The sequence below is a fragment of the Ornithodoros turicata genome, chromosome 7 (genome assembly GCF_037126465.1).
Source record: "Ornithodoros turicata isolate Travis chromosome 7, ASM3712646v1, whole genome shotgun sequence".
Classification (NCBI taxonomy): Eukaryota; Metazoa; Arthropoda; class Arachnida; order Ixodida; family Argasidae; genus Ornithodoros; species Ornithodoros turicata.
In genome coordinates, this window is record NC_088207.1 from 7216694 (window position 1) to 7360872 (window position 144179).

The 144179-nt window shown below is 45.5% G+C and overlaps 3 protein-coding genes and 3 long non-coding RNA genes across 6 annotated transcripts; 4 read left to right on the forward strand and 2 right to left on the reverse strand.

Moving 5' to 3' along the window:
* Positions 1–12799: 12799 nt before the first annotated feature.
* On the forward strand, positions 12800–43546 carry LOC135399489 (uncharacterized). The gene is made up of 6 exons (XM_064631250.1): positions 12800–12953; positions 24500–24609; positions 32720–32788; positions 39387–39425; positions 39481–39543; positions 43405–43546. Exons 1-6 carry the CDS (start codon positions 12851–12853, stop codon positions 43498–43500), a joined length of 480 nt encoding a protein of 159 aa, XP_064487320.1. The 5' UTR covers positions 12800–12850; the 3' UTR covers positions 43501–43546.
* A 2821-nt stretch (positions 43547–46367) lies between these two features.
* On the reverse strand, positions 46368–51595 carry LOC135400413 (uncharacterized). Its single transcript, XM_064632252.1, has 10 exons — positions 51445–51595; positions 51182–51380; positions 50790–50840; positions 50528–50632; positions 49752–49790; positions 49129–49197; positions 48984–49046; positions 47807–47869; positions 46983–47049; positions 46368–46615 (listed from the first exon to the last, which is right to left on the reverse strand). Exons 1-10 carry the CDS (start codon positions 51519–51521, stop codon positions 46368–46370), a joined length of 981 nt encoding a protein of 326 aa, XP_064488322.1. The 5' UTR covers positions 51522–51595.
* A 12672-nt stretch (positions 51596–64267) lies between these two features.
* Positions 64268–65275, forward strand: LOC135399490 (uncharacterized). The gene is made up of 2 exons (XR_010424304.1): positions 64268–64752; positions 65097–65275. It is a non-coding gene; the product is annotated as an uncharacterized LOC135399490 (long non-coding RNA).
* Positions 65276–69936: 4661 nt separating this feature from the next.
* Positions 69937–98539, forward strand: LOC135400179 (dynamin-1-like protein). The gene is made up of 16 exons (XM_064631916.1): positions 69937–70116; positions 70898–71042; positions 71559–71689; positions 71766–71852; positions 71914–72076; positions 76283–76431; positions 77147–77251; positions 77317–77430; positions 78731–78943; positions 83197–83349; positions 84040–84132; positions 85407–85604; positions 90081–90302; positions 93789–93849; positions 97231–97442; positions 98091–98539. The coding sequence occupies exons 1-16, from the start codon at positions 70015–70017 to the stop codon at positions 98145–98147; spliced, it is 2205 nt and encodes a 734-aa protein (XP_064487986.1). The 5' UTR covers positions 69937–70014; the 3' UTR covers positions 98148–98539.
* Positions 98540–125503: 26964 nt separating this feature from the next.
* LOC135399491 (uncharacterized) lies at positions 125504–127041 on the reverse strand. The gene is made up of 3 exons (XR_010424305.1): positions 126954–127041; positions 126544–126659; positions 125504–126001 (listed from the first exon to the last, which is right to left on the reverse strand). It is a non-coding gene; the product is annotated as an uncharacterized LOC135399491 (long non-coding RNA).
* Positions 127042–127398: 357 nt separating this feature from the next.
* Positions 127399–128526, forward strand: LOC135399492 (uncharacterized). The gene is made up of 3 exons (XR_010424306.1): positions 127399–127479; positions 127955–128045; positions 128465–128526. It is a non-coding gene; the product is annotated as an uncharacterized LOC135399492 (long non-coding RNA).
* The last annotated feature ends 15653 nt before the right edge of the window (positions 128527–144179 follow it).

Below are 144179 nucleotides of genomic sequence, written 5' to 3' on the forward strand. Positions count from 1 at the left end.
CTGCACTGGCGAAACGAGCGGGCGAGTGCAGCACCACCGGAACTGTTTTTTTTATTTATTTATGCTTGTTACGCTACATCGCCTTGCGACATAGAGTAGCGGGATATAAAAACGAAAAATGAACATAACATTACAGCAATCACAGCAATATCCCACGCGTCTAAGCTGAGAAAACCAAACTAAAACTGATACACTTCACTGCCGAATACATTAACCCATTTTCCATTAACCCAATCAGTGCCTCTTTCCATTATTAAAAGTAAAATATGTCTCTTGTATGAGTATGAAAGAGGAGAGAAGTTCAGTCTATGAACTTTCCTGTACACTGTAATTCCAGTCGTATATAGTTTTCGGAAAAAATGAACGCCTAAAAGCGTCTGTTTTGCAATGATAGGGCCTCAACTTCCTGTGGTAGTCTAATCTTGGTGAGATAAACGTAGGAGGGCTCAGATACAAATCCTTTGAAATACCAGTCCTGTCATTTACGATATCACCCAAAAACTTAAGTCGCAGTTGCCTTCTTCTCAACGATAAGGTATCCCACCCCAACTTTGCCTTTAATTCAGTCACACTATTTCGGGCACCCATACAGTTAAATACCATTCTTGCAGCTAGGTTTTGGACCCTTTCAAGTTTTTGAATCAGTGTAACTTCGTGAGGATCCCATACTGTACAGGCGTATTCTAAAATCGGCCTGATCATTGTAGCATAAGAATCGCTTTTAGCCTTGAAATTAGCCTGCCTGATGTTGCGATAAACAAAATGCAGCATTTTTATAGCTTTTGCAGAAACATAGCTTACATGCGAGAACACCTAAATACTTATACTCCGAAACTATTTATAGGTTTGAAGAGCACAACTTATAACAGAACGGAATCTTACTCTTTTTTCTTGTAACATTCATTGCTTTGCATTTGTTTACGTTTAAGTTCATACCCCACTTCTCACACCAAGAAACAATGCCATTTATGTCATCTTGAAGTATTTGCGCATCCGAAGCAGTTTTAATTTTTTTATATGGTATGCAGTCATCGGCAAATAACCTAATTTTTGAACTAACAGAGAACGTAATATCATTAATAAAAATAAGAAATAGTAAAGGTCCCAGAACTGAACCCTGTGGGACTCCTGAGCGCACATGTCACTTCGAAGACTTTTGGCCTTGGATTACTACGCATTGTACTCTGTCTTTCAGATAGTCCTTAAGCCACAGGAAAACGTCTCTATCAATACCTAAATAAGAAAGTTTGTGCAATATATAAGCGTGCGGTACCATATCAAATGCTTTCATAAAGTCCACAAAAATAACATCTGTTTGAACAGAGTTATCATAGGACGAAAAAACTAAGTCATGGTAAAATTCTGTTGGTTGCGTGGTACATGAGTAAGCTTGTCGAAAACCATGCTGAGCTTAGAAAAAATAATCGTGATCACTCAAATGCTTGATAATACCCGAAAAAAATATATGTTCCATTATCTTGGAGGACACAGAAAGAAGAGAAACTGGACGATAGTTAGCAACATCATGCCTGATGCCAGCCTTAAAGACAGGGACAATATTTTCTAATTTCCATTCGCTGGGCATCAGTGGCGTAGCCAGACCGCCAAGGTAGGGGGGGCTCGATACGAAAACTCGCCCCCCCCCCCGCTGATCCTGGGTGCGACAACACACAATACTAGTGCACACCTCAAAATGCGGTAATTGATTTGGGCGTTCACAGTACGATTACGCAGTGATGTCCAATGAGGCGGTGTCACGCGACCGGAAGGATTTTGAAAAGCTGCGTGAAAAAGCTCATACTTTGAAAACCATTCAAGAGTGCCGATTAGATAGACGCCGTGAACTGTAAGAACTTTCGCGATCGTCACACTGCCCCCCCCCCCTCATATATTATTTTCTCCTCGGATTTGCGCGATTTGCGTGGGTCCGTCCTGGCAGGTAGGGGGGGCTCGAGCCCCCCCTAGGCCCCCCGTGGCTACGCCACTGCTGGGCATAGCATGGTCACGCAAAGACTTACTATACAAAATGACAAGATATGATGCAATTACGCTCGCACAACGTTTCATAATGACTGGCGATATTTCATCAGTCCCACTGCTTTTTTAACATCAATATTTTCTAACAGATGCAGAATTCCCTCATAGCTAAAAGACACTTGTACCATCGTATCGATAATATTTCCAGTGGTCTCTGGGAGAACGGTTGGGTTACATGATTGAAACACAGACGAAAAGTAACAATGAAACAGTCCAGCTTTCTCTGCGCTATCTGATATACACGTGCCTTCATGAAAAAGATCTGGGACTGCTGCCCTATCGACCGCAGAAATTTCCAAAATTCCTTCCTTCCGTCCATTCCAGAGCTAATCCGCTGGAAAAATTTATGTTTTGCTTCATTAGCCTTGGTTTTAAACTGATCACAGAGCTTTTTGTACTTACAAAGATGGAAGTGACTACCGGATTTTCTGTATTTTACATATGCAAGTTTCCTACGCTTAATTAAAGCCCGTAGCTCTGAGTTGAACCAAGGCTTATCGCTTACACGTCAACGATTTAAAGTCCTACTTGGAATATGTGATGCTATGCCGTCTTTAATTACGGAGTGAAAACAATGCCACAAAGAATTTATACTAACAACGTTAGACATTTCAATGAACTGGGGAAGAAACGTGGAAACTTGAGCCGACATTGATTCATAATCACCACGATCATAATAATAAACAAGTCGTTCATGTTGGGTGTTACAAACAGGCAACACAGTCGATACATCTGCCGTTACAATATCATGATCACTCAATCCTGGAAGTGTCCTCACACATTTAATAACATTGGAGTGATTACATAATATTAAATCCAAGATGTTCTGCGTAGTATTCGTGCATCTAGTGGGAACATCTACAAATTGGTGAAAGTCGAAAGACTGGAGAAGGGTAACAAATTCTTCGTGTAATGCGTCACGCGGGAAAGAAGCGGCAACACCTTCAGACCACTTAATGTCAGGTAGATTAAAATCTCCACACAGTAATAAGTAGTCACTGCTAATTGACACAAGAACATCATTTAGAGTCTGCATAACGATGCTATCACTGTTAGGTGGTCTGTAGAAGGGCCCAACTGCTAACGTCTTCTTATTAATTAACTCAATCTAACACCACACAGTTTCAATTTTGTTTTGCGACTTTTGACCCGCTCATCGATAAGCGCAAATACTCCTCCCCCCATGCCCATGCCTGTCCTTACGATATACAGAAAACCCATCTGGAAAAACCGTGTGTGAAAACATTGTGTGTGAAAAAAAATGTTTTCGTGGAGCCACGACTCCGTACCAACAATTATTGTTGGCTGAATCGAAGAAATAAGGCCAATAAATTCAGACACCTTGTTCCTCAGACTGCGACAATTTACAACCGACAGACAGAGGCATGTTAGGCTTCAAAAAACATTTCTCCTGGGTAACTGTCATGGTTGAGGCAGCGCAGGCCTAATCGAACGTACCTCATGTAATCGATAGCGTTCCGGCTTCAGTCTCGGGGCGCTACGACTCGGTACGCTTCTAGCGCCCCCATGTAAACGGGGCCCTGAATTCTGGTCATGGCAAGGCTCATTAAAAAGGACTCTGGTGTTCTGTTTCAACACAACGTATTGCACTCATAGCGATGCATCATAGAAATAGAAATAGAAAGAAAAAAATGGAAACGTAGGTCGCACTGGTGCGACCTGCTGTACTCCTGGTCTCGATTTTAGTTCGCAATCCTAAAATACAGATGCTGGATTATTGTAAATGCGATAGACGAGCTATGTGAAGATACTACCACGTTATTACCTCCAGTTAGTATCTTGGGTACTTGAAGCCTGTGGCAGTTTCTGTATGGAAGGCTTGCCAGATCCTGTTCACTGCACAAGCTGGGATGATCATCCTCTTGGTTTTCCCCAAGCTTGTGCCAACCACACCTTGCAAACTGGCGACACGCAGTGTATCTGTATCGTCTACACAGATGCACATAAAATATAGTTTAGGCAAAATAGGTAACCGGTCACAGTACAGTATGTGTGCAGATAAACTCCAGTGCATTTCCACATGTACCTGAGAACCACTGCACTTTACCTGCAGCCACCCTCCGGTCAAAGGTGTAGATTAAACCAGGCATACTGTATTCTTTTAGGAACCAACATTTTTACTTTTCACCGAATCCTACAGGCAAGAACACTTAAAGGGACTGTCGCATCCGGAACCGTGGTTACGAATCCAATACCAATGTGTTCGGTACACTACCACGAGCTATTTGCCAAATTTTCTCCTTCCAAAACGGACCGGGTGATGAGGAATCGAATTTAAAAGATCCGGTTTCGTTTTGATCCTCGAAAGCGCCAGCGCCAACAACATCGCGTGACGCAAGGTGGAATCTGGCTAATCCGCTGTGAAGGACGCTGTCGTCTGCCACCAAGTCTGGTCCTGCTTTGTTTTTTTTCCGGCACGTCGCCCCTATTCACATGTGACACTTTCTAGTGACGCGGATACTATCTCTACGCTTGCATCCCTCGCGTGAGATGTCATTTGGAAACCGACGCAGCGTTCCTGACTCCAGGAAAACTTCCTTCGAAAACCTCGATGTTTGATTTCGCACGCCAAGGATACAGCTACAGCCAGACCCCAGACGAAGCGAAAGTTGGAAGCAGCTACATCACTAGCGGGTATCCAGATGAAGCAAGGAGTGTTCATGCTGTCCGTGTATGCTCCTCGCATTTTACCGATAATGTGTACCTGGATGAGAACATCATGCAAGTGCAACTTGGATTGACACCAAAAAGGAACGAATTGAAACTTGACGCCGTTCCGACAGTGTTCCACGAACAAAGCGAGCCAGCAACTTCGACAGTAAGTCACAATGTCTATGTAGTTTCCCAATCGGATCTGTCACTCTTGCGCATGAGTAACTTAGCAGCAAAAGACGAAATCGGTACAACGTAAGGTATCCCCTAACCTATGATTAATAACTAGATAAATAAAATACAATAAACAAGTAAAAGAACGTGATGTCATTCATATGAACGTGATTGGCTTTTCTCGTTGTCGGACGCGTTATCATGAAACTTTTCCTGTTACTGAACCTGTGACTTTTGTGGAATGTGGTAGACATGATTGATTTTCATATAGGTACTCATCCGGTTCCTGGGGACCACAGACGCCGCACAAACACTTTGATTGTTTCCTGCGTCGTAGTGTGAATGTCACGGGATTAAGTATTGAGCACTCCGATCATGAACGTACCTAAAGCAGTGGTCCTGAGGCTCGTTCTGTTGCGCTAACGTAGCTGCGGCACGTACATCACCAGCGACTTGCAGAAGAAGCGCATCCGTCGAATATGGGCCGTCATCAAACATGTATAGTCGTCACGGGAGCTATTACTAAAGGCATTTGAACAGCACGATTCGCCACTTCCGCGTTCCGAGTCCTCCATCTCCGTATGTGCCTTCGTCTCCCTGACCTTGCTCATGCAAGCTGCAAGCCGCAGGGACTCCTCTGGCTCGCCGCGTTCTTATTGGTCAGATTCCTTGTGACGTTGCTAAAGATTCTCAGCAGGAGTTCCGCTTGACGACCGCATCCGTCGTCTGCTGTAGCGCCGCTTACACACGAATTATGCAAAAAGTATTCCGTCGATCGGAATGGGACTTTCGGAGTCATGGTCAGTGAAGGACGGGGAATCTCATTTCACTGTGGTTTCGGAATCGATCTGTGGTCGATGCGACTGTCCCTTTAACACCGCTAAAAACCTAAGCGCTGGGCAATCCATAAAAAGCTGACTCAAGACACAGCACACTGACAGTTACACAACTTTACTTGCCTATATTGCCTTTCCCCAGTTCAGAGGTGTGTATTGTGTCGTCTTTTTATGTGTTGCCCTGCACTGGAGTTTTTAGCGACTTTAAGGAAGGACCAAACCAATTTTGAGTGCCCAAATTTTTACATCGTTCGACAAAAGATGCTCCTGGCTGCACAAGCATTCGATCTCCTTGAGCATTATGACACACGAGCCGCACCGCCACCTTAAACAACATGTTCGCATTACATATCAGTACACAAAATTTACAGAGAACTTTTACATGCGAGATCATAATCTGCGCTAAAAACCACATCACTTATACCAGTCTGTCGAAGACAGGCGACTGATGGTGTTTGCTCCATCTGTCCCCGATGTTCGTGGAGATTTGACTTCGGCTCGAATTCGCGGCGTCGGCGACGTTTCGAATGTAAGCCTCTTGAAGTGTTCAGCACGCAGAATTTCCTTCTCGATCGCACAAAGGTCAGAAAAGTTCCGGACTCGGAATTTCCGCATTGCTTGCTTCGACGTCCATTTTGAAGATCGCTCTCCGGATGCTGCTCCTACTAACTAACTAACAACACAACTTCCGGTGCGGGCGTCCACAGAACATGAGCGTCATGTTCGCGTCACACACGAGGAAATTTTGAAGAAATCCACTATATAGAGGTTAGATTTTGGCGTCGATTGCGCGAGTTGAGAGGGAAAAGCAAAGCCGGTTTTCAGTTCCCCGTTTGGTAAACTTCGCTGCCCTCACAGCCAAAATATTTCGCGTGTGGCTTGGAGGCATGTTATACCTTCGTAATTTTTGCGAACGAAATATTTTCCAACTTCTGGTCAGAGTCCCTTTAATATGCTTTTCCCATTGTCTCATGTAGGCAAGGAAGTGAGCATAATTTTCGGATTGATCACACAGCAGGGGGAGCACACCTTTCTTATCGTTACAGGATGAAGCATTACTAAGGAGTGAGATTGTCTCACGAACCTGTAGGTATGAGAGGAGATTATGTGCAAGTAAGTAGACTCGAGTCTCTCTCGTTTCTCTTCCGAATCGCCCTTTTCGCGTGTTCGGGTTTGGACATGTACGCTGGGTAACCCGGAAAGATGGACGGGCCTGCGGCAGGGTCCAGCCTTGGCACAGAAAGAGGCGCCTCCAGAGCCGTAGCGACGGGGGGGGGGGGCGAGAGGGGCAGCCGCCCCGGCGAGGGCGCCGAACGACAGGCCCTCACAGGTTGGTTGGACAGCATAAAGCGGGAATGAAGAGAATTTGAATCTACGATCCCGGCAGTATAAATAGCGTTTTCTTTTCTTTGTTTACAGGGCGTCTGACGGCAGTGGGAGAGGGGGGGGGGGGCTTAGGTTTACCCTGCCCTGAGCGCAAACTCGCCTCGCTACGGCTCTGGGCGCCTCTATCACCCTTCGAGTTCTCTCGTCGTAGTACGAAGTATTCGTCACGAAAAAGGACTCGAGAAAGTGCAGTAAAAAAACATGGACTATTTAGAAGTTGATGTCATACACAGTTGCTCGAAAACATTGGCGCTATATGTACACACAAGAAGAGCAGGGCCTGTTCATCCCTGTTGCGTTTTTCGTGTCTAATGTCACGGTTGGGGTTTAGATTAGATCTAGCGAGCATGCAGAGAAAACATGCTTCACCCTGATGCATTTGTTGAGCTCCAAATCCCGTCTTGCGATAGGGTTGGGCCAGTTCAGCCACTTTGCACGCTGTGTTGCATCCTTGGGAAGTGGAACGCGATTAACTTAGGGGCCGGCGTTGTAGTTCCCGCAGCAATAGACGACTTCAAAAATCCCAGAGTGCTTAGCGCCGCCTTGAACTGTGGGAGCTTACTAATACGAAAGAAACTGTTTCGATTTCTACCCCACCGGTCCATTGTCCACAACATGTCAAGGTTAGTGAAAGCGAAACGTGAAGGATTATTCTTCGTTCCCCCACTCAGTAAGCGCCCAGGATGCAATGCGTGCGCAAGGAGCACTAGGGGGGGGGGGGGTATATGTTTATTAAGAAAGAAAAAAGAAATGAAAGGTTAGCCCGCAAAGAGCCGGCTTGCTATTTAAAAAAAAAGAGATAGGGGAAAAGAGAAAAAACGGAAAAGAAAAAGAAGAACAGAAAGGAAAAGGGAAGAAAGAAGAAAAGAGACGCTACAACAACGTCACATGCAGTTCATAAGTCCTGCGACTCAGTGAAAACCGAGGAGAGCGGCAATGACAGCCAACTGTTTGGGGTGCAGGAAGGGGCCAAGGAGAGCGGTCAACGAAAAGTCCTTACAGCCAGTCTGGAGCAGACAGCAATGGAGTTCCTATGGTGAAGCTGCTGCAGCCAATGCAGGAGGTGGTGTGTGATGTCAGCTTCTACGCCACGGACATTGCAGCTTGGTGAATATAGCCGAGAAATGAGGCTGTACGGGGAACATTGAGTCGTAGGCGGTGGAGAAGGGATTCTTCTTTACGACTGCGGCGGCAAGCGATGACAAACTTCATCAATGGGTCGATAGACCGTAGGAATGGGTTGTATCTCGTAGTGTCCGCCCGGAACTGCCGAGCACATGTGGCACACCGGCGGCGAATATGTAGACGGCATGTGGAGGCTGTAAGCGGCAGAGGTGCCAGGGCCGAAGTGTTATCAGACCCAACGCGTCTCGCTACTGCGTCTGCTCAGGTATTTCCATACAGGCCTATGTGGCCAGGGGCCCATTGAAACGTGATGTTGTAACCAGTGGAGTTGATTGAATTTCTGAAGTGTCAATAAGGATAAGAAGAAGTATCAATGTCTGAAGTGCAAATAGCTTATTACGCTGGGGGAGATGACGACAATATATCTAATGATGCCATGCTGTCGGTAAGAATGACCCACGTTTTGTGCCCTGATCCGATAATATGGTCTAGTGCTCGAACTACCATGTGTCGGTGTGTTGAGACGAGATGCTACAGTGTGAGCTGGTGGGCCACGACTGTGGGGACGTCTTTCTTTCGTTGGAAACCAAGGATGGTAGAGTAAACACGGAGTCTTCCAAGAGTCCACGTTGCCGGTGCATAGGATGGCGTAGACGCGGGAGATGGAATGCTCCCTTTCAGACGAGCAATGGCACTGCCAAAAGCAGAAGCCGGGCAGTCTTCATCAATGCGTCAAAGATAGTGGAGCGAGTGCCGCGTAATGTAGCGTGTATAAGCGCGAAGGGTATCATCATCCCGCAGAATGTGAACAGGCTGCTCTCGCGCCTCTGCCAAGACAGAGTACGTCTCCGTTGTCCTGGCGACTCCCGAACAGACGCGGAGACTTCGGGCCTGGACGTTGAGTAGTTCCTGTTCTTGGGTTCGACTGAGATCATGCAGAATGGGTAAGCTATACCGCAATGTCCCCAACACCGGGGCCTGATGTACACGACAGAGGTCAGAGCATGATGGGCCCCAGGATGCACCAGCAATACGCCTGAGTACATTTATCAAACAGTTTGCCTTGGTAGCAAGCAGATTCACATGGTGGGACCACGTCTGGCAACGGTCAATTCTAATACCTAGGTATCGACAGGTCGTGACAAGTTCAGGGGTGAGCCATCAATGAAAAGCGGGTACTTATGGAATGATCTCTGTGAGAATGCCGTGGCTACAGTCATGCTAGGTGAGACAAGCAAGCCGCGGTCAAGGAGGTATCTTGAAATGTTTAATGAACCTTGTAGCCGCCGTTGGACCGTGTAACGCCGAACGTCAGAAGTCCAGAAACAGATGTCGTCAGCATATATTGTAATGTGAATCTGATTAAGAAGCTGCGCAGGAAGAGAAGCCATAATTATATTGAATAAGGGGGGACAGAGGACGCTCCCTTGTGGGACACCACGGTGCACGCGGAACGTCGCAGTATCCCCGTCAGCGGTGCGCAAAACAGGGAGCGGTCTGCCAAAAAAGTCTTGCCACGATTGCGCTATGGAGGACACTGTCGTACGCTTTCTTGACGTCGAGGAAGACAGCAGCTGTCAATAAACCTTCGGCCCTTGCCTGTTGTGTCTTACTGATTGGAGCTATGACACTGTCCATCGCTGACCGGCCTAGGCGAAATCCCACCATCTCCTCGGTAAAAACAAAGTGCTAATGTGGGAAAGCCTAAGTGAAGATTCCCAAGAACGATAGCGGAGAAGGCTGTTTATTGTATGGCCGTCAGAGCCAAACTGGGTAGCCTAATGGCGGGCAAAAACCGTTGACAAATAATTTTAAAGCTCGCGCCTTGCGATATGCTGCTGGTGGCGCATCAACTTCGTCTTCGGCCGGATGGCGCCTTGACCAATTCGGCGGCTCAGTGAGGGAAGGGAACTCCCTCAGGATGGAGGCATAAGGCGACGTCATGGCAGGAAATGAACTAGTGGCTAAGGTGGCTGAGGAAAGTGGAGGCCACGACGGGAGGCGACGGGGCACCCTTGACAAAGATGGAAAGGTTTGTTGACGAGTCGAGAAGTCGCTTGTGTAGAACGTTGACCGTGAGACCGAAGTGTTGCAAGAAATCTGCTCCCAGAATAGCTTGACCGACGCCGACAACTAAGAACAACCAAGACAAGCTTCGGCGCAGTCCGAGATTGAGGTTGAGGATCTGCTGTCGGAAGACTGGAATGGTGGTGCTGCTGACTGCGGTGAGATGGAAGAGGGCCGGGCGGCGAAGTATCGGATGGGGAAGCAGGCAGCACACTGACCTCGGCACCGGTATCGACCAACAAGCGCGTCTTGGTCACACGGTCAGTAACGTAGAACAGGCGACTGATGGAAGACGCCGGGAGACTGCTGGTCGCCGTCAGTGCTCCCCTGCCGGGTTTCCCGACCAGCCGTAAGGCCGAGTGCACTTCTCCGCACGAGCTCCGAAACGATGGTCTGAGATGTCGAAAAACGACGCCAGTGTTCCCATCCAAGTACTGGAATTATCTAAAATCGTCGATTGACGACGCAGCAGCGGTTCGGTATCGTCGTGCAAAGCCTCACACGCACATTTTTGAAATGGCAGAGGTGCTGCATTGCGAATCAGAAGCCGAATTTTACCGCGTCTCTCCCATCCGGCCATGGCGGTTGAGAAACGCAGACGACACATACACCCAGGGAGTGCGCGAACGCCTTCCGCTCTGACTTCGGTTAAGCGTGGCTCGAACGCCAACACGGCTCTTCCAACTCAACACGCTTGACACCCCTACATGTGCAGCCTGCTCTACCGAGGGCAACACTCCCCACCTACTCCTCCACTGTCGCCTGTTCGCCGCTCCCCGTGCCACTCTGATGGAGCGGCTAGCTGCCCTAGGGCTCAGGGAGGTCACGCTGGCAACGCTACTGGGCCCTCTGCAACGCCCCATTCAGTGGCGCGTCGGAAGGGAATTCGTACGCTTCCTTACCGACACAGGGCTCGCGCTGAGCCTGTGACTGCGCCTCCTTCTTTCGCTCTTTCCGATTTGTCTTTATTTTTCTTCTTTGTCTTCTTTCTCTTTATTTTTCCTTTTCTCCCTTTTCCTTTTGTAAGCGGGAATAGCAAGTCGGCTGCTGGAGCCAGGCTAACCTTTCCCCTCTTTCGTGTTTTTTTTTTTGTTTTGCAATAAACCTATATCCCCCCCCCCTTCCGCTCTTGATGTGTGTGACGGTACTCACTGTGTGTCCTCTATAGGTGGTGTTGGGGGAACACGCTTCACATTTCCCACCTGCTTCGCGCCTCTCCCGCGCCTTGTTCCCGGGGGTGCCGACAGGCGCAGTAGTCGGCGCGCATGACGCGTCCTAGTATCTGTTGTTGCGGGGATAAAATAAGGATGATGCAGGATGGACATTTACATGACATCTCTGAATACGTGGGGGCCTTCTAGCGCGCCTTCGCTGGCTGATTGCAGAGTCATAAGTGAGAACCCGACCGAAGACGCCAGCATCTTGGAGGGATGATATGATGGAGGGATTCATCATCTTAAAATAACGTTGTTCTTGTTGTTCCCTTGACCAGGCGACAAAAGAAAGGAACGAGACAGCGACGACGCAACTTTCAACCGTTTACTGACACTGTAAAACAAGCGAAAGCGAGCGCTAGGCCCCCATTTTTGTTTTGTGGAGCGATGGAATGAACATTCACAAAGCTAGCTTACAAGTGGAGCGTAACAGACAAACGTATGGATCGCAGGAAACTATGCTTTTGTTCAGAGAAGACAAACAAAGGAGCTCTCTTGATAAGACATTTCTTTTGGCGCGCTACTGGTGACAGTGGCTGTATTGAAACAGATGTAGAATCGTCTCTAGGTGTCCTGACAGATATTGATGACGCGTTGTGCCACCATCAGGGATGTGTCCCTTCACGAAGCCGGTTATTATCACTTCGGCTAACAGCACCTACAAAGTGGTAAGTGCAGAAAGTCGGTTCATGTTAGTCGGAGTTCATTTGAAAAACGAGCACGCAAACCAGGACAGACAAACACACACGCAGGCTCAAACCAGTTTGAGCCCTGTGTGTTTGTCCGTCTGCGTTTGCGTGCTCGTTTATAACACAGAACTACAATGTGAACGTTAATTTTGTTTGCCTTGTCATACATACCTTTATACGTATTACCTTTATGTTTGCAGTTGCAACAATTAAAATAGTGCAGCATGATGTCTTCATCACTTCTTCATTTATTGTTGTTGTTGTTGTTGCTGGAATATTGTGGGACAGGTTTGTGTAGCAGTACTGGCGTCAGAGCGTATGTTTTCACGAGAAATCTATTCGTACACTTCCATCGAATCTCATAATTCGTGTCGTATTACACCATGCTGTTGCTAATGGCATAACTCAAACTGTCTATGTCAACTTAGGAGTGTTTCTGTTCCAGGCGGATGTCGCTTTATATGACAGTTTAGCTGCATTCGTACGAACTATTGTGATATACGTGTTGATATTACGCGGCTGTGCCTGTCATGTAAGAAACTATATAGGTGTTTGTGCTATCATAATCTTGAAAAGGAAGTGGTAGTGCGGACAGCAGTCTGCCGTGTGTAAACAGCACAAGAACCTTCAGTCTACTCCGAGTGAGGCCATGGATGCGAATCGTAGCAAGTTCTGTTGGGAGACGACATTTTTCTTGCTCCTGCTTCTTCTAGTCCTTGGACCCTCTAACAACTGCAGGGACGTCAAGTTTGGTATGAGCCTTCACTCACATTAGACATTCTAAGTGTTGGCCATATCTTGAAAGTCTTGTTGTCCAGAGCTCCAGAGAGTTTTAGAATGTATCTTGTTGTCCAGAGAGTTTTAGGATCTATCCTATAGTATCGAATATTTTCAACTATCTCTTCATGATATTTTAGCATTAGGTGGTGACAATTCCAATAAATGACTGAGCGAAACGCACTGTGCGCTAGAACAACCTGTCGTCATATGCGCAGGTAAACTAGATTTGTAAAGAAGGTTCGTTGTGCGCACAAATATTTGTATAATGCAGGGTGTCCCACCGAAAAAGGGCCAGGGGCTAAAGGAAAAAACGGAGTGCTCTACACAAATGGAACCAACTGTACGCGCTTGGCAGTTGTGTGGTCTATCCAAAAAAAAAATTTTATCGCCCCTTGTCAATTAATTAGCGGCAATTAATTTTCTACCTCTTTAATTATCGGTTTTAGCTCTCAGATGTGAATGAGGAAGTTGTAGTACATGCCGAAAAAGACAGAACTGAAGTGGTTCGAGGTCGCTATGGCTTGTGGTTTCGTTTTTTCCCGGGTTTAAAAGTTTGTTTCAGATGCCGGGCGGACCGCAGGTCGCTGTGTTCCTGTCAGTGGCGTAGCCAGACCGCCAAGGTAGGGGGGGCTCGATACGAAAACTCGCCCACCCCCCGCTGATCCTGGGTGCGACAACACATAATACTTGTGCACACCGTAAAATGCGGTAATTGATTTGGGTGGTGGTGGTAGTGTAACTGCTTGCCGTAGTCGGCCTCGCAAGGCGGGCAACGTCACGACTAACGCAGGTCCGTAAAAAAAAAACAAAAAAAAAAAACGGGAAAGACAGGACTGTAGATTCGGATTTGCAGTGAAGTCCAATCAGGGGTTGAGCGATGAGCGATGAGCAGCGTTAGGCGATGAGCGGTAGAACACCAGAAAATGAAAATGAAAATAAAAATCACTGTGGGGATGCTTGACTAAGGTGTTGAAGAGTACTCGGCGAAAGTGCCACTTGTGATGCGTTCTTAGAGACGATATATCAGCTTGGTATCCCTCAGGAAGGAAGCCAGTTTTGACGCGTGGTAACGTCTTTCTGCCCGCGTTGAGCCGCCAAAGATGACGTCATGTACCTGCGAGCCGTTGCGGATGATGGGGTCTAGATGCTTAGATCTTTCCTGACTGTAGGCAAGGCATTGTGGAAGGATGTGTTCAATTGTGTCGAGGGATGTCGGACAGAAAGGGCATGTTGGATCGTGCGTAGTCTTCAGGCGGTGGAGTACACTCTAAATCTTTTCACACCTATAAAGGTGTAATAGCGTGCATGGCGCACGCTTTTTTAGGTGTCATTTTTGTAACACCATAATGGAGCACAGTTTCGCAAAAATTTTCTTTACTCGAGTGTTGTCTGTCCTCCAAAAATTCAGTATTGCAACATCTCAACATTGTTCAACAGTACTGTAGACACTTGCGCGTGCTCGATTATCGATAGCGATGCATATATGCATTAGCTCGTACCTACGATATCCAAGACATAATGAAAGCAAGATTTGCACTGACACTTGATCTTTAGTAATGCTTTCCGAATTTTGTAAAATATCACCCTGGAGATGCAATGTTACGCAACCAGGTTGAATGTTCATAGCGCACACCTTTAAAGGTGTGAAAAAGTTTACAGTGTACGACGTTCGAATACATTGAGTTTGTACGTATGCGGTGTAGGAGTGTGGCTGTGAGCCTGGAGAAACTTTGAGACTGGAGTGAAGGGCGTGCGTTGGACAGAGTGAGCCTGGTGCTCGGACTAACTGTAGATATTAAACTCTTGGCTGTTTCTTTAGTGGTTCGATGTGGTGGTGATGGAAACGTGGGAGCCGGAAGAGAATGGGCTTCGTTTGCTAGGCGGTCAGCTTCCTCATTGCCGGGAATTCCAACGTGGGAAGGAATCCATTGCAGAACTATGTCTTTACTATCCCGTCTCAGGTCCAAGAGGGCTTTGCGGATGCAGCGGATCATAATAGATGAGTGGTCTATGTCTTTGATCTGGTCTAATGCGCTTGATGAGTCAGTAAGTATAACTGCCTTTGCACAGTCGATGTACTTCAGTGCTGCTGCTGCGTGTAGGATTGCGCATAATTCGGCCGTAGTGGACGAGGGTGACTTACAGTGAAGTTTAGCTTTCCAACAGTTGCCGATTTTGGGAATGAAGTAGGAGCTGGTTGTTGACTGTTTGAGACTGTCAATTGACCCATCAGTGTATATCTGAAGGTGATTACCAAACTTTTCGTCTATGAGACCAATAGCAATAGACCGCATTACAGTAGGCGCTGTGCTTCTTTTGCTGCGGATGCCTGGTATATCGGTGGATAACTTTGGGATGTACTCCCTCCATGTGGGTGGGGTTTGAATCAGTGATGGAGCCGGAGTGATCGCGACTTTTTCTAGATATAACTTGGTTAAGGCGCCGGTCTTTGTGCTCGAGCATTTTGATAGGCTATCGATGTAGCTGAAAACAGATGATGCATTGTAGATTCTGTCAATTAGCATTCTGCTCAATGAGCGGAAGTCATCCCCATATCATCGTCATCATGTATTTCTCTCTCTCTCTCCGTCAATTATGGCGAGTGCCATTCTTTCTGCGTGCAGACTCAGTGGTATCTCGGCGGCCTCGACGAGGGTAGCTTCTATTTCGGAATATTTTGGAAGACCCAGTGCGATTCTGATGCCTGCACGATGGAGACGCTCCAGTGATTGCCAACCGTGCATCGAAGGTTTTATGAACGGAGTAGCATAATTCAGCCGACTCAAGATGAGACTCTTATATAGAGTGATCATGTGTCGCGGGTGGTTTCCCCAGGTTTTACCACAAAGACGTCTGAGTATGTTTAGCAGGGGAGTGCATTTCTGCACCATTGCTTCTACTTGGGATGCTCATTGGAGTCTGGAGTCGAATATTACTCCAAGGTATCGAACCCGTGGGACTCTTGGCAGAGTATTATTGCCGACGCTAAGACCTGGATAGTTGCTGCCGAGGCGTTTTCCTGGTGGTGCACAGACCAGAGTGACTGTTTTTGAAGTGGAGATGGTCAGTCCCTTGGCTAAGAGGTCTTCAACCACCTGGCTAAGGACTACTTGGGCAGAGTTTTGAATTCGCTTTTTTGAACGGCATTGGAAGAGTATGCATATGTCATCTGCGTATACAATAAATTCTGCTGGGATGGTTGTGATGGGAATTCCTACGTGGATGTCAGATAGAGCTGCGTTGAAGAGGAGGGGAGAAATTACGCTGCCTTGAGGTACTGCTCGTGTGAGGCGTCGGAGGGTGCTGGTAGCGCCGTCCACGGTTACTGTTATGGTCCTGTCCGTGAGAAATGATTGTACATATGCTTCTAACCGTCCTTTAACTCCCGACTTCTGAAGACGATGCATGATGGCCTCATGTAGAACAGAGTCGAACGCTTTGTCGACGTCCATGAATATTGCTAAAGATATTAGTCCCTTGTTCTTTGCTTCGTGGAGTTTAGTTGACAGCATCATGAGGGCATCGGCTGTACCACAATGTTTGCGGAAGGCACAGATATGTTCTGGGAGCTTTCCATTATTCTCCAATGTCCAGGTGAGTCGTCTGTGCACCATTCGTTCCATTAATTTTCCCACGCAAGACGTGAGGGCAATAGGACGTTACGACTTTAGGTCATCTAGGGGCTTGCCGTGTTTCGGTATGGGGATGATTGTAGCATGTTTCCAGTCAGAGGGGATGTGACCTGATGCCCAGACTTCGTTGTAAAGATCTAGAAGTTTGGTCAGGGCTGAACTATCAAGGTTCTTGAGCATCTGGTATGTAATCTGGTCTGATCCGCAGGCGCTTGCTCTTCTACATCGTCTCAGAGCATCACAGAGTTCGTTCATGGTAAACAGGTCATCCTCTGGGCCCAAGGCTTGCGGTGGTGTAGATGCACCGTGTGTAACTGGGAGCGTAGATGTGCTTGATAACAGAGACGGGGAGACTGAGTCTGCAAAAGCTTCTGCGATATCTCTGGGCTGTGATCTGGTCGCTATAGCAACGGTGGCTAGTGGCCTTTTAGGAGCAGGGACACCCTCAAGTGATTTAATGACATTCCATATTTTCGTAGACGGTGAACTCTGGTTAAGGGATTCAGAGAATTGCCGCCATTGAGTACGGCGCAAATTTACAGCGTAGCGTCGGAAGGCCGCCGATATTTTTTTATACGTAGTCCAATCACTTGTGCACCCCGTGCGAATTGCCCGACGTTGCGCTCTTCTTCTGGCGGCACGAAGAGACAGATATTTGAGTTCTGGACGGGGTTGTTTGGGAGAGATGTTTATGGACTTGGTGGTCGTGGTAGCTGTTGTTTTGATCGCGTCGAGGATGTGAGTGCTCTCGCTGTTATGTGCAACAGCTCTGCGAAAGGCGTCCCAATTAGTGACCTTGTACGTGCGCCGTTCGTGGGTCGTGCTTTGTCTTTGAGCGGAGATTTTGATTGGAAAGTGGTCGGAGTTCCAGGTGTCCGGTTCTGTCTTCCAGTCAAGGGTGACGTCAGGCGAGCAGAGTGTGATGTCAAGGGCACTTTTGTAATTTGGAGGTCGGAAAAAAGTTGGACTACCGTCATTCAGCAGAACTAGGTTCGTGGTGTTCAGCCATTCGGTGAGCTGCTTCCCTCTGGCGCAGTCCGTGAGATTTCCCCATTGAGTATGTTTGGCGTTGAAATCACCACCAATTATTATGGGACCTGGACAGATCTCGAGAAGGCTGTTGAAAGTGGAGACTGGAAGTCTGGATTGTTGCCATCTGTATATGGAGACTATTGTTATTTCGCGAGTTCCTTTTTGAATCTTACAGGCTACCAGTTCTATATTTGTGGTGCAGAGATGTGACAGGTCAACCGGGGCTTGTCTCAATCTTCTGTGAATGAAGAGCGATGCCCGAGAGTGTCCATCTTGTTGGTTTGTTGCGGCGTGGTAAGCGACATATGGGGAAAAGCGGAAGTTGCTTGCTACCATGGTTTCAGATATAATTAGAGCGTCGCATTGCTCTTTGGTGACTTGTACGTAGAGGTCTGCAGTTTTGTTTGAGAGTCCTCTGGCGTTCCATTGTAGTATTTTTGGAGAAAAAGGTTTAGCTGTCATGACGTTATAAGATAGCAAGTGCAGGACAATAATAGTAAGTGGGAAAAGCCTAGTAGGATTTTCCATGATGAGGCTGGGGAAGAAGCTTGTATAACTGCGGCTCAAAGGCCAGGACGTGTTGCACCTCCGGGAGATTTTGTGCATTCGGCAGGGCCGCAACTACTGCCTTTAAGGCGGCAAAGAGAAAAGGGATAATGTGCACGAACAGAGGTATGGCATCTGCTTGAGACTCGCTGATCACAGGTTTGGCGTTGGGCTTCAGATTTTTGGGAGCTTGCGTCCAGGCTACCTTTGCGCTCTCCCTGTCTTCAAGTCCCTGCTTTCTCGGAAAAGGTATGGGAAAGACAGTACGGTTTTGGGTCTTCATTTTTGACTGTCCAGAGGGTTTCGGTACTGCCGACTTGGGAAGTGGAGGAAAGTTCTCTTGGGATTTCGAGGGTGGGGCAGTAGTCGGGTTAGAGTTCTCTGTGGCTGGTGGTTGACACTGTACTAGCTTTGGGTTTGGAAGGGCTGGCGATTTTCGAGGGGGAGGGCGCTCCTCGTAGGCGGAGTTTCTTACAGCTTTTAAGGCATTCAGCCGTCGTGGGCATCCGGAAAATGTGGCTGGGTGTAAGCCATCACAGTTAGCTCATCTAGATTCACGTTTTGATGTACATTCGGCGTGTACGTGAGGCCCGGCGCAAGTTCTGCGGCGCTGAGGGCTTCTGCAGTATTTTGCCACGTGGCCAAAGCGTTGGCAGTTGTAGCATTGTGTGACAGAGAAGTGCTCCCATACTTTGTGTGTGTAGAATCCTATGTCGACACTGTCGGTCATGTCTGCTTCGGCTTTGAAGGTGATTATCATACTATCTGTTGGAGTCTTCTGGGGGGCACCGCCAGCATCGCGATGGTGTTTGTATTGACGACGAACTGCAGTGACCCCTTCTGACGCAAGGCAGTCGAGTCTCTGTTCCTCTGTGTAGTGGATGTTGACGCCTGAGATTCTACCCACGTTCCGTGCGTATGAGTCTGGTATCTTGCCGTGAACCGGAATTTGGCAGAGAGATCTCACGAGGAGAAGTGAATTTGCAGCAGCTTGCGAGGTCACCGTTACTGTTAAACAACCATCTTTACTAAGGCGGTGGTTCTTTATACGCTCTTGTGTCGCAGCCATAATTTCTCTGGCAAGGCTGTTGGGGTTAGCTCGAAGTAATGAATCTTCAGGGTTTTCTGGTCGGATAGTGACAGGTATTCCAGTTTTCCTGTGTTTCTTGTAAGTTACTGTTGCAATGGGCGTTGGATCGTCATCGATTCGCTCATTTTCATTTTCCTCATTTGCAATGATAGTGGAACAGTCAGGGCTAGTAGTTCGTGAAAATTCTCCTGAGGCAATGGAGTCCGCATCATCCTGAACGCGGCGTTTCTTAGGTCTAGCAAGTGCAGACGTACCTTCAACATGAGATTCCATAGCGGACAGTGCCACATGTCCGGGTGAAATGGGTTTAGTCTTGGAAACGTCCATGTTTGTGGTTTCTAGGGCATAAGTGCAGCACGTAGCACTGAAGAATACGGTGCTGAGGCCTCAAGAAGCCTCGATCGAAGCGGATAGCTTCAGTGATCTCGAATGTAAAAGCAGTAGATCGAATACACGTCTTCACTTCGCGATACTTCGTCGTTTTTTTCCAATTGTGCCATTTCCATTTGTCCAATTGATTTGGGCGTTCACAATACGATTACGCAGTGATGTCCAATGAGGCGGTGTCACGAGATCGAAAGCATTTTGAAAAGCTCATACTTTGAAAACCATTCAAGAGTGCCGACTAGATAGACGCCATGAACTGTAAGAACTTTCGCGATCGTCACACTGCCCCCCCCCCCAACCATGTATTATTTTCTCCTCGGATTTGCGCGATTTGCGTGGGCCCGTCGTGGCAGGTAGGGGGGGCTCGAGCCCCCCTAGCCCCCCCGTGGCTACGCCACTGGTTCCTGTATAGTTCCCTGTGTAAATTATGAACTTCTCACATGAACAACGTTATCTTTAAACATGTTAGAAGTAAATACGTTGTACGTACGGAATCTTAATATCCGCATTCTTTAACGAACATCTCCGGAAGCAACTCAAGAGTACCTTAATTACATTTGATAAGTAGTTGTATCTGAATTACATTTTGGTTCCGGTAACTTTTTCGGCAACTAAGTGATTTTCTGAGCCATCGAACTGAATTACCACTTGTAACGTATACAGTTCTGAAAACAGGGGGTAGGGGGGCGTGTAATGGGGTAGGGTACTGCTCTCAAGCTGTGAATCACCCCAGGCCATAGTCATGATTTAGTTGTTGTTGTTGTTCTGAAAACAGGGAAAAAAACATGAAAACTGGAAAGGTGTCTGCTCTTGGTGGTAGCCAAGGTCACGTGCTGAAGAGTGGGGGATGGTGGGTTCGAATTCTACCACCGGCTGTGCCATCGCGGCCCCCCCCCCCGGTTTCCCGCAGACATTCCCGACGAATGTCGGCGCAGGTCCCCTTGAAGTCGGTCCAGGACGAATGTCTGTTGGTCGGTCCAACTAACCCCACCGTCTCCCACTCTTTCCAACTGTCCACTCTCCATCTGTCCACGTCTGTCGTTTTCTCCGCTCGTAACCACAGTTGCTTGGCGACGCTAACACGAAATAATAATAATAATACACGTATTAAAAAAAACTGACCCGCAGGGCAGCATCTTTCGCTTTGTCACACTGGCGTAATCAGCAGGATACCGACGACGGCGGATTGGTGTACATGCAAATGCCTGAAATTTAAATTCACTTTAATACCTTCGAGTTCAATTGGCGTAAGCCTTTTGCTCTCAGACCCCCCTAGGTTTCTTACGTGAACATGGTAAAGTCGCAGGGATTCAGGAATGATAACCCGATTGTCTTCATACCACAGTTACAATTCCGTTTCGCATGATTCGTTGTTGCTATACTGCAAACAGGTTCAATGTCCAAGTTATATTTCAAGTGTCGTTCGGCTAAGTAGTTCGATTCCTTTCCTTGCTGAACATCTTCTGTAATCTAGGTTCTGTACTTTTCGCGTGTATAAAATTGTTTTAATTGGAAAGGTAGTACACTCTTAAAAATGAACTTCACCGCATAGCACGCTCCTAGCCAACCATCATCACGAATGATATCGTTATCTGCCCTGATTTGTTGAAAACGGGAGGCGTACGCCTTTGTTGTGACACTTATGCTGTTCATAATTGTCACAAAAAAGGCGTACTCCTCCGGTTTTTAACAAATCAGGACAGATAACGATATCATTCGAGATTATGGTTGGCTAGGAGCGCGCTATGCGGTGAAGTTCATTTCTAAGAGTGTTTTGTTTTGCTATGCGTTTTCTTTTTTTGGCTATAGTCGTGACGACGCCCACTTTCGTGTGGCCAACAACGGCGAGCCTATCCTGCCATCACCCCCCCCCCCCTCATTTCTAAGAGTGTATAATAATCAACAAATAAAAAATTTCTCGATGAAATCGGATGCGTTTTTTTTTTCAGGAACCGGCTTAACATATTCGCGCATTTTCTGATGCACTGCATGGTTGTGACTAATATGTCTCCTCAAGTGAATTATCTACGTCCTCTCAAGATGTGTCATTTTAAAGCGCTATTAATATGATTTCGTTCGATGCAAAACTCATCAAAGTCAGATCTACATCGTTCTTGAAGCGAGGCGGGGAAATTTGAGCAAAATTGCGCTGCCAGCCGTATTTGCCGTTTTTGATAAATATCGTGGCGCGGAACACATTGGAGCAATAATCTTTCAGTGCTGTATGTGTAGAATGCACGAAAAAGATATTGCATGTCTTACTTCTACGTACAGCGAATGAGGTGCCGTGGAAGTGAGGGCTGCGCCTCTCACACTCCCGCAGTGCATGTTTTATTTTATTTATTTATTTATTTTTTTCGCGAAAACCGCTGCTATCATGATTCCGAGACCAGTGCTGTCGTTCATCACAGAGGTGGTGCTTTCACATAAAAAATAATCACGATAATCGAGGAACCGAGGAGGACCTTCTTGCCTGGACGAAATTAAATCACCCAGGACTAAGCTAGTTCGTTGCGCACTTGCCCTACTTTGTTTCTAAGTGGTATGCGGCTTTTGACGTGAAAACCTCTGTAATTCCGATATTGGCAGCCTGGTCAAAATTCACGATGCAACGAAATTACGACGAATTTTATGACGCGATAACTGGGTGAGTAATAAACCGATAGCGAACAACTGGCTAAATCCAGATAGCTTCTGAATAGATTATTTATTTCACTTGTCTACGAAACGTTCAAAATATGACAAAACCTGACTGCTGAAAAATCTCGCACTAGTGTGCCACACTTAGAAAAAAAAAAACGATGCCATTTAACGATGTCATCTTACACGTGTCAGATTCTAGCTAAGAATGTCATTGCGGCAGCTGATGCAATCTCTGGGTGTGGCGACCGAGTGTGAGAGAGACGGAAATATAGAGGTACGCGTACCTTGCGGGCAGTCTATGGTGTCGTTGGACACCCATTGAGGGGTTCTACCTGGACCTTAAGCGATATCTGCTTCAACAACAATAACCAAAACTTTATAAATATGCAAATTTCAAATATAAAAGTTTTGCAAGAATGTCGATATACGGGCTGCTTGAGTTAAATCCCCGGGCTAAATAATTCGCTAACGGGTGCACCAATCGACGAACTTTTTTTTTACAAGTATCTGTCCGATGCCACCTACGATTGCTGCGCACCGTGTGAATCAGTGGGAGGCGGAGCTCATTATATAAGTAAAAATTCAAACGAGTTTCGTAAAAAAAAAACACCTCCAAATCAGGGCGCTGTCGGCATTAAAATGGGTACTACCTCTTTTGGGGCCTTCAGTGGACACCTTTTAGAGAAAGATCTGCCACTGAAGCGGGTCATTTGTCGCTGTAATTAATTTGATTCTGTTTACATATTTTGTCACGGCTGGTCGCGGTGAAGCGCGAAAGGACGTCATTCATTGGTGGATACGGGAGTGGAAGAGCGTCTGTTTGCGCTTCGTTGCGACCAGCCGCGACAAAAACGGGTAGTAGCAATTTTAATGCCGACAGCGCCCTGCTTTAGAAGTTATGTTTTTTTACGAAAGTCATTTGAATTTTTATTTAAGTAATGAGCGCCTCCCACTCATTCACACGGTGCGCAGCTTGTAGATGGTATCGGACAGATATTTGTAAAAAAGAAAGTTCGTCGATTGGTGCACCCGTCCGCGAATTATTTAGCCCGGGGATTTAACTGAAACACCCCGTATATGAAACTAAAATTTAATCAAAATCGTATGAAACGGCAATCAGAAGGAAGGGCGTCTCGAGAGGAACCGAAAAAGCCCCCAAAGTTCAGTACCGAGCGATCGAAAGAGCTACGGGAGCGTCTAAGAAGATTTTGCGGCGGAGGCAAGTTCGACTGCTGGCGCGCACATAGCGAGCCGAACTTCGACTTCTGCGAGTGTGAAAGTGGCCTACAAAGAAAGTGTGCCTACAGTGGCCTACAGTGAAAGTGCCTCCCTCAGCAGTGTGGAGGAGCCAGACCCTGCGAGAGAACTCCTGGCGCAGTGGCGATGGGGGAGGATGGGAGGTTCGCGCCGCCTTCGCCGCGTCCGTCGTTCGAGGCGAACCAATTTGGAGCAAGGAATCGGAGATCATGACATTTTCATGTAAACATTACGGCTTGAAGGGAATCACCGGAGAGGCGCTTTAGCTTAGCTACTAAAGCTGATATTCTACTAAAGCTGATAGATGATACTAAAGCTGGCTAATCTTTTCGGTGACTTCCCTTTCATCACTACGGACGGAACTGAGCCCGCTAAATATTTTTTTTTTTTGTTTCGTGTTGGTCAAAGTGAAGAGTGTTTACGTGCTAGAGTTAAGGAACACGAGGCGGAGGTCAGCTCTTTCTTTTGGAATTACTCGGTCACGAAATATTCCTTTAGTTCCGACAACGATTGTTGATTCGGCTGTTTGTGAAATGTAGAAACCTCTCGCAAGAATTTGGACACTTTGATAGTTGCTGTCATAAAATAGTTGTTGCACTGATATCCTCTTTTTTACCTGTACTGAGTTTTCGCGTTATAGCGCAACGACTGACCTATGCTCTCGCGGTGTTGCCTTTACAAAGTAAACTTTGTCGTGTAGTTCTTGTACCGACTGGTGACACGCAGGGGCGGATTCATGATTTTTCTGAGAGGGGGGTCCATCCTTTGCCAACATGGTAGATACACGATATAGGTCAACTAAACACTGTGTGAAGACAGAAAGGGAGCAGGCGGTCAAGGCATCATGACCCTCATCTAGATCCGCCCATATAGTCACGCTATAGGTGAAACAAGGGTGTCAGCATTAATGATACGCCACTATTTAACGCAGATCCCAGGCGACTCCTCAGGGCTAAGGCTTCCTTTGGAAAGCTGATGCGTGCTTGTAAAGTCGAATTCGATGCTGCCATTGCAGCGACACCTCAGGACGGAAATCACAAGGTATGTGTTCACGGAACATTACGTGGCAAGCTGGCTGCCGAGGATAGCTCAGCCGTCTTGATGCGTTTGGTACAATTACCGTCGGTAATGCAGGTCACGAATACGGGTTTGGGAGGCCTACACACTGATTGTTGTTATTTCATTCGGTATTCGCTGTGTGCACACTGTTCTGGGCAGCAAGGGTAATCGCTCTAATATGACATATTATAAACAAATCAAAAATGAATAAGCCTGACAATTTATCATTTATAACGTATTTAAACATAACATAACACGAGGTAGCATAAAGCGATACTCTTGAGACATCGGAGAGTTTTAGCAAACCGCTGATATCTTGGGTTGCGTCAAACCCTGTCAAATGGAACCAATCAGTGGATAAGATTCTGAATAACAAACTACTGCGATTGGTTCCCATAGGCAGACTAACCTTACCACCGGTCTGTTAAAACCGCCTATTGCTTTTAGCACCGCGTGTCGGAGATTTCTGGCGGGTACCCGGATATCCCACAGTTAAGAATCCAGACGTTGAAAATCCCATATCGGCACAGCCCAAAATGCCAGGCACCGCCTACAACAAAATTGTAGTCAAACTTGAACCAACTTTGGTCTTAGAACAGCGCTATATGACCACCTCTTAAGACCATAAGCTAACCAACGTCGCCTCTTTTTCTGTTGCTCCAGCGCGTCCGCCCTGCTGTAAGCATAAACGTAACTATATAAAATGTGTATTCCATTCGCTAGAACAACTTCCATGAACAGGCGAAGCTGACACGTTTCTCAATTATATCTTCTCTGAAATTATATCTTCTCAGACTTCGCATATATGCAAGCATATATTTTGCAATTTGTGCGAGTTTGGTATTGTGGATTTTGAGATATGGAATTTTGAACGCTGGAATATCGTGGCATACCAATTTTCGGCTCACGTTAGAGAAACCCAGGTGGTCGAAATTACCCACAGTCCTATCGTGCGGCACGTACAGCATGTAGCCACACAATTGTGGGTTCACTCACTTTACGTATAAATCTACTCCTACTTTTTAGAATAGTCAACTATATAGTCATGTTCAACCTGAGAATGGCATTATCAGTGGATGCTTTTGTCCCTATACAGGGTGTTCAAAATTAAGCTTTCACTAGCACTTTATAAATAGGCGAACAAAAGAAAACTGGTGCTATTTTTTTTTTTTTTTTGTTCCTTGAGTAAGAAACAGGCGCTACATAATTAGCAGCACCTGTTTCTTACACAAGTAGCGTATCATCCGGTTTCCTGTCATCGCTATGTTTGCGTAGCGCTCGTGAAAACTTAATTTTGAAAACCCTGTATAAGTAAACATAACGCTTCAAACGTTCTATTAATTACGTTTCTGGTCATATTTAGGTATCACGCTAGTGACTTTCATAGTTCAACGTAATAAGGATAAGTTAGGAGGTTATCTTGCAGCTCCCCAGATGCCGTTCTCGAGGTGAATACGACTATTGGAGGCGAGACCCTATATTGCCGCCTCTTGGTAGGGATCGTCGTTTCCGTATCGTTTCTGTTACTTACAGTAAAAGCTGTCATATTGGAATGAAAATGCGAGTTACTTGGAACACACATGTCGTTTTCGTCACGCATTATCAGGAAATATCAACGCTGCGCGTCCTCTTACACGTGCGATGCCTTCGTACGCAATGCAATGTGCGGATACTGCGCGGGAACATCTCCTCGACACGGTTCGTCCAGTGAACGCTCTCTCAATCTCTCATTCAGATACGAGGCGGCTGAGAGAGAGAGTGAAAGAGATGTACGAGAGAATGGGAAAACGGGGTTGGTTGTCCGTCCCCCTCTACTCGTGGCACTGCATACGGCGAATTCTCGACGGAAAACCGGCCACCGTCACCGTTTTTCCGGTGAACCGACGCGGGCAATGGGAACGTCAGCGATTCCTCGACGACAGCGATGGACAGGAAAATCCGGCGAAGACCGGAAGCGGCCCCTTGACGGCAGCCAATAGGACATCTCTACGCGCTATCGTTCCACGAGCGGACGTGGCGGGCATTTTGGATGCCCGCATGGCCAACCTGGGAACAGGGAGGCATACTGTCGCCCGCCCGCTGCGGTCTGAGGGCGCTTTTGTAGCGCCTGCTTTGCCAATATGCTTTGACCGCAAGAACTTCTTCTGTGTGCCACTATAACTTTTCTATGTGTATAGCAAAATATTTATCAGTTAACTTGAAGTGAATATTTAACACGGACTAATGAAACGCCCGCTGGTGCGCCGCCGGCCGCCGCAGTGGAAATCTGTGCATGCGGTCCGTCCCGCCGTTTCTCCGTGAGAAAGTTGGGCGTTTTTCCATCGAGGATTCGTCGTATGCGGTTACCGCTTAACTCAAGAGAAACGGCATGCTGGTGTGTTGTAGCGGTTAGCACATCTGACCGAAGATCAGCAGACCTGGCGATTCCTCCCTCGCCTCCTTTTCCCTGGGTTGTTTCAGTTCGCAAATCGTTGCGGCATGCATGGCGATTGGGGAATGACCGAGATGGAACAGTGACTATGCCAATTTTCAATTCCCACATGTCACGTAACGGAGAAGCTGGGTGGCTTCCGGGACGGGGGGATATACAGTTCCGACGATCGCTGGGATTTCGATCGGAACGACACTGAAGGCCCAAGCGGTAACCGCATACGACGATTTCTCGACGGAAAAACGGCCAACTTTCCCACCGGCACGACGACTCGACGGAGAAACGGAGGGGCGAACCGCACGCACAGATTTCCACTGTGACGGACGGTGGCGCCCTAGCGAGCGTTTCGTTAGTCCGTGTTAAATTTTGACTTCAAATTAACTGATAAATATTTTGCTACACATAGAAAAATTATAGTGGCGCACAGAAGAAGGTCTTGCTATCAAAGCATATCCGCGAAGCAAGTGCTACAAAGGCGCCCTCAGGCAGCAGCGGGTGGGCGACAGCATGCTTCCCAGTTCCCAGGTTGGTCTTACGGGCATCCGAAATGCCCGCCACGTCCGCTCGTGGAACGGTAGCGCCTGGAGCGGTCCTATTGACTGCCGTCGAGCAGCCACTTCCGCTCTTGGCCGGATTTTTCTGTCTACCGTCGTCAAGAAATCTGTGAAGTTCCCATTGCTGGAGTCCGCTCACCAGAAAAACGGTGACGGTTGCCGGCTTTCCGTCGAGACTTCGTCGTATGCGGTTACCGCTCCACTCATCTATCATCATCAAACGGGAGAGTTACCGTATGAAAGCGGAGGGAGAGGGTCTTCGCTGTCGACACCATCCCACAGTTCATGGTTTCTGTTCATGCTGTTCTGCGGAAGAACAAAAATTGGTTGTTGCACCATGAAACGAGCTTGTGAGCAGGAGTCGGAACCATTATTTTTCTCGGTTCAGCTCCACAGCAACAAAAAATGTTGGTTCGAACTGGTTTAAATCTGTTCGAACCGGTTCAGGAAGGTGAATTTTAAGCGATTGCCATGTGTGAAAAGAAAGCACATCTTTACGATTCTCAAACAACACAAATGTACAGGTCCCGACAAAAGTTTACGGAACACGCGAGCGGTGTATTTTCTCCTCGGTACGACACCCTAGCGGCAAGCGGAAGCTGGCGAAATCAAGCCAGTTCACTGCCTCAGAGGGGTGGACGACTGCGCTCTTAGCGACACACAGCGGTAGTTCCGGTATGATTACTGTTGCATGTGCCCGCGAAGTGAGTTGGATTTTACTGTTGTGCTCGCCAACAACACGTGATTCAACGATTGTTGAGACAGGGAGTTCGCCGCTATCATCGTGATAACAAGGATGAATCATAGTGGCAACACTTTACGGTGTATTGCTTTTATTGGAAAGCCATGATATGTAGACAAGAGAAAGAAAGGTATCTGGTAAACAGCTGCTTTATTATGGACGACGCGTGACGAGCTGATAAACAATTGACGCTGACATTGATAATTGATTGATTGATAAACAACTGACGTTAGTCACGAGTTGTTGACGAGCAGAACAGTTAAATCCAACTCCCTTCGCGGACACATACAACAGTGATCCTACCGAAACTACCGCTGTGTGTCTCTAAGAGCGCAGTCGTCCACCCCTCTGAGGCAGTGAACTGGCCTGATTTCGCCAGCTTCCGCTTGCCGCTAGGGTGTCGTACCGAGGAAAAAATACGCCGCTCGCGTGTTCCGTAAACTTTTGTCGGGACCTGTACTGCTGTTGCTGTTGTTGCAGACACAGCAATGGTTCACATCAGCGATGCGTGTCACAGACCTGCGTTTCCGGGGCAACGTTACGGTAGCATACTGTACTCTCTATGTATACACCCTGCTGTTAAATGATTTCAGTTGTCTCGCGACGTAAACACCCAATTATTATTATTATTATTACCTGCTGTTATATACTACTCAGGCTTTTTTTTTTTCGCAATTTAATCATATCCTGTCGGTCGAAAAATAGAAATAAATGTATAACAACGTATCTAAGAGATCTTGTATCATTTTTAGTAGTTACCTATAATTTTGTAGCATGTTAGAACCTCGAATCGGTTCCGAACCGGTGTACAGCCTCAGAACCGGTTAATCGAACCGATATATGTCAGCTCCGGAGCTCAACCACAAGCGAACCTTTATGGCCGAACCCGAAACAAACCAAAAACTTTCGGTTCGACGCTTTGATCCGCGTACCCCTCAAAGGTACAGGCACCGACATATTAGCCGTAATGGTGCGTACGGCTGTGTCTATACGGCGGCGGAACCAACCCAGCATCAAGGCGCTACGTCACTAACGTGCATAGCTTGGTTGCACGTTGCTAACTACTCTACCTTTGAGGAAGCGTCGGGATACTGCCCTGGAGGCACCTTAGGTAGGGCCACCAGCGGGACAGGTACTGCAGACTCCATAACCCAATCAACGTGATTACACGGGTTACCGAGTGTCAGGCCTCCTTCGGACTCTAGGTAACGGTCGCAGTGACATCTTGTCTTCATCATGGATATCGTATACATACGCGTGATCGTGGGCGCGGGCGTGAGATGCATGCCGCTGTAGTGAGTCACCCGGGAAACTCGGATATGGGAGCAACTGCGACATCTCAAACACAAAGAAAAAAACGAACAGCCACGATACATTAATAAACAGAGAAAGACGCGTCGAGATCAACCTGTTGTGTTCCTCCACGGGGATGGGCACACGAGCGGGTCCCAGAACTCGGGACGTTGCCTGCATGATCCGAAAACGCAGGAACTTTGAGGCCAGAATGATAGCGAAATGTAAAAAAAAAAAATGAGAAGAAGACACGGCTTTTTTTCCGGCTACCCTGTCCCCAAGAAAAGAAAGCCGACCGCCACAAGGACGGCAGCGCAAGGCTCTTCGAACCGACCCAAAGCAGTAGAAACACCTAAAACAAAAACTCATTCGTGCGTTGTGCGTCGTCTCTCTGTGTGCCCACACTCAGGCTTTTACATTACGGAGCTCACTCTGCGTTCTCCCGCCACTGAATGTACACAGGACATGTGCGGGACCGAACACTTTGGGCGCCAATTATGGGAAACAATTCCCACTGCCGAGGCCGCGCTCGCTTCCCCCCATCGTGAAGGAACACAAAGTCAGTGAAACATCAAAAGATTACTTTGACCATTATAAACAAAGGTTGCGCTCCCTCTGTCTGCCTCCCGTCCCCACTCTAGTCCCTCCCTTTTGCTTTTACTGGCAGTCATTCACACGTTACTTTCCTTTCCACACTTCGGCAAACGCGCCCTCCCCTGGCGCACTGCCGTAAATATTAAAAGGGAGTGTGGCCATTAATGGGCCCTGTATATGCCTCAGGCCTCACCCACTTTTTGAGGTATCTAGCCATTCACACGTCGAAATGCAGTTCCCTATTATTACAGGTCTTCATTCTAGAGAAACTCGATTGCTTTGGATTGAAACAGATATCACTTGTGACAGATCAAAATGACGCATTTTCCGCCCACTTTTATCGACACCATCTGCATGGAGAGAGGCATGTTGTGAAGGCTCAGTATTGCAGAAATAGTTCCTGGCAGGAGAGCGGTAGAACCGATTCTTCGTTGCAGACGGCTGCCAGTATGAACTTTTATAGTAGCACAGAGGTCACTTTTAACACCCTGTTTTCTTCCTATAGAACTGTTAAGTAGGCCAGTAAGATGCACCATGCGAAGTAACTCACACAACAGAGTCATAATTACCGCAGAAATTTAATTTAAAGTACGCCGCAAAAAGCGACCGTGCGCAACGGTGGTGAAGAGCAGTACTGTCCTGTGATCTGCCTGGAACCTCGCGCTGACGTTATAAGGAGAACGCTCGCTGATTGGTCTAGGGAAATGTTCTCTGCTACTCCTCTGCCGTCTGCTACTCGGCTGTTCCGGGTTCTGAAAGAGCCTTGCTCCTGGCTCTGTAATGCTTCGGCCGCTCCTTCTATCCCCAATTCTCCGGGAGAACTGGCAAAACTGGTTTACGGCGGCAAGGGGGCAAGGCGCTGACCCCCACTGACCGGCGAACCAGAACGGGTTCTCCTTATAACGTCACCGGTGACGTGGCATGATACCTCCTCCACCTCGTAATACCCAGAGTGGCGAGTTAAGGGTGAATGCGCGGAGCCACGTTTATGTGAGTTTTTTTTTTTTTCCTGGGAAACAATTTCACACGTCAAAACCTTTCGCGTTATTCGGTAAAATGACACACACACTTTCATCAGAAATCTTAATCTAATTTTTCTTTTTTTCTTTTTTGCCCCTCTGTACTTCTTTATATCATGTAGTCTAAGTAGATTGAATCGAAAATGGGTAAAGATGTACGTATAAATAAAACCCAAGATGTAACGCAAAATCTTACGCATTAGGGACGTCTTTCTTGCTATTTTCTACAGATGGCGGTCTTAACTATAGGCCTAACGGTAGTGACCAAACATCTCATTTTCGCGTAAATAATTGTGGCGGAGCGAAAGTTGAAGCTACGTTTGCAAATGCGTACATGAGGATATATAATCGCAGTATAAAATTAAAGGAGTCTGTGAAACTTTTCTGCTAGAAAATACCGCTTCGCCGTTTCAAGCACCATCCTCAATCTTGGAGAAATTCTGGTGTCGTGGTGGCCCCCCTGGAAAGCGGCAACCAATGAAAGGGGCACAATTTCTATTGAGGGGTCGAGCCTCTTATTTAGGCTCCTGCTAATGGCCAGACTCCCTTTTCATACACGGCACTGCCGTGGCGGCTTCTTTGGCGAGTCTACATAACCTTTTCCGAACCATGCACCGCTTTTGCCATTCATCAAAGCGTTATTCCCCCATGTTAACTCCAAAGCAATACACGCATGAAAAGTTGAGGTATTTTACTGCGTCTTTTGCTCCTTCCGAGTTCCGTATCGAGCGACCGTACCGCTAGATAGCCCTTCCAGTACCGTGGGCACCCAGGAGGCATGACATAGTCAAGGCGTTCATGGTGAGGGAGATGTCCTGTGAATGACATACCATACGCAAAGTGCGCGCAAGGATTCATTGGAGGCGAATGTTAAAACTGCCGCCCGATTCATTAACGTGAGTCGCCAAAGTACCATTGTGTACCTGACAGCATGTTGACAATACCGTGAGCGATATCCTCAAGTAACCTCTGCTCAAGCCTTCCGCAGAGAGGAAGTCGTAAAGCACGATGCGATACGCCATGGTTACAATGGAGAAAGGCACGTGTAAATGACTCACTACGATCCATTACTTGCCGCTCAAATCCATGTTGAATACATTTTGGGATGAACGATTGCTAAAATCACTTTATTACGCTTCCCCTAAGCTTTTCAAATTGGCAGAATCGGTCGTTTGGTACGGGCAGAAACAAGTCGCAAACATTCTCTAATAACGCCCTGCGTTGGCTCCGTTGTGAATTCATGACGATGACTTTCGCAAATTTTCACGGAGTTGCATTCAATCCGGCACCATTTTAAAACAGAGTCAGCAGCCAACCCTGGCCTGCTGGGTACCGTTTCTCCTTATGGTGCCTGACTGACAGCACTTCATGGTCACCTGCCCCTGGCAGTGAATCTCACAACTGCATGATATTTTCGCCATTGATTGTCAATAATGTCGCTACTTCATATCTTTTTCAGCGGGTTGACTTTTTCTGCGACCTCTACTCATCCTGTGTTGGCACAGTCCCTGAGAACACAACAGTTAATGTAAGTTTGTCACAACAATCTACAGGTATGAGGTATGAGCGATCAGCGATGAGATTGACCAGGATAAGAGAGAGAGGGGGATGAGGATGCGAAAGATGAAACACCGGCTTGACACAACAGGCAACAAAATTTACTTGGAACGTTTCGACGCCTGTGCGGGCGTCCTCATGCGCAAAACAAAATAGTACAGATCCGAGGTCCGCTTTATGCTTCGTCATGTTCCTGTAGCATTCCGGTATACGGGCCCCTTGTGGCGTGTCGCAAGCATTGTTATCAGCATGAATGTACCAAGATTCCAGAAATTTTCGTACCCCCCGCCTATGTTCACGTGCCAAAGTTTCTGCCTCTTCGAAGTTAAAGGAGTGGCCGGTTTTGAGTACGTGATCAACCAGTTCGGTGCGATGAATACGTACTCAAAACCGGCCACTCCTTTAACTTCGAAGAGGCAGAAACTTTGGCACGTGAACATGGGGGATCCGAATTTTTTTTAGAATCTTGGTAAATTCATGCTGATAACAATGCTTGCAACAGCTACAAGGGCCCCTACCAGAATGCTACAGGAACATGATGAAGGCATAAAGCTGATCTCGAATCTGTACTATTTTGTCTTGTGTTTGTATGATGAGGACGCCCGCATAGGCGTCGAAACGTTACAAGTAAATTTTGTTGCCTGTTGTGTCAAGCCGATGTTTCATCTTTTTTCGTCATCACCACTCCTGGCTTTTGGTCTATCTACTGCGAAATGTGTGTGTGTGTGTGTGTGTGTGTATGGAGGGGGGGGGGGCACACAGTGTAGCGTGGTTGCCAAGTCAACTTCATTGACATGAAATTTCGAGCATGTAGGTGGGAAGCAGCCGCTTGAATGTGGTATTACTGCATGTGATCAGGATCTCTTGCACGTTGCATGTTAACGGATAGAACTACTGCGCCACCACAGACGCACATATCATAACAAATTGCAGTAGTGTAAATTTATCTCCGTGGTTATTTCTCTAGGGGCGGTTAAATTGAAATTTCATGCCATCTGAGACCGGTACGCCGCATAATTAATTAGAAAGTAGGAACGTTGCTTTCAAAAACATTAATTTTCCCGCTAGCTGCTGCCTCTTCGCAAATCTATCGGGTAGCTGCACCCACGACAAGCGGCGTAGCTAGAAAACTATTTCTGGAGGGGTTCTATGCGCACTTTACACGGAATAGGAGGATTTCACCTGGTTTCCCTTCCCCAAATGTACTACCTACCATTTCGGGGGCATGTTTGAACGTCCAGAACCCCCTTGGATACGCCACTGCTCACGACAGTAGCTACAGCGACTGAATCTGTAGCAGCGTGTGACTTGTCGCGTGCTATGGGACCCCGCCTTGAGGCTCTTGACAAAGAAGGCGATGTGTGATACGATGCACAGTCAACAGGAATGGCCCTGTCATGTTAGAGAACTCTCTGCAACAGCACTCGATCGCATATTTATAGCAGGAGGCCGGCAATGTCCCTCGTATTTTATCGCAACACGAGAAGAAATATGGCTGGCACTAGCAACACGGCTAGGATTATGTGTATTCTTAAGGAAGCCCTAATATAATTGAATTTGAATTTTCATTTGAATGTGGTGTAAGAACCTTCGTTCTGATGTCCTACCGATATCATATATATTGAACCCTGTCAACGTGTTAAGTTAAGCGAATAACAGGATGAAAAATGCATCTCCACCAATCGATTTCTCCAAAGCTTCACGTTCCGTTTTATGAATAGTTCGGGCCCTTGCAGGAAATGCGAAGCCGGCGGTTCGAAATGACGACTTTTGCGTGTGTTTTTTGCTGGTTTGCTTGTGGTGAGTGCGTTCTGCAGTATTATTTGCATGTTATGCGTACGCTTTCAAATGCCGATTCCCTGCACTGTACCTTCTACAAGGGAGTCGATATGGGGTACTCTTCGAGCCCCTTTCTAGAAAGAGCAAAAACATTTTCTCAAAACTCTCGGCACCAGCAAGATTGGGCAGCACGCAGAAAATAACACACCCAGGTATCCTTTGAGATGTGTGCTTGTATGTAATCTCGCCAGTCCTCTCGGGTATCATGTTCAAGAGTGTAGCACTGAAAGAAGGTTACACGAAGGTGTGCTAAGTGTGACGCGACAGATCATTTAGCTCGTGACTGTAAGGCCCTCAGATGCCGGTGGTGTGGCTCCTTCTATGAAGGAGAATGTGGGAAGTGTAAGGCAGGAAAGGAGAGGAAACGGAACGTCCCAGCCGACGTTAGAGTTTCGGTGTGGGGAGGAGTTCCTGATCCTGTTCACACTCCGTGGATTTCCGACGAGAATTTTCCTTGTTTGGGAAACACGGACAAGGACATGGAGGGGAACAATGGTGTCGCTCAGGATGTGGAAAATTCGGTAGATGTGGATGATGGTGGTGAAAATTCCGTAGAAATGCAGGAGAATATCGCGGGAAAAGAAGAAAAAGAAAATCAGGAGGAAAGTGCAGTGGTTCATCAGCTTCAGCATCAGAACAAGCAAGATGCTGAGGATGACGAAAGCCAGGGTACGGAGGAGTCGGAGGATGTAGAAGGGTGTAGTAGGGTGGACATAAAGAAAGTTGAGGTGCTCGAAAATCGTTCTAGTGATGACGCAATGAATGTGTCGGATGCATCTACCACCGCAACGCTTTGTGCGTCTCCTGGGTCAAATAACGAGTCGTCGGATAGTGGAGAGAGCGTAGCTACTCTGGTATCTGAAAGTGAAGGACGTGTGAGTGACAGTAGTGACAAGAATGATAGGGGCATGACTCTGAAAAGGAGGAGGATATCGAAGAGGAGGAAGAGGGCGGGTAAATGCGCCTGAGGTGCGTGTCTAGATGAGATTGCTGTTCTCCGACGTGTTTTTCTTGAACCCTTCCCCGACTTCGTCAATGACTTTCAAATTATTAACGTTTAATGTAAGGGGATTTCGAAGTAGAGTCAAACAAAACGAAGTCATAGACCTAGCAAGGTTTTTAGGAGTGAATTGTATATTCATTCAAGAATCGCATTGGCACAAACAGCTGGAGGCAAAAGAATTTGACAGATGTTTCAACACATTGTCTTATTGGAGCTACGGAACCCATAACTCACGAGGGGTCGGCATTATCTTCTTAAAATCAAGAGAGGTAAAAGTTATCAAGTTTGAGAAAGACCTGCACGGGAGAATAGTAACCGCAGACATAGATAACGATGGCACGTTGCTTAGACTTATCAATATATATGGGCCAAATAAAGCAAATGAGTCGGGGGAGTTTTATAGAGATGAGCTTCCTTACTATTTCATTGGAGCTTACAGTTTCATTGTGGGAGGTGATTTCAACTGTGTAATTGATGCAAAAGATACATCATCGGGTGTACATAAAAACGTTTCTGGAGCCGCAGAGTTGCGGCAGGCTATAGATGCTTTTAAGTTGGCAGACGCTTGGACATTGGCTAGAGGAGGAGGAAATGGGTTCACACGACTAAACAAATTGGGGGGAAGTAGACTAGACAGAATTTATGTGTCAAGTCACTTGTTGTGTAATGTAGAAAATATTCAGACGATTGAGACCATTGACATATCTGATCATAAGGGAGTTTTAGTTGAATTGACAAAAGTGGGTTTTCCAGGCTCCCGACACCCCTGGCGCATGAACACCAAATTACTGCAGTGTCCAGAAATTCATGCGGACATACAGACCTTAATTGAGAGAGCGGTCCGGGAGAGTGACAGTACGTTTGCTTGGTGGGTAAAACTCAAAGATGACATCAGGAACTGTCTGAGAGCCTGGGGCCGGAAAAAGGCCCATGAGAAGCGTGCTTTGACATGCAGACTTCAGGCACATCTGCGCCAACTTCAACAAACCGGCACTGGGTTTCTTTCCGGTGTGACATTTTCTTCTGCCAACGATCACCTGGCACTCCTGAGGGAGGAGCGGTGGGAGGCAGTAAGGTACTTGGCGGCGAAAAATAAATTTGAGAAGGAAGCCTGGTGCTCCCGAAGGCTCCTCTCCAAACATCTCTCTTCGGCTCAGCCACCAATGGAGGCTCTAATGAAAAACGGCAGCAGAATCACTGGTCAGAGACAAATAGCTGAAATGGCCAGAGAGTTCTTCTCAGACTTGTACGGGGGAGACCTCACAGAGTCGGACCGTTTCAGTTCCGATTCCACCCGCAACAGGGGTGTTGAACTGAGCTGTGAGGAGGTTGTTCAGGTTGTCCGTAACCTGAAAAAGAGGAAAGCACCAGGACCCGATGGGTTGCCTGCTGAGTTCTACAAGCACTATTGGAACCTCCTGGGTCCCTCTCTGATTAACGTGTTTAATAACTCTCTAGACAGGGATCATTACCAGATGAGTTTATGGAGGGAACCGTTACTTTGTTGTGCAAGGACCCCCAGCGAAAGGAGCAGTTGGGAGCCTGGAGGCCGATAACACTTTTAAACGTAGACTACAAAATTCTAGCAAAGGTTCTAGTAAAGAGGCTACAAAAAAACATGGAAAACTGGATATCGCCATTTCAGGGGGCAGCAGTCGGTGGTAGAAAAATACAGGACAAACTTTGGGAAATCAGGGATGTAATACAGTGGTTAGCGGAGAGGGACGTACGAAGTATTTTAATGGCCTTTGATCAAGAAAAGGCTTTTGATAGGTTGAAACATGCGTTTTTGAGGGAAACGCTAGAACAAGTCGGAGCAGAAAATGAAATAGTAAGCACTATAGGAGCGATGTATAGAGGATGCAAGAGCAGGTTGCTCATCAACGGTTGTCTAGGGAAGGAATTTATTATTAGAAGAGGTGTAAGGCAGGGTTGCCCTCTTTCTCCTCTTTTGTACGTACTGGCATTTGATCGCCTCCTGCGAGAGCTCTATCAGTGTTCATCAATCAAGGGAGTGGGAATACCTGGCTCGGCACAGACAAAGACAATAGTCGCCTATGCAGACGACTTGTCCATGATTGTTCAGAGTGAAAAGGACGTGGAGAACACATTGCGGGTTTTAGAAGATTATGGGACAAGAAGTGGAGCGAAAATTAACAAAGAGAAATCGAAAATGTTGTACATGGGGGGCGAGCACCCAAGGAGAGATGTAGGGCTTAAGGTTGTTGAGGAAGTAAAAATTTTAGGTATCCTATTTGATAAGCATGGAGCGTCTTGCAAGAATTGGTCCTACTTGAAGGCAGCAGTCGAAAAGATTATGAACGACCACGACGAGCCTGCAATGTCATTGATGGCTAGAGCACAGGTCATTAAAGCGATCGTGTTGCCAAAGTACACCTACTTGTTCTCGGTCATTCACCCATCTCGGGATGTATGCCGAGGAATAGAGAAATGTTGTTTTAGCTTCATTTGGAGTGGAAAGACTCAGTGGGTGGCGCAAGAAAGATTAAAGCTTCCAGTAGAGGATGGTGGCCTGCAAATCCCGGACTTTCGACATTTGGCACAGGCATACGCGTTACACGGAACTTACAGGATGCTAACTCAGGAAGGTTCCGGGAAACTGTTATCGAGATTTTGGCTGGGCACTAACATAAAACTTTTTAGGCAAGAAAGCATTGATCATAGAGTGCCAATGTCTGAAAACCAGCCAAGAATATACAAAGTAGCGAAACAGGCTCTTGTACAGCTTAAAAAGTTAAACAATAATAAGGAGTATGGCGATTGCAAGGTCGTGGAAATCTACAAAGACTTGAGGAAAGAATTAGTTGAGAACTCCTCTCCCCAGATAACACGAGAGGGATGGAGAAGACTGAATAGCTTCTGGTTGGATAGTAAAAGGAAATCGCTGTTGTGGAGAATAGGGCATGGAGTACTACCTGTGAAAGACAGATTCTATTTATGGGGCAAGACCAGTAGACGGAACTGCGCACTTTGTAGTCGCACAGAAACAGTAAAACATGCAATTTTTGAGTGTAAAGTGCCTGCATACCTGTGGTTGTGCTTCAAAAAATATTTTGGATTAAGTAGTCTAACTTTTGAACAAGCTGTGGGGATCCATATCGGGCAAGTAGTTAAGAAGCAGCAAAGATTCTATCTATTGGTCGCCGCAGAAATTGTCTATCAAGTGTGGCTTAATAGGTGTAGGGTTGTTCATGGAGGTGATTGTTGGAGCAAGGCGAAATTTAGGAATATTGTGAGCTATTATGTCCGCATGTGGCTTGGGAGGGAAAGGTTACGTTTGGGGCCGCAAAATTTCTTCAAACAGTGGCAGTGCAAAGGCTTCAGGGTGGGGGACGGGATCATCAAGTTCCACTTCAGTGAGTAAGTATGAATGAAATTATGTTTCCCGAACATTTGAAAGCTTTCCAGGGGAGGGAATTGGTAAGATATGTGAGGTGGTTTAAATGTGAAGCACAGTGGTGTTGGCACTCCTCGAGAGTATACGATGGGATGCTGCACTTCAGTGCGATAGCAATGTGGCATTGTTTTAGAACTTGTCTCAGTTGTTGACTCAAGGGTAGAAATAGGCAAGATAAGAATAACAAGTGGGGTAGCAAGCAGGATAAATGGTTAGGGAAAGTTTAGGAAGATGAGTACACAATCTTCTGTGGCTCATCTCATAGAGTCAACAATACAGCACTGAAAGACATTTTATTCTCTGAAACAGGTATTCTCCTGCATGAGGGACATGATGCTGGATAAAGAGGTAGGCATCAGCAAACGCTCATTCGACGCACAAATACGATCGCATTGGTTTACAGTTGCAGCCCGACATCCTGAGCGAAGGTGGCTCACCGTACACTAAGCTTATAGACAACGTATTTGTAAGTACTTGTGCTATACGTGTTCAAGGTTTGTACACAACTATTATGCACATCAAAATACGTACTGCCGTATACTCGGCCTTTCGGTAATGCTCTGGCTGAGGTACACTTTTGTGGACATCGCGCTAGTGACACAAGTATTCCATAACTCCTGCCTGCTGCAACGTAAGACTGTGGAATGTGTGTGTGTGGGGGGGGGGGGGGGTAACCATTACTTCAAGCATCGCGTGTCGGAGATTTCCAGCGCACGGTAAAGAACCCCAGGAGGTCAACATTATCCGCAGTCCTACCTTGGGCGAGTGCAGCATGCAGACACATAAGTGTGGATGGCACAACCTAGACTCACTAAATAAGCTTTGCTTGAGAGTAGCGACACTGAGTTTCAATGACGCGCAGGAGAGGAAAGGAGAGGCTTGCTGCAGACGCGAGCATAATTGGAATTTTTCTTTCCTATGCAAAGCTATATGCGCCATATCTCTAGCACTCGAACGTCCGACGGATACTTATGGAAACTGCGAGCCGATCTCTCCCGCATATATGGCACATTGAGGCTCTGAACAAAACAGTACCATAGCCACTAATATATAATACATCCGTTCCTGGTGAAAGAAAATCAAGCACAACGCAGCAGAAACAACACAGGAAGAACGCCCGCATTTATTTATTTTTATTTATTCATACTACTGGCTTACAAGTAAGCCTAAGTAGGGTGGGATACATACACTTAAGGTAAACACACAAGGTCAACAAAAAGAGATAACAGAAGACATTACTTCAGAACTGTCGCTATCAGTTTACAGAAATTCTCAACCGTAGGACTATTCATTATCGCCTGTGGTAGCTCGTTCCATTCCAGGACAGTCCGCGGGAAGAAAGAAAATTTAAAACAATCACTTTTCGCGCTGAAAGGTTTAAAACGTAAACTGCGTGACTGCCTAGTTTCTCGGCCAGAGAAAGGCTGCAGGTAAAGTGTGCTGTCGATTTTAAACTTGTTGTGAATCATTTGGTAAAGGAACCTGAGCCGCTGCATTTTCCTGCGGGAACTAAGCAACTCAAGCCCTGCCCTATCGTAAAGCTCAGAGACTGAATCCAGCTTTCTGTATTTGTTAAAAACGAAGCGCAAAGCTTTCCTTTGCACTCCTTCTAATTTATCAATATTGGATGCGGTAAAAGGGTCCCAAATAATGCTTGCATAATCCAGCGCAGATAGTACATATGTCTTGTATGCCTTCAATTTTGTGGCGGTGGACGCTTGATGAAGATGACGACGCAAATAGTATAATTTACCCATTGCCTTTCTCACGATAGTATCAATATGCTTATTCCATCTCAAATCATTGCACAACGTCACTCCGAGATATCTACAGGAATCAACACATGATAGAACACATCCATCTATACAATACTGAAAGGACAATGGTATTCTTTTCCTCGTGACATGCATGTATGTGCATTTTTGAAAATTGAGAGTCATTTGCCATGTTAAGCACCAATCATTAATCCTACGAAGACATTCATTAAGCTGAATCTGATCTAATACAGAATTTACCTCGGTGAAAATTATGCAATCGTCAGCAAAAAGACGTATTTTTACGGGAATATTCTCAGTGATATCGTTTAGATAAATTAAAAACAACAGAGGCCCTAGAACCGAGCCCTGAGGCACGCCGGATTCCACATCAGCCAAGTTAGAGCTGCTCTCACCGATCTGTACCAACTGCTGTCTGTCAGCAAGGTAGTCCTGAAGCCACGCGGTCAGATTTGAGTTACCCATTATAGCTTGTAGTTTTAACAATAGCTTATCATGAGGCACCTTGTCGAACGCCTTCGACAAATCCAAGAAAATTATGTCAGACTGCCCCCGTGAATTAATTGTTGCCGCAAGATTGTGAACTGTTTGTAATAACTGGGTTGTAGTAGAAACACCTTGGCGGAAACCATGTTGTGCTGGTGTGAAAAAATTGTTTTCTTCAAGAGATGTCACCAGGTGTTTATGGATACAGTGTTCTAAAATTTTACCACACGTAGGTAGCAGTGACACCGGACGATAATTAGATGCTTTGAGCATATCTCCAGACTTTGGGACAGGCACAATTTTTGCTTGCTTCCACTGTCTCGGAACCTTCGCTGTCTCAATTGACTTCCTAAAAATTATGTCAAGATAGAAACTACACCACTCTGCGTAGCGCAAGAGAAATTGATTTGGGATGCCATCTAGTCCACACGCCTTTTTGCCATTTATGCTAAGCAAGGAGTTGAAAATCCCTTCTCGTGATAAAACAATGTCAGGAACGTAACAAAGGTCATGTGCCGGAAAGGTTGGCCGACTACCGTCGTCACGTGTGAATACGGAGCAAAAATACTCATTCATATGGTTGCACATTTTGAGCATAGCTCGGCTCGCGCGGCGTGACGTCCAATTCGTGACGTCAGAGTAACACGTGATGCGCCTGAGTCTGGCCATTAATGGAACATGCCTATACCTGGAGCTCCACCCACTTTTTGAGCTCTCTGGCCAATCACGAGCCAAAATACAGTTCGCTATTAACCCCAGGCTATCCAAGCTATATATTACCTGTATTAACTGGGTGCCGACATTTTCGGGAAACTGGATTGGATTAGATTGAATAGGCTATTCCCTGACGACCTAGCAACATAATGGATTTTGCGTCCACTTTTAACGGCGCCATCTGGATGGTGAGGGGCACGCCGGGAAGACGCAGAATAGCAGAAGGTAGAAGTAGCAGAACATCGCAGAATGGCGTCATGGCAGAATGACGTCAGAGTAACACGTGATGCGCAGAATGCGCCTGCACGCAGTGACCACTTTAGTTCGCTCTCCAGGCTCTATTAGCCTGGAGAGCGAAGCGAGAGATGTCACTGCAGACATCTTCGCTTGAAGCATGAATATCCAGCGTTTTCCTATCTCTCATAGTGCGCCATGGGTGCTCGCTGCGGTTTCCATTTTCGCGGATTAGGGACCTCAGGACTTTGCTGTACAACTTTCAAATTTAAACCACAGATACATTTTTCTTAAAGGGGCACTAAAATGCAAAAACAACCTGCTCTCAAATGAAAGTCCGTGTTTCAATTAGTATCATTCAAACAAAATTAGTTCACACAACGCTACTGTTTAGAAGAAAAACGCAATGAAAAGAGAGCCGTCTTTGGCGGCAACGAATGGGATCCCCGGGAGGCATAGATTGGCGGCATCCAATGAGACAGCATTAGAAGCGCGTGCATAGCTATCCTGGCCGTGTAGATTTGCAACGGGCCTGATCATAGTGTTCCGTATATGCACGGCACAATGCGCACTGCTGCATTTTTCAATACCGATTCACTGAATTGTAGCCCACAACAGTTCTCGCGAATGTTCCACTGACAACATTTATCTTCACGTCCTTCAGACGCCAGTCCGCTTCGCAAAGCGCACTATGTTTTACACCTTCACTGCTCCATGGCGTGGCACGCGCGTGCACGTGGAGCATGTAGTAAAAGCACCGATGCACCAGCTGAAACGCCGTTCACTGCTGAGTCCGGTATAATTTTGATTGTAGCTTCGTAATGGAATCAACGTTTTGAATTATGATAACAAGTACGAAATTAGAATAGCGTGTAACGTAATTTGAAGTAAACTTGTTTTTTGCATTTTAGTGCCCCTTTAACAGTATATATTACTTACGAAATCTCATCAAGGCTGTCGCTTGCTGCTGAAACAGTATGACGTCGAAATAGCCATACCGCAAATAATTTATATACAGTGCAGTTCGCGAAGAAAAGAAGTAAGAAGGATTTATAAAAATTTTGGACGATCTTCTCACGACGCACCCTGTGTACTAACACTGGATTCCTTGTGTGCAGCTCTGCGCCAACCGCACTGTGGTAAACGATCTGAGCGTCGAGGACCTGGAATTTGCTTTATCATTCATCAAGCGCTTCATGTATCGCTTTGGATGATTCAAGGTACAGTGGTGAGAAGCATGAGGCGACCACCAATAAAGCAACCGTCAAAACGTAATGTTCTCGATTCGTTACTGCTCACAGGGGTGCCCTGTCGTATCCCTTCCCATTGAAAAGAGCGTGCAACCCTGCGCAAAGAACTGTGGGACGGTTCAGGCCTGACGTTTACGCAAACGTCATCACTCACATGATCGGTAAAATGGCGGCGCACATGATCGCCGGTGAACACGTTTGTAAACAATGTCACTTTTGCTTCTGTGATTGGATTCAAAAGCATGTTTTGATCGTACTGACAAGTTTGATCGAATGCAGCAACAGTAAAACATGATCCTCATGGATGTGGCCTCATAGTACACGGTGAAGTGTTGCGTACAGCGGCTAATTCCTTCGCAATATTTCCGCGGTACCGGCTGCCCGTTGATAAATAAACCTTGTTGTGAATGTATGTCATCTTTGTGTTTTACCTAAACTGAATGTGAAGTGTCCACAAAAAGAAGAAAAAAAACGTCCCCTACCTCAGTCAGTTGGGCAGCCGCAGTAGTTTATCGCTTTACCGGGTTTTACCATGACATGGTGTTCCTGAAACCTTGGTTAGGAAGTTTGAGAGACAAGTTGGTAGTCCAGTAGTTACTAAATGAAGTGTTTACTGACGCAGGTTAAAGGAACAGTGCTGGGGAGACCCAGAACAAAAAGCAGCAACAAACTATTTACATGAGCCAACGTTTGCTCTTGACATACACTATGTGAAGTTTGTATTGTATCACTATATACAAGGCAACATGACCCAAGGGCAAGTGGGTGGAATATTTACAAACTATAAAACAATGAAAGGATGCTCTATATAATATATACATTACTGTAGTAGAACAGAGTGTGTTACAGTAGTAACCTGTGAAGTGGTCTTAACCATAGATCGAGAAAGTGCCCGTCATAAATAACTCGTTACAAATTCAGTTACCCCGTGAAAAATATAACAGTTAATAATTATGTTCTTCAGCCTGAAATGTAACTTGCAGTTACTGAGTTACTTACACTTACCTTACTTCGAACAAAAAATAGGTAAATAGTATTTGGTAATAGTGTTAGGTAATTAGCAGCGCGTGTGAGCAGTTGAGCTAGACCTTGAGTTATCTGCGGAGAAGTACAATACGACTAGGTCGTTTTCATTTATGTCCAACAATAGACCTCTCCCTTTTTGTAAACAAATGACGTCATAGTGTTCGACACCGCTACAAATTTGGTAAAGTTGAACTACACTCGAAGCTAGAGGTGAACAAGGTCAACCCCGAAAGCCTCCGTCTTGATGATATTATGATGGTCCCAGAAAGGGATGCGACCTTCTATCCTATTTTTCTTCCAGTAGGAGGCAGCAAACAAGTTCCCATTCGTGGAACCCAGCCCTCCCCTTCCGATTTGTCTCTGTCTACCAACATTATGATGACGTTTCTCTGGTAGGGGTCCATTCGAACGCTTTGCATCTTGCTCCCTGTGGGCACACAACGGGCCAGCTTCATTTCAATGGCAGCAGTTCTTACTCCCTGAATAGAATATACTGTCATTGATTGAGCATCACGAAATGGTAAAAAATGGCATAAATGAACCGGAGGGAAAGCAAGAAAATATGTGGACGTGAGTGAAAAGTGAATTAAAAGTAACTTGGTACTTAACTTAAGTTACTCTGGCAAAGTTACCTAAAAAAGAAACGAGTTCCTCTGAAAGTTACCATGGCACAAAAGTACCGAGTTAAGTTACAAGTTGCCAAAAAAAAGGAACTTTGTTACGGTAACGAGTTACTTGTAACGAGTTACCTCGAACTCTGGTCTTAACCATGATACTGAGTACCTGCTCAATGCAATGCTTCTTGCAACAAACAAAACACTTCAATTACTCCCCCTTAAACTGTGTTAACTTTGTGAAAAGCTGCCTGCAGCGCTGTCTATGCAAGTCAGCAGTGGCTTGCCTGCTTGCATGATGTAATCGTACCTCGAGGTATTTTTGTGCTATACTCTTCACGATGTGATAGTAATGATTTTCCAGTGGACCCTGATCAAGCATATGTTGTTGCCGGAGTGATTGAAACACTTGACTTTCAAAAAGGGGTTCAAGCACACGAGGAAGCAGTTCACGCAACACTATGCTCGACGGCTGTCCCTTCTCATTTAGCGCCCCACGGAGAACTCTTTCTGATTTTCGACAAACGGCAATAACGTCTTGTGACGGAAAGACAGCTTCACCTTGCAGTCTTCGTAGTATCAAAGAGTGACATGGCCTTGGATCTGACATGGTTAGCGTTGGGACACATGTCTCACATTTCAGGTACCCTTGTAGGTAACGTGCAATATACCCTGCGATGTACACTACCACCCTCTCTCCAAAAACTGAGGGTTCACGTGAATCTGGGAAGTAGTCATGGTCCCGCAGGTCAGCCGGCACGACGTGGTCCTCTGTTGTCATGTTTCTTCTAATCGATGTTACATTAATGATGTCTTCTGATCGAGATGTATAGCTGCTGGCATGAAGAATTGCAATGTTTTCTAGTGGAAGGCAGTTTCCCATTCCTGTTTCTTGTACTTCATTTTGGATGAGCAGTTTCTTGAATCCAGCTGCCAATTGTCGTGCTGTTGGGTTGTTATTCCATCCCCCCTGAGCTCGAAGTGTGCCAAAGAAGAGTTCCAAGTGATCTTGGCTGATCCTATGTGTGGGTAGGTACGTTATGGCACCCTTGGAAATCAGGTGCTCATAAACTTCCAAGGAGCTCTGGCAACAAACAAGGAATCCCAAGAATCCAGTTTTCCTGTTGCATTTTAGGAGAGCAGGGCCGGATATGCTTGTTCGAAGTGAAGTGATCAGTCAGCAGTCAGCAGTCAGGAAGTATCAGTGAAGCAGTCTGCATTTTCTTGCAGTAGTATGTTCTTGGACCTCAAGTCTTTTATTACATCTTCGAGGTGTGCCACTTTTTGCTTTATGCGTCGCTGTGCCTGCTGGAGAGCCTTTATCCTCTTTTTGCTGGCAGTGTGCAGCGATGCCACTCGTTTCACCTCCTTTTTCAAAAACGCCTTAACAGGTGTGTCCTCAGTAGCATGGCTGTCCTGGACAGTGAGCATGCAGTCGTCTTGTTAGACGTAAATTCATAACACACACATTATTTACCAGCTTCTCGCAATAAAAAATAAGTATGCATCATTTAACTTATGATTTTATATATTCTACAGTGAAATTATCGTGCAAAAATGCAGGTTGCACGGTACATAATTATGCCAATCAATATTAGGTACCTCATTGTAAGTTTAATCAAAGGACCTTCAGAGAAATGTCTCAGCTTTCTTTACCGCTACGTTGTTGCAGTTCACATCCCCCCTGCCTTTGTGTGAAGGGTCAGCTGCGAGTGTTTCCACCTGACTTTCAGTTTATAGGAACAGGCATGATTCATGATTGATTTGTACCACGCACATGATTAGAAGCAAACGAGATGCACTAACAGCTTGCGAGGGCTACGTAGATGGACAAGCTGGAGTGCTCTTCCTCTATGCCTCCCAATCCTACTTCCTAGAATAAATGACACAGACATGCAAATCAACAAAGAATAAATCAATGTAAGTATTTTATTTCATCATTGAGTGTACATCATAAATGCAATTCATTTTTCTCATGCTGTTAGTAAAAATCAGTCAAATCACAGATCTAAATCAATACATGCCATCAAGATGTCATGTTAGGAATTAGAAGATACATGCAAACACATTTGATGGAATAGAAAGAGGCTGGTTTATAGCGCGTAGTACGCTCCAAGTAGGCTACGTAGATGCAGCCTGTACAAAATGTCAGCCGCCATCATACCCTCGTGATGAAAGATTTTTCTTCTAAAACGTAAAGGGCACAATAAACCCTTTAGTGTTCAGGGTACATCTTGCTCTCCCTTTCTCTTTTATTGTGTGCAATATGCTGTATTTAACTGCACTTAGTTATTAATTTCGAGGTAATGGCCATGTCTCAAGACAGATTGGTATATCCTCCAATGACAAGAAGAACTATATGGTTTGAATGTATCCCCAACTGTAGTGGCACAGAGAGATTCTATGTTACTGTTGATATAAGCATGCCGCACATTCCCTCTGTGGTCTGAGATGAAACAGTAGCCCTCCTGATAGTTCTTACCAATATAATCCCTCTGGTAGGGGTCACAGGAGTGGAGGTGCTCGCAGTATCCTATGTGTCCGATAGAAAAATAAAATGCATGTATATACCTTGACTGCACTTAAATGTATAGCATCCTTTCAACTGTTTTGCTTTTGGTAGTCCTCACCAGTGAAATCCTCCTGCTAGATGTGGCAGCAGCATAGGGAGCATAGGTGATGGCACTGGTTTCCTGTATACACAAAGGAAAGGAAAAGATGGAGATCACCCTCAGCTATAGCTAAATGTACTGTAGAATTGTAAAAGCAGGTGTACACCAATAAAGAAGGCAAAGCATAAAAACGTTAGCATTCACAAAGCATCACTACTGTGTTTCCATACTTATAACCCCTTCATAGCAACAGTGTGGGCGAGTTGGTACATACTGGACACAAAATACACTGCAGAGACCGGACATGACTAGTCAAATGAGACGGATGATTCAAATTCATAATAGAGGTGGTAACAGTGTGCCTTCCATTACCCTCCTTTCCCACGAGACCCAGTATGTCAACCACAAAATTGTTTTCATTCCTTCCCAATAAACCACAGTTGTTAGTCAGAGCTTCATTTGTCTACTCACGTCCTGTCTCTGCGCTGTTTTTTGTGCCAGTTTATACCTAGGGAGTGACTTTTTCGGGTTCAATGCCTTTCTCAGATTCGGGGGGTAAAAATCAGGCGATAATTGTGCCTTTGTTATACATATATATAATTATATGTATAAATATATATAATTGTGCCGGGTGTTATCGGGTGTTTTTGTTTCTCCTCTTGTCTATTGAGTCCTTTCCTTATCTCTCTTTTTGTGTTTTTTTGCGGGATCGTGACCTCCCAGTGGTAATCCTCGAAGGCATAGACAGTGTTGACACACATGGGTGTATTGCTGGGAGCGTAAGTGACCCATTCTTAAATGTGTTACACGTGGCGACCTTTGTTTGTCTTCAGTGGAAACGTCACTTGAGGATTCCATAGTGACTGGAGATCAGAAAGAAATCGGGTTTAACCCGAATTGGTCGTGCATCAGTTCGGGGGGAATAACCGGGCAGAATCGGTTTTAACCCGAAAAAGTCACTTCCCTATTTATACCCCTTCTTCATTTCTCTTTCACATTAACATGTCTCGGACACTTGATAGCCTTATGGACATAATTATGTTTCGGCCCAGCTTACTGATTTGACCCAGGTATAAAAATAACCTTGGGTCATGTGTACCAATATGTAAATTTCCAAGCACAAATCAACAGGCCGGTCCAAAACATTCAAAACAGGATTGCATTGAGCAGGAATTCTGACAGTTGACATTCTCACCAGTGAGGTATTTAAGCTTGAACAAGAAGCTTGAGGTGATGCATGTCCAGCTCGGACATATCCCTGCAAAATTTGACGAATGCAGTACTGTAGCACAGTTAACTCTGTGCAAGCATATGGAGAACCAGAGAAAGCAAGTACTTACTAATACGTCCTCATCTTCGAGCTCTGTAAATGGGTTGTGCAACGGGTTACAGTCAAAGCCCGTGCTTTCCTGCAGCCAAAGTAAGTCACATATAATACAGGTTTGATGGTTTTAAGAAAGCATAAAAAAAAAACGATTGTTCAGACCAATTAGATGCCGTTAGATGCTGATGTTAGAAATTATGGTGTGCATATGACTAATATTTTGCATAGCTGAAAAGGCAGCAATTTATCTGTATAATGTAAAAACCCCGAGACTAAGGAACACGAAGGGACAGACACAACACCCTTCGTGTTCCCTAGTCTCGGGTTTTTTTACATTATGCATCATCTTCACCAGCTCGCGTGCTTCCTAGCCATTTTTTCATAATTTATCTGTGCCCTGTTGTGACCCCGCAACTCCCTTCCTACGTCAGATGAAAAGTACTGATAACCAAGCAGAACGTGCACAGTGACGTGCTTTGTTTCAGCACAATATAAGAAACAACATCGAGTCGTCTCACTTTGTGTTTGCTGGTTGACATGTTGAGTCACTCAGTTATCTCGATATCAGTTGTTTAACAGGAACCACACATTTTAGTGCAGCATGATTTAGCATCATAAAGCAAAATGTACTATACTTACATCACTCATCTCTGCACAGGAGCTGGACAATAAGTCTTGCTGTCAGGATAGAAATTTCAATGTGAGCTGACTTGTGGAACTCACAGCAGAGTAAACTAAACTGTCTAAACTCTGAGGTAATAAAGATGCACAAATAAATTAGCAATACGCTATGCAAGTAGGTCTCTGCGCACGAGAGGGGAAATGTTTGGAATACGACATGACAAAGTGAGTATCCTCTCCGAAGGCAACAATAGAGGATCACATGTGGACATGTAGTAAAATTATGACACTATATGGTGAAAGACCACCTGGTACACAGTGTAATTGATGGCCCTCTTATTTTCGAAAAGGGTGGGGAAATTAGGATGGCTCCACCGGCACGAGGAGAAAGGGGCAACCTAAGGGGCTGCGCGGATAGCTCACACGCTTGCATAGCATATAATGGCATAAGTTGATGTGTAGAGACTACACTCCTTCACACAGTAAGATACATTATGCATACTGATTGTAGCAATAGTAGACAATGGATAGCAATGGTGGATAAGTTTTTTAGACTCTGTGTTAGTACTGCAAAGCAACTGTGGCTATGTGTGGTGTTCTGAGATGGATAGATGGAGCGAAAGAGAACAGCACGAGGGAGTGGTAGAAAGGCTCTGCATCCTGTGTCGAATTCACAGGGGAAATGTTGCATGATGTAGCAATAATTGTCCAAATAAAAAATCATATACATGTTTGAGGACTTCAAGTCCTGTAGCTCACAGCACCCTGAGTGTGTACACGAAAGGGCCACTCACTTCATGTTCTCCCTCACAGGTTTCCTCTAGAGCGAGTTCCTCCTGTGTTCTGGCTGGAGCTGGGAGTTGCTCCTGTGCTCCACCAGGAGCTGTGACTAGTTCCATCTAGGAAACAACCAGTATGCCATACAGCAATTGCCACGACATAGCAGAAAAATACAGAATATAAACCTAAACGTATGAAGCACAAACGCTGTGCAAGGAAATGCTGTGAACACTGCGTATCATGCCCTGAGAGTGTGAACACGAAAGTGACACTCACTTCATGCTCTGCTTCACGTGCTGCCTCAGGTGCTGTTGAAAGCTGTGCTACCTGGAACATAACCGACATTATATGTGTGCCATAGGTAATGAAATATTGCTAGGGATTGGCAGAAAAATGTAGATCACAAGTCCATATCTCATGTGCTGCACTTTCTCGTCATGTTACTTAATTGAAAATTTCAATAAGGTTACTGCGCATGACCAAAACAAAAAGTATGTTCTCTGATAGCATTACTTACAGAATTTGCTATTCACGTTTTTTCTTTCCTTTCTTTTATTTTTGTCGACATTAACGCTCACTGATTCATAACAGGTTGTCACAATTTCTTGTACCGTTCAAACAATATTATACGCACTTTGGAGTACGGGAACGAGAGCACTCAAACGCACCTGCAGCTCAGGAGCAGACACAGAAGGATGAGCGATGGGCACCGCACCAGGTCTTAATCGAATCCGTGCTAACGATGTCCTGTCCATGTCACGGTTCTGAAAGTGCTTGGAGCACACTACACTGTGTTTGCTGGGTGTCCATCCAGTTCTCCCAATGGCCTCAACCCAAGCTTCTCGAAGCGTAGGATCTCGTGGGAAACTGTAATCAATAAATAGAAGTAAAGTCAACTGTCGTACGATGTGCGACAAACGCATATACTTACCAGTGAAATGTTACGCCCGAGGCTTTTGTTGCCTCGCCGGACCGGTGCTGACAGCCCATGTAGCAACAACGTCCCATATTTATTATTGTAAAGTGTTATTCACAACTTTAAATACCTAAAAGCCGCACAACGACACCAGACTAACACCACATAGTTGCGTTTGGCAAGTTACCACCGATTGCCACACGGCATAGAAACCACGCCAATTTGTTTTCGTCGCCTTCCGTGCGCGCCGTATCGTCTGCTAGTGACGTCAGGCCTGGACAAGATGGCGGTTTTGCAAGGAGCGACCGCTTGGGGGTGGTTACAAGGTCTGGGACTTCTGGCACCCCTGTGTTACTGCTGTTGTACTCCTCTCCACTGCCTCATCAGAGGCGCCAATTGAACAGACTATGGAGAACACCTGAAACCGCAACAAATTATGCAATGAGTTATGCAAAGCAATGCAAAGCAATGCTGCAAACAAATAATGCAAAGCAATGAGTTACATTATGGGAACACATTAGCTGCTCAGGCTAGAGTCACTAAGCGAGCTTCGCTTCAGAGCAGCGACACTGAGTACCACGGGCGAGATGCCAAGTATAGATGCCGTTTTGTTTCCGCCACAGCCGCTAGCGTCACCTGACGGCGCTTACGATGCCATCTACCGAGCACGCTCCGAAATGTTGCCCCTGTTGCGAGCCGCTAACCAAGGTAGATACGTTGACAGCCTTGAGCTCACTCTGACCTCCTCAGGTACGCTCTCGAGGACAATACATAGATAATCACACACGCTTCCTTAACCCACGTCCAGTATTGTTGCGTTAGCTGTCTCTACTCCCACAAGGAGAGGCGATGGTGTGGAGCGGAAACAAAATGGCTTTCCTGCTTGTCTGTGAAACTCAGTGTCGCTACTCTGAAGCGAAGCCTATTCAGTTACTCTAGTCCAGACAAAGTTCTGCCCTTTTCAGCAATGGAAATATGAGCCGCTGTATCTGTTGTAGTTCCCACAAATCATGGTATCCCACGTGCTGTTGATGCGGGTTGTGAAACAAAGCAATTAATGGAGCTCACAGGAAGAGTGCTAACACCTTTCCATTCAAGGCAACTGTTTCCAGTAAACAGAATAATATTCTTTTTTTTTTTTGCTACGAGGGTGGTTCCATAAGTTTCCGGCCCGAGGTAGAAAATGTGCGCGAATTTGAAAATGCGATTAAGGACGCGTGGCGCCATCTGTTGGAGGGTCGGAGCACCACCCTCAACCCTCTTCATGCTTTTGTCGGTTGGTTGGAGAGCGGCATTTCAAACAGCCAGGGTGCACTCTTCAGTTAAAATGGAAAAAATCTAGTACCGCGCTGTGATAAAATTCTTGACAAAAGAGGGGCTTTCGCCTAAAGAAATTAAAGCGCGACTGGATAACGTGTACAGGGAAGCCTCTCTGTCGTACACAACGGTAAAAGACTGGGCTAAGCAGTTTTGACCGGGGCGAGAGTCCATTGAAGATGATCCCGCGATGGTCGTCCAGTGGAAGTGGTGACACAAAAAAAATGTCTGTTGTCGAGGAGGAAGCGCTGAGCGACAGGCGTCTGAAGGTGAAGGAAATCTCGGAAAGGCTGGGGCTTTTCAAAACAACTGTTTTTCGCATCATCGGCGGGGGCCTTCACATGAAAATGGTCAATGCGAGATGGGTACCAGCAACAGCGCCTCGTCTGTGCCAAAGAGTTTTTGGAGCTCTGTCAAGAGAACGAAGGAGAAATATTGAAGTCAATTGTCACAGGGGATGAGACTATGGTGCTCTACTATAATCCCCTTTCGAAAAAGGAGTCGATGGAATGGCGCAAACCAGGAGAAGCACTCCCAAGAAAAGCCAAGGTCACACAATCCACAAAGAAGATCATGGCAACAATATTTTGGGATTGTCACGGGATCCTCCTCATCGACTTCAAAGAGAGGAACACCACAGTGAATGCGACTTATTATGCTTCACTCCTGCACCCACTGCGAGACGCCATCAAGGAAAAGAGGCGCGGCAGGTTGAGTCGAGGTGTCCGGTTACTCCAGGGCAATGCCCCTGTCCACGCGGCTTCTGTTGCCAAGGCTGTACTGAAGGAGTGCGGCTTCGAAGAAATCCACCACCCACCCTACAGTCCAGAATTGGCACCGAGCGACTACTTCCTGTTCTCAAACTTGAAGAGGGATCTCAGAGGACGGAGATTTCAAAACGATAGTGAGGTGCAAGAGGCAGTTTTCCAGCATTTTGCGGACAACACTTCAGACTATTTTTTCAAGCGCATAAGAATGCCGGTTGAACGGTGTCAAAAGTGTATCGAAGTTAAGGGTGACTATGTCGAAAAGTGATACACTTGTTTCCTCTCTATGACTATTAAAAGTTGGTCGGGCCGGAAACTTATGGAACCACCCTCGTAACTTAGCGGGCAAGCAACTATAAAATTTTCGCAGAATGATTTTTTCCTCTGCCAGATCTCCTTCTGGGTCACGTAAATGCTTGCGGATCGCATTTTAACTGCGAGAAAGGGGAATAAAGATTCTTGATGCAAAGGTGTGGATCCTCTCTTGTTGACGATGGCTGAAGGCTTGGTGCCCCGACGTGGCGACAGTGGTGATTTACGATGTAGTGACTTTTTTTTTTCATCCTATGATGTCTGGTTTGGAATTTGAGAGATATAGACAAGGTCGTTCCAAGCCTCAGGTTCCGGACATTACGTTCTTACATGAAAAAGTTAATGAGAGGATAGAGAGGTAGCAAGCGAGCTGGTGGTATAGATCCATAACTTAAAAACCCGAGACTAGGGGACAAAAAAACGACAAATTTTCGTTTAGACTCGTTGACACCTTTTGAAAAAGTTCAAACTTCGTGTAAAACCCACAGAATTATGTATGTGAACTGTCGTTCTAATATTGTGTATCAGATACCTCTGGAATGTGGTTTTTGTTATATCGGCCAAAGTAAACGCTGCCTAAATGATCGCTTGCGGGAGCATGCCCTCAAAATAAAAAATAACGATTGTTCTTCCGAATTGGTAAAACACTTACAAGTCTGTAGAGGTTGTGCGCCCAGATGGCATGAAATCTTTGTAATGTCCAGTGAAAGTGACCTCAACAAAAGGCTTATGAAGGAAACGCTGTCCAATATCCCTGCTGGGAACTGTGTCAGCAAGCCTTCCCTGACCTTCCCGTTGGTTTTGGGGACGTTCTTACGTTCTCCTCACCCTTCATTCTCACCCACTTGAACCCTTATATGTTTGTGCTGTTAAGTAAACTTTCAGCTGTGTTTGAGACCTTGTCTGTGTTTGTCGTTTTTTTTTGTCCCCTAGTCTCGGGTTTTTAAGTTATGGATGAAAAAGTTGTTGAGAGAAGAGAAAAGAGAAGAAAGTTGTTGTTGTTTTTCTTTCCTTGGCGACTACATGACTTTCATAGTAGAATGAGAGACCGACTTTACCACAAAAATTCGTTCTTCTTCGTCTTTTTTTTTTCTTTTCTGGCAAGTCTCAACCAACCCCTCCAAGGGGATTCAAAGGCTTTGTACTTTCGTGTGACAACATTTAGAAGTGTATCGACTTATTTTGGTACGTCCATACTTGGAGAAGAAGCTACCAACAACAGCAACGTTATTGTGAGATGATGAATGGGGAGTTTCATCGTCATAAGAAGAAGCCATGAGAAGAAAGTATAAAATCATGCACGTTTGAAATTTCATGCAATAATATATATGCTTTCATCACAGTCGTTCAAACTATTTTGACTTTTTTTTTCCCCTCACGGCACGCCGAAAATATTTTGGGGAACAGAGAACAAGGAATGCACACATATAATGTCACATATTCAGCCATCAATTGCACAACAAGGTGGTACTAGTAAAAATATGAGATTAATTGCATTTCATAGTGTGGCTCATAAAATTTATTTCAGAGAGTTTCGTCATCACACTTTTTGAGCTGAGCGCGAAAAACGTCTTCAAGTTGCGAAAGCTGCGGACATGCAGCTTATGCTGCCGGCGTTAGTTAGCAGCTTGCTGCTTGTAAATCCAGCGCAACGAATTCTACATGTGACAGAGAATGTGCAATATTTTTAAATTCGCGGCAAAATTCAGGTAAAACGGCTTGGGGCGACGGATGGTGGCAAATAATTCCCAATTCGTGAAGCAACAGTGTTCCCGATTGACTTACTGGTACTCAATGTTAAGGAGCCGACACGCAGCCAACTTCAATAGGCGTGGCGCCGGCGTCATCGACGGAGACGGAATGGCGCAGACCCTGCGGCAGGCTCACCAGTTTTTCGAATGACATTTTTAGCGAAATTCCTGTTTACCTCACCAGGATGCTAGTTTCAGTTTCCGTCCTTGGTAGGAATACACTCGATACTACCCATTAATGAAAAAACAATCGAGCTTGTGCCAAACAAAAAATCGAAGCTGTTTGATTGCTTAGTAAAAGAAAAAATGGAGATGTTAGTCTTAAAACTACTCGGGACACACTACTCAAAGACGCGTTCTTTAAGGCTCAATATATCTAAAACAAAATGAAGGAAAAGGAGGGTGGAAAAAGGAAAGGAAAACTATACAGATCTATGCACCTTATAAGGCATACATGCCCAGACGCTAGAGAGAAATAAAAATCAAGTGGAAAAGTGCAAAAACCTCAATTCACGAAAAGACAAACAAAAAAAGAGCGTCTCAGAGTACCAAAGAGGTCCGTCGCGACGAGGAATTTCGCAGGGGCGCGCGTGGCAGGTATGAGCTGATTTCTAGGCCAACACCCAAGGACCTTTTTGGTGGAGTATTGGCGATTATCCAGGCGGGCCAGCGATGACACAAGGGACTACGGTATGCACTGTACCTCTGGCAGTCTTGGAGTATGCGATCCATGTCTTCAACTACACCACACCAACTATGGCACGCTGAGGCGTAGCCTGTAGATGAGCGATGTGATGGGTCGAGGAAGCCCGGACGGCATATAAAAATTGAGATCTGGGTCCACCTTGCGCAGGAATGACGTAGCAGGGATACTTCTTTACCACTGTGCAGTGCACAGATTGATCTCTTCGCCTCCACTTGTGCAAAACACGTAGTGCGCGTCGGTACACCATGTGCCACACGAGCCCGTCTTCCCGACAGGATAGAGCCTGAATATCACTCTCAATTATCATGAATTTGAGTAAATTCGGCACGCTCTTCATGTTGCTGGGGTAAAAATGTGACCTTTACTTGGTAATTTCCGAGTTCACTTCACAAAAATTTACGTAATTAAACTTAGGTTACACAACATGCAGATCAGGAGGTGGCCAAAACCTATTAAGAACAAATGCCGTTGACCGCATGATTCTATGTGGCGTAGTTTTTTTATTAAAATTCATTGACACGTTTTCTGGGACAACCTGTAGATTTTTGCCAAGCACTGCATCTTTAAGGGGATCTGCACCCCATAAATTTCAATTTCCTTAAAAAAGACCAATGTTCTGTTGCTTTAGGAGTCAAAGGGAACCACAAAAAATCACATAAAATTCTAGGGGGGGGGGGGCGTCGAGCGGCACCACTGGATCACTTGGCATGGAATGGCCAAGCTATAATACTGATATACAGGGTGGGCCCTCTAAAAGGTCAGTCACATTTTCGTGCAAGACGTGATACGACCTTGACGCGATACCTCGCTCTTTTGACACACAGATTTCCTCTGCCTCAGAGTAAAGAATTTATGCCAGAGAAACCTATGAAAAAATTGTGGTTACCAAGCACTGTGTAACAAAATAAATACGACCACACAAACTTTCAGGTCCATCCATCGGTATAGCGCATAGGAAACACATGAAGACGGAAGTTTGCATAGCCGTGTATTTATTTTGCTACGCAGTAGCTGGTAACCACGTTTTTTTCGTAGGTTCCTGTGGCATAAATTATTGACTGTATGGCAGCGGAAGTCTGTCCGTCAGGTAGGTATAGCGTCACGTACGAAAATGTGACTGACGTTTTATGGCACCCAACCTTTACTGTAATGTTGACGAAACGCTACAAATTCCTACATTGCTGTAATGTTGCACGTGTACATTACTGAAACGTTGAAAAATTTATGTTGAGAGAACATCACAAATGCACATGTTGATGTGATGCTTACAATGAATGTTGTGGCAATGTTTCAAATGAATGTTGCAGATAACGTTGAAGTTGTGGACATTTGCAACATCTGAGCAATGTTACAAGCTGACATTTAGGCAACGTTGGTTCAAATTTTTTTGCTTCCTGGGCAGCATGCTATCGTTCTACCACGACAATTTTTTGCGAACTTTCGTGCGCAGAAACGTGTAGAGGAATGCCGGGACTACGAAATTCGTGCGACTTCTCTCCAAAGCTATGGTGAACAGTACCTTTGGTAAATTGATACAAAATATGAGACGCATCAAAAAGTATGCCCTAGTGTACAACAAAAAAACTGTGCTCCGAAAAGCTGCTTCCATCGGCTGCCAGCATTTTCTCATTCTGAGTGAGAAGTGCGTCTTGTAAGAGATGAAACAGCGTCGTATCAAATGCACGCAGCCCCTTTACGTGGGCTTCGCCATATTAGAGATATCCAAAGTCCACATTTACAGCTTCATTTACGAGTCGCTCTTTTCTTGCTTGACCTGTCCAGTGCAGTTGATGTATGGCGATTCGGACAGTATAATTTTTGCTCTCCCATGCAACTGCCTCAAAGAGCAGCTGATGAAATTTGAGAGTGAGCTAGATCTGTCCTCTTATATCCACCGGACCACCCACTTTTCACCGATGAGCATGCTAATCACATGGGGTACTTCAAAGACAAGATCAGACCTGGTGTGATTCAGGAACTTGTAGCCGTCCAAGCCAAAATGGACAGCATTCCCTTGGCCAACATTCGCCAACAGATTGCAAGAGGGAAAGGGGTTAAGAATGACGTGGTGAGGAAACATGTATTGCATGATGGTGTACCGAGATTCTCTGTTCAACGAAAGGACAGTCACTCAGAACCAGTGCACCATCCAGAGCATAAAGCAAACAACATACACCATTTCGAGACTCTAGAAGAGCTTAGTCCCTTGTGACGACAAGTGCTATCTCGTGGATGCCGTACACTCTTTCCCTTATGGAAGCTGCGAATATGATGAGCTTTGCTGTGTTTTGACGCGTATCGTATTAGTGTAGTACTCGCTCTCTGTGCAGCATCGTCGACAGAAAACGTGGAAGAAAGCCAGAGAACGTCGTTGGGGATCAAGTAACCACGGAACAAAGAGCAAGGGCTTCATGCATGCGCATATAATCGAGAATGCAAATAAAAAGTTGTAATCGAGACATGCTCTCTCTTGCGCGCGTGCACAGGCAGGAGTCGTCGATGGTGGTCGTCACACCATTACGATGGTGCAGTGCACACATAGAAGATGGTCTATCGCACTGTCGTCCTGGAGTGGTAGCAAGGGCAAAGTCGACGCAGCAATGAAACTTCCTCATACCTTTCCTGGCCCGTCTGATCTTCTCATAATGTTCTCATAAGTCTCATGCTCTCATAAGTCAGGCAGGGTGCAGGCATTTATCGACGAACTCAACAGAAGCCTTTGTATGTGTGGATTCAATAAAGATATGTCTATAAGTCAGAAAAAGCAGAGTCTCGTCAGAGTTATTCAAACTATTTAGTGTGTTCCACTTCGATAACTAAATCGTACTTCAATAAAGAAGTGACCAAGTTCAGAATGCAGACCAATTGCAAATGGTGCAATTGGTCAACATGGTGCAACAACCACAGTGCATACTTAATATGAGCAATGAAACAAGCGAGGAGATCCACGACATCCGTGGTCATTTAGCTCACTTGATCATTCACTGACTTCAAAATTTTGCTCATCACTCCCAAAGGTCCATGCACAACGGTTATAGAGACATTCGTGTAACGGGCATAGATCCGACACATCATCTGCTGCAGATGCCACGGAGAGATCTCTCTTATATGTTCCCAAACAGCACCATGTCGATGACGTAGCGAAAAGCAGTGATGACAAGCTCATTCTGAGGACTCCACTTGTTGAAACAGTCCTTCTCCACGATGGGGCGACAACTTTGCAATGGGTGATAACTGAACATTTCCACGTATTGGTCAGCATGATGATGCGACAGCAGTGCGCGCTCCTTTCATTGAGCGTTTTGAAATCAAAACACACAAAGGAGTGAGACCAAAACCGCCCAGGCAGAAATCAGGACTGGTTCCCGAATGGTCCCCTAGTGGTTCCATTTGCAGTTGAATGGTCCCAGATGGGTCCCAAAGTGGTGCAGTGTTCTCACCCTGGCTTTAAGCGGGTTCCATTCTGGGCCCAGATGGGTGCCAAAATGGTGTGTGGTTCCCACTCTGGCTTTAAGCGGGTTCCATTCTGGGCCCAGATGGGTGCCAAAGTGGTGTGTGGTTCCCACTTTGGCTTGAAGCGAGTTCCATTCTGGGCTCAGATGGTTCCAGAAGTTCCAGCTGGAGCCTCACAGGTACCACTTTGTTCCCAGAATGGTCACTTGAGACTCCAAGTTGGGCAGCTTCCCCCTTCGAGATTTCATCTTGTCCACACTTGCCATATATCCTTCTGTTTTTTTTTATCTATTACTCTGATCTATTTTAGCACATGCATGATCTCTTTTTATTGCTGTTTATCCAGGTGCGCGCGTCTGCGATCAAATATATGCTGTATCCCTCTAACTCCAATTCGAGCACATATTCTCATCTGAGGTGAATATCATAACACATTAAGTACCAAAGAAATGTAAAAAATACATCTCAACCACAACAAAAATTAAGCTAAATAACTAGAAGAAAGACAACGAAAAAAAAAAAGAAAAGGTAACTGCAGAGGCTGATGCAATGTGAAGACGCTACGGCGGCTACAAATTCGCTAATGCAATGTGAAGACGCTACGGCGGCTACAAATTCAAACTTCAAACGGCGAGAGCCGAGAGGGAGAGGAGAGGGCGAGAGTGGCAGGTGGCATGGCGGCATGGCAGTTGGATGTTCCATTTTAGAAACTTAGGAGGAACTTGAAGAGAAACAGGGTAAGAAGGTTCCGAACGTACGGTGAAGAGGAAGGGGGTGTCGCGACCTGCATGGAAAACAGGAGTGTCATGTGTCATCTTCTCTAAGAAAATACAAGATGTGAGGTGGCCAACGAACGGAAGCTCCCTGTGGTCCGTGAGTGCATCGCACAGTCAGGCATACGCTTTGTCAAGACACAGTGAGTGATCAGACTTATACTACGTAGTATGAACATGTAGAGATGTATTGATTATTTCTTTCTGCTCAGTGTATGCTTTTAGCAGAATAAACGGTATTTACTTGAGCAATATGTGCATTTCTACGCATTATTTTCGGTCATGCATTCAGTGGTCCCAGCTGCTAAGTAGCCGGATCCTGGACCACTTAGCAGAGGGGACCACTGGATCAATTCCACTGGTTCCACTTCAAGTGGGACCATCGTGAAGCTGATTCCACTTTCAACTTGTCCCAGTCACTAAGTGGGACAGACTCAAAGTGGGACCTGTCCAATAAACCACTTTGAAGTGGTCCCACTCCAGAGTGGTCCCATTATGAAGTGGTTTAACGAACTGGTCCCCCATGGGACCACTTGGCAAGTGGGACCAGAGTGGGACCATTACCAGGGTGGTACCAGAGTGGTACCATTACCAGAGTGGGGCCAGAGTGGGACCAGTTCGTTAAACCATTTTGAAATGGTCCCATTCTAGATTTCTGCCTGGGCGAGAAGTAGCGTGGCGCCGCGGGTGGCGCTAGCAGCGCGCGTCAGGCGCCACCATGCGTGAAACAGATACCCAGCGACAGTGGTGCCATGCATTACTTCTCTGTTTGCATTACTTCTCAACGGGAGCTTTCATGCGGTCAGGCGCTCGTGAAAGTTGAGTGTCGCCGCAACAATTGTGACCGTGAGAGGCTATAGGCAGCGTGTGTGTTTGCTGTAGTAGAGTTCCATAACTCAGCAGTGTTTTGTATGCGCTGTCGCATGTTTATAGTTGTTTAGCAGTGCCTTGTTGCATTTTTACTCATCACTAGTGCCGTTTCTGTGTTCCACACAAACTGCCATGCACCCGACCACTGCAGTTTGGCCAAAGCGCCACGATGCCTAGCTCTGCGCTCGTCTAAACCCTTTTTCCCCAACAAGCAGTGTTTTGTACGTGGTGTCATATGCTTAGACTTGTTTAACAGTGCCTTTCTTGTGTTCGTACGCGTTCTTGTTTACGCTATGTTCGCCTCATACGGCGATTAAGTCTAAGCGCTCATCTTATGCCCTTTCCCAAATGTGCACTGTTTTGTACATGCCCTCGCATGTTTAGACTTATTTAGCAGTTCCTTTATTGTTGTAATTTGTACAGACCACTAGTATTTTGTCGTTTTTTGTGTCTTCCACGCAAATCGCCATGAGTGGGACGGTGGCGCCATCTGGTGTGATGCCTTGGAACTAGATTGCCACCTGTCGTCAATCTCTGCACCCAGCAGTTGCCGGCAATGAGCAAGATGGTGGGTATTGATCAGCTTCCCATTCCGGAGCGATTTCTTCGAGGTGCCAGCGTTGATTTTTCAAATAAATTGTTTCTCTCCACTCTATTTCTGTCTGTTTTCTTTCTTTTTTATGACCACAACTAGCCCACAACGCACAAAGCCCTCTGGACACGAGTTACATGATCCCCAATTACTGTGGGGGAGTCCTAATTGCTAGTTAATTTCAGTTTAATGGCGTCCAGATGGTTATGCGTTGTGGGCTTGGCGTGGTCAGCAACTACTACTGAGGGGTAGATTCTGGAGTCGACAGAAGAGTCTGAAGACCATAGTGTCTGAAGCACCCAGTACAGCGCTTCAGTCCGCGCCTCACAGAGGGTGCCACAGTCTCACGTTGTAATGCATGTTGTAATGTCGGTTGCGTCTGTGGAGAAACAGAGCAGCTGTGGCTATGAGCGGCATACATATGTGGACACATGGAGAGATGACAGCAAGAAGGAGTGGGGGAGAGGGGGTTTATTACGCGCCGTGGGCCGATTGGAAAGAATATCACATTAATTCTGCTAAACGCAACGCGCTCCCTGTAAACAGACAGTTGTTTGTTGCATCCCATTCAAGTGCTTTAAGTTATCTTGAAAATAAATAAATAGATAAACTATGCATGTATGAACATCTGCACCAACATTTGTGTGACGGAAAGAAAACATTAGCGGCAAGGGCACTGATGCGAGGGAGTTAGTTTGGATCAAACGTAGACAGGATGCGGAAAGAAGCAGGTCCCCCAAACTCACCTCGGAAAAGCGTGGAACGAAGAAGGCCGCCACTAGATACCCCACTGTTGCCGTTCCGGATCACTTCAGCGCGCTAAGTTTAGCGGCAAAATGTTTTTGTTGTTTCTGCGAATGAATCTAGCCTCTATATGTCCAAATAAAACGCGTATAACAACTTTCTGTGTCTGTTTCACGTTTTCGTCCCGTTTTTAAACGTGTTGAGCGATCGAAAGGATCAAGTGCACGGCTGCGTGCATCACATAGCGTACCCGTCGTACCAGGCGCCGCCACTGGCGCCGCAGGCGCACTCGTCCATTTCTCCTTCGGTGACTTGGCCTGGCTTGGACTGTGCTTCAACTGGATCTTTAGCGCGCTACAATCAAACGCAAGCCAACGTCTGGTAACAATGGGGTATCTAAGGGCGGCCTGCGGCATTGCACGCATCGGGATAGGAACAAATACATGGGAAAATGGCGACCTTGGGGGACCTGGAAAGAAGACAGGACAATACACAGACAACATGCTTTGTGAGCTGCACATTGCAAGTTAACGCACACACTTCTGTATACACGGTGTGTGACCCATATGGTCGCAGTGTCACGTTCTTCACTGTGCAACTGCAATAGTTCAATATGCGAGCTTTGGAAGTTTTTAAGTCTGGAATCATCTTGGTAGATGCAGGGAGACATTGCACCCCCGGGCTGTATTCTCTAACCACCTGTAACTCCCGTTCCTTTACACACAATTCTTATGGTACAAAAAAGTGACCTTAACTGAGCAAATTTTGTAAGTGCATTCGTAGAAACAACGATCATAAAGCGGAAATTAAAATGAAATGGAACGCATGTCAGAAAAGAATCTCAAAACAAATCGAAAACAACCGCATTCCACGGCGCTTCCACAACTCCAGCGCTATCCATGCCGCTGTAGTCCAGAAAAGCGACTATTCATCCACCCTTCCACAGCGCATGTGCAGACTTGAGCACAATTTGAGCTCACATGTGTAATGTAATAACGAGTGACTATAATTTATGACACCCAAAAATTATAGTCATGTCATGTGACCTTCAATAAAAGTAGCGAAAAGTGCTTTTCGTAATAGTTCTTCAGTTGTTTAATACAAGAATAAAAATCATTAATAGTGTGATAAAGAAAATAATATAGTGATGTTGATTCAATAAATAATACGGGGTTTGTAAAGGCATCCTGTCTAGAGCGCAGCCCTGCGACCTTGGAGTACAAACGTAGCATTAGACAATGCGAAGAAGTGATGAGGTCATGCAGCGCAGTGTTTGGAAGGCCATATCCATTGTTTGGGGTTGATCTGTCCACAGTGCTGTGTATCTGTGCTATAGGTGCGCTCCCCTCTCGATATCGACGTAATGCATGATTTTCATACAGCGTGATGTCATAATTTGATTGATGTCTTTAATGAATAACAGAGAATGGTTTGGTCAAGGGCTCTGTCTGGAACACATTGCTCAGTCGACCGTTAACGGGATAAAGAGTGCAGCCTCAGATGTAGCCTCTGACATTGGGATGACGTCCGACCAATGAGCGAGACGTATACAGCCGCCGGCTCTAAAGCGAAACGCACCGCCTCCAAAATAATGTCGCCACCGGCGCGCGTACGCTAACGATCTCTGATTGGCTGCGCAATATATGTATAAATATTGGGATGCTCATTGGTCTAAAAAACTGGCGTCAGTTTCCTTTGCGCTGATTGGGCGAGAGTCATTTGACTGAGGAGCGAGCATCCGAACGCGCGAACCGCTCAACGGAAGCAGTCGAACGGAGGAGAATCACGTCTGTTCGGCCACGCGTGTTCTCTCGGACTGCAACCGTTGTGCACGCAGACGCTAGGGGGTAGTTTGAGGGTTTTGAATGCTTTAGATTTAGATTGTGGCGAACTGCTAATGTGAGAACGGAATGGCACATCCACCTCATCATCACAACAGCGGGAAGACGAACATGTGATGGAATCCCTGCACCTCCAAAGGACGCAGAAATCGTCAGAGAGGAAGTCTGCACTCTTTCCGACGTACTGCAGGTGAACGGTAAGACAAGTTTGATTACTTTTTTGTGACTGGAGGAAGTAATGCAGGTTCATCACGTTAAGTGCATTACGTACAACATTTACGAGTCACTCGGTACGTTAGCGGCGTTTCATTGTGCAGTGCATTGCCGTAACTTGTACGTTTCTGATATGCCGTTAATCAAATTATGTGTGGTTATGCTAGTTGTCCCTCATGCGCGTCGCAGCCGTTCATTCACTGTGATCTACGAACATTCGTGACAAATGCCTTGGTGTTCAAATACAAAATCAAGATCGATTGCCTATCATAGCAGTGATTTTCGTGCAGAGTTACGGATCATCAATATATTTTTTGTTTTGTTTTAGTTCTACCGCAGCCATCGGCAACAACGACGCACATAGCCCAGCATTGGCTTTTGAACTGCCCTTCGATGTCGAAGCACCTAAAGCTCCAGTGAAGCCTGTTACAAGACGTAAAAAGATATGTACTGTAGCTTTTTCGAGGCAGTTTCCGAGGACAAATAAAGTTGATTTGTCATACATCATCGCTTTTTGATTGTCTGCTTTGGGACAGCATGATCGTTGCTCTACAGCAAGACAGCAAGCGCCGAAGACAAACGGACGAGGCTGGGGGGATAAGGGGGACGAGAGGAGAGACGAAAAACCCCAGGAGAGAAGGGGAAGGAGGTTGGGAAAGGAGGTCGGTCTGCGCATGCGCACTGGGCCCCAGCTTTTTTCCCGCGCTGGCCAGCAGAGACGCTGTGAGTGGCTCCTGGGGATCACGTGGTTTGGGCGCCCGCCATTTTCCCTGGACCATTGCGTAAACGGCAGCTTCCGGCGGATGACGTATATTCAGCAATGATTCAGTTCTCGGGTTGCCTCTCCTCAGGTAAAGTCGAGTTGGTGGGATGCTCCTCGCAACTGTTGGTGGTTTGGATGCTGACCTCGGACGGATTTCGTGACAAGTGGATTCACGATAAGGAGTGTTTTAGACTGAGTGGTGTGTGTGCCGGTATAGTTTGATGCCGGTAAGAATGTTTTCACTTCGTTCAAGTGAATTTGCTTTAGGCGTAGTCCGCTAACCACTGCATTATCTGTGCACGCTTTCCTTCGTTGATGTTCTAGTGTCCTTGTGAGGGATAGCTCTGTATTTTCATTTCTTCTTCAAACGAGGTTATCAACATTACTTGTGGAAGCAATATCGTTATTGTCTTGACATGCCACCATGATGACGATAGTGCTGCCACACGCTTGGTTAGGACGAGAGTAACGCTGTCATGACGATAGGGTTCGTACACAAAGTATTCACTACGGGATTTTGATTTGTGACTTTGTCCAGGGCGAAACAGCGACAAAATTCAGTGCCCTGACGCGGACGTGCTACACGGCTCTCCCCGTAATAGCTTTGACCAAGCTTTGTTTGCGATTAGCGGTGACGTTTGCATAGCCTGCCTGTACATGTTGGACGTTGGTTGTTATTGCTGCAATTCGTGCATGCCCGCCACTAACATGTTTTTCTGTCTTCCACGAAAGCTGCCATGATAGCGAGGATGCTGCTATACCCTGGGCTGCGGTATAAGAGTAGCACTGATGTAGCGACACACTTCGTAATAATTTTGCAATTAAATTGGTTCACAATGTAATTGCTTGGGGGCAGACTAAAGACATCACGATTCAGTTATCTGGCTTGCTCTCAAACGGTGAGGACGTTCGCGCCGCTCTCCTCGTGATACTCTTTGACCCCGCTTGGTTTGCGGTTGTCATCCACATTGAAAAAGCACCAGAATCACTCTGGTGTCTTTACTGGCTGTGCTTTGGGACATTTCTCGGATTTTCTTCTCTGATGTAACATCAGAATTCCCTGGTGCTCCTAGTGTCTTTTCTCTGGTGTTCCACACCAGGATTCCTGATGTGTTTGCTCTGGTGCTGCACAACATGACTTCTGGTGTTTCCTGATGAACATTACACTGTTGAACATTATGATGTCTCATGGATTCGATCCCGTTATGTGCTTGGTTCCTCAGCGCCCTCACGAGGCACTAAAATGTGTGCATAGTCGAGAACGTCAGGAAAAAAAAATACACATAACAGCACAAGCATAGCACGCACATGGTGTTTGTGCTGTCCTGTTTGTTTTTCTCCCAGCGTTCTCAACTATGCACAGCTATTAGTGGCATGTGAGGGTGCTGAGCAACCACCCCAAAAACACCGAACGTTCTCTGGACGTACAAATAATGCCCCAAGGAATTCGAACGTCCAGTGGATGTCCTCAGAATATCAATCGGACGTACGAATCCGTCAGGACATTGTTCGTACATCAAGGATTCTGGTTTGCCACATGTATATATGAATGTGCAATATTCAACCAACACGCTCTGTTCGTTATTTCGTTAGTAAAAGCTGCTTGTACCCATTATACAGGGTGTCCACGCTAAGTGTGAACAGATTTTTTAAAAATATATATAACACTTTTTCCAAGATGAAATCAATTGCAATATAGCATATGCTAAAGGGCATTCCCTAGCAGTGTATTAGCAAAGTCCAAAGGCAATGTCTTAATTAACTTTCATTAATTAACTTTTTAATTATAAAAGCTACAAAGTTGTCCCAATGAGAACATCTGTTCCTTTAGGTCACCTGATATCGTAGCTGTTTTCAGAGCAAAGATCCGTTCGATAGATCGCCCGCAAAAAATTCGTGAAGGAACGCCATTTTTTTCTTTATTTTCTTCATTGCGCTTCTTAGAAGACGCGTCTTTCTTTCACCCCCAATGTGAGAGGGAGAAAGAGCACACTATCGCCTCTCGTGTCCTGGAAAAAGATTAAAAGGAAACAGAAAATGCAACCCAAGATAAGGCCAGTTCCGATAGAGTCACCCGATACATTTATTTTTGTTTTGTTTCCGCAAGTTAAAGCTCATCTTCGACGCATGAGGCGGCACTGTGCTCCTTCCCCCTCTACCGTTGGGGATGAAGGAAATACGCGTCTTCTAAGAAGCGCAATGAAGAAAATAAAGAAAAAAATGGCGTTCTTTCACGAATTTTTTGCGGGCGATCTATCGAACGGATTTTTGTTCTGAAAACGGCTACGATATCAGGTGACCGAAAGGAACAGATGTTCTCATTGGGACAACTTTGCAGCTTTTATAATTAAAAAGTTAATTAATGAAAGTTATTTAAGACATTGCCTTTGGACTTTGCTAATGCCCTGCTAGGGAGTGCCCTTCAGCATATGCTATATTGCAATTGATTTCATCTTGGAAAAAGTGTTATATATATACACTTGCACTAGCGGGAAAAGAATTTCTTTACCGGCTAGCGGAATTTCTGACGGGGTCCTGGCTGAATTTAAGGGATTCTAGGGGATCCAGACTCTCGCTGCATTTTGGCTGAAAAACCCGAACAATCGATTTATTCCCTAGAGCATGCTAACTTCCGAACCGAAACCAGCCACCTGAAATTTGGTATCTGACGGCAGTTTGCGCGCAAGAAGCTCACTTTCGATTCGCTCGCTTTCCTTCTCTGCAAGAACCTCTTTGATCTTTTTGGAGAACACACACTACTAATACCCCGGTCAGACCACAACATTAAAGGACTTATATTAAAGATCCTTTAGTAGTTAGGGCCGTAATTTCGCGCCATGCGGACACAAGCGACTTTGCTCTGTCCGTAGGGCACGAAATTAAGGCCCTAACTACTAAGGCCAGAGATGTCGCTGCACCCAGCACACCATTGTTTACAAGGGGAAATAATGACATATAACCCGAGATTTTTCGCCAGACCATGAATTAGAGTGTGTATGCGAAAGGACATCTTGCTCCCTCTTGTAGTAGACCAAAAAAATTTTGCGAGGTATGGCTCCGGAACCCTCTGCTAGGTGCATGCAGCTGCTTCGAGTACGAATTCCTTTCCGAAGTTGTCGGAAACACAGGAAAGAAGAAATGGACAAGAATGCGAAGCAAGCTCCCGAACACTGTCAATACAGGTGAAATCTTCATAAATTACAACATTTTCAGAAACTTTTCAGCGTTTAACGGGTTTTAGTGGATTCTGGCGGAATCGGTTGGTTACTTTGGCGGATCGTTCGTCTAAAATGTTGGCAACACTGGTTGGCATAGACAATGAGAATTCCTGTTCGTTTCGATGCGTACGTATGGGGCTCCTCAGGAAACACAGGAGAGGCCGTTTCGAACAGATCTCCGTGGGACCCTCTGGCGGCCGCTCGTGTCAAAACAGCCATTACTTCTTGTCCACCACGTGATCCTCTCTAGAGTTCCGGTTTAGCAACGCTTTGTTGCTCGCGCGGCTTTCGTTCCTTCCGCTTTGTTCCTTCCGTCTGCGCGGCGTTCCGGTCTTGTTACAGAAGCGTAAACCATGAGGCAACTTCCGAACACATTCAAATAAAACTCCCATGCGCAGCGTTCATCGCAATGCAGATATCTGAACTGCAGGACAATCACGACTCCCGTCATCTGCTTTGGGACATGGCATGCGCATGCCCTTGGGGTCACGTGAGATGGTAGACAGGAGCATCCCAGAATGCAATGTGAAGGCTGGCACGCCCGTTCCAATGGCAATGTGTTGGAAGTGCCGCTCCTGTGTTTCCTTCCTCCATGCCCCCAATGCTTGTACATCACGGCGCTGCTTCAAGCGCTATCATGCATCGCAGTTCTTTCTGATGGGGTACCTCTGAAACGACAACACCAGTGAAAAAAAAAGAGGCCAACTTCGACGTATCAAGGTGAGACTGCACATCACTGCACAGAACATACTGATTGTGAGCCCATACATAAGGAGGCCTGCACATCGTACTGATACGTATCGTACTGAGCCGTACGTACGATGTGTGAGCAGAGCCGTCATCTTCCTGAGGCAAAGAGATAAAGCTATAGTGTTTCACGATATCAGACAATAAAGGACAGTTGGCTTCACACTTGAGTTGGATCCACTGCTTTCGGAACAGATCATCCCTCGCGTTTTTCGCAATGCGAAGCGCATTGGTCATGAACTGTCATGGTGGCGTATATGTGGGTTGGGGCAGTCAAAGACAGCGCTTGCTTGCCGCTAGAACATTTCGCTCCCGGACTCGAAGTTTACGTGGTCTTGATAGCGGTCATTCGACCCGGGCCACTGTCAAAGTTACACCTGTCAGCCACTGGCTCAACGCCCGTCATCGGGTGAAACTGGTATCAACATCACCACACCAGCCGCAGTAAGTCTCGTGACATTCTCAGGCCAAAACGGGTTCAGTTTGCGTAGGCATAAAAGTGGTCAGCGCAGCTGAGAATGGAAGCTTTAATACCGGTGATTAATAAACTGCAAGATGTCTTCAACGCAGTCGGCACTGAAGGGGTACAGTTGCCAGAAATTGTCGTGGTAGGCGTCCAGGTAAGAATTATTACGTGTTCATCATACCATTACGTGTTGTCATCCATCGCGGGTGATTTCCCTCTTCACCTGTCTCTAGCGTACGGACGTTTAATGAAAAAATAAAAAAATCGAAAATCGAATAATTTAACACATCAGTTACTATTCGCAGTGCAATATGAACTATGCGGTACAATGTAAGACAGTAGATATGTCCCTTCAATGAGTTTCCAGTACATTTTCTCATCCTAACACACCGCACCGTCCACCAGCTCCCGTGGCATAGTGGCTAAGATGATCGCTTTCCACGCCGAGACTGGGAGGTGACACGGGTTCGAATCCTGCCTCCGGCTGTGCTCTCTCTGAGGTTTTCCCTGGGTTTTCCGAAAAGTTTCCAGACAAATGTCGGCACAGGTCCCCCTGAAGTCGTCCGGGGACGCATACTAAACCCCCTGTCCCCCGCTCCTTCCTACTGTCCTCTCTCCACCTGACCACGTCTGTACGCCGCTCATAGCCACAGTTGCTTGGCTGCGCTCACATGGAATAAAAAAAGAAAAACATTGTTCCTGTATCTCTTCTCAAATCTGCGTTTTGTCCAACACGGACAGCGTCGCTGTAATTGTTTAGCTGTAACCGTATTTACTGAATGGAGAGCGAAAACATGAAAGCAACAAATCTCGGGCTATCAACTTTTGAAACAGCACAACTTCAAAACTGGTCAGTGTGGGAATGTAAATGAAGCGTATTGTTGCCGTGAATCTTGAATCGAGGCCACTCACTTTCTTTTTTTCTTTTTTTGTAGAGCTCTGGAAAGAGTTCTGTCCTGGAGAGCTTGGTCGGGCGAGACTTTCTCCCACGTGGTTGTGGCATCGTCACTCGAAGACCCCTGGTTCTCCAGTTGATTCACATCCCCCCTGAAGACCCCGTACACAGTTCTGCGGACGAAGGTATTATTCTGCCTCATTTCGCGTTAATGCATCGCCTTCGACGTTAATCATTTTCATTTTCGCTCCAATTTTCGATACTTCGAATTCGATAATTCTGATTCTAATTTCGATAATTCGAGACCAAATTTTCCCACGCGTCAGTGTTGAAACGTACTAATGTACCGAATCCATCGTTTACTTTTCGTCCTGGGTAAATCTAAACCAGTAAGAGGGTCAAGCATTAGGGATTAATTGGAGGCATACCACTACGTGTCCATTTTGCCGGGTTGTCGGTTCTTCCTCAAGCATGTCGGATCGTTGTTTGCCACAAGCTGTCACACCTCTCACAACTGCAACCTAGTTTGGTATTGCACTACCTTAACCCGTAAATCACGATACAAGCAAAGGTCCAATGAACACTTAAGGGCTTAAGGGCTCAATGGATATATTGTGTTTGTCTGTATCTGGTGGATGTGAGATAACAGGCTTTCTGCTACCCCTCCCATGCTCAACATACGACGTCGTCGTTCCTTACAGAAAAAACAGACACTCCGGATCCGGATGAGTGGGGGACGTTTCTGCACACAAAGGACAAAGTCTACAGGGATTTCAACCTCATTCGTGAAGAAATACAAGCGGAAACAGATCGTTTGGGAGGGATGGATAAAGTATGACCCACATGACAGTTCCCGGGAGTTGGTTGTGGTGTTGGTTGTAGTTATAGCCATGGTTATTTTCCTTCAGGGGATTCACCCTGAACCTATAAACCTGAAGATATTCTCACACAGGGTAGTAAACCTGTCTCTAGTAGACCTACCAGGGCTAACCAAGGTGAATAACCAGAAAATTTGCTCTCCTGGTGTGTCAATGATTGCACCGTGGAACTCCGCAGGTTCCCGTGGGCAACCAGCCGCAGGACATCGAGACGATGATTCATGGTCTGGTCTTGAAGTACATAAGCAACCCCAACGCCATCATACTGGCTGTGACCCCCGCCAACACCGATTTCGCCACTTCGGAGGCAATGAAGCTAGCAAGAGAAGTAGACCCTGAGGGTATGCATATCCTTCTAATATATTCTCTCACCTATAGCGTAGGCTGCTTTGTTTGCGTTCAACATTGCAGCTTTATGAGCAGCAGGTTGCGTTTGATTGTAGAGGCAAGCTACCGCTCCGATGCATGTTTCCGCAAATGTTCCGTGAGGGGAGTTGAGGGGCATTAAAGGGACTATGACATGACTTTTTTTTTTTTTTGCTGGAAACTGTTCTTCCCGCCGAGAAACTCATATGCTAGAAAATTTTCCGGGCGAAATCGCTCCACTCTGAGAAGCGCGCGCTTGAAGTGTCTCTTCCTCATTCCACCCCTCTTGCGCGCATTCTCCTATGAATCAGGTAACCTACGGGCTGTGCTCTGGACCCCGTTACGTCACTGGTGTTGCGCAATGCCCCGTAATGCTCACCATAACCAGCTGTGAGCCCGTTGGCGTTCGCGCCTGCCAGTCGCACCTAGAAGGTCACAAGGTCTCTGGTTTTTTACTAAAACTAAAAAACCGTTTGCAACACTTGCGCCGGCAGGTATTACACGTGAGCTGTACCTTTTCATCGAACGTGAACGTCTTCTGCTTGGGGGCCGTTCACAACAAGGAACCCAAGCACCCATCTCAGCTGATATGAGGTTTTTATCGACGACTTACGTGGGCCTCTCGCAATTCACCGAAACGTTGTATTGGTTGTATCGCCGTCACCAATGGACAGTGCCTGGTGGTTGCCTAGCGTTCCAGTTATATTTACGTGTTGGCAATCTGAGAATAAAGCAAGTGCGTTGTGAAGTGCGACTGTGATATTTGGAAGCTCTCCCCATGTGTTACTCGATTTCTTTGCACGAATTATCGTAAAAGATTGGGAGGTCTAATGTTTCGTTTTACTTTGTTTCAACTCGTGTTCGTCTTTATCATTACTGTTATTATTCAGAGCAGCTTCGCTCTTTCAAGCGATTCTGATTTACTCTGCATTACATGGTCTACAGACAGGACGGGCTGGCTGTATTTTGCCTCAGAATATGTTTCACGGAAGAGTTTGTGTTTTATGAGGTATTCAATGTTGAGCACATCATAAATCTGAACAGCAACAACCATGCCAACAGGAACTCCACTGCAGCGCATTCTGTAAGAGTATTGTACGCATCGTACTTATTTCTGATAACTGTTTGTTGTTTAACACATTTATTGTTCAACCAGGTTTCCAATACATTGTAATACGTCTATAACTCCGAGACTGAGGGACACAAACTAACGACACCAGCTCCCCTGCGTCATTGTCACCTTATGCAGCTGTGTTATATAAGCTTGAAGTCGTCAGTTGAGGTAGCTGGAAAGAAGCAAAAAGCCCCAGTAGTCACGTAACATGTCCCATATTTTGCAATTAAAAAAGAGAAGTAATTGGTACTTTTTCAAATCTTGTTTTTGGTCTTCTGATGGAAATCTGCCTTCTTTGTAAGAGAACTGTTCAATTCGCCACCTGGACAGAGCATCCTTAGCTGCAGGCTCCACCGAGGACGTGGGCTCACTTGCATACGTGTCGAGGACTAGGGCGCACCATGCTCAAACACCTGAAATGTCGGCATTTAAATCAAATACTATACTAACTAAAATAAAAACAGCAAATAACTGAAACTGCTAAGTGATGTTATTTATAACCCTAGCACCTGGCATACAACCTTATGGAACCAGGATCAAAGGGAACTAAAAACAAATGTGATGGACATCGGTGATCACAAGTGAACAAACATGGGTGATCAGCTACACTACGCAATTGCTAATTGTGCAGCGTTTCATGAAAGTAGATATATTCAGCAATAGCAGACACATGCAGGACAGCATGTTATAGCAGTACCACTATCTGTACATCAACATATCCACATTATATGCTACACATGCGTAATATTTATGCATATGTCAGCACAGGATGTATTCTATTTTACATGCTACACAGCTCATTAAAAAGCTGTATTGGCACTAATGGTATCAGCAAATAAGGGTTGAAGTCGCTGCGCAGGCTTTCCTGGATGCTCATTTTCTACCCATTTCGGTAGAGCTGCATTGCAACCACATTTCTACTCCAACCAGTTTGTGTATAACTGCAGAGTAAAAACAAACTACAGCGTAGAAACTGTCGTTCTACCAGCTTGGGTAAGAAATTCTAGCATTTTCTCTTAGAGCAAACGTGAGAGAGAGGAGCAAGGGAAAGGGACGCTTATACCCGCGGGGGAGAAATCGCGTGTGGATTGGGACGAAATGGTAGAAGTACTGTCCTGCTGCAGTTTTGGGTAGGAAATTCTACCTTTTTTTTTTCTTAGAGTGTAGGGTTGGTTTTTTTTTTTGTAATGCAAAACGAAGCACGAAGATTGTAGGAACAAAATCCCCTGACGACATGGTGCATCAAAAGTAGGTTTTTTTTTTTATTTTGGAGGCGAGCTGCAGGGCATTTGCTGGAGTTGTTCTGGCAAGTTATCTCGGTGAAGGACTTTAGCTGCCATATACTTGTGCCGCCCTGGTTTGAGAGGAGGAGGAGGATAACACAGCATGCAACTTCAGCTCCGGAGAATACAAATGGAATGTAGTCCACCTGAGTAATGGTTATCTTATAATATAGGAACAAAAGTCTACACCTCTTAAAAGCAACCAAGCTCATTCAGAAGTCAGCAAGAAAATGTCCTTCTTAATGTCATATTTGTGCACATGACAAAGTAAACTAAAAAAAGAACAAAAAAACTTTTGAACAGTATACACAGCTAGAATGCTAGGCAAGACAATGCTGCAAAGAGTAATCGGAAGGAGGCTGCAGAGTATAGTGGGTTGCAGTCATGATGCTGTCTCACCTCAGGTATTTCGAGGTTCGTTGAGGAAGCTACCTGTAAACATGAAAGTTGATGAGTGAAGACAAAGTAATTGATACATATGTTTAATATATTACATAAACATTTTGTAAAGGTATGTTTTGTAAGATATACTGCTAAGCAAAGTCTATTTTTATCAACCGTGCACCACCAGAGTTAAGTGACTAGGTTCGGTAACTTCTATTTTGTCTTTATTTATTTGTTTAGTCTCTCTCGTGCACTCTTAAAAATGAACTTCACCGCATAGCACGCTCTTGGCCAACCATCATGTCGAATGATATCGTTATCTGCCCTGATTTGTTGAAAACGGGAGGCGTACGCCTTTTCTGTGACAATTATGAACAGCATAAGTGTCACAAAAATGGCGTACGCCTCCCGTTTTCAACAAATCAGAGCAGATAACGATATCATTCGAGATGATGGATGGCTAGGAGCGTGCTATGTGGTGAAGTTCCTTTTTAAGAGTGTGTGTCGTAGGCTTCCAAGTCCTCCGCAGATGAGAATTAACCTATTTACAGAATCATGAAATCTGTGATAGCATTTGGGCTACGCGGACTGAGAGATTGGCTCGTTAGCCCCAATAACGAAAAGTACTCACACATTTGCGCCGTTTAGCTGAATATTCTTTCCACTCAGCTCAGTATGCAATACCTCGAAGCGATTCAGTATCCCATTCATAATCGCAGTCATGGAAATGTTCGCTACAAACACGAGCAGTCGATGGCACCGCACCGTCTTTCCATTCCGCCGGGCCCGATTGCTACGCGCCATGAAAAGCTGTCCGTCTCGTCACTGGGAAGCATATGACGTTGGATGCACCGCGAATATTGATGTGGATTCGGGCTACCAACCACCCAACATCGTCTCGGCATGTCAGGAAAAAATCAGACAATGAGACCATCGCGCGAAAGCTGGCGTCATGCAGATTTCCGCTTCTAATGAAATGGAATCCTACGGCGCATGTTCCGGCGAGACCACGACACGTCACGATGACGCGTCTCGGACCCGGCCGTAGTCCCGTCAAGTTACTCGCTGTGCGTCCGCCATAGATTTATATAGGAAGACTCTAGAGAGCGTACTTGGCGCGCCGTCAATGGGATTCTCCTATCCCCGAGCGTGACCGCCCGGGCGAAGCCATCCGTTGGTCATGCACAGTGTTAGTGGACGAATTTCAGTCCCCTAACTACAGCGGAGCTGCTGCGTTTGTTGCCAACGCTGTGCAGTCAGGTGGCATGACATGAGTGTTCTCAATGTGTCTCCCTGTTATAGGAATTCGTAACTTTATCATCCTCGATTGGAGACAGTATAGTTATAAAACAGTCGGCTTTGCTTCGTGATGTTCTTATAAATGCGTTCGTTGACGCCAGGGCGGCGTACCTTGGCTGTGATCACCAAGCTTGATCTCATGGACGCCGGAACAGATGCTATGGACGTTCTCTGCGGACGCATCATTCCGGTCAATCTGGGCATCATCGGCGTGGTCAACCGATCACAGCAAGACATCAACAACAACAAGGTAGCCACGTAACATAGTTTCGTAGCTTGAAGTGTCATTCCTTATTAGTCTAACGCTTTACAAGAGGCACAGTCTGGATGTGTCGACTCATTTTCAGTTGTATTTGACTTTTAGTTACGTGAACGTCACTTAGTCTGGCATAACACCGTAGTCCAAACATCGCGTTCACGTGCAGTTTTCAGTTTTAGCATGACGTAAGAATGAGCTATCACAACTTAGCGGGGCTCACCAAGGCAGGGAAACAGGGGCACAGGTAAGAAGAGAAACCGAATATTATCGACCCTGATGTCATGAAAAGCGCTAGCTATGCGTATACTTCCGGTATAGATCTTCTCCAGTGAATGGCCCACAAGGCTGTTCTGCGAAAACGTTGTCAATTATTTACTATAATCAAGTGCTAACGAAGGCATAGCCACAGAAATCAATAACTCCAATGAACGTCGTCGTACATATTGTTAAGTATGCAATAATAAGTGTGACATCAGGGGAGATGCAGCAGAAGACACTGTATATATGATACAAGAAGGGAAGGAATGCTGAGCGCTCGAAGCTCTCGCCCCGAAACCGATGACGATCGTGATGATTCTGTCTCCACAATACTATCTCCCTATGAGCGTTCGCCTAGTTATTTCGCGTGAGTGAAGCTGTTCTGTATCGCGGTTATTACCACTACTCTAAGGAGCAGTCCGACCGATCCCCGTTGTGTTTTTCATAGACCATGCAAGATGCCCTCAAGGACGAAGCTGCATTTATTCAACGCAAGTACCCTTCGATAGCCAGCCGGAACGGGACACCATATTTGGCCAAGACTCTTAACAGGGCAAGTGATATAGTGTAGTCCCAGAGACTCGCTTTGATTACTCACACATTTCATTCTTTGTATAGTTACTGATGCGCCACATTAGGGAGTGTCTGCCAGAGTTGAAGACCAGAATCAACTTTCTTGTCGCCCAGTTCCTCTCCTTGCTCAATTCTTACGGCGATGCCATAGACGGCAAAGTAGGTTTTTAATAGTCTCTACATCGTTTTCATTCACGTTGGGGCCTTCAACACAGCGCGGAGATGCTGAATATGCTCGGGTCAGAACTTCAGTACACCATCAATATACGCCGCGGCGTAACACCGGCGCTCACTTAGGATGTTATTCGTAATCCGTTGGAAAGTTGCCACGGAATTACGCAACCCAAAATGCATATCTTTCCATGCGTACAGAACCCGACGCGTGGCAAACGCTGGGAATATCTGCGCTTCTTCATCCATCGCGGACTGCCAATATCCGCGCGTCATGTCAAATAATGTACCATATGCCTGCGCCGCAGTATATACAAGTAGTTTGGTCGAGTTCGCAATTGGGAATCTGTCAGGCTCGGTAATTGCACTGCGGTAGAGTATCGCCCCTGACGATGAAACTCCCCAGTCATCAGCATGAGGTGAAGTTGATGTTGTTCAGGTTAGAGCAGAGATACATGCACATAGCTATGCCATTATTGGAGCTATGAACGTTCTTAAAAATGAACTTCATCTCATAGCACGCTTCTAGCCAACCATCATAAGTGTCAGCATAAGTGTCACAAAAAAGGCGTACGTCTCCCGTTTTCAACAAATCGGTGCTGATAACGATATCATTCGACATGATAGTTGGCTAGGAGCCTGCAATGCGGTGAAGTTCATTTCTAACAGTCTACTGCGGCAAGCTGTTAACTAGCACCACCACTGCTCTCCGACCCAGATAAGGCGTCCCAGATGTATAGTATCTGCGCTCGAGGAGTCCGTAGTTATGGTTTCGGCTCATATACATGGCGAAAGATTGAGAAAAAACAGCAAGGATTGACATAGATATATAATTTCCTAGATCATTCGAGCTACCGGGATAGTTATATTACAGAATTTTAGAACTCAATTCAGAAAATTCAATTTTTACTACGAAAACTGATCAAGCTAATTGGTCGTGACGAAACACAGATATGCAAATGTTAGGTGAAGCATACCGTATATTGAGTTTTTAAACTAGTTTCCTTAGTATGTCACATTAATGTTTAGTAATATTCTTGTCTATTGGAAGATGTGGGGTATAGTAATGTCTACTGATTGATGTTTTCTGTCTCCCTCGCATGTTACCATCTGCACGTTCTCCAAGGATGCAAAGGTACATATTGTCATTTATATATTTGCGCTGCTGGAATATATCCTAGCGTGAGTTCGGACAGCAACTTCCAATTGTCGTTCCTATAGCCGCGCGAAAGACATCAATCACAGATGTATATTATGCGCTTTTATTTTACGCAATCTCCGATTCCAGGGCCAAACTCTGCTGCACATAATCACCAAATTCTCGACGTCGTACTGCGGCACAATCGACGGCACAGCGCGCAATATCGAGATGACGGAGCTGTGTGGGGGCGCTCGCATCTGTTACATCTTCCACGAGACATTCGCCCATTCCCTGGACTCCATCAATCCAACGAGCGGTCTTAATAGACTAGAAATTCTCACAGCCATCCGAAACGCAGCGGTAGGTTTGAGTGGATCGCGTTTCAGCTGATGACTGCGTCGAGCAGTTTCGGTGCAAAGCTTTGTATATAGGTGACGCTAAAATTAAAGCCTATTAGCGCGTTTCAGTACATCGGAAGAACCCTACGAGAGCGATACGATAATGATTCAATAATTCGGCGCTTTACTTTTGTTACGGCGCGCACCACATTTGAACGTCCTTCGCTGAAGACGGCGTCCCTGAGCAACTTGTACCCTCTCACCAAGTGGCCGATACGGTACGATAAATATACGATACGATAAAGGAAGTTATCCAATCCAAGCTTAGCAATGTGATGTGATCGCTGCAAAGAAACAGGACACTTGGCTTCAGTGATTTCTCCAGAAATTCATCGCTGGGGGGGGGGGGGGGGGCGAGCTTTCAAGGGGGGGGAATGCTTGGTGGAGGTTCCACTTACGGAATTTTTCTTAGACACGGAAAGAATCCTGGCACAATGGTGACATATCTGCACAGCTTTCCCGTTTTATTTGTACATGTTATTACGTTAGAACACAGTACATTAGAATACAGATTCATTATGAACGGCATTTCAACATTAAGATGCATAATCACACGAGTGACAAACAAAAAAGACTAGCACCTTGTCTCACGAAACTCAATGAATACCTAGCAAACAACGGTGAAAACCTTAGACGAAAAAACACAGAATACTCGCTTGACTGAGTTGGGCGCAAATGGTTCTTGATGGTCCACATTGAGTTTGCGTGCACGCACGCATTTTTGCTCGTATATGCGCGGAATATATGCATTGAACAATCACTTTCAAATGATTTTGGACAAATGCATGGTACGATCATCTGCATGACTGTGGTCCTACAGCCCAAGTTTGACAGTACAGGATGTAATTCGCTGCGCCGGACTCACTACCAGAACGTGTTGGTGGCCGAGCTGGTGGTTGGTGGTGGGGTCACCTGATAAATTTCAGGGGGGGTGTTGCAAAAATGCAGGGAGGGTGTACACCCCCCTAGGGGGGGTGTAGGGAAATCCCTGCTTGGCTTATATGTTCTTGTGACCATGAACACCGGCCGATCTACTAAAAACTCGCTCTTAGGTAGAATACTGCCCGGTGCGCGTTGACTCGGCCCAGCTATGACGTATATGCATGCTTCAGCGTGAAGCTCGGAAGCGCCACGCATGAGAAGGGTTGACACGGAGTTTGTTGGAGGCAGCGTGGTGCATCCGACATGCATGCACTCTTAAAGCGGAGCTTCACCGCCTAGCAGGCCATGCATTGCACAGAACAACGCCGTTATTACTCTTGAATTGTGGTGGGTGCTGGGCGTACGCCATTTTATAATAATTGATATAACTGCATAAGAGTCATGTGTTCAACTCAAAAGATAACGATGTCATTCAGGATGACGGTTAGCTAGGAGCGTGCTATGCGGTGAAGTTATGTTTTAAGAGTGTAGTCGCTGACAGCAGTATCACGCGGGGTGAGATGTTGAGCAGGGCGATGGATATATGTTTAGCTACCCGAGAGTTGGAATGTGAAATTATGATTGATTTGCTAACTGGCAAATTTTATTTGGGACATGAGTTTCGTAAACTTGGACTTGGTGAGTTGACCTTGTAATGCGGAATTATTTGATTTACTAAGCGATAACTTCGAATTGAGGTGCCATCTATTTTTTTTTTTTTTACTAGGGCGTAATTTATTGATAACTTTTGTACTGTGGCTTAATCATTTGGTTTTTGGTGCAGGTGCAACGAGGCAAGGTAACACACCTGAAATGAGATTTTATTTGCTACACCAACCTTTCACTATACCAACAGTTATGTTAAAGTCGGCTCTCCACACACAGGGTTAGGCTTGCGCTTTGTGATGTTTTCCATTAATACATAATTACAACGTTTTTGCTGCCCTGCATGATCGGTGTCTCCACCGCGGTGTAATTGTGGCACTTAAAATTGTTAACGCGAGAGAGAAAAAAAAATCGCTTTTAACGCAAATAACTGCAATAACCTTATTGAAATGTGGCAGTCGTCGAAAAAGCAAGACAGTGGCGGGCTTTGAACCACGCATCTCTGGATTACCGATCAAGCGCCCTTTCCAATTCAACCACGCTTTCGTTCGCTTCCTGACGACTAGCCTGGAGCCTCATTTGACAGGCCTTATTACCCTTGCGATGTCGCAATCTTAGACACCCATCAAGTGCTGCCATGATCGTGAAGTTTTAGTAGAAACATTCTACGACGACGCGTAATGGAAGTTGTCAAATCCAGGCTGAGGACTGTACTGTCAGCAACTTCTTTATTATTTATTTATTTATTGATTGATTGATTGTCAGTGCCCACCAACAGAAGCCTACATGGAGGTGCACTCTAATTGACAAAACACCAATACAGCAAATAATACAGATAAAACAGAAAAGCGCTAAGCAACATTAGACACGCAACAAGAATAGACAGCAGTTCTAAAAACCTTAAAATCTGAAAAAATATCAACGTCATTATTTTGGAAGTCATTGTAAAAACACTGCATTCGAACAATCGGAGAGGATATAGAAGGGAAAGCAGGGTAAAATGTAGAAGGAAACCTAGTTAGCCTTGGAGGGGCGTAAAAGCAAACCTCAGATAAAAGTGCGGGAGCATCGATTGTTCCATGAACAAGCTTGTGAAAAAATATAATATCACGCAGCTGTCGTCTATTACTCAGGGGCAAATGAATAACGCTTGACGTGCACGAAAAATGAAACACAGTGTGAGTGTTGTTTTAAAATTACGCCTTGGTTAATAAAAACGACATCTCGATTCGAAATTATCGCTGAGTAAATGGAGCATCTTCACATTCAAACCTTCGGCTCTCACGGTCCGAATTCACGAAGCTGATGGGCCAATTCAAAAATTATCGAGTAATAGCTGGATTTCGTAACCGAAAGGTGATCAGGTTAATGAACGTGCAAACATGATAAGCCAATAAATTTTGTTGTGGTTAACAACACATTGATGATATTTGATTTGACTGCTTCCGGATGATTTCATTGTTGCTTATGTTACAGACATTTAAAAAAAAAAACTGAGCGCAGCACTGTTACCATTTTTGGGAGTGGGCTACGCGGCCAGGAGAACGTCCTGTGGGAAAGAACACGTAACTACTGCATTATAAAAACTGAACTTCACCGCATAGCATGCTCTGCGCCAACCATTCCCGCGAATGATAGAGATCTCGCTTCTGATTCGAGGTGAGAGGGAACCGTACACATTTTTCTGACAATTATCGTGCATCCAAACTGACACTAAAAGGCGTATCCTCGATTCAGAAGCGGTATACCCTGTCATTCGTGGCAATGGTTGGTGCACAGCGTGCGATGCAAGTGGAGTTCAGTCTTCAGAGAATGTGCGATTCATAAGTTAAAAATTCATTGAATAACGTTTTTATGCAGACGTTTCGCGAAAATGCGAGACACGGGAATTGTGGGCGGCCTTTATTTTACCTCTTTCTCAAAAATTCTGGAACGAGCACGTCGCTGAACCTTATGCAAACGAGGTGAAACTAGAACTTTATGGTGATAATAGCGCACTACATTTGTAGACGGACATGTGTCTCTTCTACACATACTTTCGGAACTCTGCAGACTATTTCACGTTCTTTGTCTCTGTTGATGCTCCATGCGTAGTTGCTAACAATTTGTTCCTGTGTGTCCCCGGCTGTGCGTAACGTTGTGATTCGTCTTGTAAAATAATGTGCCAGAACAAGGTGTAGTGTTCCGATCTCAACATATTCAGCGTGCCCAACGATGAACACGTGTTCCATTCCGTCGTGCAGTGCTTACTTTAATTGCTGGTTGATTTGACTGACGAAAAAGCGCGTGGGAACTTGTTATCTTATAAAAGAACTACACACCTAAAAATGAACTTCACCACATAGCACGCTCCTAGCCAACCATCATCCCGAATGGAAACGTTCTCGCCCTAGATTTGTTGAAAACGGGAGGCGGAGCCTATTTTGTGTATTATGCACGGCATAGAATAGGCTCCGCCTCCCGTTTTCAACAAATCAGGGGCGAGAACGTTGTCATTCGGGATGATTGTTGGTTAGGAGCGTGCTACGTGGTGAAGTTCATTTTTAAGAGTGTAGGACGAGTTTAATTCGTGGGCTATGTGTGAGACACATCGGCCAAAAATATGCTCGTAGTCTGTAGAGTTACCGGCTGACATTTTGTCTTTCCTTCTCGAACCGCGGAGTTCATGATTGTGGCAACCCAATGCAGGGAACACGACCTGTGCTATTTGTTCCGGAAGTATCGTTCGAGCTGCTCGTCAAACGTCAGATCCGACGGCTCCAGGAGCCCTGCTTTCGCTGCGTTGAACTCGTACATGAAGAAATGCAGCGAATAGTTCGACACTGCGGTTCTGAGGTCCAGGTATGTAAGCGACGAGAAATTATCATTCATTCGATGAGTGGCCGCTTCGCATGATGAATGCATGCTTAACTCGAAACGCACCACAGTGGTACAGCGCGCATTTCTATAAGCATTTCTATAAGGACAACAGAAGGAAGGAAGGAAGGAAATCGTTTATTTTTACATTATTTTACGTGACATATTGCCAACTTCGCCGGTTGCATAATCAAGTCTGAAAATAGTGACAAACATGAAATGGATGAAACGCCAGCAGCGTGTCACTGATCCCCGTCATAACAATATGACAAAAAGAAAAATACATATAAGGCAGGTACACAAACATAATACTATCATTCAACATATTTACAGATATTGCGCACACCTCGAGCTTTACTTCGAGAGCTAGATATGCTTTAATAATAAGAACAATAACTTCGTAGGGTTTTACAACTCGTCAACCTTCAGATTTAAAATAATTTCTTACTCGTTTTGTAAATATAAATAGTGATTTAGAGCCCGGAATAGACTGATGCAATGAATTCCATAGTTTAACTTTAAAGTATTGAAATGAAAAATATGTTAATGAGTTCGTGCGTATTTTTGGTAGACAAAGTGTATATGGCCCATAATTTCGTATTGATGTTTTAACTTCACGTTTAGTCAAGGTTCTGAATGGCAGATGAAACTAAGATGTGATATTGAATCCAACAGCAAGAAATGTTGCGCTTCCCAAAGCTGCTCGAGAAAATTGAGGACGTTGTGACTCAACTGCTGCGAAAAAGACTGCCGCCCACCAATCAGATGGTGAGTTGGTCTGGGATCTTAGCACGCTATGGAACCTCCTCAACCGCAGTTTTTCCCATCCAGCCATGGGCCAGTTCACATTCTTGCTTTCCGGCGTTATATTCGTCCAATAAACTTTCTTTTCGCTTCTCTGCTCCAGGCCGCGCGCGCTTGTCCGTGTATCCCTAGGATTCTATTTCACTTACGTTGCTTGCATCGAAAAGTTGAGTAAATTACTTACGCCGCTTAATTAGTTGCGCCGTAAGCGTAAACGTGGCAAAGTGAACCGGTCTTAAAGAGACTCTAAAATGACACGTTACTGCAAGTGCCTCAGCACGCGCAAGATCCGCCGATATTTCCAACAGAGACTGTTATTCTACCGGGCACCGTCCTCATCACTGGCATTGTATTTAAAGGGTTAGGGTTATATTCTTCTCGCGAAGCTCGTTACGTCGATGCTTCAGTTACGCTCTGTTAACTCTATACTGTACGTTGAACGTTTCTTAGCAATTGATTTCAAACAGTGTTGCGTCAACATGCGGATACAGCAATGCCGAGGATACGCGTGCTCCAGCTACGGGGGAACGCGTGCAACTACGCTAGCCAGCTGCACTACTGCGTTGTTATGAAACCGAAAAAAAAAAAAAACTAGCCAGTATTCGAAAACGCATGGTTGGTGCATCCCAGAACGCTACAACATAAACTGGGCAACCGTTGGAATATGCTCGCTTCGCGCACAGGGGCGGCAGTAAGGCAATTTTCGCTGCTTTCGCTGTCACAATGAGTGACGACAGGGGGCAGACGAGGCAAAAAGAGAGAGAGGCCAACAGATGGCTCTGATGCACCTGGATGTTGCAACTGTTTAAGCCAAACGGCTTCACAGTTGCTGTCACTCTTTTACAGCTTGTTTACTCATGTACGGCAATACATGTGTAATGGTAATTAGTAAGCTGTTTGAAATGTGTTACGTAGTATTGCATTAGCTCGTGGTGCCTGTGCTCCAACACGGGACAGCTGCTCACTGTTTCCCGTGGCGGCCGTCTGTGGACGTCTGGGAGATATGAAACTTTGAAATTTCTTTAAGATGAAAAGTATAGCGAATTGAAACGTAATGGCCTGCGCTTCTCACCACAAAGCTCAGATCTACATCGTAGTTACTTAATTCACTTCGCAGCTTTTTAATATTACATGCAGAAAGCGCCAAGCTGCTGCTGAGGAAGAAGTAATTAACGAGGAAATCAATTTCTGAACAACCGAACCAAGAGGTTTGAAACTGTCTTTTTTTCAATTCACAGGTGGAAAACCTGATCACGCTAGAGCTGTCGTACATCAACACGCGGCATCCTGACTTCACTGACGCTGCCCTGTTGAGCACAATTCCCAGAGTTCCTGACCTGGGTAAACGCAAGCACCTTCAAGACTCGTGTGAGCAGCAACAGAATGAAAGCAATCAGTCCTGTCATAGCGTAGATGAAAACGGTGCAGTCGACAGGGTATGTAGCCATTGATGTTATTGTCTTGGGGGTCTAGGAGAAGTCGTTACAAGCCCGGTCGTCACACACAGTAAATCATTTTACACCTTTTTTAAGCACATGCTTGTCCCATATGGCGCACTCCTTTTTTTACACCATGAAATGTGGGTGTTTTCTGAAACACCCTTTAATTAGGTGTATTCCTCAAAACACTCTTAAAGTTGGTGTTTAGAAAGAAGAACACCCTTAAAAGGGGAGTATTCTATTGAAAACACCCCTTAGAATGAAGCTCCCGCGGCAGCATGCCGAGCCATGCAGTCCGACGTTTTTGTTTGTACGGCAACAACCACCTTGGACACGGCACAGTTCCAGCCACAGGCACCCATCATGTTGCCAGCAACACTGTGAGTGAGTTAATGAGTGAGCGAACGAGCGAGCGAAAAACAAAAAAAGACAAAGGATGGAAGCAACACTGTGGGACAAGCGTAAGGGAAGAGGTGAAGATCGCAGTATCGTAACGCTGTCCGTGCTCGTGAAATGAGCAATAAGCGGCGTTACGATGCTGCGATCTTCAGACGATGCTAGCAACGAGCCCAGGCACCCTCGGCAGCCTATACTGGCACACCAGATTGATCATATACTGAAATACAATTTGTTCGTGTACGTTCATTAAGTGTAGTGTAGCTGCACTCGTCTGTAACGGTGACGGGAATGTGTCTTTGCAATTAGCACATACGCCTGCAACCAGTCAAAGATATCAACTAACTTCCTGACATCCCTCCCTGCAAAATATTGTATTTTTAACTCAAGTTATCGTCCATAATGTGATTGCCTAATATGAGGAGCTGTCAAATCCATATAATTTCTCTTTCACGACTTAAAACACCATTTTCAACGCCATATTCCCAGATCAAATGGGGTGTAAAAAGGGTGTATAGAACTTAAACACCTTTTCAACACCTCTTTTTACACTCTTAATAATCGACACTGAGATAAAACGTGGTGTATGTGTAAAACGATGTTACACCTTTAATGATGCTCTTTTTACACCTTCTGCTTCAATCAGCGGGATAGAAAATTGTGTTTTTATAACAATACAAATGTTTTGAGCGAATAGAGGTGTAAAATGATTTACTGTGCAGGCCAACCGGTCATAGGTGAACTCGTTAAGGAGACATCTTGTCACAGGGCATCTCGTACGAAGAACTGTCCTCACGATAGCTAGTTCCAGCACTGCAAGTAGCTACCGCTTTTGTTTAAAGTAACTGCGAAATGTAACCGCAACTAACTTGCTCAGGTATCGAAATGTTTTCCACGTGTCAATTCTGTAACATCGCTTTGTCGACGCTTCAAGTTTTTACACTGCTGTTTTTTTTTTTTGTTTTTTTTTTCAACCGGGAATTCCACGAATCTTATACGCAGCCAGTATGACCTACCGTGCCGTGCCGTTAGGGCCCATGGGAAATGCTCCTTTTGTAACACGGTATGTCTATGCTCGGGCAGAATAAGTGTTGCAACATTTTTTACTGTTACATGAACTTTTTGCTTAAAATGTTACTGAAAAGTAACTAAATTACTTTCTCGTGGTAACTGTAGCTGTAACTGGTTGCATCACTCAGTTACTATTTGTGCAAAACGTGACTGTCAGTTACGAACAGTAACTTCAGCGAAAAATATTCCAAGAAAAAAAACCTGTTCAACAAACAACAACAAAAAAGGCCGTTAGCGACAGACAGCGGTAGATTCCACTTCCCATGCACACCCAAGCGACACCCGAACTACCGCTGTGTGTCGTTACGTCCACCCTTCTATCCCTCCGAAACAGTGAACTGACCCCCTTCCTGCAGCCGCTTGGGTGTCGCACCCAAGAAAAAGTACATCGTTTGCGTGTTCCGTAAACTTTTGTCCCAACCTGTACGCTGTATTCGCTTCACACACACACTTGCAGAATAGCCCGTCTGGAGCCATCGGATACACGCAGGATAGCGCCATTCTGTCCTAGGAAAGCTGTGTTGATACGGTCGGAACCATACTAGAAAATATTTCCATTTCCAGTTTCTCGTCCAGGAGCCCATCGCACAGGGGACGTGTGAACATTACCGTGGCATTACTTCAACGACATTACGGTATAGTGTTAAACTGATGGTCGTCATCGTCGTCAGGAAACCAATCTATGAAATCGATACCGCTATGTTCGGCATCGGCTGACACCCGGCACTTTTTTATTCGTCCGAAAAATGCTTAGATCAGCGCTGCTTCCGCTGCCGCAGCAGCTCCGACAACGTAACGTCACTCCCTAAGCGGTGGAGCGATACGCGGCGTCAGAGGATGAAAGGCGACGTCCGGACGCCTGTAACTCTATTAGACCGCCGCGACCAATGGTGACCACTGCATGCTTTTTCTCAACGTCGCACCCTCATTGGTTCTGAGGGAGTGACGTTTTCTCGTTTTTCCAGAGAGGGAACACCGGCTTTCCCTCAGCATCCGTCGTCTGCTCAAGTCATGCTTCCATCTAAGGCATACGCCACTATTTCGCGGGGGATTTTCGATACTGTGGTCAGTGGTCCAGGAGGAATAAAAAAGACACTAGAGTTTCAAAATCGATTGGAACAGATGCGACAGTCCGTTTGGCAGAAAGTACTGCGTGGAACACCGTTGTCTGAAATCTCCAGCCCGTGGCGGAGAAGTCCCTTTAACGGTGTTGCCAGATTGGGCTACTTTGCACCGAATTGTCTACTTTCTGACTGCCGTGGCACCTAAATTTTGGCGATGGCAACTTGCCTATTTTCTGGCTAATTTGCGGGTACTTGTTGGTCCTACATTTGAGACTTCTGTGTACGTATAAAGCGGAACGACTGTGCAAAATCACGGGATATTCTTCGTCGTGGCGACACATCTGATGGCGAAGTGCACACATTTCGTTCATTCCTCAATCCCTTGATGAACGTCCTTCCCTCAATCGGCATGATATCCCTCGGACTGTTTTGTTTCTGCGCTGGGGTAATAGCAATCGTCATATATCTCTTGGTTGGGTGAAATTAATCCACTTACCCCGCGCTGTACTGTCGCTTATGATCACAGTTCTCTCGCGACGTAAACAGCGGCTTATCATTGTACGAATTATCATAAGGTTTCTTTTTGGGTAAGTCTGTAGCTGGTTATATTTCATCCTTTGGTCATGTTTAGCGTAGAACTGCAATCATGTCGACGCGACTTCCGTTATTTTGCTTTCCAAAAATATCGTTTGTCTGAAGAACTCGACGAAGAATTGATTAGTCGCATGTGTTACAGTAGAAACGACAGTTCTGCATTCGTGGTGCGATTACCTTAGGGGAGCTCGGCTTATTTCATTTGAACGAAAATCTAAAGGGTCTGCCAGGTACACTAACACGAACATAGAAAGACTAATGTACCAAAGTGGGGAGGAAGAGATAATGGATGACATGAACGCTCTTTCTTCAGATTTGTGGGACAGAACGAATGATCGTCGGGTGACGTAGTGCACATGCCGCCAAGCATGAACACTTGTGTTACCGTAATTGTGTTCTGTTGTCGCATTGTGTTAGCCCCCTACCGGGCTGGGCGGCATGTGCAATACGTCACCCGACGATCCATCATTCTGTCCCACACGTCTGAAGAAGAGCTTTCGCTCGAAACGTCGTCCTTTATCTCTTCCTTCCCACTTTGGTATACCAATCTTCTAAATTTTCTTTATTCCATATGACATGATGCCTACAGAGTATTGGTTACACAATTTCCTACACGCACGAGGAATTAGCTTCTTCCGACTACTTTCTCAGGGCCCGTTGGTGACTTTTCAGGTTTTTGACAGGGAAGCACAGGTCCCCTATCGGCAACCTCGCGTACGAAGGAATTATGCCATTAGCGTCTCCAGGGGCAGGCTGCACTCAACTGCTCTCATAGCAGACGACGCAGAGTATAGACCAGTTTCCGCGGGTGACGTCACAAGGGCGGTGTGGGCAAAACAAATTAACAGAGAGTCCGGGACAATGAGAATAATGTGACACAGTTTGCCAGAAATTACCATTCGACAACACCTGAATCAATCTGCAATTACACACGGCAATCGGGAGTCGCGTTCGTGTGGTTGCCCACACAACAATGGCGTCTTTTGTTTGTGAACGGAAAGAGGCCTTATCTCTCCCGACAGGAAGCGATGCGTGCCTCCCCTTTCAGACTGTATTGGTACAGTTCCTTCGTGCGCGACACCGCCGATAGGGGACGGCTCCGCCACGGGATTTTTGCACAAATAGTATTCTGTCCAATACAGCACGGGATTTTGTCCCACACAGTACCGGGCACACAAAATGCGTTACCTAGCTTGCAATGACCGTGATAAGAACTCCTGCTCCACAGCCCATCACACGCAATACTTGCGTCAATTCCGCTCATGTCTTAGTCGCTACCGCGTTACCAATATTACATTTTTTATTTGTGGTAGACTGCGATTTCATTTTCGTGTTTCTTACTCTATAGGCGTCTTCGAGTCTTCAGCCACTGCGAACGGGAAGTGGAACAGGAAAAACAATAATCGCCGCGGAGTGGTTTGCCAATCTGGTTGGGTCGGCAGCAGGGAGCGTGCTGTCCTCTTCCGGTAGAAATACTCCACCTGAAAACGTGGCGCCCAGGCCATTGCCATTGCAACCAAGACCGAGGTCGCAATTTGCTGCAAAGCCTGTCAATCTGCTTCCTGAAGTGGTGAGGGTACATAGAGCATATGTAAAACGTCGCATAGTCATAGGGCGAGTGAGGGACGGTCTAAAGGGCAAGCCAGAGAGCAGACAACTCGTATGTCTGTTACCTGCACATTTGTGGGAGTTACTACTATGGCTGTTCTGTACTGAAACACGGTCAAAATCCGTACGGGTTTGTGATACATTCTGAAATCGTTCCCAAGCTGCACAATCCACTGAAAGTCGCGTGCAATGGGGGTGGACCATATGTGTCTTATCAATTTTCTTTACTTTCACGGGTCTGTTCAAGGCCCTCCACCTACCCGTCCACCCCCATTGCACTCGACTTTCAGTACATTGTGCTGCTTGGGTTAAAACCCGTTTGCAGGGGAAGACAGTAAATGACAAACACGGGACAACATACGCACTTGCTGCCAAACAAAAATTGTATTCGTGGAAAGAATGCACGCTTATACAGAGTATCGACAGGAGGAGGGGGTGAGAGGGTTGAGTGTTTATAAGCGTGCATTGTTTCCACGAATAAAATTTTTGGTTGGGTGCGTGTGTTGTTTCGTGTTTGTCCTTTATTGCCTTCCCATGCACTGGGGTTTTAACGATTGTACACTGTTCTTCACGGGCGACGACCGCTCCGCGTCCCGGTTTCATCACCGGAAGCTTTACAAAGGTATGGTACAACAGCGTGGAAAGGATTCATATTTCGAATGATGAGCAAAGCAAACATGCCATCTCTGCGTTCTCTGAAAGCATCGGCCGCCCACTCATTCAATAAGCTGGAAAACGCATCTGCTGTGTAAAGCCTCACTAAAGCCTACACTCTTACAAATGAACTTCACCGCATAGCACGTTCCTAGCCAACCATCATCTCAAATGATATCGTTACCTGCCCTGATTTGTTGAAAACGGGAGGCGTACGCCTTTTCTGTGACACTTATGCTGTTCATAATTGTCACAGAAAAGGCGTACGCCTCCCGTTTTCAACAAATCAGGGCAGATAAGGATATCATTCGAGATTATGGTTGGCTAGGAGCGTGCTATGCGGTGAAGTTCATTTTTAAGAGTGTAATAAAGCCTACATAAGACGGAGTTGCGTTCACTTTCGCAAACTGTCGTCCGCGTTGTCATAAGGGCGGCAACACATGAGAGGTTTATTGCTACTAACGAGAAAAGTGAATCAGCGGGCGAACCGGTGAAGAATATTGAAAAAATGTGCACCTCGAGAGGTCGCTTCCTCTGACGGAAAAATCACTTCTTCTATACAGCCATAAGCTAGTTATCTTGTGGTGCCGGAAGACCGCAATCGTAGGTTGGTGTGTTGTCACCCTCAGGAAACCACAAAGGAAACTCTGTTTATCCCACTGGTATACCCAACATAAGAAGCTTCGAAAACTCTCTTGTCCTCCGGTGGTGTTTGTCCACCCATGTTTTCACCAGCGTCCAGAAAGCTTGGTCACGAGGCTGGCACGTTTCCAATTGCCTTTCCTCACGTTGTCCCAAACGTTGCACAGCTCCCGAAGGGGCTGTCCGTACTCACATACTATGGCGCCGCTTTTCTTGCAAAGGTTCGTAAGCGGAGGAACCAGTTCGTGTGTGTGTACACCATTCAGAACTAATTGGTAGTCCCTGTTAGGTAACTCACGGGATGTCGTGTGCTCCGCGGCCGTCTGCACATCGCCAACTCCCTGTTTCGCGAGAGACGTTTGAAACTGCTGACTAGTAAACGGTCCCCTGTCCGTCGCTAAAACATCGGGATGGCAGCTTTTAAACAAAAATACAACGATGCTTTGCAGTACGCCTATTATTCTACAGTCAGCAGAAATGGTCACGCATGAGTAGATGGGTCAATGGTGTAGCCGCATGGGTAGAAAATTCTACCTTTTTTCTCTAAAAGTGTAAGCTTCAGGTAGATCGGCGACATTTCGGGTTCCTAGCCAATGGCAATCCACGCGGAGACCAGCTATAATGGGAACATCGCAGAGCGATATAGCCCTAAAACATACTGCGCACATGAAATCGAAGACTTTCAACCCTCGTCAACCAACTGAAATGGGAAATTGTGTACTTTTGGTAGGGTTTCAAACTGCTATCTTTGGGCTTTGGGAAGGGACATGGAAAGGGGGCTCAAAAAAAGATCATATCAGGAGGAGTAGAAATTAGGATTACAACCCTTGGGAGAAATATTCGCACCAAAATTACGAGTGCAACTCACAATCCTGCATTCCATCTCGCGGGCCAGAAAATCGGGTGGAGTGACGAAACTGGTTGCCGTACTCGGCCAGGCTAAGGTCAGGAAGCCAGCTCTCTTGTCTGCCACTCTGAATCGTCTGTCATTCACACAATACTGATGCGCGCGCCTTCTTTTAGCTTCTTGCGGTTGTATTATAGCTGTCTGAAGCAGAGCAGTCGACCCGTCGACTGCTAAATTGAGAACAAGTTTCATACTCATTCGCAATAGCTTCGGCGGCGCTTACCGCACGACTAGCGAGCCCGTGCCCCATGCACTGGCATGACACGCATTGAGATTGGGTCTGAAATCTCGTTTAAATGAACTCCACAGGAGCGGGTCCACATGTAAACGCTCTTGTAAACCCCGCGTCGCGTTGAGACGAGTCAACCGGACAGCAGGAGGTAGGTTGACTAGCCTCGACTCTCTTGGGCTATAGGCTTGATTCGCTAGGGGCGTCGGGTCGGGTTCAACCCAGTCCGCTAGTGCACTCGACCCACTGATGTCGGGTTCATGTAAACGGGACTTGAGACTGGACTTTTATGCAAAAGGGCCATGGCGTCACAGCACGCGGTTGGAGACATCACAGCCGCACTCTCATAAACTGATTTGCTCACGGAATGCGTTCTTCCCAAAGGAAATATTTTGTGTGACAGTTCCTGAAAGAAGCATGTTCATGTCACGTGGTAAAAATATGTTACAAGTGCCGCTTCTTTAATGGGAACAATGTACTGAAATTACCTCCCGGTACTGCAATAAATTAAATGTGTCAGCGTCCCGCATTTTAACGTATTCCTCTAAAAGTAAACAGTTTCCTATCGTCATTTGATCTTTCAGCCTAACACCTTGGGCACTTGCTTAATACAAAGAGATGACAAATCGACACGGACCATTAAGTGAAACAGCACGCCGTCGTGGAAATTCCTCACGTTTCTTTAAAGTCGACTCTACCTGGCAACACACAAGATAATTTTCTCACAATATCGTGGTCAGATTGTCAGTCGTTTTTTCACGCGGACATAAAAAACAGTCAGAACTAACCGTCATTAAAATTTATCTTTTCTGATTCATTTCGCAGTTTTTCCGTTCGCGGGGAGAAATTCTGTGACGTTGTGGGTCGCGGGTAAAATGCGGGTATGTCCGCACTGCGCTCGTGGGTAGTGCGGGTGTACCCGCATCACATGTCCCGGGTGCGGTGCAGGTTCGGGGACAAATTTACTTGGGTTCGGCTCTACGCAATAACGGTACGAGTATGCCCTTCCTTTACAGCCAAGGACGACCAGGAGGGAGACCGTCTCGTTAAGAGAGGAGAGAGACTGTGAAGTGATCGGTGGGTATTCTCACCTTTATCGTGGTGTCATTCTATGGAAATCACGCTATAATGTCATAGGTATTATCATTATAGGCGTCAGAAACACGTCTGTATAGGAATCTCTATTCGAGACTGTTTTTGGAATGGTAACAAGCTATACTTGCCATTATTTAAATCAATCTTCGTGACATTGCTACCAGACTTCTCCGTATATGCTAGCCACTTATAAGACCTTGTCTCAAATTGTGCCCGTAAAATGAAATTATTTCCATATAGAGCACGCGCGGAAGGAACGGGACAGTTTTAACGTTTGAATTTTTTTCTTCTTTTATCTACAACATAGAACTCTGCCGTTGTTCTCTAAATGTAAGGCAGAACCTCTATCACAAACTATGCGAATGATATGCTGGGCCTACTTTTAGGAGGTTTTTAAAAAATAGTTTGTAAACACTTCAACCTGTCCCACTCCACCCTTCCCTGAGGGAGGAGTGGGTCGTCGTTTGGGAGGAGAGGGACACAATTCTCGCTGTCCAAAAGTAGCTTACAAAAAAAAAAGTGAAAAAGACAAGTGATCAATCTTACAAGGACAAAGTCGTGTATTTCAACATTAAGTGGACCTCCAGGACTGTCAATTTGTGGCAGGCCGTGACACTCATCGTCTGAGGGGGGCATTTCACTCAAAACCTATTTTTAATTTTTTGACATCATCTTGCGACCACTTTTCCCATGGCGTGAACCACTATTACTAAAAATATCAGTAAAATCAAATAACTACAGTTCAAAGAAAAGCGCGCATCACAGTGTCCCGTTCCTCCCGTCATAGCGCTGTCCCAGCATTCCCCCCAAAGCTCGACGCAAATAGTAAAAGCTTCTCTTCACGTCTGTCAGACTGTCCCGAATAGAGCTGAAGGTACAGTGGGGGCAAAGAACTCCCTAAGTGCATGTCTCGTACGTTATTTCATTTCAGGCGCGTAATACGCTATTTCGACTTTGCAGTCAGTAAAGCGGGATGTCGGATACATAATTGGGACCGGAAAGACAATTTTTCCTTCAGAAGATGTAAAAAAAACGACGAACCAGTCAGGCATTATAATTCACAACTCCGGCCACCTTGCTGCCATCTGTGGAGAGTATCTTCAATAGACGTGTCCCTGTTTATAAACAAATGACGTCATAGGGTTCGACAGCGCCACTAGTTTGGTAGAGTTGAACCATGCTCGAAGCTATAGCTGTGAACAAGGTCGTGCTCGTAAGCCACGGTTTTGAGGGGATTACGATGCTCCCTGAAAGGGACGCGACCTTCGGTTCTACTTGTCTTTCACAATAGACCTTGTTCCGTTACTCTCAAACGACCAGTCTCCATGCGCTCCATAGCCTCGCTCCCAGCAAAGACACAGCAGCGGTGGACTGCCAAAATCGTTCTTCCCATTGGGACGCATACTGGTGGCCGCCGTCTTTAAAGGGACTATGAAACGACTTTTTTCTTCGTTTCGTTCGAAAAAAGACATTTTTCTGAGTCTAGAACCGAAATTTTACTTTCGTCACGCGAGCGGATTTCTCGGGAGCGAATTTAAACGGAGCGGCGAAGGGAGGACAGCTAGCGCCGCGCCGTGGCGAGCTGCCGAGCGGAGACGCAACTTGACGCGACCACGGCCGGCTCAGCAACACGTCATCGTGACGTGTTGCCGAGCCGAGGAAATCGTCAGGAGCATGCGCCGTAGGATCCCGCGTATGCGTTCATCGGGAGTAGAAATCTCCATGACAGCAGCTTTCGCGTGATCGGCAGATTTCGGCAGTGGCGGCAGCCACAGCGCGAGCTCGCGGCATTACTTGCCATTGTGCAACACCGGTGACGTAACGGGGAACCGAAGTTACACCATCGGCAGGGAAATATGCGCGGGAGAGGAGGAACGCGGAAGAGACATTCCCAGCGCGCGCTCCTCGCAGAGTGGAGCGATTTCGTCCGGAAAACTTTGTAGCATATTAGTTTCTCTGCGGGAAGAACAGTTTCCATCGAAAAAAAGTATGGGGGTTCGGAAAATTTCATAGTCCTTTTAATGAGTGCAACTGACGATAACGTAACATTCCATATAACTAGTCATCCGGTAAACATCTGAGAGGCGTATCAATGTTCGAAAGATCAAGTAAAAAGAAGATCGCATGCTACCGCGTGCGATATGCACAGTTGTTTCCGTGACGAGCGCTGGCCGATGCGATATCTTTCCTACATCGGTTTCCGAGCGGGAGAAAATGAATGGGCGCGATATTAACACAAGCGAACACGAAGATAAACGAAAACACACACGGGAAAATGAAGTAACTTGGCAAACGGCAGTCCACACGTGCACAGTTCCTGTGACTACCACGGGGTGGCAGCACTAATGGCGGCGCCCATTCCTTGAATCGCATTTTTGTGTATAGGAGGCAGCGAAGAAGCGAACATTCGTTGAACCCATCCCTTTCCTTCCGATCTGTTTCGGTTTCAGTCTGTCTACCAACGCATTGATGACGTTTCTCGGGTAGAGGCTTATTATATAGCGTTGTAATTTTTAAAAATATTTCTACTGTCCCACTCCCCCAACCGTCCCATACCTCCCGCCACTCTCCTAATGTGAACCTGCATTGCACGTTTTACACCAAATGAGGTAAATATAGACGCGTAGGAAACCGGTACCCAAATAATCAAACGAAACTCATGCGGCTCTCTTATCACGGCAGGCATCTCCGTCAGAGAGGAAGTGCGAGAGAGGTCACGTGCTTACGACTGCCAATGGGAATGGTCGGAGCACTGACGTCAGAGCTTGACGAGCACGTGTGTTCAAGGGTTTATATGTATCGTCATATATGACACGGAGAAAAATAATTCTTTTTTCCTCAATAATATAGTGTGTAATACTATGTGTGTGTGATGTAATGAACCAGATCAATCAAAAGTGTCACAACCCCTTGATGCTGCGTTTCAGCGCTGACGCTATTTTTCAGATTGCGCGGTGCGTGAGCATTCAACACACATTAATAGGTTTTTACCTAGAACTCTACGTATTGGAGGCAAAGTATGAACACACATAATGAACCCTATGGCAAGGCTTACGACGTGCTTCCTTACGGTGAAGCCAACGGTGACACAACCAATATTGACTGCACATAACTGCAATGATGCAACAGAAAATATCTTAGGTTCCACGGCCTTCAGGAAGACCCGCGTGCTACAACAAAACTTCGCTCACGCACCGGTAACCGCTATACTTTACAATTCAGCACGATTATGTACAGTAGCTCTTTTGGTTCAGCTCTGGTGTGACATGAACTAACGGTTAATGGTAATTTTCGGACATATATCGATATATCATGACCAATGCACAAGCTTCATGCCGCTCATGAAGGGGAACTGTGTTGCAGAGCGCCTAATTACCTCGTACTTCAACATTGTCCGCAAGAACATCCAGGACAGCGTCCCAAAGGCGATTATGATGTGCTTGGTGAACTTCGTAAAGGACAACTTGCAGAGCGAGCTTGTTTCGCAGCTGTACCAGCAGAACCGGTTAGATGAGCTGCTTCAGGAGTCTGAACAAATAGCAACGAGACGACGGGAGGCCGCCGAAATGCTTGAGGTACCTCGAAAATTAATATTTTGTGCAACAATTTGTGAGGCCATCCATTTTCTTTCTTTCTGCGTTTCTGGAATGTTCAGGGTTCGCCAAGATAAACTTCTGGGTTTGTAACGAATATAAAACAAATAAGAACAGTGTCGTTAAGCTAAAGTAGACGTATTATGCCCCAAAATGTTATGTCGGTAATGCCGCTTGGTCTGTTTCTCTGCGGATAAATTGTGAAAATGCCGCCTAACATTTCCAATCGGCTACCCTTTCCATCAAGTGAAGAAGTTGAACTGAATGCAGATTCTTACTCTGCAACGTCGCGTTCGACCGTGTCGCCATCTGACGGAAAGGAGCCGAAACACAGATATACCCGATTGGAACTGCAGGCAGCGGCGGTTTTTTAATTTCCACGATTTATCCGCAGAGAAATGGGTCAAGTGGCAGTATCGACATAAAATTGTGGGGAATAATACGTCCTCTAACATCTACTTTCGCTTCCCGACACTGTTCTTATTTGATTTATCTTGGCGAAGTTTATCTCATGGTGAACCCTGTAAGCTTGAGCATTATGAATTAAGTGGTATAACTCTAAACACTCATCGTTAAACTGATTATTAGACTGAATTAATTAACTTTGTATTAATAAATGATGTTTTCCAGGCTCTCCAAAAGGCGAGTGAAATCATCGGAGAAATCCGAGAAATGCAAGTGTGGTGACAGCAACTCCCCGTAATGCTTGGGATCAATTTTTAATAGCCAGCAAATTATTAGCAAGTTGCGTTTAATCTCACGTCACTCGTCGCCTTGTCTTCAAGACACTTCACAGGGCCATAACTGCGCGGATGATATAGTTGGTAGCTTTTTATACGCACATCGACCTTAAATAACGAACGTTCTTGAAAAGCGTGTATTTTGGCCGCTATTGAGCTAAAAAGCTGCCATTCATCTGCCTTCGTAGAATATTGTGTGCGCAGTGTTGTGCAGTAAAATTGCTTCGCAGTGCTTTGCGCTGATGTATTACCTCTATAGTTGCCCTATTCTACATTTTATATAGTCATACATGTAATAAAAAATTGAGAATTTAGAAAATAAAACCTAAAAAGCATCAATCCTGCTAACTCTGCTTGGTTGATACTATTTTGCGAGACTTAAGTCCTAGAGGAAGTGTCTTCTTTTTCTATATTAGCCTAAGCGTCATTTGGGTCCTTAAGCACATTTCAGACTTTCGTAACTGCTGGGTCATCAATGATGTGGGTGAGCGTAGCAGTAACTGAGATAACCGTAGCGTGGGCTCAACAGACCTCTTTAATACAAGGCTAAGCAGGAAACAGATATGGGTGCAACAGCCAAAGAACAGCTGGCACACGCCAGAGTAGAATCGTCCTCTCGTGCACCATCATTTCGGTAATGGCGCCACCACACCTCCCCTTTGTCAGTTGATCTGGCCGACGCCTCCTGACCGGGTACCTATACGTGTGGGGGTACTCGAAAGAGGAAACTTTTCTATGTCTCCTGAAAGAGCAGCTCCTACCACTTGAGACGGCTGGGCACCTTGAGTGGTGCGGTGGTAGCCGTCCTCACTACCAGTGCCCTCAACTTCCTGGAAGGGTATGCAGGAAATGTTGCTTCTTCCGGTGGCTCATGTTCTGTCAGGGATTTGGGAAGTGGTCCAGTATCCCAGGTATCGGAAGACACCCTTGCCTTGAGATGGTCTTTGTGTACGCATTGTATCTTCCCGTACAAAACTTCCTGAACAACCTGAATCCGGGCACTATCCGGCTGATTCCGGCGGTATCCGGCACTGTTCAGGCACTATCGGGACATTCCTGCGTATGGCGGCAACCGCATGGAGCACTTTTGCCAACGGAATAGCAGCAGAACTTGAAAGGAACGGTGACCTACTAAGCGAACAATGGACGACGGACCGATGAGCCGGTTTCTGCCAAGGATATATATTTAGTCTGAGGAGAGGAAGTGACACCACCCGACTGAACCGTGTGCGCCAATGAAAACACGCTTCACAGGAAATGCCACAAGCACGTGACAAAGTCACCTGTGACCATGCCTGTGACCGCTTTTTTTCTTTTTTCTTTCGGGCTTTGCCCTCTTCGCCCTGCCTCCTAAGAGGACACGCAGATGGCCCGTCGCGCGAACTTCGACGTGGATATATTAATATCGGAGGTTTCAAGGAGGCCGCCCCTTTGGAACGTCAAACTTGTGCAGTATAAGGACATCAACTTAAAATATATCCTTTGGCAGGAGGTGGCAAGGCGTGTGCAAGGCGAAGGTGACTAAATGAAACATCAAACTATTATTTGTGGCACATGGCAAATCGGAAATGTGAGAGAAGATAACGGTAACAAAAATGCAGTCTAATATTTCTTTAGTGTGTAGTGCTAGAAACACTCATAGGCCAACATTTTCTTCGTATCTCAAACTTTATTGTAAACACCTGATTTCTAGATGTTATTAGCACCGTACCTTTTCAAGAACCGCTAAAATATCATTTATGTTACTAAACAATGCGTACAGCAGTTTACTACAATAAGCATTGCTACATCACGTGCAACAAGCGGTGGTAAACGCTAGGCCAAAGCTTCACCATGACAACCTCAACGTGAACATTCTGCTCCATGCGGTTGCATAGCTTCGATACCGTTCCGTTCAGGCTGAGTTGGAGCTCCGTTGGCCCGATTCAGTTGGCAAAAGTTGCTCCACGCGGTTGCCGCCTATAGGGTGAAACGCCTCAGCCAGGTGGCGTGAAAGTTCACTGCGTACAGCGCCACTCGCGGTGGCGGAGTAATTACCGTCTCGCGCCAGCCAGGCCATAGGCGCAGCTGTTTCCAGCGAAAGCAAGTGAACGGCTACTTCTGCGTTGTGCCGCCGTGCTTTCCTAGCTATGGCAATGTTGCGTCTATTTTGTGGATTCGGCAAGGTGGAGAACGTAGAAGCATACTTCACAGGAGCGTTATTTTTGAAGATGCTGCACGATGTTTGGTAGAATATCTAGAGCTGTGTGATGTACAGGTATCACTAAGGAATCAACATTGCAACTACACTCAAATCTAAGTCCAGTTATATGTTCTCAACCTGTCCAGGGGTGTTTTGTTTGTGTACAGTCCGAAGGAGACACAGACTGTGGTAGTCACTCGGGATGACTCGTTTCTTTCAGAATTAATCCCAAAGCTAGAGTATTTTTACTTTACATATCTCCTCAATGAGCTCAGTGAGACCGAATAAACTTGTGGCTTATATTGTCTGAATATCAACATTTGCTTTATTCTGTAGCAATGTTCTAACAACTGAATAAATTATGCTCAAGTGGAAGCCAAAGGTGTGTTACTGACTTCAGTGGTTAAAAGGACAGTCTCGTGCCAACACTGTTGTTTTAAAGCCCCACTGAAATTACGTTCCATAGGGTTTAGAGACATATTCACTGCACTGGGATACATTTATTGGACTGGGGTGCACGAGTTGATGATAGGACGCTCAGGACCTGTCCTCGCTACAAAAGCTATGCCGCTCCGGGGTTTTCACTGTCAGAACAAAAGACAGGAAGTCGCCCGTGCGGATGAAGTTTGGTGACAGCTTTTTTTGTTGGCCTTTTTCTTTTCTTTTTGTGGTCGTAATACCCTCTACTACAAGAAAAGTTATTTTCTCCTGTATACGAAAAAACACCCTTGAGATTTTGTAATATGTTGTAGAGGAAGGCTTGTTCTATAAAACTGCGTTGCTTTCAGGCGTATCTTCCGACCTCTTCATTGCGTGTTTTACGCTCGATTGTAGCGAATTTTGGAAAAATCGCATACTTCCTCTTTTTTTCCTGCAATGACTATGAAAGTTACGTGTCTGGCGATTTTTCCACTTGAAGTATTCCTTTTTGCCTTGACAGGAAAAAATATTCATTAAAATTTAATGGTTTGATTGTCAAAAAAAATCGCGAAGTAGGAGGAAAATTGCGAAACTTCCGACCTTTGTATACCTGCACCGATTACAGCACGACAACCGGGATTTTGGATGCTGTGTAGAGCATAGTTTCCTCTATCCGCAATAGAAAACCACACAGTTCTAGGTGCTTTCTATGAGCCGCACCTGCCGTTCACGCCAGGCACGGTTTTTGCCAGCGCTGCGAACTTTGCTCGTGTCTAGCACCCGCCACATTTTTTTTTTATTTCAGTGACAGCATAAAAGTGATACATTAAGGCTGAAAGGCCATCCGGATCATAGCCGAATCTAGTGCGATCCGTAGAAACATGTCAAACAAATATATGACAGCAGTATACACTGACTACTACTACTCACTCCCAATACTACTACACTAAAAATATGCAAGTCACAAAAATCCTAAACAGTGTTATCTATGTTGATTCAAGACCAGTACTGTGAAGTAAGTGCCTATGTAATGCTAATTTAAAGTTCCTAGATGAAATTACGGATAGTGGTAAGGAATTCCACTTAATTACACCTTGATATTGTAAAGTACGCATCCCATGCTCATTCGTTTGTTGTTGTACTAAGAGATGATGCCCTAACACGGAGCGGCTGGTGCGTGTTACAGAGGAAAAATGAAGACCTAGAACTAGCCCTTCAGTAATAATACATTTCCTTATCATCAATACAGTCCTTTCAAAACACAGTGTGTTAAATGGCAGAATGTGCAGTGTTTTATACAAAGGTAGACATGATTGCCTAGGATGTGCATTCAATATTGTGCGAATTATACGGTTTTGAAGAAGTTCAATGGGTCTTAAGTAAGTTTTATAAGTGTGCCAAACATTGAGATTTGGGAAGAAATGTTTCGTGGTGTTTTGCACCACGTTTTGCACTACTTTTTTTTTTTTTTTCACTACTAGCGACTGCTAAAATTTTTTTCGTAAAAATTCGGGATCGTTTTGGGTGGGGTGGGGGGGCCGAGCAGGTCAGCTGGATCATTTCGCGTGGAATCGCCCAGCAGCACACTCCGGCACACTCCGGACGGTAGTTTCGCCTTCCGTCGACAGGGGAGAAATTGGCGCTGGCGTCGTTCCGCTAAACTCCAGGCGCGCGCCCCTATAGGTCCAGCCGGATTCCGGACGCCGCTTTCCTGAATCCGCCTGAATATCGCCTGAACCAAACCGCAAAGGACGTGCCTGATACTTGGTCGTCAACCGGGATTCCTTTGACAATCTTCGAAAATATTTCAAGTGTGGCAATAAATATTACGTAACGTGATACTGAGAACCTCGATCACGTTGCCCTCCAAGTCTGGAATTATTAAATTATGTGTAGCGTATCTACGAGCGTTATCAACAGAATCCCGCAAAGCATTTTTTTCCCCCGATTATAGCAGCAGCAGAAACAAATACATTCAAGGTGAGCAAATACTCGGGGTCCCTCAACACAATGCACCCCGGAACATTTTTTTTCTGGAGCCACGTGATGTGATACGTTATTTTGAGATCCCGTGTATGGCCAGTCGAACCAGCGATGAGATGAAGTGATGCCAGGACGATCTGGTGAAGTGACCTTGGTAGCGGGGGGCTGTTAAGATTATGTTTGACTAAAATAATTTCACAGTTGTCTGCGACGTAAAACCACGAATTAGTATTGTTATTGCTGAGACAACTTTCTGGGCAGGGAAAAGGAACACCAGTGAATGCCGGAAATGCACAGTATGATGTGATTGATAACTAATGCGTAAACAGGTTGACAAAAACCAATAAAGCTTAATATATCCTGCTTATTTTTTACAGTTTTCCTTTTTTCTTTTTTTCTTTTTTGATGAGGTTACATAACATGATAATACGGATGTGTTACGAAAGTTTCCGTTTGGCTTGGAAACCTCCAAGCCACATGTACATTGCAATCCCTTTGGACAAAAGTGTAGGAGGAGCTAAAGTGGTTTGGACTTTTTAGGTCAGCGGGGAATTCCAGAGCTCAAGCATACAGTGCACTGTAAACTGAAAAACACCCTTATGGGTGTAAATGGCTTGTCCTATAACTGACACCTCTTTTTACACCATATGGTCTTAGAACACCCTTTTCAGAGGGTGTATTCCGTGTAAGATACCCTTTGAAAGGGTGCTTTTCCTTGAAAATGCCTTCTTTTGCACCCTTTAAACACCCTTTACACCCTCCTAGAAGGGTGTTTAAAGGGTGCAAAAGAAAGCATTTTCAAGGAAAAGCACCCTTTCAAAGGGTGTCTTACACAGAATACACCCTCTGAAAAGGGTGTTCTAAGACCATATGGTGTAAAAAGAGGTGTCAGTTATAGGACAAGCCATTTACACCCATAAGGGTGTTTTTCAGTTTACAGTGTGGGAAGCATACACTGACCCTTCCCCTTCTGCACCGCTGTTCCCTTCGGGCTGATAGGGAACATACTTATTCTTGAAATATTGTCAACGTCAGTAGGTCACCTGCCCCCCGTAGTCATTTGAAGTACTAGGCCCAGACAGGATTCATTCGCCATCGTCGGCATCAAGACGTCCTCGTCTGAAAGACAACGCTTTTTTTGTGTGTGTGCTCAATTAATTAATTGTTAGTAGTGTAGTAAGTAGTGTGTTTGTGTGCAATTAATTAATTGTTAGTATTCATTAATCCAAAGGAATTACGCCCCGCCCTCAAATATTTCGTGAGATAATTGAAATTTACGATCGCACTAGATCGGCAGTGTGCTAAGGCGCTCCCCACGTATTCTCTATGGCGCCGGCGCAGTGGAACGACGCCTAGCTCAGAGGGCGGAGAAACACGTTTCTGCTTCTTCCGGCGATTATATAGTATGAAGAGAGAGGAGAATGGCGTTGCGCTGGGAGAGGGACGCTCGCGTTTTGTAACATTTTATGTTTGATATAGTGCTGCGTCAAACCTGGTCTCTTCCGCGTGCGATTCAGCTTCTGTTCCTTTGATCTGCCGTTATGTGGACGACATCCTGACTGTGACGCAGGGTTGTGGCTTGCTGGACGAATTTGTCTCGAAGATCCCGTCCCTGGCACCGGAACTGACCTTTACGACCGAGCTTCCTACTTGTGACCTGATTCATTTCCGCGATCATGCTATCTCTCCTAGCAAGTGCTGCTGGATGTACCGCGTTCGCTCCAGTAAGCCTTTTCTCCCCTTTGATAGCTGCCTTTCCAAGAGCGTTAAATCCGGCCTTGTCTCATCCTGTCTGAGTAATGCTCACCGAAGATCATGTAGCCACAGCGCTGCCTCCTCCCTGAAAACGCAGGCTGAGAGGCTTCGTGCCGCCAGGTATTCGTCGGAGCTGTTACAAAGAAAACTCATGAGACTTATTATACCTGCTAAAAAGAACCACTAAATTTTCTTCCGCCACTTGATTTTCTAGCTGGAAGGTCAGTTCGATGTTACGTCCGATGATTGGTAATTGCTTTACACAAAGACGTCTGACGGACAAGGGGCTCAACAACGACTAGGTTTATTTACACTTATGTACAGCACCAATTTACAACATACTGCTACAAAACTCTCCGGGCTGGAGGTAAGACCCACACGGGTCCCAGACCCTTGACAAGTGTTTCTCTCTCCCTCTTCGGGCTCCGACACCTCCTTAAAAGGGTGACAATCTGGACCACAACCTCAACCCAGGACCACCAATCGGACGGCACGGGTTCAAAGTGTTGCAAATCCCGATTGGATTGTTTTAAAACCTTTGACATGAGCGTCACCTCTTAAAGTAGCACAGAAGTCATTTTTAACACCCAGTTTTCTTTCTATAAAACTGTTAAGTAGGACAGTAAGATGCAACATGCGAAGTAATTTACACCACAGAGTCATAATTATCGCAGAAATTGAATTTTAAATACGCCGCAAAATGCGACCGTGCGCAACGGTGGTGGAGAGCAGTACCAGCCTGTGATCTGCCTGGAACCTCGCGCTGACGCTATAAGGAGAACGCTCGCTGATTGGCCTAGAGAAATGTTGTCTGCTACTCCGCTGTCGTCTGCTACTCGGCTGTTCGGGGTTCTGATAAAGCATTTCTCCTTGCTCGGTAATGCTTCGGCCGCTCCTTCTATCCCCAATTCTCCGGGAAAACTGACAAAACTGGTTTACCGCCCCAAAGGAACAAGGCGCTGACCCCAACTGACCGGCGAACCAGAACGAGTTTTCCTTATACCGTCATCGGTGACGTGGCACCATACCTCCTCATCCTCGTTATAGCGTGAGTGGTGAGTTGAGGATGAACGCGCGGAGCTATGTTTATGTGAGTTTTTTTTTTCTGGGAAACAAATTGCACACATCAAAACCTTTCGCGCTATTCGGTATAATGACACACACACTTTCTGATCTTAATCTGATTTTTTTTTTGATAGCTCTCTGTATTCCTTTAACCCCCGCCCTCTGGTCAAAATTTACGGCCAACGGTCCCAGCTGTCAAACCGTGCACGCCGTAACGTTGAGCAGTGCAAGGTCCAGGCGTCATTTCCTGTTTTAGTGCCGGGGGGTAATGAGGTTTTCCTGGAATTCATGCACATTCGTGCTTTCGAGCGTTCAGTGTCAATGGTGCGAACCTTACAGAACCCCTGTCAAGAATATATATATGTCTGTTCCCTATCGTCACGCCGTTTTACCACGGGTTCTTACACAACCTTAAAGAGGTAGCGGAGAAGTTCCATGTACGGATGGTCTCCTCCAATAACTTCAATCTATATCTCGGTTGATCGCCTTCTTAAGATCCGGCGATTGTCCCACAAAGCACAGAGCTCCGGATGTTGACCGTATCAAGAATGTCGTTTATTCCATCCCGTTCTCGCGTGGTGCCAAATATATCGGCCAAACATCCCGTTGCCTCAATAACGGACTCCATGAACACAAGGGTAACCTAATAAGGGACAACTGTAAACTGTCAGAGCTCGTTTCCCACCTGAAGGAGCGCGCCGCCCCGTTTGGCGTGGAACCACTATTGTTTGCCGGGAGAGCAATGATAAGAAATGTGTCTTCCGAGAAGTTGCTGCCATATATTATTGAATGATAATTAACGAATTGACGAAATAATTGACGAATAATTAACTTTTTAATTATAAAAGCCACGAAGTTGTCTGAATGAGAACATCTGTTCCCTTTGGTCACCTGATACCGTAGCCGTTTTCAGAACAAAACTCCGTTCGATAGATCGTCCGCGGCGAAAAATTCGTGAAGGAACACCATTTTTTCTTTATTTTGTTCATTGGGCGCATCTCCAAAGGCGCATCTTCCATTCACTCCCAGTGTCAGAGGGCGCAGGAGCACAATGCCGCCTCAGGCGTCGAAGATGAGCTTTAAAGGGGCCGTAAACAGGTACAAAAGGTGCACATTTCTTTGTGTTATATTATTGGAACTTAGTCAGTGAAAACTCCTTGCAATTACTAACGCTTAAAAACAAAAGGCGCTTGCATACGGATGAAATATTCACTGCACTCTTTCGCATTTTAGCTCCGCCCCGCGCTCTAACTTTACGTCATTTTGACGTAGCGCTTTCCCCACCAATTACGATTGAGTGTTCCACGTATGATTTTATTTCAAATGCGAAATTGGACTAGATGAACGTGAATCCTCTTCTATTCAAAATCTAAACAGTTACAGCCTCAAACTGAGAAAGAAATGCGTTTAATTTTGGTATCATACGCGCACTACGTTTTCTGGGTAGTAGCACGCAGCACACCACCTGCGCGAATGAATATCCGGGACTACAGTTCCGGAATCTTAGGTAGGTGCGCGATGGAACATCTTCGTCATCTTCGAATGGTTCCGACAACTGGGCTGCCGTACTTTGGTTTGATCCACGCAGCATCGCGTCACCAGCTCGCGTGGTACTGTGGATAGCGTGCTGGCCATGTCACGTCGTGACTGGGAGCAACCCGGGTTCGAATCGCGTCATGTGATAGCAGCCCAGCTATTGACGTTTGCGCCAGCCGGAGATGTTGAAGATGTCATGACGTTGAATTTCGCAACCACGGAGCGCAAAACGTCGTTTCACACAAACAAACTGAGCGCTCCGACTCACAGCTCATAACGAAGTATGTTTATTGGCTGGTAATTTGAAACGTCATGAGCGCAGCTGGGCCGCCCGATTGGACGGCAAAACGCTACGTAGCCATGTGACGTATGCGCGGTGGAGAGAGGCTCGCTTGTTACTCATCTTTGAAAGCAGTTATACGGGTCAATGAGCTGGCACGAGCCGAACGAAATGTATACTTGAGTATTACGAGATGCGTTCTTTCATGGGGTATCATTATTTCACAAATTTTGGTGGCCTGTTTACGGCCCCTTTAACTTGCGGAAACAGAACAAAAACAAATGTATCGGGTGACGCTATCGGAAGTTCCCTTATCTTGGGTTGCATATTCTGTTTTCCTTTAATCTTTTTCCAGAACGCAAGAGGTGATAATGTGCTCTTTCACCCTCTCACATTGGGGTGAAGGAACGACGCGTCTCCAAAAATGCGCAATGAACAAAATAAGCCAAAAATGGTGTTCCTTCACGTCCTTTCTTTCTTTCCTTTTTCTTTTTTTTTTTCGGACGTTTTGTCGAACGGATTTTTGTTCTGAAACCGGTATCAGGTGACCAAAGGGACCACATGTTGTCATTGGGACAACATCGTAGTATAACTAAAAAGTTAATTATTGAACGTTAATTAGGACACTGCGTTAGGAGTTTGCCAGTGCCCTCTTAAGGAGTGCCCTTCAGCATATACTACAACAACTGACTTCATCTCGAAAAAAGTATTATATATTTTTTTTATCTGTTCGCATTTAGCTGGGACACCCTGTATATTGTGTAATGCGGGTTTTGCTGTTCTCGATATATCAGCTAATTCGAGTTGTTTAATGATTTATCGTGTGTAACGTGATAACTTGCATAACTTCGAGGAGAGCTTCGTTTTGCAAGCGCAGCTTTGTGTTCGAAATATTCGCAGTTCCGACCCAAGCTACATGACGCAACGCAGGCACCATATCTCTGAATTTCAGGTGAAGGGAAGGAGACGAACAAACAGGCCTATAATAACGTGTACTCTGTTGCACGTCTATTCCTTCGTCCTCTTGTCTCCATCTCAAATTCGGGTTTATATCGCCTGTACAGGGTGTCCCAGAAAACGTGTCATTGAATTATAATAAAAAAACTACACCACCTAGAGTCATGCGGTCAACGGTATTTGTTCTCACTGGGTTTTTGCCACCTCCTCATGTGAATGTCGTGTAACGTCAGTTTAATTATGTAAATTTTTGCGAGCTTAAGTCGGAAATTTGCCAAGTAAAGGTCACTTTTTTACCCCACCAATGTGAAGAGCGTGTCTAATTTACTCAAATTAATGATAATTGACAGGAATATTCAGGAGCTATCCCATCGGAAAAAATAGCCGAACATCATGCTCTACGGAGGTCGCACAGAATAGCGCACGATGAATTTTTCAGCGCAATCTGTGTCAGTCCGACGAAAGGAGGTTGGAAACCCAGCCCACCCCGGCATCGCAGAAAGAGATAACGCAGGCATGGCTTATCACGTCCGACTTTCGCTGGGATAATGCTTTCCCTCTCCCAATTTTAGGAACTGTTACTTTTTCTACTATCACTCTGTGGGCTGGCTTCGGAACCTCCTTTCGTCGCACTGAGAGCGATTGCGCTCAAAAAGTCATCGCGCGCTATGGTCCTGTGCTCCGAAAAGCATGATATTCGGCTAGTTTTTCCGATGGGATAGCTCGTGAATATCACTGTCAATTATCATGAATTTGAGTGAATTCGGCACGCTCTTCATATTGGTAGGGTAAAAAAGTGACCTTTCCTTGGCAAATTTCTGAGTTCACTTCGCAAATATTTGCATAATTAAACTTGGGGTACATGGCATCAACTTTACAAGGTGGCAAAAACCTAATAAGAACAAATGCCGTTGACCGCATGATTCTAGGTGGCACTGTTTTTTTATTATAATTCAATGACACGTTTTCTGGGACACCCTGTATGTCAAGTTTACACCACCTCCCTCGCATAATCCTTTTACGCTCAACGTTTACACGATAAAATTTTCTTCCTTGCAGAGGAAACGTTACCTTCTTTTCTATTCTTTTTTTCTTTTTCAACAGAACAGTTTGGATCCTAATGAGCCCATGTACATCATTTTTCCCTAGTGATTAACAAGCACTGCCGAAAACTAATGTCCGCAAAGATTTACGGGAAGGTGGGGCAAGATGAGACAGAAATTTGTAATCTAATATGAAATTTTTATTTTTACTTTTTTTTAAACAAAAATAGCCATGGGCACATTCTCACAGGTCTAGAGCTTCTGATCTGTAAATAAGAACAGATGTACTGGTTCTAAAATAAACACAAAACAAAAAAATAAAAAATGCAGATTGTCTCATCATGCCCCGAAACTCTCCCGGCAAGACGAGACATCCCGTTGGACAAGATGAGACACGCTACGGTAATAAACTACAGTTTCCTTCTTCTTCTTCTTTTTCTTTTTTTGCAATTCAAGCGCAAAGCCCTGCCTTGGGCTCACCGTCCACATGATGTGCAACAACAACAACAACAATAAATGAAGAGGTGATGATGACATGGGATGTTTCATGGGATGATGTGCAAGAAACACACATACACTCTTAAAAACGAACTTCACCGCATTGCACGCTCCTAGCCAACTATCATCTCGAATGATATCGTTATCTGCCCTGATTTGTTGGAAACGGGCGGGGCAGATAACGATATCATTCGAGATGATAGTTGGCTAGGAGCGTGCTATGCGGTGAAGTTCATTTTTAAGAGTGTAGAACCCGGTGCTATTTCACTTCAACGTCCTTGCAAACAAGGCACCACCGGTCCCACGTGTCCCTCGTCGCTCGCTTCTGATTGCGCTTCTGCTCTGCTGGAAATATCCTAGACAATGAAAAAAAAGGGTTTACAGAAAAATCGCGCCTTTTTTGTGGGTCGTTGCATTTCACACTCTAAAAACTGAACTTCACCGCACGGCACGCTCTGCGCCAACCATTACCACGAATGATAGGGTTATCGCTTCTGATTCGAAGAGACAGGGAAGCGTACGCCCTTTTCTGTCAATTATCATATATCAAAATTGACACAGAAAGGCGTACGCCCCTCCCTCTCCTCGAATCAGAAGCAATAGCCCTACACTCTAAAAACAGAACTTCACCGCATAGCACGCTGTGCGTCAACCATAACCAGGAATGATATGGTTATCGCTTCTGATTGGAATACAGAGGGGGGCGTACACCTTTTTGTGTCAATTTTCATATACTCAAATTGCCACATAAAAGGCATACGCTCCCTCTCTCCTCGAATCAGAAGCGACAACCCTATCATTCGTGGTAATGGTTGGCGCACAGCGTGCTGTGCAATGAAGTTCAGTTTTTAGAGTGCAGACAGAATTAACCGATTTTCTCTCTCTTCAACGCAAACATCCTAAAATCCAGACAATTCTGACGTACAATAAAGCGGACATGCAGAGCCACCTACGAGTAAAGATTCGAGAGCATGGAGCAATGTGTTTCTGAGACAGGCGGCGTCGAGCAAGAAATGTCGCATCTTGCCGCACCTTAGCAAAGCAGTTTTGACTTTCTTGAGCGATTCGGGTCTTATGAATAGAGCCCGGATTTTTAGGCACAAAAGAGCCTTGTTTCAGGCACCTAAAAAAGGCGCTAAAAATTCCGATTTAGGCACTGAAAATGGCATTATATATAGCGCTATAAACTGTTGCTTTTTTTTTTTCATCTGTAGCACTGAAAGAGCAAAAAGAAAGCGAATAAATCGGTTTTACCCGCAGGAACAATACGGTAAATGGTGGTTGTGACTGTTTCCCTGATTTTTTCCTGCACGAAATGCAACACTTATTGATCCTGCTATGATGAAAGAAATCAATTTCCATCATGATCCTACTATCCTCAATAAAAGACAAGACTTCTAGCCATTGCCACGGGTTCCAGGACACTTCTCGGAAGGACTTGTCGCAGGCAGCATATACTGGTGATATTCGAGCATCGGAAGCTTTAGTGTGACGCTAAAATTTCTTAGTTCGAGAACTTTTTAAGCTTCGCCTTCCGGATTTCATTTTCAGCGTTATCACAAGGGTCGCAATAGGAGCAATATGAGGGATAAATAGTGCTCACCCTGGACCAGGGGTCGAAACACACACAAAAAAAACGTTATTTTTTGTCGAACCGAACCGTAAACATTTTTTCTCTCCCCTCGAACGAACCGGAACCGAACCGAAAAAATATGATGCGGTAACCGGTTCGCCAGACGGTAAAAACGCCTGTACCTTTCCATCTCGACTGCCGCGCTCCAGCTCCCTGCATCGCTCGGAATCTTGCCGAATTCATGGAGCAGAGAAATTGATAAACCAAGAAGTGGTGAGTCCATGCACCTCCTACAGCGTCACCTGCAAAAGGTTCACGACATTCCTGTACATTTTTGTGAGTAGAGGTGCATAAAAAAAGATGTGCTATACGACAGCTACACTTTGCATTGCTGCCTCGGCTGCTTCCGTTCATTCGGCGTCGCAGTGTGAAGGCGACGTAAATTTTAATAGTTCACAGTGACATCCACAAGCAACGCAAACCTCGAGCGACCACGGGAAAGAGGTTGGCGTGTGGTCCAGAGCATGGAGAAAGGAAACACAGGAGCGGCCTTTCGCCCTCTTTTCAAACGGGGAGCAGCGTGCCGGCCTGCGCATGGTACTCCTATATTCCTATCTACCACATGACCCTCATTATTTCATTCCCCGCATCACCACCAGCAGTGGGGTAGAGTATCGCCTCGTGCGATTAAATTCCCAAGTCATCGTCTCGAAATAAAGTATAGCTTTGTTGTACCACATGACCGCTTTCTTTTCGTTTTTTCTGTAGAAATTGGCGATAGCCTTTTGCAGTGGCCATTTCCCAGTACTTTTCGGTACAGTAAAGGATGATCTGCTGTGAACTACATGGTTCTTTGTACCTATATGAAGTGCAGAGGGGAGGGTGTAAGAGGAAGGAATGAGGAGCAATCAATTGCAGGAACCTGATCTTACTCTCATGTGGTACACTGATTAGCACAGCACACGTAAAGCGGTTCGAGCGTATTAATATCGGTTCAAACTGTTATTTTGGTTGCGCTGAACCCGAACCCGAACCGAACCGATAAACTTGAAATGGAACTTGAACCGAACCCCCCAAAATCGATCATATATATCAAATCGATACAGGGGGTCCTCGAGCACCCAATTCGTGCTCATGTATCGAAGAGGCACTGTTACGACCACAAGAAAAACATAGGCATTTGCCTAGGTATCCGGGCTCTACTTATGAACAGCCTGTGCACTCCAGTCGTGCAATCTCATTCTTCTGTGCCCCACTCTCACCCTCAACGCATTAACCTCGTGCTTTCCTTTTAAAGTCATCTTCTGAAATCCATGGCATCATTCTTTCACCGTTTGTTAGTCATCTTTGATTCCTAGTTTTTTTTCTCTTTATTTATTTATTTTATTCTTCTTTCGTTTTTTATTTCTTTTTTTGCGCAAGAGCAAGCCGACGTCCCGTTTGGCTTACCTTTCCCCTGTTTTTTTCTCCTTTCGTCTAATAAATATATCCCCCTCCCCACCTTACCCTACTACGGGTCAACTATAGCATCTAAGTGTTTTTTTTTTTTTTTTTTTTATTCTCTACTGGAGGCCAAACGTTTTATGTCGTTTTTCTTTGTTTTTTTGCCTTAACACAGCAGCTATTCAAACTATTCCAATATAATTAAATAAACTTGTAAGTGCAGTTGTGATTCCACCACACACATAAAAATTACTTTCTTCTCAGGAAAAAAGTCGGAAAATGCAACATGAACGCTACGCTACCCCCGGGCATTGTGTATACATTTGAGTAAACCAAATAGCCAGGAAGTGAAGAGACCGTGCGTAGGATGCCGGTGGGAAGACGCAGAGGGTGGCTGACCTTCAAAAGCCTTCCTACGATGTCACGGCGACGTTTTGTGCATTGACCCTTATAACGTTGGCCCTTTCGTACGTATTTATTTGGAAGCGTTAAGAAGGCCGTAGAGTTGCATGATGGGTGGGTAAAGCAAACACTTCAATGGGAATACAATGACTTTAAAAAAAGGCCAATGGGTGGAGGGTAAATGTTCACACAATGACTTTGAAGAGTACAAATTGATTGCGCATACAAATAAATACAACGTGGTTCATCAGAAACAAAGGTAGAGGTGTGTACTACACCGTGTATTCACACGAGCGACATCCTCACGGAATATTCTTTGGAAGAAAAAGCGAAAACACTCACAGTGCCGAAGTCCCGTACAGTGTTATGTTGAGCATACGGACGGTGCGGGATATCGCGAGTGGCGTACTGCGCATTTAACAGACGACATTTAGCAGACGACACCGTCAGCGTGCTTTCCTGTCGTCTGCTACGAATATCTTGTGGCTGTGTAGCAGGATATTACGGCCCACGTAAGGCGCATGTTAAAAAGGCATCTTATTTGATAGGGGAGAGTTCATTTTATCGTATGTAAGCAATTTTCATCATCGCACTCGACGGGCTCGACGCTTGTGACGTGCACAAAATTTGCAAAGTTTGTGCAAGTTTACCTTTTTTTTAATATAACATTCTGGAATTTCTTCTTCAACATTTTTTGCTCTACTTTCAACACAAAAAAAAAAAAAAATCCAACACCGCCAGTGCAATGTAAGCCGCAGTAAATATCGGAAAGTTGTAAAAATTCTACCAAATGCACATTTTTGACAGAAAAAATCAGTGTGAAGAGGTCGGGATAGAACCGTCATCAAGGTGTCATTCGATGCACCGTCTTCCTAGCAAGACGTAGCAAAAAAAAATCTCAGAGGTACTCTTTGTTGAACTCAAATCATATTTTTTTCAATTGCAGGTAACTTCGCAAACGCGTATGCGGGGTGTGGCGCAGCGTACCAATGTACAACCGAGCGGGTCACTCACAAAACACTAGGCAGTCGCATTATTGAAGAGCAAATAACGGTTGGAAAGACGTGTTTCCCTCCTTCGAGACACGACGGTTGTGCAGTGAGCTCTCATCAAGCTGGCCATCTTGCGCTCTAACGAAACTTTTAGCCAGCTCGCGGTGGTGCTAAGAAAGAGATAAGTAAAGGCATGGAGATTGGGGTCCATTCAGGTGGTAGGGTTCCATATGGTTGATTTTTGGCCATATTTGATTCGTGGTATCTGGCATCCGTCAGTCGAGTCCTTGACATGAGTAGAGTAATCACGACATGAACAGTGATCAAGTACTGCCTCCACCGAACACAAGCGGACAATGCTTCAACAGTAAGTTCCTTGGATGTGCCATTGTTCCTTTCATTTGTTTTTGTTTTTTTTTTGCTTCTGTGTGTTAACTCATTCCACTATTCGGAAGAGAACCTTTTAGCTGTCCACTTATCTTGCACATACAGGATGTCCCAGAAAACGTGTCATTGAATTATAATAAAAAAAACTAAGCCGCCTAGAATTATGCGGTTAACGGCATCTGTTCTTAGTAGGATTGTGCCACCTCCTAATGTGAATGTCATGTATCGTACGTTTCATTATGTAAATATTTGCGAACTGAACCCGGAAACTTGCAAAGTGAAGGCCACTTTGAAGGTCAAGTGAAGGTCAGCGTGCCGAAGACACTCAAGTTCATGATAATTGACAGTGATATTCATGAGCTATCCTATCGAAGAAAATAGCCGAACATAATATTTTTCGGAGCACCGAACCATAACGCGCGATGACTTTTCGAGCGCAATCGCTCACAGTCCGACAAAAGGAGGTTCCAAAGCCAGCCCACAGAGGGATAGTAGAAAAAGTAGCAGTTTCTAAAAATGGGAGAGGGTAACCATTATTCCAGCGAAAGTCGGACGCGATAAGCCATGCCTGTGTTATCTCATTCTGCGATGCCGGGGTGGGCTGGGTTTGCGTCAAGAGATCCATCGAGTCACGAGATCCACCGATGGATCTCTTGACTCGGAGGATCTCGTGACCCGTTGGAAATCTTGACCCGGTTGGACCTCTTAACTCGTCTGAGGGTTCGCCAGGCTTGGATCTTTTGACCCCTTTGTGTTACGTCGTTAACTCTAACATCGCTAAGCAGAAATTACCCGTATCGAAATACGAGGGACTCGTTTTACGTGCGGTATAAATAGAATACAAATGCAGGTGGCAAATCAACATCTCATTTTTATTGACTTAGTTACTTACTTTGTAACGCATAGCGCAGTCAAAGAAAACGACAGTTCTCTTATGTCATTTGTGTTAAAAACAGGTGGTTGCATTGTAAGATCAACCTGTTTGTAACACAGGATTGTATTGTATTGTAGTGGTAGTGTGTAATTAATAATAATAGTATTAGTACTCGTAGTGTGCTCTATAGTATGAGTCGTCTAATAAATTTTCTCAAACAACACAGGATTGATAGGAGTGCTCTCTCTTTTTTTTTCCAGCGCTTCGTGTTAGAGATTATTTCGACAGTTAGCGTGGGGGGGGGGATATATTTATTAGACGAAAAAGAAAAAAAAACGGGGAAGAGACAGCCAAACGGCACGTCGGCGTGCTATTCTGGAAATAAATAAATAAATAAAATTAAGAAATAAGAAATAAATAAAAAGACAAGAAAAGGAATTAGGAAATAAATGATAAATAACAAAGGATGGAAGAAGGATGAGGTAGATTAAAGACACAGATGAAAAAAAAAAAAATGACTAACAAGCGGTGAAAGAAGCGTGGGTTGCGTACACTCACATTGGGTGGGCCGGCTGCTGTTTCAAACACGTTGATTATTCAAACACTTCTCGTATCACAGCAGGCTCGTAGTCGAAGAGCCAAGTCGCTGTTGTGGACACACGTTCTACATGGCGGAACCGTCTGATCATGGACTCTCTCAGGGTACGAAAGATAGCTTCATATGCCCGAACACCTTTTTGTTTTCTTGCGTGTGTGTGTGTGTGTGTACGTGCGTTTCTGTGTCAAGTTTTCCCTTAATTTTTCCCACCGTCCACGAAAGGACAAAGACAAAGCACTTTGCGGCTGTGCCCATTATTATTGGTAACGAACTTCAGTTTTGGCATAACCTGGGAACGGCTGCGCCGATGGACGCAAAAGTACAAAGACGACTCTGAGTCCAGCAGTATACCCTGCATTTTGGGGTTGAGGTCAATGAACGTGACAGGTCAGACAGTATTTTCCCGCGCGGTCAGTAAAAGAATACAATAACGTGACAAGGGTGGGGGCCAATGAAAAGAACGCGACAAGGATAAGTTTTAAGAGGGGATACGAGTGAGGCGGCATCTCCGATTCACGATTTTTTCGCATGTAGATGGCGGCACACGAACATACGGGTCTCAGCCTGAAGGCAGCTGTATCCATTACCCTTAGTACAAATAACTCACTCCTCCGGAGGATTGTGTAGTTCCATAAACACGTGTGACCTCCTTGACTATTGAGATGCAGGGATTACACGTCATGTTTGGGTTGTCAAGGTCAACTCAGCTACATAAAAAAAAGGAAAGAAAGAAGGAAGGAGGTCCCGACGAACGCCAATTCTTCTCTTTTGTCCCTTTGTGGACTGCATCTGGTGACTTCTTGGTGTTATGCTATCTTAGCTTGTCTGACTTTCTCGACACAGCGCAGAGTCCTAATGTTATATTTCGTTGGCCTTCCCTTATTTATATTCACCTGCCGATTTTTCTTTGGCGCTGAGTTCTCACACTAGAACATTTTGCGGACGGAATGTATATATGACGCAATGTTTGTATTTAACTGACTATTCAGTTTTAGTGTATTTACTTTGCGTCTGTGTGCAAGTGAATCGAAATTTATTAGTCGCTACAAACATTAACTGAATAAGTCCTTCGAAACCTAGACAAGATAAGCCGTGCCAGCGGACCTTTGCATTTTGTCTTCTTTCTTTGTTTTTTCACGGATAGCGTGGATGTGCAGAGATCCAAGACTGCAGATGCATACTCTAAATGAGGTGGAACTAATGTTTTGATTGATTGGTTTGTAAAAGAAAAAAATGGAGATGTTAGTGCCGAGCCACTCAGGACTAATGCTTTACATGCTGTTAATTTAATATGTTTTGTTGTACCATGGCAAAATTTCTTTCTTGGTATCCACAGGCTTCGAGTGGCTTTCGCGCACATATAGATATCCCATTTCAGAACTTTCTCTTTAAATTTGCCCAGGGTTAAATTTAAAGGGTGCCCAGAAGAAGCACAGACTGTCGGCTGCTCCCAACGTGAGGCCACTTTCTTCAATATGTGTAATGCGTCGGATTGTTCCCACTGTTCTGTTCGGATCCAGGACAATTGGTCACCGGAGAGTTGCTCACCAGACAATTGCTCACCGGACAATTGCTCACCAAAAAACTGCTGAGGCCGGACAATTGCTCACCAGAGAACCGCTGAAGCCGGATAATTGCTCCACCGAGCCTCTTTCACCACACTTATATGCAATTTTATTTCGTGTTTTTATGTGATGTGATTTTATTTATTGTTTATGGCGCTCATATACTTGACTTTTTTTATGTTAGCTGAATTTGGGTTACCTCGAAATAAAGTGATCGAAATCCCCATTGCAAAATAAACTACTGTAAATAAATGTTATCTGACTATAAAATGCACAGTCGCGCGCGCGAAACTGTCAACAGCGAACTAGACTAACCTGGACATAGCAATGCAAACACTGAACTTGGACTGACCTAATGCGTGCAGTTCAGTCGTGTCCGCCCTGCTAAGCCAATCGGGCGCTAAAATGTGGCTTACGTTCGCTAAACCGACTTGGACAGACATAGAAAATTCGTGAATTTGAGTGGTAAAATAGAGATGTGTTCTTAAATCTCCCCCGGCTTGTGTCTTGGAAGATCCTGGTGACGCAGACATGGGCATACCGAGAGGGGAGCAAGGTCACTTGTGAAAATTTTGCACCCTTTATTCATAGGTCATAATTTTTTTCTAATAATATGAACCTGTGAACACCCGCAGCGTCCGCCCCAGGGAAGGAGGTGAGGTGGATGCACGCTTTGCCCCCTGGACGCACTTTGCTGTCCACCCCTTGGAAAAAAACTCCTATAGGAACGCCCCATGGACGCAGGTCCTGACAAAGACGCTTCAGGCGTGCCTGCAAGTGGACGACCTCTCGCCTCAGCCTCTTCACTGGTGGATTTCCTAGATCTATTTGAAGCAACTTAGACAGCTAAAAAATAAGTTCAGCTAACATAAAAAAAAGTCAAGCGCCATAAACGCGAATTAAAATCACAATATAAGTGTGGTGAAAGAGGCGGTGAGTAATTGTCCGGCTTCAACGGTTCTGTGGTGAGCAATTGTCCGACCTCAGCAGTTTTTTGGTGAGCAATTGTCCGGTGAGCAATTGTCCGGTGAGCAACTGTCCGGTGAGCAATTGTCCAGTGAGCAATTGTCCGCGCCCCGTTCTGTTCAGCTGCGTTGTTCGTAAATGACAAAGGTCTTAAAATAACCAGTGGCCTCCCCTCTTCGGCTGAACAAAGCAAACAAATAAATAAAAAAGTAGAGGAAACTGATTGCCCATACCGTATGCTCGAATCAAAAGTTACAGAAAAACAGGTGCGTACGACGCACTCCACGGAGCTTTGAACTCCTTTCCAACAAACGGCGTTCGATCAAACGGCATTCGACCAAACGACGTTCGATGAAATGGGCGGACACCCAGTTTTAGTTTATTTACTTTTCGCCTATGTGCAAGTGAATCTAAATTTGGTCCTTACAACATACATGTATCCTTCGAAACCTAGACAATATATCAAAAGGCCGAAACTTAAAAGGCCGAAAAATTAAAACATCGAACAATCAGAAGGCCGAAAATTCAGAAAACCGAACTATCAGCAGGCCGGAAAGCCAGAAAACCGAATTACCGTAAGGTCAAAAAGTAAGGAACCCAAGATAAGGAAACTGTTATTCCAACTGCGATAAAAAATGAGCTCTACAAAAAGTAGGATAGACTTGTTGGGAATTAATACAGGGAATAAATCATTTCATCCAACTTCACTTCAGATAACGTACTTTTGATCACTTATGCGGAAAACAAAAAATAAAAGTAGGCATGACTGTGTCATTGTATGTGCTTAGTGTACACGATGACAATCACGTTCGGGTTACCAAATGTATAGAGCGACACCATCTCCTCTAAAATTCATTGAGTGGGTGGTACAAGTCATTCACTGGCAATCACCAACCAGGCACTTTCTATTTGTAAACATGTTATAAATTATTGCTTTTCTCCCTCTCTGTCTCTCCCTAGCCAGTTTATTTCCGAGCACCAAATGCTATGCGTTCCAATTATTTGATTTCTAATAAAAGAGTTAAATAAAATTTCTACAAAACCTTTTCCTAATCATCCCCTTCTTGTTCTGCCTTCTAGGTCTTCTGTTTCTTTGGCCTTTTTATTTTGGGGCTTCTGATTGTTCGGTGTTCCGATTTTCGGCCTTCGATAGTTCGGCGTTATGATTTTTCGGCCCTTTTGCTTTCGGCTTTATGATAGCTCGGCTCGTTTGTAGTGCTAGCTTACCCCCCATGCATTCATACCAACTAGGCCGGTTCACCACCGTTATGGATACTAATGACATTGACTGGTTATCTGGTATCACCTCGAAGACACATAGAAGCAAGACAGCAAGCTGACCCCCTCACAATGAATGAAACGAAGCACACCCATGTCTACAACAACTACTGGACGTTTTCTTCGGGTTAGAACTAGAATGTCTTACAGGTCAGCAGCGTCGTTCTTTTGTGGTGGATAAGTAGAGGAACAGTGTGTGGAACGCAAAGCGCTAGCGAACTAGTGCAGCGAATAATATCGTTTTATGTCACTATTGAATGGCGTGTAGAATTCATCCTCTATTACCACACGAAAAAAAAAAAAAAAGAAAAGAAACTTCATTTTCAACAAATCGGGAGAGCAAATGATAACACTCCTTCGCCTGTTGGTGTATTTCATCATATATCCACAATTATGCCCTAGTGTTTTTGGCCGCGCAGTCGCCTGCGGGACCATTTTTCCCGCCCACACAAACCAGGGACCATTTTTTCTTACACCCAATTGAATACGAATAAATTAAGCCACTCCTTGAATAACCGTACCGGATACATATGCAACATATGTTGAAACATAAACATGTACGGTATGTATGCGTAAGCAGATAGCTGATATAGCACTTACTTTGTTTTATGCCCTTTATGTGCCGGCCTTACGTATGCAGCTTCGAGACTATTCAAATATATTCAGTTTGGAAGAAACATATATTCGATTCGGGATTCGAACATTGAATTCCATATTTGATTCGGAAATGAAATTCAATATACGATTACTCGCTTCCGTGTTCCAAAAATTCAAATATTCACGAAGTCCAAGTAAAAGGCAAAGTCCGAAGTCGACCAGTACACGCGTTCCAAAAGCAGATATTCCTCAGGTGATATTTTTCCAGGGCACGTTTCTTCAGGGAACATTTTTTCCGGGGACATTTTTTTGGGAACATTTTTTCGTGGACCCGCCCGAGCCTGGGACACTTATGAGATATTGATCTAAGACATTAATCTTACGACATGTTTGTGTGTGAGACTATATACTTCACTCTGTAGGCTGAAAACTAAAAAGGCCGAGAGCTCGGAAGACCGAACTATCGAAAGCCAGAAGCCACCAAGAAATGAAAAATATATATTCGAAAAGTTACATCTGCTACATAAGGTAGTTCCACAACGCTGTGCTCAGGACAGGTATTGGGAATTAATGTGCTAAATGCTTTTTATGCATTTAAAATAACTTTGTATGACCTTGTCCAGCGCATGCCACTTTTTGGCACAATCCCTCGTGTACTGGGGTTGATCTTACAGCTGTGGATAGAGAGAAAGCTTCTTTTGAAAAAGTTATCTTAAAATGTGAATTTCTACGTGGATTCTTTTTCAACGTTTTATTCTTAAATTATTTATTTCGCAGACATCCTCTTGAAATTTCTTATTTTTCGGCCTTTCCATAATCCAGTCTACGACTGTTTGATATTACCTCATTAAAAAAAAAGAAAGAAAGAAAACTGTCTTTCAATTTCAACACATCGGGAGAGCGAATGATAACACCAATCGGTCTCACTGTGCCAAACCTCCCCTAGCCCTACCGTTCTTTTTACGTGCATGCGATGCGAGACGAATATTGTGTAAGTCCATTGGCAGGCTATTTAGCAAAGGTTTCCTGGTCTAATGCCGCATATTCTCCCTATTCTCAAGGCCTTCCCATTATTTTGCAACGACCTACCCAACGTGGATCTCCCCAGACAGGTTTCACGACCTCAATTTGGCGCTTCCGCTGCCGGGGAAACCCCTTCTGGGATAGGGTGCCAGAACAGTGACTGCATTCCGCGGAACGATATGAAGTTCTCTTGTGACCGGCAATGTGGCGCTACTGTACGATGGCAAGACGGGGCAGTTCACGGAGCCGTACATACCTTAAGTTTTTTCAATATTGTGAACAACTGGAGGCATGGACAGACATAACATGGACACGAACATATTCAAGAAAGAATTCCGCGTAAATGCTACTGGTTACATTTCACATATGTGCTACAGTAAACGAGCTACGAGCTTGCAAAAGCGAGAGACCGAACTTATAGTATTTTTGCAGCTTTCGTAAGGTTTTAAAAACTTCTGCAAAAAAAAAATTGCAAATGTCTCCAATGCGAATTGTTTGAAATTCGAAAATCTATCGAACAAGGCCATTTTGGTCCGAATCGGTTCAGTATTAGCTGCAGAAGATCGCATTGTTTCGCCCATAGAGAATACATGGGGCCGCCGGAGGTCGTATCCCCTCTTAAGCGCTGCGGCCTACGATTCTTTGTAACAAGCATCCGTTCTGGAGTGTTAGCGTGTTACGGCGCTAGGGGCAATGAACATAAACGTACAAAGCCAAAAGGGGGACTCGCCGCCGTAACCTACAGCACAACCACAGGATTTCCTCGCTTACTTTTTTTTTGTGGGTGTGCGTGTGTGGTAAGGAGAAAACACCGAAAAGTTTTCACTGTTACTGGCCGTATTACTCCCTAACTTAAAGGAGCTAGGAAAGCACTTTAATCACTAGCATTTTTTTAAACCAAGTGGTTAATAAGCATATTAAAATGCACCATGCGAAGTAATACTATCAACGGGTGCATTAATATCCCAGAATTCGATTTTGAAAATCGCGACCGTGCGCAACGGTGGCAATACCCGGAACGAGCCGTCGAGCCGCTTGCGTCATTTTGACGTGAGAAAGGTGGATCCCCTGATTGGTTTCGAAGAACGTCGTCTGCTATTTTTCACTCGGAACCCCGCTGCAACGGTGGAAGACGTTTCTTTTCGTTTCTTTTGCTTTTTCTTTGGTTTATCAGATACAGTAAACGAAGACTGGTCTACAGACACTGTTCAAGGTTAGACCGTGAGATTGTAGAGGCCTCCTCATTGAACTCCCCGAGCGAAGTCAACCAAAAATCGGTCAACCTCACCCCGCTTGACCTTGCTTTCCCTAAAGCGACCTTCCGGAGTAGGTGGATTGTGAAAATAAACTTCAGGTGCCAGTTGAACGCTGTTCTGTCCGTGTCTGTGTTTTGTATGCTGTTCGTTATCGTGGTGACTGTTTCTTGTTGTGTGGTTGGTGGCAATACGTATAAACACAGTGCGGCACTAAGCGCTGCTTCACTTCACGCCTCGAAATGATTGCTGCATGGCTATGACCACTAATTCCGTCCGCTATGTCATTATATCGATATACGCTATATCACTAATTCGCTATGATCACTAGTGCCCGTCACTTTGACTAGCAACTTTGTTAGCCATTCAGTTAATTCCTTATTCAGCTGGAGGAGTGTTCTTGCCCATACGTTGCCAGATACAATCCAGTGAAATCTATCGCAATATGCAGTCGCCGGCACATCGTGGCATCAGGAGTTGAACATTCATTGCCTGAGTTACACACCAACATAGCCAAGCAGTGTCATAAGACCACCACAATTTATGGTCAACTTACCAACCATCGAGCTAAACGAGAATTGGCCGATGCAGACTACAAATGTGGACGACGCAGACACGCAAGTTTGAGTTCATCCGTGCTCGGCGCCATTTGTTTTGTCACCATATAGTGCATCAGTTTTATCCACCATATAGTGACCGACAACGCCGGTTAAGTTTGCGTCCGACGACATATCAGCGCGCACTGAAACAACACGTGACTAGCGTAAATTTTAGCTGACTATAAAATGCACATGTTGCGCGCGGAAAACTGCCAACGGCAAACTGTGACTAACCCACCCATAATATTGCAAGCACACAACTAACCAACCAACATGCCGCCCTGCTAAGCCAAATGGCTTCTAAATGTGTCTTTCGTTCGCTAAGGCGACTTGAACACATATAGAAAATTCCTGAATTTGAGTGGTTAAATAGTGATGTTATGTTCTTAATCGCGGCATAACATCTTACGAAGCAGCATTTCCCCTTTTCCTTGTTTCCAGAACATGAATTTCGAGAACGGGGGTTTCACGACCATGAATATCGAGGTCCTCCCTTATTCATCCCTTGACAAAGAGAAAGCAGGGTGAAAGAAAACTGAAAGAAAGAAAAGAAAACCAGTCAGCACTGACCCGGATAGAAGCGCGGTCGCCGCTTTCGCACCACTTTTATTACGTCACCAATGACGTTTTTTTCTTTCTCCTGCTCGTTTGACCCGGAGGAGCGAGTCGAGTGGGAACACGAGCGGCGATGTTCAAGTGTCTTTTTTTCTAGGAAAAACATCGCGCACAGAGAAAATTTTCGTGTTAATCATCAAGTTAAGTTACCTGCTTCCACAACGCGTTCGGAACGGAAAATTTTTGAGATGGCTTTCAGAGCTCCTTTAATACTACGTACAGCGCAATCGTTCTGCAATGAACATGGTAAGAGATAGACTTTCTTTTCTATCGGGAATCCTGACCAGTATATGACGCTTTCACTGGTTGGATCTCTTGGCTCGCCTGTCACGTGACCGGTTGGATCTCCTGACTCGATGGATCTCTTGACTGGTTGGATCTCTTGACCGGGTTGGAACTCTTGACGCTTTTGACTAGCCTGTCACGTGACCGGTTGGATCTCTTGACTCGTTGGATCTCGTCACCGGAAGCGGTTTGCAACCTCCTTTCGTCGGACTGAAAAAGATTGCACCGAAAAATTCATCGTGCGCTATCCTGTAGGAGCCCCTTATAGAGCATGATGTTCGGCTATCTTTTCCGACGGGATAGCTCCTCAATATCCCTGTCAATGACCATTAATTTGAGTAAATTAGACACGCTCTTCACATTGGTGGGGTAAAGCAGTGACCTTTACTAAGAAAATTTTCGATTTAAGCTCTCAAAAATTTACATAATTAAACTTACGTTACGCGACATTCACATCAGGAGGCGGCGAAAACTCAGTAAGAACAAATACCGTTGACCGCATGACTCTAGGTGGTTGTGTCTTTTTTATTTTAATTACAATTCATTGACACGTTTTCTGGGACACTCTGTATACAGGGTGTCCCGCAAGCAACAGCAAGCGCACCTCGCTCGGGGACGGTTTTGCGGCTCTCAAATTTTTGTACAAATCTTCTGAAAAAAAAACTGTGATTTCGGTTGGAATAGTGTGCTATGGCCATTGGCTTCCGAATTCACCAAGAAAAACGTTACCTTTGCTTGGCTAATTTTCGAGTTCAATTAGCAAAATTAGCTTAGTTAAGGTGTGACGCGAATGCAAACGGCCGGAATCTGTGGCAAAAGTATGTGTGTGTGTATTCCAAGTAGTTTCATAATTTTCTGAAGTTAAACCTATTTGTAGAAATTTAATGACACTTTCTCACCGGACACCCTGTATAAAACTTACTTAGTAGCTGTGATGTACGATCTTCTCGCTTTGTGCGCCAACAGTTAAGATGTACGTGTAAGAGAAAGATTTTGTCAGTCACGGCTTCTATCACTTTTGATATCGGATAAGCTACTTCCGGGCATTTCTGTTGTTTACAGAGCTATAATACAGAGCGTATAGGGTAACATCTCATTACGGCCCGAGTCTCATTACGGCCGAAGTCTCATTACGGCCGAAAGTCTCATTACGGCCGAAAATCCTTTAATCCCCAAGTGTCTCGTTACGGCCAAAGTCTCAATACGGCCGAAGGTAGTCTCATTACGGCCGAAGATGTCTCATAACGGCCAAAAAGAAAAAAGAAGCATCCACCATAGTAGCTCTGTATATACTGTGTTTTATGCTTCCCAAAATGTGTCCGAGGCGGTGTGCCCCCACGGCTTGTGTCACACACAATGGTTCATGCACACAATATTGCGACAGTGTTTCATGCATCCCTCGTGAAAAATGTTTTTATTGTCATATGTGTCACACGATATTTGTATGTGTTACGCCATTTTCTCTCAGTATTCAAGCAACATCCTACTCGTTGGTTCTGTGAGCAAACTGTGTGTGTGTGTGTGTGTTCTGAAAAGTACTCCACAAGGGAGCCCACTGGGAGCTCCAGGAGTCACATGACCTATGACCATGATCTTCTCCCCCACTAGCTGCCTTCTACAATTTACGTCCACCTGAAATTTACAAAAAAGTACATAAGCCACTGAACAAAATGACATATGCTCTTGTTTGATGATGACTATAAGACATATGCCGTCAAGCAGACTTTTTTTTTCATATATTCAAAACATATTCAAGAATTATGGACAACAATGACAATTACGTCATAATAATGCAGCTGCATAGCCAGGAAACTATTTCAGGAGGTGTTTTATGAGGCTTGACATGGGGTGGAGGAGTCCCCCTCGTCAGTGCTTTATCCAGACCTCCCTAAATTTTTTGCAATTTCGCGATTTCAGCTTCAGATACGTCTTTAATGATATGTTAAGCTGTAATGACGTAACTATTCCAACAATTTTTTCCAACACCCTTCTCGTGCTTGGGATTCTGGATAAACCACTGCCCCTTGTTCATTTTCCTGGGGCACTACATTAGAACTTATGCCACGGCACTGATGTCACAATGTTAAAAGTGTGTGTCACTCTATGCATTTGGAATTCCTCTAAGCTACAATATGTAAATTCAGAATATCCGAAGGGTAAACATCAGATGTTACCTGCAGGCTTCATGCTGAAACGCGTGTACGCAAAATACTTCCGCCGTGGTGGGCGACGACATAAGTGTAATCATACACGCAAGACAATTGCGGGCACATGGAGTAGTGGCAGCAACCTGAAAACGATACATTTTCTTGTTATATATGAGTAATCAAAAATATACATTCTCACATGTTTCGTTTTGTCGTTTGTAGGAAGCGCTAGTAAGGGAACAGCATTTGGTTGGTCACATGCAAGCCACAATGCGAGAGGTGCCGATATTTCGATTACGCGATCAAAAATTAAAAGTCTAGAACCATGCACACTTCCCCATGCAACTACTTCCCCAGCATCGTGAGTCATGACACCACGTATTCACGTATAGTGTAATGTGAAATGATATGCAGGAATGAAAAAGATGCCAACATACCGGTAATCCAATGTCCCGTAAGTTTGATTCGATTTTCTGGCAGCTACCATGAAGAGCAAATGCACGATTCACAAGTTTCGTTTCGCCATTTTCATTGCTGTTAATTTCGCAAGATCCCACGTGACATCCTTTGGATCAGTGAAAAGTGAAAATTACTCGCGTCGTGAACATATATGTTCATCTCAGCGCAAATCACGTTTTGCATGCTATAGCAGGAAGGGGGATCAATACTCTTCCTTTCGTGTTTTGATATCTTGTTGTTTTGCTACTCTCACTTCGGAGTTCGGATGGTGTCTAGCAACGTTGGGTACCTCGTTTCTTGTGTGAGCAAGTGGTTGCTGTTTACGACGTGTTCATATATCGATTTGTAGCGCTGTAATGTGCAAATTAGCGGACTTTATAGCGGCTCTCTATTTTCCGTCGTTGTCTTTCGAGCAGCGCCTGTTGCGGTAAAAATCGAGTTGAATGAATCGCCACAGCGCCAACGTATATCGCGCAGTGTTGACCAAGTCAAGCAGGAATTCTGGTGAGTAATGCTTTCGTAGATTGTCTGTCTTAGTAGTGTGCTGTCCACACATAGTTGGATTCTCATACGAGTAATTTAAATTAATTAAAACAGCCGAAGTGCCTGTAATAGATGTAACTCGGTATTCGTTCGTAGGTTTGCGCCGTTTCTAGTTTGTTGCGCGTTTAGGAACAACAAATTTATTCGAAGACGACAAGATACCGATAATGCATCACCGTACAGCAGCATTTACTCGTATCATTGTGAGCCATATTTAATTTGTTAAAATTCGTCGTCGTATTTCTTCAAAAATAAAAGCGCAAGTCGGCGTACTCTAATTGATCTCCTTGAACTGCTTACGTCGAACGTCTGCAAATGTTGTACTTATGTGCTTTCGCGCACAATACTAGGCATAAAAGCATATCTGATTAGAATAGATACTTCAAGAGGAAGTCATTCAAATACACTGTTATTTATAGCTGGTTTTCCATTCCAGGCATGGTATGTGGCTGCACGGAGGATTCCGAAAAAGAAAAACAACAACATGGCTAATAGGATGTTGCTGCCCAGGGAGTCCTGGCGAAGAGGTGAGCTGTTAAGATCATCATAAGGTTCTGTTGTGAAGTGAGAAATTTTGTAGTAGTGCACGAATGTTAATTCGTGCACTACTTTTATAACAAAGAAACCAGAAATGGAAAGTTATGCATGCATCATTTCATGAATTGTAATGTATTACTATTTGATATTCACATGTTTCCATTAAGGGAATGAACTACTGAACCTATATTCATATCATGGTCATGCTCTGTGTTTACCTGGAAGTCACATTTTTAAGGCTTGTCATTCTTTTGTCTAGATGAAGATTTATGTTAACCTTGTATGAAATAACAGACACGTATCAACACGTGTGCAGCTTGCAGCATATTAAATCCAGCCATGTAGAGACAAATGCTTGTTTTTTTTTTAATATTCTAGCCTATTCATGGTTGCTCTTCGCTTCTTGCAGGTTTACTCATTCCAGAAGCAAGAATTGTATCATTGTAAGGCGAATGGAAATAAACTGACATCGACTGAGATAGGTGTTCTGTCATGGCCAGTGACTGTAGGATGGCTCCAAAAGCGTCACAACAAAGCCAATATTCATCTAGCTCTCTACAAGTAGCTAACTCCACATAGTAGCCTGCTTCACAGCAACATCAACACTACCTTGTGGGAGTACACATTACACAATATGTTGCATTGTGCTGTGGTATGATAACATAACCATTTGTCGCACAATATGTATATATAAATATGATAAGGGCCCTAAGGGCACAGTGCATAGCTTATACCCTGCTGAATATATATCCATACCTGGCTGCGACATTGCATATCAATGCAGGTTACAATACACATTTTCACATTTGGCCGTTATGAGACATCTTCGGCCGTAATGAGACTGCCTTCGGCCGTATTGAGACTTTGGCCGTAATGAGACACTTGGGGATTAAAGGATTATCGGCCGTATTGAGACTTTCGGCCGTATTGAGACATCGGCCGTAATGAGACTTCGGCCGTAATGAGATACAATCGCGTATAGAGCGTTATTCAGGTCAGGTCTAACGTTTCTTTCATAATCATCTTGCATAGGGGACATGGTAATTTCAGAAAAGCATGGATGAGCGTACGAGGACATGCACTTTTATAGCGCTTGCCATGTGAATACGCTTTGGTGCATAAGGAAGACCTTAAAAATGACTTCAGGGAGATCTGAGACTGTTCGACTTGTTGGCTTAGATGTTGACTTTCGCAGTTCAACTCACAAAAACTGCTAACTTTACCCCTTGTTACCTTTGTTTCATGGCAGTGATCAAACTCGAAGGAACAAGTCGATAAGTCCCAGATCTCCCCTGAAGTCATTTTTAAGGTCACCTTACACACTAGGCCTCACACGGCAAGCAGTATAAATGTGCCTGTCCTCGTACGCTCGCCCATGTTTCTCTGAAATAACCATCCCCCGTATGAATGATGACTATCACAGAACCTGACCTGAATGACCCAGTATCATAACCTTGTACACAACAGAAATGCCCGGAAATAGCCTACGCGATATGAAAAGTGATAGCACCCGTAACTGACAAAATTTTTCTCTTATACGTACGTCTCATCTGTTGGCCAAACAAAGCGAAAAGATCGTACCTCACAGCTACTAAGTTTTATATATGGTCAAGAGGAGTGGACAGCTAAAAGGTTCTCTTCCGAATACTGGAATGAGTTAACACACACATCCAAAAGAAAAATGAAAGAAACAATGGCACATCCACGGAACCTACTGGTGAAAGCATTATCCGCTTGTGTTCGGTGCATTCAGTACTTGATCACTGTTCATGTCGTGATTACCCTACCCATGTCAAGGACCCGACTGACGGATGTCGTATGCCACACGGTCAAAAATCAACCATATGGTACCATACAGCCTGAATGGACCCCTATGTCCATGTCTTTACTTATCTCTCACTTAGCACCACCTCGAGCTGGCGAAAAGTTTCGTTAGAGCGCAAGATGGCCAGCTTGATGAGCGCTCACAGCACAACGGTCGGGTCTCGAAGGAGGCAAACACGTGTTTCCAACCGTTATTTGCTCTTCAGTAATGCGACTGCCTAGTGTTTTCTTTCCGCCTAGTGTTTTGCTAGCGACCCGCTCAGTTGTTCATTCGGTACGATGCGCCGCAGTGCGGATACAAGTTTGCGAAGTTACCTTCAATTAAAAAATTATTCGAGTTTAACAAAAAGTACCTCTGAGAATTTTTTGCTACGTCTTGCTAGGAAGACGGTGCATCGAATGACACCTTGATGACGGTTCTATCCCGACCTCCTCGCACTGATTTTTTCTTTCAAAAATGTGCATTTGGTCGAATTTTTACAACTTCCCGATTTTTTACTGCGGCTTACGTTGCACCGGCGGTGTTGGATTTTTTTGTGTTCAAAGTACAACACCAGGGTTATACGAAAAAAGAAATTGAGGAAGAAATTCTAAAATTCTATATTGCAAAAAAATTTGGTAAACTTGCACAAACTTTGCAAATTTCGTGCACGTCACACGCGTCGAGCCCGTCGAGTGCGATGGTGAAAATTGCTTACATACGGTAAAATGAACTCTCCCATATCAAATAAGAGCTTTTTGACATGCTCCGTGCCTTACCTGCGCCGTAATACCTGTTTAAAATGACATAGGTTCTCGCCGAGCACTGCATCTTTGAGGGGCTCTGCACACTGCACATTTCAATTTCGTTAGAAAAGACCAATGTTCTGTTGCTTTCGGAGTCATAAGGAACCACCAAAAAAAAAATTCACATAAAATTCTAGAGGGGTTGAGCCGCACCTCTGGATCACTTGGCGTGGAATGGCCCAGTTCCTTTAAAAGGTGAGGATCCTTCAATATGGGAGCATCGCGTGGACATTCTAACATTAGTCAGTTGTCCATCTTTGGAGCAGTACCATTATCAGTGCTGCCATTCACTACACGAATCCTACATGTAATCTGACCCGGCTTTTCTGTTATAGAATTGGCTCCTCTTGTAGCTTTCTCGAACGTGGTAAATTTTTTTCGCAGAGTATAGGCTGACATCACGCATTTGAACCTTCTGCATAACACTGGCGTCTGTAGTCTTTCGATGTGGATCACTTTATACGTTGATGTTAGGAGATGAGGCGGGCCAAGGAGTACGAACCCACCTGGGGCGAGATCATTGAAGGACAGGGGACGATTGGTGACCCTATCGCCTGTGGTTGTCTTTATGTCATGCTTCCACATATTACTGTAGAGGTGAGCGCGGTTGAGATTGACGTATCCGCGCATGTCAGTTCCACATCCGCGACCGCGCTCGCATCAATAGGTATATCCGCACATCCGCGGTTGGATTTGTAAAGAAAAAAAAATCTCCAGGAGGAAAATGTGTATGTTATAAACTTTATTTTGCTTTTCAGCATACCAAAGTTTTCGGTAATGCTGTGTTATCCGCAGTTGTCCAGCAGTTAAAAGCACAGCAATGCAAGCGACGACAGAGACGCTAATGCTTATTTGTGGATAAAACGCCCGCGAATTTCGAAACGTTATATCGTTATAGTCCTGTCCGCAAACAAGGATGTCGCACGGATATCCCCGCGGATCCGTGGATATAACCGTGTCCGTGCACACTGCTAGATATTGCCGCGTTGATTGATGCCATAGTACCTCTTCTTTTTTTTCTTTCGTAATAAACATATCCCCCCCATAGTACCTCCCCATAGTACCTCCTTTGCCGAAACGACAGAGGAACTCCTACCCTGCATGTCTCAAACGTTGCTCTTCTTGTTATTGTGCGTATACTTTCACGTCTTGAGTACCGAATTTACATTATAAAATACGAGAAAAATCATCATGTTCATATATTATGATAGCTTTGGCGCAGCATGAACTCCGTTGTTCCACCATCAAAGTGCAAATCAATCAATATAACCTTTCCAGCTCCCCCCAGTATCACATTCTGCCGATCACGTAACATTCGTAACTTACTAGTTTCATCCCGTCTATCCCGACCAAGTCCTGGTTGTTCCCCTTGTGGTAACAAACGCTGCCAAACATGTCATTTCATTAGCCCATGTACATTTATCACGAACACCTCAAATTATTTTACTTTTGAAATCCGGCAGGGGTTGCACTGCAACTCTTTTAACATATGTTACCTTATTATGTGCACTAAATGCTGTATTCAGTATATCGGAGAAACCTGGAGCACCACGAGGCAAACGTTTTACGGCCATAAATCCGATATTGTTAATAACCATACTACACTCGTTTCTACACATTTTAAATTCCTTGGACAGGCTTTGGATACAGAGTTCGAATCGTTATCCTTGAATCGGGCTATAACAGTGACATGGAGCGCAAAAATCGCGAGTCCTTTTTAATCGCAAAATTCCCGTCTCTGAAGCCGCACGGTTTGAACATCTACGCAGGCCCACTACAACTATTTAACCCGTAAATATCATTTCTCGCATCAAATAAAATAAAATTATGATAAACACGCAATACACGCAAACTGTAAAACAACTCTCAATTTTCCTTTCCATATTATCTTCGTTTGTCTACTGGTCACCTTTGTACTCCGCACTTGTGTCCTCATTCCGTCGCCATAACCCCCTTTTTATCCTTAATTCCTGGAACTTCACCTACATGAGTTCTCGTTTCCTGTGTAAGCCTTTGGACTCGCGTGATGTTGCGCTTCTGATACCCCTTCGTTTGTATTTATGTTCTTTTCATTTGTACCTGTACTATTTTCATCCTTTCCATCACCCTGTTACCCTCTCACCCCAAAACTCCCCCGTCAACTGCATATATGTTCCTGTACCATGTTCGTATTTTTTGGGAACTGGTTCACTCGTCACAACCCCACTAGTCACCGGATGACTCATCACAAGATAATTGGTCACACCGGCCCTCTGGTACGAGGTCCTTTTGTCACCAGAACACTTGTCAAGGGGGGCAGTTCGTTACCGGAACACTGGTTGCAAGGTTGACCCCATTCCAAAGGGAATGCGTTTCACCGTGTTTTACCAAAAAGATTAGTCCAGTGTCCGACCCGCACTTTCGCGAACCCGGATTCCGAAGACCACTGACCATACAAATTTCACATCTTTGCTAAGGGCACGGAGAGCATGGAAGTGACGAAAACTCAGCGTGGGGCTCCGTTGCTGGGGCGCGGACAAAAGTTCAGAGGCTGACCAAGGTTAGGTCAGGAGAGCCTTTTACGTATTTCACACGTTGGGGAGTGGGTCAGTTCATGTAGAATATGCACCTGTCGAGACTGACCAAGGTTAGGTCAGGAGAGCCTTTTACGTATTTCACACGTTGGGGAGTGGGTCAGTTCATGTAGAATATGCACCCGTCGAGTCTGACCAAGGTTAGGTCAGGAGAGCCTTTTACGTATTTCACACGTTGGGGAGTGGGTCAGTTCATGTAGAATATGCACCTGTCGAGACTGACCAATGTTAGGTCAGGAGAGCCTTTTACGTATTTCACACGTTGGGGAGTGGGTCAGTTCATGTAGAATATGCACCCGTCGAGACTGACCAAGGTTAGGTCAGGAGAGCCTTTTACGTATTTCACACGTTGGGGAGTGGGTCAGTTCATGTAGAATATGCACACGTCGAGACTGACCAAGGTTAGGTCAGGAGAGCCTTTTACGTATTTCACGCGTTGGGGAGTGGGTCAGTTCATGTAGAATATGCACCCGTCGAGTCTGACCAAGGTTAGGTCAGGAGAGCCTTTTACGTATTTCACACGTTGGGGAGTGGGTCAGTTCATGTAGAATATGCACCTGTCGAGACTGACCAAGGTTAGGTCAGGAGAGCCTTTTACGTATTTCACACGTTGGGGAGTGGGTCAGTTCATGTAGAATATGCACACGTCGAAACTGACCAATGTTAGGTCAGGAGAGCCTTTTACGTATTTCACAGGTTGGGGAGTGGGTCAGTTCATGTAGAATATGCACCCGTCGAGACTGACCAAGGTTAGGTCAGGAGAGCCTTTTACGTATTTCACACGTTGGGGAGTGGGTCAGTTCATGTAGAATATGCACACGTCGAGACTGACCAAGGTTAGGTCAGGAGAGCCTTTTACGTATTTCACGCGTTGGGGAGTGGGTCAGTTCATGTAGAATATGCACACGTCGAGACTGACCAAGGTTAGGTCAGGAGAGCCTTTTACGTATTTCACGCGTTGGGGAGTGGGTCAGTTCATGTAGAATATGCACCCGTCGAGTCTGACCAAGGTTAGGTCAGGAGAGCCTTTTACGTATTTCACACGTTGGGGAGTGGGTCAGTTCATGTAGAATATGCACCCGTCGAGACTGACCAAGGTTAGGTCAGGAGAGCCTTTTACGTATTTCACACGTTGGGGAGTGGGTCAGTTCATGTAGAATATGCACCCGTCGAGACTGACCAAGGTTAGGTCAGGAGAGCCTTTTACGTATTTCACACGTTGGGGAGTGGGTCAGTTCATGTAGAATATGCACCCGTCGAGTCTGACCAAGGTTAGGTCAGGAGAGCCTTTTACGTATTTCACACGTTGGGGAGTGGGTCAGTTCATGTAGAATATGCACACGTCGAGACTGACCAAGGTTAGGTCAGGAGAGCCTTTTACGTATTTCACACGTTGGGGAGTGGGTCAGTTCATGTAGAATATGCACCCGTCGAGTCTGACCAAGGTTAGGTCAGGAGAGCCTTTTACGTATTTCACACGTTGGGGAGTGGGTCAGTTCATGTAGAATATGCACCTGTCGAGACTGACCAATGTTAGGTCAGGAGAGCCTTTTACGTATTTCACACGTTGGGGAGTGGGTCAGTTCATGTAGAATATGCACCCGTCGAGACTGACCAAGGTTAGGTCAGGAGAGCCTTTTACGTATTTCACACGTTGGGGAGTGGGTCAGTTCATGTAGAATATGCACACGTCGAGACTGACCAAGGTTAGGTCAGGAGAGCCTTTTACGTATTTCACGCGTTGGGGAGTGGGTCAGTTCATGTAGAATATGCACCCGTCGAGTCTGACCAAGGTTAGGTCAGGAGAGCCTTTTACGTATTTCACACGTTGGGGAGTGGGTCAGTTCATGTAGAATATGCACCTGTCGAGACTGACCAAGGTTAGGTCAGGAGAGCCTTTTACGTATTTCACACGTTGGGGAGTGGGTCAGTTCATGTAGAATATGCACACGTCGAAACTGACCAATGTTAGGTCAGGAGAGCCTTTTACGTATTTCACAGGTTGGGGAGTGGGTCAGTTCATGTAGAATATGCACCCGTCGAGACTGACCAAGGTTAGGTCAGGAGAGCCTTTTACGTATTTCACACGTTGGGGAGTGGGTCAGTTCATGTAGAATATGCACACGTCGAGACTGACCAAGGTTAGGTCAGGAGAGCCTTTTACGTATTTCACGCGTTGGGGAGTGGGTCAGTTCATGTAGAATATGCACCCGTCGAGTCTGACCAAGGTTAGGTCAGGAGAGCCTTTTACGTATTTCACACGTTGGGGAGTGGGTCAGTTCATGTAGAATATGCACCCGTCGAGACTGACCAAGGTTAGGTCAGGAGAGCCTTTTACGTATTTCACACGTTGGGGAGTGGGTCAGTTCATGTAGAATATGCACCCGTCGAGACTGACCAAGGTTAGGTCAGGAGAGCCTTTTACGTATTTCACACGTTGGGGAGTGGGTCAGTTCATGTAGAATATGCACCCGTCGAGTCTGACCAAGGTTAGGTCAGGAGAGCCTTTTACGTATTTCACACGTTGGGGAGTGGGTCAGTTCATGTAGAATATGCACACGTCGAGACTGACCAAGGTTAGGTCAGGAGAGCCTTTTACGTATTTCACACGTTGGGGAGTGGGTCAGTTCATGTAGAATATGCACCCGTCGAGTCTGACCAAGGTTAGGTCAGGAGAGCCTTTTACGTATTTCACACGTTGGGGAGTGGGTCAGTTCATGTAGAATATGCACCCGTCGAGACTGACCAAGGTTAGGTCAGGAGAGCCTTTTACGTATTTCACACGTTGGGGAGTGGGTCAGTTCATGTAGAATATGCACACGTCGAGTCTGACCAAGGTTAGGTCAGGAGAGCCTTTTACGTATTTCACACGTTGGGGAGTGGGTCAGTTCATGTAGAATATGCACCCGTCGAGTCTGACCAAGGTTAGGTCAGGAGAGCCTTTTACGTATTTCACACGTTGGGGAGTGGGTCAGTTCATGTAGAATATGCACCTGTCGAGACTGACCAAGGTTAGGTCAGGAGAGCCTTTTACGTATTTCACACGTTGGGGAGTGGGTCAGTTCATGTAGAATATGCACCCGTCGAGTCTGACCAAGGTTAGGTCAGGAGAGCCTTTTACGTATTTCACACGTTGGGGAGTGGGTCAGTTCATGTAGAATATGCACACGTCGACACTGACCAATGTTAGGTCAGGAGAGCCTTTTACGTATTTCACACGTTGGGGAGTGGGTCAGTTCATGTAGAATATGCACCCGTCGAGACTGACCAAGGTTAGGTCAGGAGAGCCTTTTACGTATTTCACACGTTGGGGAGTGGGTCAGTTCATGTAGAATATGCACACGTCGAGACTGACCAAGGTTAGGTCAGGAGAGCCTTTTACGTATTTCACACGTTGGGGAGTGGGTCAGTTCATGTAGAATATGCACACGTCGAGTCTGACCAAGGTTAGGTCAGGAGAGCCTTTTACGTATTTCACACGTTGGGGAGTGGGTCAGTTCATGTAGAATATGCACCCGTCGAGTCTGACCAAGGTTAGGTCAGGAGAGCCTTTTACGTATTTCACACGTTGGGGAGTGGGTCAGTTCATGTAGAATATGCACCCGTCGAGACTGACCAAGGTTAGGTCAGGAGAGCCTTTTACGTATTTCACACGTTGGGGAGTGGGTCAGTTCATGTAGAATATGCACCCGTCGAGTCTGACCAAGGTTAGGTCAGGAGAGCCTTTTACGTATTTCACACGTTGGGGAGTGGGTCAGTTCATGTAGAATATGCACACGTCGAGACTGACCAAGGTTAGGTCAGGAGAGCCTTTTACGTATTTCACACGTTGGGGAGTGGGTCAGTTCATGTAGAATATGCACCCGTCGAGTCTGACCAAGGTTAGGTCAGGAGAGCCTTTTACGTATTTCACACGTTGGGGAGTGGGTCAGTTCATGTAGAATATGCACCCATCGAGTCTGACCAAGGTTAGGTCAGGAGAGCCTTTTACGTATTTCACACGTTGGGGAGTGGGTCAGTTCATGTAGAATATGCACACGTCGAGACTGACCAAGGTTAGGTCAGGAGAGCCTTTTACGTATTTCACACGTTGGGGAGTGGGTCAGTTCATGTAGAATATGCACACGTCGAGACTGACCAAGGTTAGGTCAGGAGAGCCTTTTACGTATTTCACACGTTGGGGAGTGGGTCAGTTCATGTAGAATATGCACCCGTCGAGTCTGACCAAGGTTAGGTCAGGAGAGCCTTTTACGTATTTCACACGTTGGGGAGTGGGTCAGTTCATGTAGAATATGCACACGTCGAGACTGACCAAGGTTAGGTCAGGAGAGCCTTTTACGTATTTCACACGTTGGGGAGTGGGTCAGTTCATGTAGAATATGCACCCGTCGAGACTGACCAAGGTTAGGTCAGGAGAGCCTTTTACGTATTTCACACGTTGGGGAGTGGGTCAGTTCATGTAGAATATGCACACGTCGAGACTGACCAAGGTTAGGTCAGGAGAGCCTTTTACGTATTTCACACGTTGGGGAGTGGGTCAGTTCATGTAGAATATGCACACGTCGAGTCTGACCAAGGTTAGGTCAGGAGAGCCTTTTACGTATTTCACACGTTGGGGAGTGGGTCAGTTCATGTAGAATATGCACCCGTCGAGTCTGACCAAGGTTAGGTCAGGAGAGCCTTTTACGTATTTCACACGTTGGGGAGTGGGTCAGTTCATGTAGAATATGCACCCGTCGAGACTGACCAAGGTTAGGTCAGGAGAGCCTTTTACGTATTTCACACGTTGGGGAGTGGGTCAGTTCATGTAGAATATGCACCCGTCGAGTCTGACCAAGGTTAGGTCAGGAGAGCCTTTTACGTATTTCACACGTTGGGGAGTGGGTCAGTTCATGTAGAATATGCACACGTCGAGACTGACCAAGGTTAGGTCAGGAGAGCCTTTTACGTATTTCACACGTTGGGGAGTGGGTCAGTTCATGTAGAATATGCACCCGTCGAGTCTGACCAAGGTTAGGTCAGGAGAGCCTTTTACGTATTTCACACGTTGGGGAGTGGGTCAGTTCATGTAGAATATGCACCCATCGAGTCTGACCAAGGTTAGGTCAGGAGAGCCTTTTACGTATTTCACACGTTGGGGAGTGGGTCAGTTCATGTAGAATATGCACACGTCGAGACTGACCAAGGTTAGGTCAGGAGAGCCTTTTACGTATTTCACACGTTGGGGAGTGGGTCAGTTCATGTAGAATATGCACACGTCGAGACTGACCAAGGTTAGGTCAGGAGAGCCTTTTACGTATTTCACACGTTGGGGAGTGGGTCAGTTCATGTAGAATATGCACCCGTCGAGTCTGACCAAGGTTAGGTCAGGAGAGCCTTTTACGTATTTCACACGTTGGGGAGTGGGTCAGTTCATGTAGAATATGCACACGTCGAGACTGACCAAGGTTAGGTCAGGAGAGCCTTTTACGTATTTCACACGTTGGGGAGTGGGTCAGTTCATGTAGAATATGCACACGTCGAGACTGACCAAGGTTAGGTCAGGAGAGCCTTTTACGTATTTCACACGTTGGGGAGTGGGTCAGTTCATGTAGAATATGCACACGTCGAGACTGACCAAGGTTAGGTCAGCGTTAGGTCGCTTGGTTCCGATAGGCACGATAACTTTATCAACGGTATACAAAAACTCACTAAGGAACAGCCACAAGACCGCAGGAGACCCTTCGGTGTTCCCTCTCCTCCTCTACACCCTTAAAATGACCTTCACCACACAGCACGATCCTCCCGGATGACAACATTCTTTCCTTGGATTTGATAAGTATGGGAGGCGTATGCCTTTCTTTTTTATTTTTTAGTACCAATGATGCCGTAGATAAGGACAAAAAGAAAGGCTCCGCCTCGCATCTTCAACAAATCGGGCGAGTACGTTGTCATTCGGGACGATGGTTGACTAGGAGCGTGCTATGTAGTGCAGTTAATTTTTAAGAGTGTACTGACTAGTTCACAGCGCTCGCAGCGCATTCGTCATCATTCATGATAACAGCATGCTATCTGACCTGCGGAACGGCAGAACCGGCAGTGCTGTGTCCCAGTCGCTTTGAGAAGGAATATCAAAGCATCTCTTGCGGCTGTTCCTAATCATCCGTCACCCTCGTGTGCCAACCAGGCGGATGAACACAAAATTGACAGCCGGATAGCTGACCGAAAGAGCGCATTGGTGCACTACTCCGCGCAAGAAATATGTAAACCGAAACCGATTAATTACTCGAAAAAATCACTAAGTGTCGATGCGGTTCTTTGCTTGAAGTATTTTTCGTTGAAGGTCCCGATGCGTAAAACAGAGGTTCCGTAAGCGTGCGCAGTAAAAGTTAAAAGCTAAGGTGTTTATCTCATTAGTAAACGTATGCAAATGAGCCGCTCACTACTCAGTTCATGGAAGACGTCCCAAGGATCTTTACCAAAAAGAAATTTCTTCGATAGCGGCACCTAGCTGTTCACGAATTATACACCCGGGGGATTTTCGTGAAACACCCTGTATAGGGGGCTATGGGTCGGCGCATAGGTACACTAATCTCGGTTCAGGGAATGCTGGGGATTTCTGAACCCGTGGTTTCGCTACCAGCTCCGGTGGCGCAGCGGTAACGCGTGCGCTTGGAGACTGGGAGGTCCGCGGTTCGAATCCGCGGGCCGGCTGTGCCGTCTGGGGTTTTTCCTGGGTTTCCCTCAGATGTGTAATAGGCGTATGCCGGCACAGTTCCCCTGAAGTCGGCCCATGGACGCAGCTATCCTCCCCCCGAGCGGATTCCGCTCGGTCTTCCACTTCACCCTTTCCTCTTCTCCTCTCCACCACCCTTCCCTTCCCGAGAAACATGCCGCCTAATCAGGCAGGCAGACCTCTCGGTTCCTCCCAACGACAGTCCTCCTCCTCCGTGGTTTCGCTTCATATAACCTTATTAAAACCTTATGAATTATACATATAATTAATAGAGTATTAGTTAACGGCCCTTTAATTTAAGCAGGTAATTAGGGGGGGATATATTTTTTGCAAAGGAAAGGACTGCCAGACCAAGGTCGGCATGCTATTCCATTTAAAAACAACGAAAAGTAAATAAAAAAAGGAAGAAGAGGAAAAAGGTGAGACTCCATAAAAAATGAAGAAAAACGAAAACGGAAAGGAAAGAAAGAAGAGAAAAAGAAAAATAAAGCAACGAAGAAAGACGAAAGAGGAAAAAGAAAAATTTGGCTTGAAGTGAGACCTTCGAATTTTTACCTGAATTGACTCTTTACCTTACTTACCATACCTTCACTTTTACTTTACCTATTTGCCACTTTTCGCGGAGAAATAAAGTGCACAAATATTTATCAGCCTTTTAATTTTTACCTTAAAAAACACCAACGCACAGGTACTCATTGACAGAAATTGAGCACAGATACTCCTCAGCAATTTGCAAGTTTTCGCATAAACTTGTACTTTCATGCTTCAAGTAGTTGCAAAGCGACAAGACATTTAACAACATGTGAGGACATAAATTACTTCCAGATCACAAATCCTGAAGCCACGTAGGACAAAAAACATACATGAAAAAATGCTAAAGTACGGGTAGTAATGCTAAAGTTGGAGAACAAACAACATTTACAAGTGCATGCTTAAAAAACAATGCTCTTTTAAAAGCCATTCCAATGCAGTGTACAAAGCGTAAGAGTAGGATACAATTTTTGAAACAGTATTGACGGAAACTATGCCGATACGCATAATTCTGTACAGGGTGTCCCATATAATAGTCACCAAGCCTACAAAAGGAAATAAAGGCTATATTCTGGGATTAAATCAACTGCATGTTGCAGTTGGCAACGCTGGTAGTCGTTATTCTTTCATTTATACTAATTAACTAAGTAGCTTATTAGTTAGTGACCTAAAAAAACTGTCAAATGGTAGAAGTGCAAGGGTGCAGGCGAGCTGGTACATTGTAAAACGACGACAAAACTTGAGACACTGAACAGAAAAAGACAACACGACACGTTCTCAAACTCAGCAAGGGTGTAAAGTGAGGTGTTGAACGAGATGTTTACGGCCTATACACTTTTTTACACCCCATTTGAACGGGAATATGGTGTTGAAAACGGTGTTTTAATGTGTCGAAAATTATACTGGTTTCACAGCTGGACTCAGCAGTTAATGACATTAAAAACGATAACTTGAGTTAAAAACCCAGGATTTGACATCAAAGGATGTCAGAAATTTAAATGGTGCCTTGACTCGTTCCAGGCGTACGTTTTAATTGCAAAGACGAATTCCTGTCAGCGTTACAGACGTTTTCTGCGCTACTGCACTTAACGAACATGCCCCCAATAAATTGTATTTCACGACTGGGAGCTCACAAGCTTTTATGCACAGCGGCGAACATTGTAGAAAGCGCGCGTCGGTGGAGAGAAGGAAATATCGAAGCTTCTCCAAGGTCGTCGGCCCGTCCTTGAGATTCATGTGAGCGAAGGAGCGGATGCTTCCAGAAGGATCGCTTGCCATGTAGCGCGACGTGTCGCGGGCCCCAGCCCGTTGTTCGAAGCCTCGTTGCCTGTTGTTGTTGTTGTTGTGTGTGGTTGCCCCAAAGACGATACGTGGCACTGCCCCCTCCGTAGACGTGGCATCGTCCCGATGCCAGAACCTGTGTCGGCTCATCGCATTTCGTTTGCACCCTGCGAGGCCTCATAGCCAACGTCGTGGTCTTTAACATTGTCGTCGGCGCCGTTATCGATTAATGCAGTTGTCTCGTCTTCGTCGGTGAGTATTTCCAGGTCACTGGTAAGGTTTTGAGCGTCGCGGCGGTCTATATTGCTGTTCGTCGAGCTCGGAGACTGGTCGCGTCGTGAGTCAGCCTAAGCATGCTGCTGCCGTAGAGAGTCTTCAATTGCGGCGGGGTGACTACGCGCTGAAGGCAGGAGGCGTCAGGTGAAAATCTGGGTAGACCCAGTCGTCGGTACGGGAAACGGCGGTACACCCGGGTGGCTTCTTCACAGTGGTAGCAGAGCGGCCTCAAGTCTGACGTTCGCCGTACGTCTGTCTTGCGAGTTCCTTGTGCGCGTGGCTCGTAGCTGAGTGGTGCAGGGTGGTCGGGTCGCGAATGCGCCCACCTGTTGCCGTGCCGCGCTGCCGATGGTGGCCGTCGCATTCATCTTCTTGCGGGTTGGGGGTCCCAATGGCCTGAATTCCGCAGGTAGACCACGCTGTCTTCGACTCAGTCGTTTCTGTTCTTCCAGGCCGTTGAGCAGGGATTGAGACGGCGAATAATCGGCGAACACTTTATTCAGCTGCTTAGCTGGTTAACATCAGAGCGATAGCTCTTATACAGAACTAAGGTAAAAGAATAATGCTCCGACCGGGAGCTCACAAGCTTTTATGCACAGCGGCGAACATTGTAGAAAGCGCGTGTCGGTGGAGAGAAGGAAATATCGAAGCTTCTCCAAGGTCGTCGGCCCGTCCTTGAGATTCATGTGAGCGAAGGAGCGGATGCTTCCAGAAGGATCGCTGGCCATGTAGCGCGACGTGTCGCGGGCCCCAGCCCGTCGTTCGAAGCCTCGTTGCCTGTTGTTGTTGTTGTTGCGTGCACGTTGTTGTTGCGTGTTGTTGTTGCGTGTTGGGGCGATCGCGGATCGCCCCAAAGACGATACGTGGCATTATATTTAAAGCGAGCGATAAAAGAAAAACGAGGGCTACTTTTCAGCTACTTGACAAAGAAACAGGTGCCACCGCCGTATTCTTGAACGAGCCTCGACTCGAAACTCGACTCGAGCTGCTCCACGAGGCCGGTTTTGGGCTTCATAAATCGACCTTGACTCGAAACGCCCCTCGAGTGGAAGAATTCCTCCGTGCATTCCTCGAAAATCTCGAGGTAGCATCAGTGCTACCTCGAGAACGCTCCTTAACTCGAGTTTGGCTGGTGTCATGGCGGAAGACAGGTCGTTCGCTGCGTCCATCGACTGCGTTTTGTGCCATGATGTCCTTTAACTGGGTGCTGACAACATTACCACTGAGCGACAACGTTCAATAAGGGGCCATCAAACTCCTATTGACCATTTTGATGATCACGAGTTCCTATGATATACGGTACCGCTTCATGAAGAAAACCGTACGAAGACTTTTGGATACATTGCCAGTGGAGGAAAATGTGTGCAATCGTGGGCTGCCTCTACCTCCTGTGCTACAGCTGCTCGTCGACATGTGATTTTATTGCGTTAGGACTTTTCGAACTGCCACGGGAGACGTTGTGAATGTGTTAGAAACGACGGTGTGCCGCGTTGTGGAAAAAATCCCACACCTTCTCGCAAGCACACTTTTCAAGACAAGGTGTAATAAATTTTCCTTCTGTCGCGCTATTTAGCACAAAGAATGTGTGTTTGAAGGATGTTTTCACGCAAAAAGTGGTACAAAAAAAGAAACAGTGCATTGACTGGAGATCTAAAAAAAATAAACATCTGATCTGCCTCCTCAATGTTTTTCCGTAATCTTTATACTGTATCAAGCTGGCCCAACCCCTGCTCCAGCTATCACCGAAACGGCTCAACAAATCTTCCATTCATGTTTTTTTTTTCTCTCGTTTTATTTTTTTTTTTTTTGCAGTTGTTGTTCCAATAGTACGAATTCCGTTTGTTGGGTGGGATAACAGGCTCCACCGTTTAGGCAGAGCGCGATTGAGGGCCATAAAAGTTCGTACGGCATGCTCGCGGTGACTCCCCAGGAATGGTCTCCCCGATTCTTTGCTCGGGATGTTGTTGTAAAATCTGTTTTGTTTGTTTGATTGTTTATAGCTACCCTCAAGGCGTTGGGTAAACGTACCCATCCGCTAACAAACAGTCATTCGCACCACATATTGTAACATAATAGAAGAGTGACAAGCAGTGACATCATCTTTCATATTATTTGATACGAGGTGACCATGCCATTAA

What these genes read in the sequence shown, in the direction of transcription:
- LOC135399489 (XM_064631250.1), top strand. Translation starts at nt 12,851, where the DNA reads ATGGATGCGAATCGTAGCAAGTTCTGTTGGGAGACGACATTTTTCTTG. An exon ending in CTCAGGACGGAAATCACAAG is followed by an intron (nt 24,610 to 32,719) that starts GTATGTGTTCAC and finishes TATCTTTTTCAG; the next exon opens with CGGGTTGACTTTTTCTGCGA. An exon ending in AGCTTATAGACAACGTATTT is followed by an intron (nt 39,544 to 43,404) that starts GTAAGTACTTGT and finishes CCTTGTGTGCAG; the next exon opens with CTCTGCGCCAACCGCACTGT.
- LOC135400413 (XM_064632252.1), bottom strand. Translation starts at nt 51,521, where the DNA reads ATGGGACGTTGTTGCTACATGGGCTGTCAGCACCGGTCCGGCGAGGCA. An exon ending in CCTGTGAGGGAGAACATGAA is followed by an intron (nt 49,791 to 50,527) that starts GTGAGTGGCCCT and finishes CTATCCTGACAG; the next exon opens with CAAGACTTATTGTCCAGCTC. An exon ending in CTAGCAGGAGGATTTCACTG is followed by an intron (nt 47,050 to 47,806) that starts GTGAGGACTACC and finishes CATTTATTCTAG; the next exon opens with GAAGTAGGATTGGGAGGCAT.
- LOC135400179 (XM_064631916.1), top strand. Translation starts at nt 70,015, where the DNA reads ATGGAAGCTTTAATACCGGTGATTAATAAACTGCAAGATGTCTTCAAC. An exon ending in ACCTACCAGGGCTAACCAAG is followed by an intron (nt 71,853 to 71,913) that starts GTGAATAACCAG and finishes GGAACTCCGCAG; the next exon opens with GTTCCCGTGGGCAACCAGCC. An exon ending in GAGAGACTGTGAAGTGATCG is followed by an intron (nt 93,850 to 97,230) that starts GTGGGTATTCTC and finishes ACTGTGTTGCAG; the next exon opens with AGCGCCTAATTACCTCGTAC.